At 48.2% G+C, this 133672-nt stretch overlaps 15 protein-coding genes across 22 annotated transcripts; 7 read left to right on the top strand and 8 right to left on the bottom strand.

The window, feature by feature from the left end:
* Window positions 1-2287: 2287 nt before the first annotated feature.
* Window positions 2288-4947, bottom strand: LOC121588425 (tRNA (cytosine(34)-C(5))-methyltransferase). The gene is made up of 5 exons (XM_041906329.1): window positions 4738-4947; window positions 3236-4664; window positions 2822-3166; window positions 2600-2749; window positions 2288-2516 (listed from the first exon to the last, which is right to left on the bottom strand). Exons 1-5 carry the CDS (start codon window positions 4807-4809, stop codon window positions 2389-2391), a joined length of 2124 nt encoding a protein of 707 aa, XP_041762263.1. The 5' UTR covers window positions 4810-4947; the 3' UTR covers window positions 2288-2388.
* A 2349-nt stretch (window positions 4948-7296) lies between these two features.
* LOC121602153 (voltage-dependent T-type calcium channel subunit alpha-1G) lies at window positions 7297-28912 on the bottom strand. The gene is made up of 25 exons (XM_041930913.1): window positions 27314-28912; window positions 26987-27098; window positions 26655-26886; window positions 26333-26510; window positions 25498-25557; window positions 22254-22375; window positions 21998-22152; window positions 21836-21928; window positions 21519-21760; window positions 20749-21145; window positions 20457-20636; window positions 19664-20367; window positions 19352-19555; window positions 14039-14204; window positions 12523-12678; window positions 12257-12439; window positions 12044-12190; window positions 11486-11960; window positions 10837-11410; window positions 10575-10767; window positions 10197-10508; window positions 9882-10100; window positions 9612-9804; window positions 9058-9521; window positions 7297-8957 (listed from the first exon to the last, which is right to left on the bottom strand). The coding sequence occupies exons 1-25, from the start codon at window positions 27727-27729 to the stop codon at window positions 7302-7304; spliced, it is 7833 nt and encodes a 2610-aa protein (XP_041786847.1). The 5' UTR covers window positions 27730-28912; the 3' UTR covers window positions 7297-7301.
* A 1924-nt stretch (window positions 28913-30836) lies between these two features.
* On the top strand, window positions 30837-47337 carry LOC121590374 (protein lozenge-like). Of its 2 annotated transcripts, none has more exons than XM_041909996.1 (6): window positions 30837-31935; window positions 33932-34171; window positions 38439-38552; window positions 42771-43220; window positions 45777-45941; window positions 46022-47337. In XM_041909996.1, exons 1-6 carry the CDS (start codon window positions 31629-31631, stop codon window positions 46858-46860), a joined length of 2115 nt encoding a protein of 704 aa, XP_041765930.1. In that variant the 5' UTR covers window positions 30837-31628; the 3' UTR covers window positions 46861-47337. The 2 variants fall into 2 exon arrangements, with proteins under 2 accessions (XP_041765930.1, XP_041765928.1); XM_041909994.1 differs by having other exon boundaries at window positions 46013-47337.
* A 1598-nt stretch (window positions 47338-48935) lies between these two features.
* On the top strand, window positions 48936-50933 carry LOC121588553 (peroxisomal biogenesis factor 3). The gene is made up of 2 exons (XM_041906625.1): window positions 48936-49125; window positions 49250-50933. Exon 2 carries the CDS (start codon window positions 49258-49260, stop codon window positions 50395-50397), a length of 1140 nt encoding a protein of 379 aa, XP_041762559.1. The 5' UTR covers window positions 48936-49125; window positions 49250-49257; the 3' UTR covers window positions 50398-50933.
* A 1220-nt stretch (window positions 50934-52153) lies between these two features.
* On the bottom strand, window positions 52154-55767 carry LOC121588552 (aminopeptidase N-like). Its single transcript, XM_041906624.1, has 5 exons — window positions 55052-55767; window positions 54698-54992; window positions 54280-54631; window positions 52906-54160; window positions 52154-52841 (listed from the first exon to the last, which is right to left on the bottom strand). The coding sequence occupies exons 1-5, from the start codon at window positions 55726-55728 to the stop codon at window positions 52247-52249; spliced, it is 3174 nt and encodes a 1057-aa protein (XP_041762558.1). The 5' UTR covers window positions 55729-55767; the 3' UTR covers window positions 52154-52246.
* Window positions 55768-57410: 1643 nt separating this feature from the next.
* On the top strand, window positions 57411-61772 carry LOC121603744 (actin-interacting protein 1). Its single transcript, XM_041932942.1, has 5 exons — window positions 57411-57574; window positions 58708-58829; window positions 58920-60329; window positions 60403-60553; window positions 60628-61772. Exons 1-5 carry the CDS (start codon window positions 57559-57561, stop codon window positions 60738-60740), a joined length of 1812 nt encoding a protein of 603 aa, XP_041788876.1. The 5' UTR covers window positions 57411-57558; the 3' UTR covers window positions 60741-61772.
* Window positions 61773-61833: 61 nt separating this feature from the next.
* Window positions 61834-96483, bottom strand: LOC121603742. 5 transcript variants are annotated; one of them, XM_041932937.1, is made up of 9 exons: window positions 96375-96483; window positions 93696-94319; window positions 72289-72839; window positions 70667-71749; window positions 69646-69776; window positions 65157-65655; window positions 64311-65081; window positions 64103-64194; window positions 61834-64027 (listed from the first exon to the last, which is right to left on the bottom strand). In XM_041932937.1, exons 3-9 carry the CDS (start codon window positions 72410-72412, stop codon window positions 63041-63043), a joined length of 3687 nt encoding a protein of 1228 aa, XP_041788871.1. In that variant the 5' UTR covers window positions 72413-72839; window positions 93696-94319; window positions 96375-96483; the 3' UTR covers window positions 61834-63040. The 5 variants fall into 5 exon arrangements, with proteins under 5 accessions (XP_041788871.1, XP_041788875.1, XP_041788874.1 ...); XM_041932941.1 differs by having other exon boundaries at window positions 96411-96452; XM_041932940.1 differs by lacking the exon at window positions 96375-96483 and adding an exon at window positions 94457-94543.
* Window positions 66547-68961, bottom strand: LOC121603746 (cilia- and flagella-associated protein 157). Its single transcript, XM_041932943.1, has one exon. The coding sequence runs from the start codon at window positions 68362-68364 to the stop codon at window positions 66574-66576; it is 1791 nt and encodes a 596-aa protein (XP_041788877.1). The 5' UTR covers window positions 68365-68961; the 3' UTR covers window positions 66547-66573.
* An 8041-nt stretch (window positions 96484-104524) lies between the features above and the next one.
* LOC121590928 (protein FRG1 homolog) lies at window positions 104525-105720 on the top strand. Its single transcript, XM_041911117.1, has 3 exons — window positions 104525-104787; window positions 104857-105438; window positions 105507-105720. The coding sequence occupies exons 1-3, from the start codon at window positions 104729-104731 to the stop codon at window positions 105652-105654; spliced, it is 789 nt and encodes a 262-aa protein (XP_041767051.1). The 5' UTR covers window positions 104525-104728; the 3' UTR covers window positions 105655-105720.
* Window positions 105709-110678, bottom strand: LOC121590930 (DCN1-like protein 4). Of its 2 annotated transcripts, XM_041911119.1 has the most exons (6): window positions 110507-110678; window positions 109650-110074; window positions 108586-108683; window positions 108058-108311; window positions 107757-107964; window positions 105709-107679 (listed from the first exon to the last, which is right to left on the bottom strand). In XM_041911119.1, the coding sequence occupies exons 2-6, from the start codon at window positions 109739-109741 to the stop codon at window positions 107612-107614; spliced, it is 720 nt and encodes a 239-aa protein (XP_041767053.1). In that variant the 5' UTR covers window positions 109742-110074; window positions 110507-110678; the 3' UTR covers window positions 105709-107611. The 2 variants fall into 2 exon arrangements, with proteins under 2 accessions (XP_041767053.1, XP_041767054.1); XM_041911120.1 differs by lacking the exons at window positions 109650-110074; window positions 110507-110678 and adding an exon at window positions 108782-109094.
* Window positions 110679-110794: 116 nt separating this feature from the next.
* On the top strand, window positions 110795-112037 carry LOC121590931. Its single transcript, XM_041911121.1, has one exon. It carries the CDS (start codon window positions 111075-111077, stop codon window positions 111681-111683), a length of 609 nt encoding a protein of 202 aa, XP_041767055.1. The 5' UTR covers window positions 110795-111074; the 3' UTR covers window positions 111684-112037.
* A 14-nt stretch (window positions 112038-112051) lies between these two features.
* LOC121590927 (MAPK/MAK/MRK overlapping kinase-like) lies at window positions 112052-113882 on the top strand. 2 transcript variants are annotated; one of them, XM_041911116.1, is made up of 6 exons: window positions 112052-112204; window positions 112307-112511; window positions 112588-112804; window positions 112882-113336; window positions 113409-113517; window positions 113589-113882. In XM_041911116.1, exons 2-6 carry the CDS (start codon window positions 112426-112428, stop codon window positions 113778-113780), a joined length of 1059 nt encoding a protein of 352 aa, XP_041767050.1. In that variant the 5' UTR covers window positions 112052-112204; window positions 112307-112425; the 3' UTR covers window positions 113781-113882. The 2 variants fall into 2 exon arrangements, with proteins under 2 accessions (XP_041767050.1, XP_041767049.1); XM_041911115.1 differs by having other exon boundaries at window positions 112052-112231.
* A 59-nt stretch (window positions 113883-113941) lies between these two features.
* LOC121590925 lies at window positions 113942-118185 on the bottom strand. Its single transcript, XM_041911113.1, has 3 exons — window positions 117731-118185; window positions 114363-117639; window positions 113942-114285 (listed from the first exon to the last, which is right to left on the bottom strand). Exons 1-3 carry the CDS (start codon window positions 117825-117827, stop codon window positions 114204-114206), a joined length of 3456 nt encoding a protein of 1151 aa, XP_041767047.1. The 5' UTR covers window positions 117828-118185; the 3' UTR covers window positions 113942-114203.
* Window positions 118186-118223: 38 nt separating this feature from the next.
* On the top strand, window positions 118224-119328 carry LOC121590929. Its single transcript, XM_041911118.1, has 2 exons — window positions 118224-118342; window positions 118428-119328. The coding sequence occupies exons 1-2, from the start codon at window positions 118319-118321 to the stop codon at window positions 119151-119153; spliced, it is 750 nt and encodes a 249-aa protein (XP_041767052.1). The 5' UTR covers window positions 118224-118318; the 3' UTR covers window positions 119154-119328.
* A 648-nt stretch (window positions 119329-119976) lies between these two features.
* Window positions 119977-130128, bottom strand: LOC121590926 (delta-1-pyrroline-5-carboxylate synthase). The gene is made up of 6 exons (XM_041911114.1): window positions 129556-130128; window positions 122014-123004; window positions 121691-121932; window positions 121101-121584; window positions 120737-121018; window positions 119977-120655 (listed from the first exon to the last, which is right to left on the bottom strand). Exons 1-6 carry the CDS (start codon window positions 129667-129669, stop codon window positions 120393-120395), a joined length of 2376 nt encoding a protein of 791 aa, XP_041767048.1. The 5' UTR covers window positions 129670-130128; the 3' UTR covers window positions 119977-120392.
* Between the last annotated feature and the right edge of the window lie 3544 nt (window positions 130129-133672).

Raw genomic sequence — 133672 nt, 5'->3', positions numbered from 1 at the left:
TTTTGGTTGTAAAATTCGAGCCGGTAGGACTTTTTATGTGCGTTAATAACCAAATAAAATGGGTTCAAACGGTATAGAATTCGTGATATTGGTAAGTGATTTATCGTGACTGGTGACAGAGCAGCTTGACAGAATTTAGTAAATGTAAAAATAATTTCCTGAATGCGTGAGACTTGCGAAATGCAGTGATGGTGTGTGGAAATGCTCGAGGAAGATTAAGAAGGATAAATACCTGGGGATGGAAACGACGTGATTTTTCGACTTGATTACCATATGCAAAATAGCGTTCAATCCATAGATATGGAAGAAAGGTGGTATCGTCAGGATAGTCTCCTTCTTCTCGACTGCAATTGTATGGGGAAAATAAATCGGAACATGTAAATTTGCCATAGCCGCTTGAAAGCAGCAATCTCAATCCATCGCACAACACTTACGATACTCGGGTTGGTAGTATTTCGATATGGCTGGATGCGAACCCTGCGCTAGGTTGGCCACGAGATTATAGTGGGATAGTTCCACGCCCTTGGGCAATCCTGTAGTGCCGGAGGAATACGGTAGAATGGCCGTTTTGTGGCAATCAATCTCTGGGAGCTCACTGCGATGATTTTCTTTCAAAAATTGCTACACCAAGAACCAGGACCGGTTAGTATCTTCTGATACCGTATCAAAAAAACACCTGAACCCACCTCAAAACCGTAGATATTCTTATCGAGATCGTGCTTTCCTCCGATGCAGATGGTACCCTTGTAGTGTTTCATCTTCGATTTGAACATTTCTGCCACCGGAAGCAGCATCGGTAGGGTGACGATGGCCGTCACGCCGGCATTTTCAAACTGTCGACATACTTCCTCTGTTAACGGATGCAAAATCGAAAAGGGGGACTGAATGCAGTTGGGATACAAGGGATAATAGATCGATCAAGTGGTACATCCAACATACCCGCTGTGTACAAGGGATTGGCAAACGTGACGGTCAATCCCGCCAACAAGCCGCCGTGCAGTGCCGGTACGAATTCGGGTATGTTGGGCAGCAGCAAACCCAAAACATCGTGCTGGCGCATAGCACATCCCTTCTGCGATAGCAAACCACAGGCCATACGCTTGACCATCTCGTAAGTCATACCGTACGTATACGATCGCTTTGAAGCTCCACATGTCTATGGAAAAAAGGGCGAAAAAAGAAAGAACCATATTGTGTTAACCAGTGTAACCAGGCGAGACGTTCGAGAGTGGGAGTTCCGATGCCGGGTGACTCCATATTTTGTAATCAGCTTTTGCGAAACATAATTATAATCAGCTCACATCGAGCGACGATCATGCCCGCAGCCTCCAGCGCCTGTTTTCCTTGATTACGATCTCGGCCAAAGTACAAACCGTCTTTCCACGGCGGCCCAACGCTTGGCTGAGCACGAACCAAAATACGAGCACGCCTTATCACACTACTTATCAAATTCGAAAATGACCTACTAGCGACGTTGTTGGGGGGCCTTTTCGGGGGTTGTTGCCGACAGTTAGATAGATTATTTTTTCACACAATCATCTCTACACGCACGGGCGGATTCGCGGCGCATTACGCGCGATAATTTAGCAACAACGTGCTATCAATCAGAACACAAACGAGAGGGAGAAAACGCATCGAAGTAGAAGGGTTTGCGCGTTTCCGTTTACTTACGATAGCCGGTTTGTCTGCATACTTTTCGTAGCCCTCGAAGATGTACTCGGTAACATTCTTCTCCGGGATGTCTACACTGCCGAATGGCGACTGTACCACGTTCCGTTCGTGGCTCATGAGACGCCGTTGGCTCAGCACTACTGCTGATCCGCAGGCATTGGTTCGGGCCGCTAACTCTACTAACACCGCTCTACTTCCGGCACGCCGGCATGCCGGTACGGTGGATGCAAGAATACGCGAAATCATCGTTAACGGATCGACACTTGCGAATGTTGATACACTCCGGGGATAGGATTTCTAATTTGATCTATTACACCACTGCCTTTCCTGAACTGTAGCGAAGCTTTTCGTCAACTGATCGATTGAGCGTGGAGCGGTCGGAAGCTTCGTTTCGATCCCAGTGGTTTGGACCTTGATTGCCGTGTAAGCGATGCAGTTCCGCGTTATCAATACGCGAGAAGCGTGTTAGCAGTATGTGTTTCTACCGCACTCGGCTCGGGCTAGATTAGAAATCTTAGTTACAGGCAGAAGTTTCGGCCGTGATAATGTGTTGTTGTAGTGTTGGATTTCTTATTTTTCGCCAGGTGCGGCAGCAAACCGACCATCGCGCGCGACGTGTAATAATAAATGTAGAAAGGCGATTTATTATCAACAAGTATATAAATGATTTGAAGGGTAATTTTTTTTTGTACGTCCACTAAAAGTGCTTCTACTCTACTACTCGTTAGATTCCTCCTGCCCGGCTGCTGACTCGGCATCGTCGGCAGCCATGTCGTCGTTCGCTTCCTGTTCATCGTCCTCCTGGGCTTCCACTGCGTCACGTTTGTCTTGGAATTTATTTTTTTCTGTATCAAACAGAAATAGATAGTTTTATGTTACAATAACCCCCCTACACTGCGCGCAAAGTGACTGTGAGCAACGGACTTACCGAATTTCGAAAGATCTCCACCGAGCAGCCGGAGCATGTGCACCGTATCGTACTGATCAACATACGCCCGCAGGCTCATCGCTCCCTTCCATCCGACCGTGGCTAGTTTTACATCCTCTACCATACATTCGAGTACGCAGCTGCCGGACGCTGAAAACAGATCGACACAATCAGACCAGTTAGATCGTGAAAAGCCAACCAGCCAGCATCATTTTTGCTTACCAACACCCTGAAGGTTCTTCTGCGTTTCAGCAGTGAGGGAGGAAATTTCGGGCGGTCTGGTAGGGTCGGTGCATGACAGCAGCGCGATTATATCCTGCTTCTGCACCATCACGCGACGCTGACTGCCGATGTACGCATTTACATTGGCCAGCCCTTCACTGGCGAGCCGAAAGTCGCACTCGATGTTGCGTGTGGCGCAGCGTACGAACGACTTCACGCCGAGATTGATCATCTTTATGCGCTTCTCGTTCAGCTGCACGATATCACGCACAATGCTCGAGCAGAAGTACACATTTTTCTTCTTACCCACCTTGCATCGCGTAAGTAGATTCCGCGGCTCAAAGTCTACGAAGAAACAGAGAAAATGTGATGTGACATAAATGGTCCAAACAAGGGGGCGTTGTGAACTCTTACCTGCACTAAGCTGGAAGAACTTGTTGAGCGAGTCGAATACCTCCTCCTTTTCGTCGAAAAACACGAACGGATCTTCCTTGAACCCACGCATGTACTTCGTTTTCTTCTGCGGCGGTTCCACGATGGCAGTTTCGGACGATTCCTGTCCGTCCGCCCCCACCACCGCCGTGACCGTTTCCCAGGGCAGGGGTTTCTTTTTCTCGAGCAGTGCCACAAAGAAGCCGCCCGTGTTTTGCTGGTGCGGCAAGATGCGCAGGCAGCGATCGAGATGATACCTGTTCACGGCTTCCTCTTTCGGCGGCGGAAACATACCGGGGCGCAGAACGGTTCGCTGCGATTCGGGCACCTCATCGAACGATTTGTAGAACGTTAAATCCTTCGACGCCGGCTCCCAGTAGGTTAGACCGGTGGAATACTTGAGCGTCGGCAGCGCACCGCTGCACTCGACAATCTCCAGCGACTCGTCCGACTCTCTCAGCAGATGGTGCAGGACGGCCTCGTTCTCGATCGGGTTCAGCGAGCAGGTCGAGTAGACGAGCTTGCCGCCGACCTCGAGCAGCTCGGCCCCGCGCTTCAGTATGCGGTACTGCAGCCCGTGCAGGTTGGACGCCTGGGCCAGGTTCCACTTGTTCCAGATGTCGGCGTTTTTCCGCAGCGTTCCATCGCCCGAGCAGGGCACGTCGCAGAGCACCCGATCGAACTTCAGCGGCGACACCGTACCGTCGTCCTTCGTGTACTGCATCGCGGGAAAGGTCGAGCTGTCCCCGTTCGTTACCACAAAGCACGGCGAGTTGAGACGCTTCGCCTGGTGCACCAGCATGTAGCACCGGTTGTTGTCCACATCGTTCGCCATGACGAACCCGGACGGTATGGTGCCACCGTCGCCGGCGTGCAGCGACTCGATCAGCTGTGCCGTCTTCGAACCGGGTGCCGCACACATGTCCAACACCTTGTGGTGCGGCTCCACGCCCAGCACTAGCGGCGGTATCATCGAGACCGCCTCCTGCCGGCTGATGTAGCCCGAGCTCGTTTCCGAGATGAGAAAATTGTGCAACTTGAACAGTGGCTCGGACCGGCGAATGTCTTTGCGCGACAGCTCCAGCTGCCAGGCCATTTCCCGCGGATACCATTCGAGGCAACGGGGCGGCTCAACCAGCGCGTCCGGCTCTTCCTTGCGCAGCTCCTTCACCGCCCGGAAGTACTCTTCGAAGAAGTCTTCCTTGATCAGCTTCAGCAGCAGCTGGGCCTGTGCCTTCGAGCCGGTGATGCGGAACGTTACCGGAAGGTTTCTTCGCATGTGCGCCATAAACTGGTCCCACTCGGCATCGCTGCCGCAGATCTGCTGGTGCTTGTAGTACGCTTCGAACGATTCATTCTCCAGCACGATGCTTTCGTACGGCTTGTCACGACGCACCGGAGCTTCAGCGGCCTGAAAGTTCAGCGATCGAGCATGTTAAATTTGGGCACAAGAGGCTACATTGATCATCGTGCAGATAATTTACCTTTTCCTTGTTGTTGCGTTTCTTCTTCGCAAACGGGTTCTGTTTGTTCGTCATGTGTTTTGGTTTGCCCATTTTTCCCCCGAACCTAGCAGCGACACGTTGTTTTCAAAGGAAGAAATGCCGGTCAGTATTCGACAGCGAGCACGGGAGCACAGTGTGGCCAGATTATTTTGGCGGTTTTCGGTAGGCGCATCAAAATTTTATCGAAATTTTATTTTTTTAATTATTTATTTTATCAGCGGTTACACAAATGAAGAAATGTCGATCTGAAAATTGGAATTCTAAGCCAAAGAAGGACTAAGATGCACATTTTTTTTGTGGTGACAAGTTATTTTTGTCGGGGCTCCACGCGACCGCTTAGGACCGCAGCAGTGCTCCTTGGATACGATTTTATCGTTCGTGCTGTCAATTGATTTTCGCTGGATTATTTAGATTGATTTAATTGTTTGGCTGAGTTTTGTAGTATTAAAAAATTGAGATTTTTTCCTTCAAACCCTAGATATATATATACATCGGTATTTCTGGTCACTTTGCGCACAGGGCAAGGCGAGCTTTTTGGCGGCCACCGTCGCAAAACCGTCGCAAAACGTCAAAACCGACGTCGCCAGCGAGCGAAACTCGCAACGATTTCGAGGCGCTGGCGACGTCGGTTTTGACGTTTTGCGACGGTGGCCGCCAAAAAGCTCGCCTTGACCTGCGGACCAGTGTGGCCAGATTATATTGGCAGATTTCGGCAGGAGCACTGTTGAGAACGCAACCATTTAAATTTAATTGTGTGAAGCTATGAATTGAAATGTGCGTTTAATTTGCAATAAAAGTGATAAAATATTTATAAACCAAGTTTGATGTGTTAAAGTTTTTCTTTTGATTCGGGTGCACCAAGTCCGTGTAAAGGGAAGCGCACAGCGCGCTAAGAAAGAAACGAGCGGGAGGGGGTTTCAGTCCAGCGCAGCGCAACTCGCTGGAATCAAGTGGGGTACCAATTCAGCGCAGCGCATGCCGAAAGAAACGGAAAGCGAGCGAGCGTTCTTTTCAGTAAGAGCGCCTCGTGCATTTTAAAGGCATGCAATAGAGCGCATTCTTTCCGTGGTAGCGCTCCATCCGCCATTTTTAATTTTTAGCCCAAAACAACGGACTTCGGATCCGATCTTGGGCCGGATCCCCACCGTGTGTTTCTACTTACCCATCGCCTGAAAATTTCAATCTCTTTGTCTGTCGGGTAAGCTTTAACCGCCGACAGCGAGATTCAAACTGAAATTTAAATGATTTTCTTTGACGAGCAATTCTCGGAATCCACGCAACTGACATTTTCTACTTATTATGAACATTACATTTTAACGGATAAAAATAAAAAAATGCCAGACAAACAAACGTGCATCAGCGCGATAAGTAACAAATGAGGTTAGCAATCCTTGAAACAGCATCCCAAGCGCCACAGATTAAGCTTAAACGACTGAAAAATCAAATATCTGTGATTTTGCGGTAGGATAAATGGAAAATCGGTAGTTTAGGGCGGTCATCTGTGAATCGGTAGGAATTATAATTGCGCTCTGCCATAAACGGAAAGTGCACAGTTATGGGTTTGAATATTCCGTTAAATCCGTTGCTTGTCGGAATGAGTAAAAGCCGTTACAAGAATTAGCAAAAGAGGTACATACGTTTTGCGAATATCTTTTCAAATTATCTCCACAGGAACGATTGAAACTGTTTCGGATGTTTTTTTTCTTCAGCCGAAGCTCCACCAAAGTGCAAGCGTCGTTACGTATACTATTTCTTTATTACCTGGAACAATAGTAATAGATAAATCGGAGAGTGCTACCTTCCATAATAACGAGAGTACACTTGTTGTTACGCTTGAGGATTTGCTAGTTTTTCCCTCCTTTTTTGTTCTTGCTAGACCTAATACACCATCGATTTCAATATGAATACAAAACTTCATAGTTCTGCGTCGTGCTAAATTCACTTCTATAAAGGCGATACTTCTAAGATTGTCCTTTTTGATCCATGTTTTTCCTTTGTTTCCTTTCCCGCCGCCCGGGCAAACAGCAAGAGAGCCATGAGAGACGGCTTGCGATCCCAGTTAGGCCCTAGCTGTGCCGGCATACTGGGAGCGACTGAATATCCTGAATCTGTTCTGCTAGTCCTGCATGTGTGTAGCATCAAACCTCTCCTACCGAAAGGAAGGATAAAAACCGAGAGAGAGAGAGAGAGGAAGATTCGTTTCGACACGTCGAAACACGGCCCACGTTACCCGGGGCAACCTCATCCGGGGTGAATTGCTTTTACGCTTCCGCCGCCGTACCTTCGCGTACGGCTCCGAAGATGGTTGGAGTTGGCACTGTTTGCATAAAATCACTATCTAAAGACCAGCTAATAATACTTGATGTAATGAACAGTTTGACCGTTATCTTTTTTTAACAAACCTACGAATGTAATCTTAATTGCTTTGGGGTTATGGTTGTGCGCGGGCACAAACAAATGGGTAAACGCACAGCACACCGCCCGCATGGTGCACCTACCATGCCCGTTTCTGCATTGTACTGTTGTTTTTTTTGTTTGAGTTTTTAAATTTTGCGTCGCTCGGAGATGATGCGAATGATTTCGCACGATTCCGAATTCTTGACCGTATCCGCACCGAAACCGCCGCCCTCGCCCGGTATGGCGAGCAGGGTGCCGCCGCCCCCGTGGCAATGGTTGCTGCCGGGGCCGCCACTGTCGGCGACGGTGGCCACCGGAAGCAGCAGGGAGCTCTCGTCGTTCGTCTCCCCGTCCTCGTCCAGGGCGGACTGTTTGAACAGCTGCTTGGTGCTGCCGGATCGGCTTTTGGGCTGCAGCTTCGGAACCGATAGAAACGATTTGTTCGAAACAGTGCTGCCGCTGGTCGTCGTGTTGCTGCTGCCACCGTTCCCGACAGCGGAGGACGCAGGGCCTGGGCCCGCGGGCGCCACCGGCACGCACCCATCGGTAGCGAGCGGCACCCCGTCACCGTCCGGGTTCGGCCGCGGGGTTCTGGCCGGTTCGTAGTCCAAGCTCAATTGACGTGATTCCAGCTTGCTACCGGCTTGATGCCGCGATCTACTAGACGAGGTGATTGTCGAGCACTGTGATTCAACCGGAACGTCGCCCTCCGAACCATCAGCGAGACCGGCCGGTGCCGATGCGCCCCGGTGATGGGGATCGTCCGGCCGGCCGGTCTCGGGTTTGCCGGCGCCACCGATCACCAGCGGTACCGCCGGTATTGAAATGTTTAGGCATTCCTCCTTGAAACCACCCTTGCCCCGCTTACCGTCCCCGCCCGAGGGTCGACCATCGCAAGACTTGCTGAAAAGGTTCGTCTTGTTGATCAGGATCTTCTTGTTAACGTTTTTCGAGTTGACGTTGTACTCCTTGGCCGAGTTGAGACCGTCGGAGGCAACGCCCTTCCCACCGTCGGCTGCCACCAGGCCACCGACCCCCTCGCCAATCTTCTTCATCTTCTTCTCCTCGCACTCGTCCCGGGCGCCCGGGACGCCACCACCCGGGGCTAACTCTTCGCCCTCGGCGTTGATATTGTTCTCCGCCGTTTCGTCATAGGAATTGTTATTGGTGTATGAGTTGAAAACCGAGAGGCCTAGATTCTGGTTGAAATACTGTATGGTCTGACGACGTTGAATATTGCTCTTCTTCTCCAAGATCGGAGTACTGTACGTGAAATTCGAAGGCAAGGAAGAAACTTTGGTTAGTGGGCGTTTTTGAACTTGCTTGTTATCATCGTTCAGCTGCATGCAAAGCGCTTGTTCCTCCTCAAACTCTTGCTCTCTTTCGAATTCGCGTTCCAGCTCCGTTTCAATATCCAATTCATCTTCCATCTGCTTGTGGCTTTCTTCCAGATGCTTCATCAGCACGGCCACAACCACATTCACCAATACGAACTGTGCCATCAGCACGAAGATGACGAAGAAGATCGGCGCTATGATCGTGCTCACGCAGCAATTCTTCACGCAATCGGCCGCGTCGTCGCAGTCGTCCCGCAGCGTGTCCTTCATGATGCCGTTCCAGTTGTCACCGGTGGCCACACGGAACAGCGTCAAGAAGGCCATACCGAAGTTGGCAAAGTGTGCATGCTCTCCCAAACCCTGGCACGGCACCTCGTCGGAGCATTCGAGCCGCCCGAACAGCTCCACACCGAGTGCGGCAAAGATAAAGAATAGTAGGAAAAACAGCAGGCCCAGGTTACCGACCTAACGGTGTTCCGATCGAACGGGGCGGAGAATAGAGAACAAAACAAAAAAGGGAAGTGAGTAACGATGGCAATGGCGCCATACAGTTGATATTGCTTACCTGTGGCAACGCCTGCATTACGGTGTCCAGGAGAGCACGGATACCCTTGGCCATCTTCAGCAGCTTTAGTACGCGGGCGATCCGCAGGACGCGCATTACACGTATGATGGTCGGATTGATCGGTATAATGTTCGTTTCCAGTTCCTCCAGCACAATGCCCACGATCGACAGTATCACGATCGCGACGTCCAGCTGGTTCCAGCGATCTTTCATGTATATCTTCACGCCTAGCGCGAGCAGCTTCATTGCCGCCTCGAGTATAAAGACGGCAGTGAAGAAATAGTTAAAAATCTTCAGCGCATACTCCAATGCCAGCGGCATCATGTAGTACTCCATGGCCATCGTGACCACGTTCAGCCCTATCACGGCGGCAATCGCCAGATCGAAGTACTTCGAGGTGACCACGTTGTGCACAAACAGTCGCATCGGCGAATAGTTGGTATAGTACGGCGGCTCGTGCATTCCTGTAGAGAGCGGAAGAGACATGTGTGTACGGTTTAAATGATGACCAGAACCCTTCCCCACTACACGGGACGCTGCGCAATATGCTATACTTTTTCGCTTTTTCTCCATCTGCAGCGCTCGTTTGGCAGCACGGCGAATTTTTTCCTCCTTTTCCTGCTCCTCCCGGCAGCGGTGGAAGTTCTCGACGACCACTCCAACGAACATGTTCAGCACGAAGAATCCCACGAGCAGTATGAAGGCAATGAAGTACAGCAGGCGCCACTCGTTGTAGTTGACGATTGGCTGCAGTTATTGAGGAATGGATTTGTTAATGGAACTGTTAGATGCTTCAAAACGTCTATGCGCGGTTCGCGACATACCTGTTGATCCACGCCAACGGCATCGAGCCCGGTGTACATGATGTTAACCCAACCGTCGCGTGACGACAGCACGAACAGCGACATGAGCGCTTTGCCGAGATCGTCAAAGTTGTACTTCCGGTTGATCCAAACGTTTCCCTCGATCGCCAGACAGTCCTGCTTGTTTTTGACTCCCTTGATGTTTTCCCCTTCGCAGTAGTAGAAAGTGCCCTTGAATAGCTACGCAGAGAAGAGTTGAGAGGGGCAATGATACAATCATGTTAAGGGAAGATCAGCAACCAGGAAGGAACACCCCATCACCAAGTGGTTACTAACCTGCACACCCAATATGCCAAAGATGATGAAAAAGGTGCAGCAGATCAGTACGATGTTACCGATCGGGCGCAGCGAAGACAGCAGCGTCTGGACAACCAACTTCAGGCCGGGCGCGCGGTTGATCACCCTTAGCGGGCGTAGGGATCGCAGCAGCCTGAAAACTCGCAAGATACCAAAGATCCTGGGGCTCGATTCGCTTATCAGCGACATCAGCAGATCCACAATGGAGATAGTGACCAGCGAACCGTCCATGATGTTCCATCCCGAGGTGAAGTACGCATCCGGTCCATAGAACAATCCAGCCGAAACGACCTGCCAATGGCACAAACAAGCTCGATAACTGCTCGTCGGCTTCCACGTAGCCTACCTCTGACCTACCTTAATAAACATTTCCACCGCAAAAACGCCAGTGAAAACATAGTTGGCAGTGGCGAGAAAGTATCGCTCGGTACAGTTCGGTGGAATGTTGGGCCGTTCCATGGCCAGCGTGATGCAGTTGAGTGCGATAAACAGCAGGATGACGTTATCGAACCATTTCTGGTTGACGAACCAGGAACAAATATGTCGAAATCTGCAAAGCCAATGCAATATATGGTCAGGTAAGTCGGCCAGTTCTTCTGCTCCGGGCGCTCTCCCTTACCGGTTGTGCTCGGGAAACAGGTACAGCGTGTACGTTTCATGATCCTCCACGAAATGGTACGGTGTTACCATGCGGAAAAACTGCTTCAACCGTCCCTTGCCCTTCTTCTTGGGCGTTCCATCGTTGCGCGTTGCCTTGCCGGTTAGATCGGTGCTGTTGCCTGCGATCTTGAACGCGTTCGACGACTTGTCCAGCTTGCTCTTATCCATTTCGTCCTGCAGCTGTTTGATTTCCAAGTTTCGGATGCTGCTCATGGGTGACTGTTTGTGGTACGCCTGCTCGAACGATGACATACGACGCCGGTTGTTCGGTGTCCGAATGTCACACAGTCGCAGCGAGTTTTTGCGATCGAAGTAATACTTGGTGCTGCCGTTGTTGTAGTAACAGCGCGGATGGGACGTTAGGCTGAGATTGCTAGCGATGCTGCTTGCACCACTGTCAACCTTCACCGAGGACGATCGCCGTACCGAGCTGCGCCTGCGATTCGGCGTCCTCGAGCCCTGCGTATCATTCTGAATGCGGTTGCTTTTTTCCAACAGGGGATCAAGCGTACGGCGATCAGTTGCACCGAAACCTTAAATTACAAAAAAAGAATAATTAAACTGTCTATAGTACCGCTCGTTTAGTTGACATCAGCGACCATTCTTACCCTTGGGCTGGGATAAGATCTTCCCATTGTTTAGTACTCCCTCCTCCGTGGACGCTTGCCGATGGAGTCCACCGTTAGCGGTTTCGTCCTTTCCAACGGCTTTCGGTGCGCTCGCCGACTCGGTGAGAGACTTTTCCTGCTGCTTCTTCTGCTGCTTGTCCACCACCGACAGCCGGCTGTCGGACGAGGTGGTGTGATTTTTGTCGTGCTTCTTACGCATTTCGTTCAGCACAGGTGTACCCTCGAAAAACGAACGATCGTCCAGCGTTTTGAGCGAGCCAAGTATGGAGGGTGGCTTCAGCAGGGAAGAATTCTCCCGCTCGTACTTTTCAAAGTCCGCCTGATCCCAGTCCTTGAAGCTCGTGCCCGACTCCATCGTACCGCTTGGCGAATCTTGGGGCGTCGCTGCAGTGGTGGTAATGATCGGCGGATCCTGCACCTGGATGTTGTACAGCTTTAAAGATTCCGCCTTTTTCTGGGTGAGTAACACAAAGAGACATTTCAGTGAGAGGATCGTTGAAATTGGTAATGTCATCTGATCCATTGACTGACACATACCCCTCTAAGTTTTTTGGTCGCAGTCGGTTCCGGCTTGGACACATCCTTTTCCCGCTTGTTCTTCTGGGCCACGTTCTTCGGATCCTCGTAGTTGGGTTGAAGCAGCCGCTGCTTCTGAATGTTGCATTTGATGTCCAAATTCCGCACCTATAACAATGAACCATGGGTGTGTGTGGATCCGCACTCAGAAAACGAGTCGAGTGTTACGCATACCTTGGTTAGTTCTTCCACGCTGTACCACTTGCCACGGGATCCGTTGTAGCTGTCGGTGGTGGATGATTCGGAAAAGCTGCGCTGATCATCGTACACCTCCATGCTCTGCTCCTGGGCCAGGGCTTCCGCATTCAGCTTGGCCTTCACAAGCTCGCGCTGCTCACGCTCCCGTCGCTCGTTACGCTACGGTTGCCCGCAAACAGGGACAGAAATGTCAGAATTGTTCCATTACAAGTCCTAGAATGGAAAGCGCTTATGCTACGTACCTCCGAGCTGAAGCCTTCCACCAGGATGGCGACCAGCAGATTGAACAGCACATAGTTGCCAAACGTCATCAGTGTGACAAAGTACAGTGCAGCCCAGTGGCTAGTCTTTTCCATGCCATTGAACAGCACCACGTTCCAGTCTTCCTGCGTGAGAATCTAGACAGCGCGCGTGGTTTGAGGAGGAGGGGAAGAGCGAGAACACAGAATGACGGTTGCCAATAGGGCCGGTATAAGAGGACAAGTACACGAACTTTGCACATGGTGCAACGCAATACACGACACAACAACAGACAGAGGTTTCGGACAGAGGGATAGATGTTCACAGTAGCGGAAGAGAGTTTACATCGAGATTGTACGAACAACATACACACACACATGGCTACAGAGCATAATCATAAAGAAAAAAGGGAGATAGGCAGGGATAGGTTTGGTACGGAGTAGTATACAATAAACATTCCAAAGAATTTTCACCTACGTCTACGGTTACCAATCAATGTACACTACTGATAAAGATGCGATGAAATTTGCATTCTACACGGAAGGGAAACGAGTACAAGACGAGCATTACAGAGTGGAAGGAAGTAAAACTAAAAAAGAATAAAGACGACATATATTGACAACGAACTATCTACAATTTCATTCGACGAAACAGGACTGTACGTAAACATAGGATAAACGCAGCAGAACACGTTCAAACTACTAGGATAGATGGATTGATCTCGCACAGGAAGTAACGATAATGATACGATCAAAATGATAGCAAATGAGTGAAGGGAAAGGTTCAAAAGCAAGGAATAGGACATGTAGGAAAAGAAAGTGGTGTAGATTCTTGCCAAAAGATCATGCTACTTTCGATCTTCTGCATTGCGGTGAATCAATGAGCATGAGCAATGATCAGATGATCGTTCTAGCAGGAAATAACGGGGAGTTAATGATGCAATATCGTAGTAAAAAATGGGTCCAAGCATTTGTGATCAAATCAAATAATCTTAGGATCATTCACAGACAGAAAGCAGATCAGTGCGATCAGTGTAATGTGAGCATGCAGCGAAGAAAACGTGTAAAAAATACACACACACACATCAAACGGACAGGATCAATTAGTGAGAGTAGATCAGAAGATAAAACCAATACAGCAGGATATACAAACTTGTAGGCTATAAAGGAAGTATAGGGAAAAGATGTTTCGAATGTTTTACGGAACAATCCAATAAGGATGATAAAAAACACACACACACACATCATAAAACATGGGAAGAAAACACGGTAATAGTATATCTTACAAGGGTGTACCTAAAAAAACCCACGCACAAATGAGGCTTGGGTAAATGTCATATAAACAACACACGCGCACACACACACACACACACAAAAACAGAACCCCCACCCACGAAAACACACATACACGCAAACACGCAAAGAGATACAGAGAGAAAGGGGGTGGGGAGGAGGAGCGCGTAGTAAAAGCGCGCAACGGAACACGGAAAACACGTGCGTGGAGCATGGCGGCACTTACTTGAAAGACGGTAACAGTGGCCCAGAGGATATTGTTGAAATGTTTACGGTCGCATTCACATTGCGGATGCTTGGAGACAATTTCTGGACAAGTACATTCCCTTTCTTTCCCGCTTTCTTCGACAAACTTACAGAACTTACCTCCAAAAAGGTACATGCCAAGAATGCTATAAATTGTGGTACATATGTATGTATATATATAAAATTATGCTTTCAAAAACAAAACAAAAAATCGATGCAAAAACCAATATGTATATATATATATAACTAAAGCATTCATATATGTATGTAACGCCGAATAATCTGAGTATTGGTAACGGTTTGCTGTGGCATGACGAGTACTACTAGCGCTGAGATCATCCCGAGTCACTGGCGTCAGTATTGGAGAGTGCCAACTCTTTGGTGAAATGGTTTGATTTGCTGAAGAATGTACAAGCCAATAAGGACAAATGAAAACTTGCGACATTGTGTAATAAACACAAATTTATACTCATTGTTTTATGGCAGTTAGCTACAATACTGACGCGCGAGACGCGGGAGATCTCGTATGTTTGTATTATGTTCTGTTTTCAGTTTAGTTATTTAAGTTGTTGTATCTGTATCTGAGCTGAGAAGTTGGCCGACAGTTTGTGTGTGTGATTGTTTTTGCCGCATACATCCGCCCAGACCCTAATCGTTGGTAGACAATTTGACCGGTAAGACGTGTCTTAGTGTTCTTGACGTTAGTGTCTTAGTGAATCGTTCGAAGCTAACGTTATACTAATCTATTTTAAATAATTAAATGTATACCACCACCAATGTAACAACAAAATTGAATGAATAACATCAGTTTGAGGCTCTGTACTACTAAGACACTAATGCACGTTTCCCAACGTCTACTAAACCGGATGTATGTGGCGTTCCCCATCCGGGCAGACGTTAGAGCAGTACGACTATCTGTGTATGTGTATTCGCGCTGCTTTCACATCTGCGCCGGTTCTGTCAATGTTGTCTGAACTTGTTTGTCGTTTGTTTTTGCCTATTCTGTTTCATGTTTCATGTCTGTAAACAGTGAGATTGATTTGGTGGGTGTTGTTTTGGGGGGGCGGTGGTTGTTTTACTGTTTAGGGTAGTTTAGCACATTTCGTTTTATGCAGAAGTATCAATTATTTGTATCGCTTTTGGTTTTACGGTGTATTAATTGGTGTATTAATTGGAAGGTCAACGTTCAACGGAGATGAATGGTTTATGTTTTGCTTCATCTGACATTTTTTAATGTGATCGTGTACGCAAAAATAGTGTACATTCTGGCTGCTTTTAGCTAAACGCTTCTAAAGCTGAAGTGTTGCATCCTACTCCTGCTGGATGTGCTGAGCTGGTCTAATATAGCTGTATATATATTTCTTACTCCCTCTCACACTGCTGTATATCGATCTTGTCTGTTTGGTGGATCAAAGTTTTACTCCCTGTGTTGTAATTGCTGTGAGCAATTCTGAAGGGTTGCCCCCGTTGGGAAACGGGGAAGATTAGTGTTAGTAGTTGTTTTTCGTTTGTTTGGTTTTTGTTTTTGGTTTAAGCAGTGAACTAATATGATCGCTAACTAACACGAACTAGCTCTGGTTAGGCGTGTGGTGGTTCTCTCGTGTTGTTCTGTCGATCATGGATGATCTTGTAGGACTTGCTTGCTGTACTGTTCTGACGCTGCCTGACGCTGGGTGAATATAGGTGTGCACTATGCTTGTGACCATTGGATCTCGCAATCGGAGAGTCTCTCGAGAGCGGCAGGATCAAAGTATAGAGTATGAAGAAGAATAACAGAGATGGAAAAAAGGCGAATAAGATGTAAGAAGGCAAACACGAGATGCATGCACGAGCGAATAGATGCAGAAGAAACAATCTTTCGTATACACCGAGCAATGAGAGCAACGTGAGCAAACGATTTATCGGTAGTGTGTAGTACACTGTTTGGTGAGGCGTTGTTGTGTTGGAGCAGTTTGTTTTTTGAATGGATATTAGTGACCTCCAACGGGACAAATCCCGCCCTTGTGGCGCTCGTGGCCTGTGTGGTATGGTATGGTTCCCAGGTTTGCCTATTCGTGTAAGTGCCCTATAGTTACACGTTAGTACGCTTAGTAGTTATGATTTAAAGAGCACATATGTATGTACATATTTAGGTGTTACTTTTTATACGAATACAATACAAATAACTCATGCGCGGAAGAAACATAGCGTTCGTGGATGTTTCGCATTTGAAATATACACAGTGTAGTGTGGGTCATATGATACACGATCGGTAAAACGCATGTACACTGAAGAGAATAGTTTACGAGAGGCATATTAGTACAGTGGTATCGATCGTACGATCGACCGATCCTAGACAAAACGGATCTGCAACCAGACATTGGAGCTCAATTAATAGGCAAATGCAAAAGAAAAAACTGATGGAACAATTCGAGCAAAAAAGTATCATTCGTGCTGAATAGTAGTTGCAGTTTGTTGTTATTGTAAGGTTGTTTTTTTTTTTAAACGAAACTTGCAGCTCAAAACGGCTCAAACTTACCTTTGCGAGGGAAGAAGTAACTATTGGGTGCGAGTGGGTTCGTATAAATATATATATACTAAAAATCGTCTGTTATTTTGCGATTGTTTAATTATCTACAGACAGTATATTGAGCTTGTTCGTAATTGATGTGACTGTGTGTGGTTGGTTGGTTCGTTCGTTCGTTTGTTTGTTTGTTTGTTTGTTTGTTTGTTTGTTTGTACATTGAGTGAGTAGTAAATATACAAATTCCACAAAAAAGGAGGAGCAAAAATGCAAAACACTCTGGGCAACAATCCTGCGACACATTAGTAGAATACGATGCAAATACTCAGACGTGTGTGTTCGGTAACATTCGCATCCATAACAAAATTTTGTAATCGATAAGAAGGAACGAGAGGAAATCAGAGGAAAGGATAAGGAACTAAACTAAACTAAACTAAACTAAACTAAACTAAAAGAGAACAAATAACTAAAAAAAGAAAAGGTCAATAACAAACTATCGGCAAACCATTATGATACCAATTGGAACTTAAGGAAGGAGCAAACATTGTATGGGCACTAGCGCACGATTTTCTGTACACTTGGCTGCTGCTAACTGGCAGGGTAATAAGGGAAAGGGGAGCGATAATGAAACTTGTTAGTGAAAGCACAAATCGGGGATCGATACTGAGACGTTGTTTTTTTGTTTTGGTGTGTTTCAAGGATCTACCGTTTTCACTAACACATTAAACGACGGGGAAGGGGAGCCAAACACACACACAGAGACACACGTTCCGGGAGTGATAAAGTGAGGAAAACGAAAAAAAAATCATAATATAACTTGAAACTCGATCGTCAACCGATGATCGTGCGTTAAATGAAACCAGAAACAAAAACAAAACAATGATTTAAAAATAACGAACAGCAGAAACCAACGGCATAAACAGAATGCAGCAACACAATGAAACGCAACAATGGTGCAAGTACAGTAAAAACGGTATAATATACGGTATTGAAATAGTACAGCTATGTTTTGCTTCCTTGGAAAGTAAACAATGCAAAACAACATAACAAGAAAATACAAAATCAAAAACGGACATAAGAAGAGAGAAAAAACAAATCAAAACCAAAAACAATACTCGTTCCCCAAACACAAACACAAGGGTTTTAGCACGGAATGCATGTACAGTCGAAGCGATGGAGATTATTAGCAGAAAAGAAGGCATCATTACGGTGGGTGAGGATCGACGGGGTTTGGGTTACGAGGAAAACGGGGGGAAATACTTTAGGAGGTAAACCAAGGAGTAGAAGTAAGTATAAAGGTATATGGTTGCGTTTAAATACCTGAAACACGGTCACCAGGGCCCACAGAAGGCTGTCAAAATTTTTTCTATCACACTCCACCTCCCCGGCGGTCTCGTTTTTTTCGCAGAACTTGCAGCCAAACAGATTCATTCCAAGTATACTTGGGAAAAGTACAGTGATGATGAGTTGAGTTGATTATTTTTTTGTTGCAAATCAGAGGCAGATGTTTTTTTTTGGTTTTTAGTTGTTGGGAGGGAGAAGAAGCATACGATATGGTTGGATTTTTTTGTTGTATAATGCACTCGTTTGCAGCATGGCGCGGGCATGGGTGATAAATGAGGCAGGAGGAGAATAAGTTTGCAAGAAGAAGATAGGCATGAGAGAGAGAGAAAGAGATGGTGACTGTTGGTGTCAGTGATCGGGCAAACAGGAATGTCATGGCACACTAGTGTTAAAGTTTCCCTTTTGGGTTTTATAGCACCACGCTTTACATACACACACACACACATATCCACGTGTGGTGAGAGAGGGGAAATGGGGATTGTGTTGGAGCTGTGTGGCTAGTGGGGTGAAAGTCAAACGCACTCAACTGGCAGCTGGTTGCTTTGCACTAGGTGTACAGGCAGACCACGCAAAACGCGCAATGTACATATGCAAGGTATAGGCAGCAGGTGCTGTAAATCTTGTGACGGTATTATGCGATACAGTACAGTATATGACAAAGGGGAGGGGAGCGAGGGCTGTGTATGTGTGCTTGCTGATCTACGAACATTTGAATATTGTACAGTGGAGAGAGGAAAGATAGAGATGACATGAAAGAAAATGGGGCGGAGAGGAAGAAATAGGGGCCCTATTTGAACAACCTGCGCGCATGGTTAACCACGGACCTCCGTGCCCAGCAGGGCAAGATAGAGAGTGAAAGAGAGCATAGTTTAGCATAGTTTAGCACGGTTGCGAATTGGACGAGATCAACGGTCGTGGCGCAGCGCAGATCAACTACAAGGAACACCTAGCGCGAACAAAACCACGAGAAGGTGGGTTGGTGGGGATGGGCGTACATTACAGAAGAGCGGGGAAAAGGACAATATTGCTCCTGAATGTTCTACTCCTGTGTCTCGTTTCCTTCCTACGTCATTGCATTGGCTCAGAATAGACACGCTCTCTGCCGTAATCGGCCGCCAAAGTACCGGGGCCGCGTGACGTCGTTTTCACACCCTTCCGTGATTAATAACCAATATAATACAGCTTGAGATTGATTTCTGTTTAGGCCTAGGCGTTTTTGTTTAAATCTTGTTTTGCTTTGCGTTAGCGTTCAATCTTTCGTTTTCTTTTAAAAGTCTCTTTTAGTTGGGTAATTTTTCTCTTCTCTTATTCTTCTTCTTCTTCTTCTTCTGCTTCTTGTTCTGGGTACTAAGATCCCGCTAGCGGGACGGCTGGTCGAGCTACTACTGGTCATGCGAATCGAAAACAATCGGGAACAATAAACGGGGCCGATAAGCGGTCACCTACCTGAATATGAATATGAAGAGTATCAGCAGGCTGAAAAAGATGGCCACGTTGTCCATGGTGCGCAGCATGACAAACAGCTGCCGGCGCAGATTGGGCATGAAGCGCACGAGCTTCAGTATGCGCAGCAGCCGAAATGTGCGCAACACGCTCAGACCCGAGCTGCCCTGGCCCTCGCCCAGATAGGATTGCCCTAGCTCCACCACACTGCAGGGCGAAAAGAACGTACAGAATGCGACATATAATGCTGTACCTAACACTCACTCACGCAGCACGGCAGCAAAATCCGCACACAAAAAAAAAGCAAACAAATACCTCAGTATGACGATCACACCATCGAACACGTTGAACCCGTTCGCCACGTACCGGAACGGGCCCTCGGCAATCACCTTCAGGATCATCTCCACCGCAAAGATGGCCGAGAAGACGATGTTGCTCGTCTCGACGATCGCCGTCAGCTCGGCCGGTTGATCATGGTACTCGATGCCCATCGAGAGCGTGTTGATGAGGATCGCCAGCAGTATGCCCTGCTGGAAGTACTTGTGATCGACCAGCTTCTTCACGAGCACGCGCGTCAGGTGACAGGTGCGGCGGAAGCACCGCCATACCGCGATGAGCGCCCGCGCGCACTTGGAGCGCTGCGGTCGGTTCTCCTCCGCCAGGCCCTGGTTTTGGTAGTACTCGTAGCAGCAAGCAAACTCCTCCATGTTGATGTTGTTGATGCCGGCCGACACTGGGTCGAAGCTGGTGCGCGACGGCTCGTTGCTGGATTTGCTGCTGAGCCGTTCGATTTCCGGCAGGGGCAGTGTGGCGTTCGTTTGCCGTGCCGGTTCGGCACCCTTCGCACGCTTCAGCGAGGTGTAGAACGATTCCAGCGTGGTTTGACCGGTGGGCAGGGCGGCCGAGAAGGCCACCGAGAACGCTAACAGCTCCTGGCAGGTCATCGCGTCCGACAGGCAGAGGTCGGAGTACTCGTTGAACACGGTACTCACCGTCTGCAGCGAGTGCGGCAAGTTGACCTGTGGTGGAGAGGGATGTAAAAATGCGTGTGCAACATAAATCGTTTCCAGCTATCGTTTGCCACTATCCAGTGATGGGTGTACAGTACCTGCCAGATACTACCGTCACCTGCTTGGGTCATTTTCTCCAAACAGTACACATTCTTATCTTGCGGTGGTTCTGTAATGGTTGGAGGCGTATGAAGCACTACATATTCGTTAAACATAACGGACGATCTTCGTCTACCTGCTGACGGCGGACTGAGCAAGCTTGGCATACAGTGGTGATCCTGTGGAAGGGAGCAAGGGACAACGATGATGAACCTTTAAAAGTAGACCTCCCCTTCCAAACCCCCACCCCATTCTTTCCCTCCCACCCGACAGCCAACCCATTCCCCTTACTTGTCCGTTCGATTGATCCTCATTGTTGATCTTCAGCAGTAGCACTTTCTGTCGGTCCTCGTTCAGATACGTGGTAGAGTTGTTCAGTGCATTGTTTTTAATGTTCTCCAGCGAGACAATCTCCGAAACCTCGGGCGATGAAACCTGATTGTCCGCTGGCACGATGGTTCCCGGCTCGGGATGGTTCAGCGTGACACCCGTCCGATTGATCGACAGGCTGGACTGCAGGTCGTGTTTGTTCTTCTGCTGCTGCAGGTTAGTGATCGAGGCGTGCTGCTGTAGCAGCGCACCCATCCGTGGACATTTCGGGTGATGGGCTTTGATTTTGTTGGGCGACAGTGTGATGGTTTCGGGCGTGCACGGTATAAGACCTTCCTTGCGCTTCTGCATGTGGTATCTGCGATGGCCATGAAGATGAATAGAGAAAGAGTATGGGAGAGAGAGAGAGAGAGAGAGAGAGAGAAAGAGAGAGAAAGAGAGAAGAAAAAGAAGATTCGATTGTGCAGTAACGATGGAGACTAAAGGCTGCGTGTGTACGGAGTGAGTCGCGTGCATGGTGCACATGTTGCAAAGAAAACAGTTTGGGATGCCATTAGTCGGCATGCATAGGACGTTTGAGTGGTGTGAGTGGTGGTGTGCCGGGCCAACACTACCTCTTCCCCTACTGGGTTGATGGAAGCCCGTAGGAAAGTGTCCTTCCCCGGGTTCCCCCCCTGGAGGATCTAAACGCTAGGGTGCAAGGAGTTAGTCGAAAAACAGCTCATTCATACTTATACAATCGTAACTTCTTAATGAGGCGGCGCTTGAAACGTCGGTAAAGGTGCCCGATGTACTTGACGATCTCGGCGTAGCAGGTCGTCGGCTCGGAGTTGTTGGTGCTGGAAGCGAGCGTCGATGAGGATGTGAAGCGGGCCCGCTCCTGTCTCATGCGTTCCATCTCGCGCTTCTTCGTCTCGGAGAACTGCGTTGCGATGACGACCAGGCAGAGGTTGATCATGAAGAAGGAACCGATCTGTTGACAGAAGGACAAAGGTGTGTATTATTGCAAAGGTGGATCTCTACAGTGGGAAAGGACAAGACAGCCTACCACTATCAGCAGCACAAAGTAGATCCAATCCCAGAAGCTGTGTGCGTCCTGCACGTAGTACATTATATCCGTCCAACCTTCGAGCGATATGACCTGCAACAAGGGAGATGAGCAGTGTTAATGGTAAGCCTTCTGCTTAGTGCATGGGGTACCATCACTTACAAGAAATATTGCCACCCAGGCTAGCCCTATGTTGTCGAATGATATCGTGCCCTGGAAGGGATTGTTGCCCAGCTGCGTACAGTTCGTGTAGTACTGGTTCCAGTTCACACAGGCCGTAGCCGTTGGTTCATTCTCCGAGTAGGGCAGTGCACTGTCTGTAAATGGGTAGATTATTTAAAAAATAAGCCACTACATTTAGTATCACATGATTTGGAGGTTGATGTAGACACTAAAGCCCAAAATTAAGCTTCCTTACCATTGCACAGGAGCGGTCCTATTCGATACGGGGGCAGATTCTGGCACAGATGCATCCCGGAGTCTTCCGGCTTGGAGCAGATGTAGTCCTGCTCCTTCGAGAACTCGTAGTAAAAGGAGACACTGAAAGGTGGTTGCAGTGTTTATGGCACATCGGTAGCAGCAGTTGTAGCAGCGCGGGTACACACATACGCACACACACGCACACACACACACACACACATACACAGAGAGATACACAGACGCGTGAGAGGGGGGAAAAAAGGGGAAAAAACGTATTAATTGCCAAAGAATTACGATTAATTAAGTAAGATAATGGGTAAACAGAAACTGAAGGGTAAAACAGTTACACTTATGATTAGACGCTATCTAATGGTGGTATCAGACTATATTCTACCCAGAGCAGCCGAGCCCGTCGCTCACAAACATACACACGGACAAAGTAAAAATGAAACGGACACAACGTACAGGCTACTAATACTAAACACGCGTATCGTAGGAACCGTAGGAGCATTAAAGGGGGTTTTAGATGGGATAAAGCCACTACGGGTCGACTACTACTCAGCGGCGGAGATTGAGATTGTACACATCACATCGTTTTCCCCCTGGGGCGGACACTCTATCTCGGAGCAAAACAAAACACAAGGAACTGGTACTGGGGGCACTAATTCTAATCGAAACTACACACCAAAAAGACAGCCGAAAGCACACACAAACACAATCATACGTACACAGAAAAACAAGTATGACAGAGCTCGACTAGACTTTTGGTTTACAGTTTTTAGTGGGAAATTGCACGCTGGAAGCTATTAGTCGCATTGGAATAGCGGGGGTTATACAGACCTACAGGATACGACAGACACGAACACAACATGGAACACACTGGCACATGTACACTACACTACAGCAAGGGACATCGAAACGCAAGAGAACTGAAAGGATTGCGAAGACAGTGGGAAAAGTACGTAGTACGTGTGGTAAAAATGGTCACAGAGAACCGTCAACTTGGGGGGTTCTTTGGTTCGGTTACACTTCTGGGTAAGGCATGTAGCAAGGGTAGATAAGTTGTAGCAAGGGCTGCCTCAGTTTGGTACGCATATGTACTTGATATACAACGACATCACTCTTAGTCGCATGATATGATAGCGCACTCTTCTCGGTGCAACAGATTCTAGAACCGAAAATACCTATTTTTACAAGAAGGGATGCAAAAGCTCATTACTTGATAACAACAATGCGGAAAGGAGTTTTGCTGGAAGTGTATTAATATACATATGAGTACAAACAATATTGCTGTTGTTTAGTGGACATGGTATACAGGTGGATAAGTGTACTTTTTGCTTGAGTGAGATCGTGTGATCTTGAGTATTGAGATTCTTGCTATAATCGCGTTGTAATTACGAGATTACGAACGAAAGAAGCAGAGTGGTGAAGAGTTTGCATTGTAGTATATTTGTTCTGGTGATCATATCATGTATTCTGTTCAGGCACTGTTTTTGGCCAGTGTGAGTGCGCCAGAGTCCAGAGGTTCAGAGCTGCAGGTGCATCGTCAGCAGTGGGATGATCATTCGGAAGGAATCGACCGCGTCGTATGATGAGCAAAATGTAGCACGAAAGCATATTCCTCTGTGACGGTTTTACACACATGGGTCAGAGAGAATGTGAAACGGGGGACGGGTAAGAGGTGATTAACTAGCTAGTACTAGTACCCGGGCTAGTGGGGTGTGGAAAATGCTCTAACGAAGAAGAGAGATAGAAAGGGACAGAGTATGTGTGTGCTATAGTAGGATGCACCGGTTTTTGGAAGTAGAGTATGAAGAAGAGCTTTCCCATTATCGGTTGCTCTCTTAGTAGACACGCAAAAAAGATATTGAAAAAAAAAACCATACAAAACCATACAGAAACAGAGCGATGTGAGATGAGCCACGTACTCGAAATGAAATGTTTGAACTTAAACACAAACACTCACACACACACACACAGAGAAACGAACACACAGCAAAAGTTCTACTATCTAGAACAACCCGCGCCAGCAAGGATCGTTGGCTGGCGTCAGCATTGCACCATGCACCAGCCACGCAACCGGCCCCACGCAACATTCCCACCCTCCAGCCACGTGCGGTGGGTGGAAAGTTGCCAGCGGCGTTTGATGGCGGCGTTGGCAGCTGCTGTAGTGTTCTAGTGTCGTTTTTTTGCGAACCATTGAAAACCAAAAACAAGAAAGAATAATCAACAAAACCAAAGAGAGAGAGAGAGACAAAGAGAGAGAGAGAATGAAAGGGACAGTTAGTGATGTAGTAGCTAAGGGGAGATGGTGGGTTGGGAAGGAAGGAAACTGAATATTTAAAAAATACCAAACCAAAAGAGATGAGAATCACAAATGGTTTATAATTTGAAGAGGCATCAGAATGCAGTAGTCAAAAATGTGGGAATTTCTTACGAATTCAAGCGTACGCGAACTCTGTACTCATCTGGAAGGGGCCTGTAATGAAGTGTGTTAGTTTGGAATACATTACTGAAAGTGGTAGGCAGTTGCGGACGATGTCGATGTGGGTTGGGTGGGTGAATGGTGTGCGTGGTGGTAGTGATAGGGGCGGGTATCATGTTGAGCGTGGACTGATTTGTGGCGTTGGACGTAGTTCTGGGGACTTCTAGTTTTCTGGGTTGTCTTTATATTGGAAACTCAAAATTCGCAAAGAATAGGAACATAAAAATAGGTATTTTCGTATTACCATGGAAACGTAAAAGACAGTCTGAAGGGAGGGGAGGGGGGGGGGCAGGCGTGGAATGTGTGGATGGGTTGCTGGAAAACGAACAAGGTGAACGAGAGCCATGAAGACACACACACACAGCGAGACACAATTGTAAGCCAAGTGAGAAGAGAAGAAGAGCAGCAAGAAAATTATTATACATAATTCAAACATCTGTGTGTGTGGTGTAAGTGAGTTTTTAGTACATGTTTAGTACACAGCGCGTAACGAAGCTGCGCTCGTCCCTTCAGCTTCAGCCTCGCAATATAGGGTTAGGTTAAACCGGTAAAGATTAAACGACTCAATGCGGCACATTGCGCAGATTAGTAGCAAAAGAGAGAGGGTTATTCGCAAATTAGTTAACCCTCACCGATGATGAACACACGCTCATCGGTGGGCGATATGGGCATGGGTAAATGCAAGAAGGGGGAATGCACGTGGCGAGGCGAAAAGAAACACACACACACACTGAGCTGAATAAGAGACGAGAATTACTCTGTTTTGATTTTTTTCTGGTTAACAATACGGTAGTAAATGTTACGCGGGGACGACGTGCTAAAACAGAAAAAGAAAATGTATACAGAAAGAATGTATTTACACGGTGGGGATCACAATGAATCGGGGAGAGGAAGGGCATACTATCTCGCTATTCACTACCTAGTTTACGGGGGGTGGGGTATTTTAGGGATTTAAGTCTAATTATTTATATTCCCGGTTGCTTGGATACACAACAGTGGAGACATCTTCCAACGGAGTAGGCTGTACTAAAAAAATCAACAGTAAGTTGGCGAGAGCACGTGGTTTGATCGCTCCCAGTGGAGGTGATCGCAGCGATCGCATCTCTTCCAGCTCCCCTGGAGGCTTAAGCTTAAGGGGCCGAATAAATAGTATCGAGTGAAGAATATACACTGTACAATCAAAGGGACAGAGAGGAAAAATGGAAATACTGGAGGAAAAAAAACTGTACAACTGGTAAACGCGCTTGGCAAAGATTTGCTTGCTTTCCTCACGGGAAACGGAACAAAGGAAACAACGGGATTGAGGGATCGAGGAAGAACGGTATCACGTTCTCGAAGGAAGATATAAATAACGCTAGGGTGTATTGAGCTTTTCATGTTTTGTTTGTTTGTTTGTTTGTTTGTTTGATAATAAAAGTTCTCTAACTACAAAGTTCACTATCGAAAAGGTAGAAAAAGATGGTAAAAAGAAACGTGTAAATCAAGTCAAACCGAGAACTGTAAACGGAAATACGGAGTAGGGGAAAGAAACACGCGCGCCGTACCCGCATGGCTGTCGTGACTGTGCGCGGACGATCAGATGTGTTACTTACAGGTAGGACGGCGGGGACACGTTGTCCGGTAGCTTGATGACGCACCGCTGGCGCAGGATGCCTTCCCACAGCTGCACCCCGACGATGCCGAAGATGAAGAACACGAAGAAGCACAGCAGCAGCACATTGCCGAGCATGGGCAGCGTGTCCAGCAGCAGCATCACGAGGATTCGCATGCCTGCAGTGAATAAAACAGAGCGACCCCATTGTGGCATAGAAAGCCAAGGAGCAGAAGAGCGAAACACAGGGAGTGAGAGGTATGTTAAACAAAAAAGGTGCGGAACGTTTGCCACCCCTTTGGAGGAGCCACCCCAACACCTACTCGGTATGCGGTTGATGGCACGCAGCGGGCGCAGTACGCGGATCGTCCGGATGGCGGTTAGGTTAAGGTTTTCCACCTGCAGACAGTACTCGAGCGCACCGGCCAGCACGATGAAGAAGTCGAGCCGGTTCCAGGAGTCGGCCAGGTAGGTGCCCTTGCCCCAGGCCCCCATCGCCACGATCTTGATTGTCATCTCGAGCGAGAAGAAGGCAAAGATGATGTCATCAAAGATCTGGAAAAGGGACATAGTGGGACGGGGGGTGTGAGAGATTGCGCCCATAAGGTGAGGGAGGTGAGGGGGAGAGTGATGGGGGGAGAGGGAGACCGCATACCTGCAAAATTTTGCAGCGATTTGTAACGCACGCATCATCCACGCACGGCTGATACATGCCAAGGGTGACGCAGTTCAGCAGAATGACTAACATCGAAATTCGCTCAAACCACGTGCAGAGAGAAAAAAAAGGGACAGAGAGAGAGAGAGAGAGAGAGAAACGCTAAGGAAACACTACTACCAAACCCATGAAGTGGGGCATGTAATATTCAGCATGACACAGAACGATAAAAAGCCCCTTTTAAGAGGGAGCCACCGTTGGAGGGAGGACATTGGAATGGGAGGGGGAGGGGGGATGGGGCTTTTGCTCGCAATTTGAAAAGGATATGGATTAGTGATGAGCTGCAGGCACCAGATGCGCGGCTTCGAGTCCTGTGTGAGGTACTTGAGCGAGTACTCGGTGAAGCCCGGGTAGGGCAGGTTCGGCTCGTCGTAGGACGAGGACGTCGTGTCCCCATCGCTGCAGCTGCTCCCGGACGTGTCGGTGGCCTCGCTGGACGTCGATACGTGGCGCGCCGTTCCTCTGCCTCCGCCTGGGCCACCCTTCACGACCGACGGTCGCTTCTGTAGCTGCTGCTGCTGCTGCTGCTGCTGCAGGCTGTTCCGGTGCTGGTGTGCCGTCGGTGCACCGTTCCGGTCGTTCTTGAGGTTTATCGACTCAATCACGCCGCCACCATAATTGACCTTATCGGTGAACGCGGCGGGCTGCTGCGATGCGACCGTTTCTTTCGCCGCGTTCCTCATGGTAACCCACGCTACGCTCCGTGCATGGGGCTGGGAGAGGACACGGGGGAGCAGGAAAACCGGACGTTACAGACGAGGGCACCACCAATCGAACACACTTCGAACGCGCACACACACACACACACACAAACAGGGGATGATTTATTTTCACCACCAAACGAATCCACCACCACCACGACCACCACTGGCCGCTCTATGGTCACTCAATGCCCACTAGCACACCCACAATTTGCGACGGGCGCCACTACCAACACACGAGAGTGGTTAAATTAAACAACGATCTTTCTTCTTCGTTTTCCTTCCCTTTTGTTTGCTTCTTCTTCGTCTTCTTCTTCTTGCTGCCCCTGTTTGATTGCCGTTCTGGCTATTTCACGGACTCGATATCATCTCAATTACACCACGGCCCAGACAGAGTGGGGAGGGGGGGGGGAGGATGTTTTCCCGTTCTGCTCTTTTTTCTTTGCTTTTTTTTCTTCTTCTTCGCACTACTGCCCTGTGCTCGTCGACCTCGTCCGCTCCAATCAATATCGCGCTGGTGAAAAAACCAACATGGCCTTCTGGTGTGTGCGTGTGTGTGTGTATGGTTGCGGAAAATTCGGACAAACCCCCCTGGCTGTGCGGGGCGTATGTGTCTGCGTGTGTAACTGTGTGTGTGTTGGGTATTATTTTCACCAATTGCTGCCAATTGCAGATCAATTTTCACTGCACCGTAATTAATTCCTCCACGAGCAGCCAACGAGGACGCGCACAACGATATACACACGCGTGGGGGCGCACAATCGCACACATCCGACCGATTGTACCGACCGGGAGCACCCGTTTCGGGGAGCAGCTTTTCACACACGCACGCACGCACGCACACGCGATCACACAGATACACACACTCCCTTTTTCTTCCAGCAGCCAGCAAGCGCGGTGGCAGCGAATTTTCCGTCCGTCCGGTCGTGTCGAGCGCCAAACACACATTGAGAGGTAGCGCCCGAACTCGCTGCTGCTCCGGAATCTGAAAATATATCCGAGAGCTATCGGTCGCGCACGGACATGCGCACTGGTTTTCCCGCACTCGCGGCGCGGAGGGACACTGATGTAAACAAACGAACGGCACTCAGCACGGCGGTGCTGGCAGTGCAGGTGCAACAGATGAAAATGCTCCCGGCCACAGGGTGCCCCATGTGGTTGTGTGCGTGTGTGTGCGTTGTGTGCTTGATGGGGTGGTGGGATAGGTCTGAGAGATGGATGAAGAACGCACGTGGCCTACTCGGATTTGAAGGGTTTGTTATACCTGCCAGCAAGGATCATCCATCCTTACGTTGCGCGTATCTTTTATTATCGCGCAGTTGGGTGAATGTTGTTGGCGATTTCTTTGTAATGGCGTTGGAGGGAAATTATACTTTATATGCAGTATTTTATACGTTGGGCGACCTTCAATTAATAGTATGGTGACGAATAGCAATATGTTTCGATATTTACCTTAGATACATGGGGTCGTGTATGATAACTCGAGACTATCGAGTTGACGAATTCGAAGTCAGGGCTTTTTTAGAATCGTATTCGATAGAAGATTACAGACGGATTTCGATAGCTGAAAGCTTTTTAGTTGTCATACATTTCAATTGAACGCTCAATGGATGGATGACAGTTCAATTAAAATACAACCAACATGGTCTGTTAAGAAAAATTTATCTTTAAAGCTAGTTTTATAACCAAAGTTGATCATAAAAAAACACGTATTCGAAAGGCCATCTGATGGGGTTCGACTGTATTTACTAGATATTTTTTTCTATTTAATAGCTGTAAAGCTTATTTTCAGCTCAAGTTTTTGCTTTACTGCTTTGAACTCTAAAACGTCTTAAATGTTCCAAATAATAATGAACAAAAAATCATTCTGATGTTTGTATCGAGTAATAGAACAATGATTGTGTTTTAAAACTCTTTATAGATTTCAGCACTACAAAATATTTTAAACATTATATTTAATGAAAGTTTTGCTGTATTTAAAAAAAAGGTTCAATTTTAAATATTTTTACATGCGTAGCTCCCGTGGGTTTAATGTCACATGTCCTGTTAAAAAAAATTAAAGCTAAACGTTATATTGTTCCTTATGCATGATGTTAAAAGAAGAAAATGGGCCCTTGTTGAATTTAATAGGAAATTTGTTTTTTGATCATATTGTTTGTGCCTATTGTTTAGCTCATTTAATTGTTCGTTTTGTTCCACTTCTCGGCATAGTGCAGATTGTGTACGGAGCACAAAGTGGGAGGAGCTATGAGACGAATGAGCGAACAGTCTGAAAAGTGACGAAAAGGGGGTGAGCTGCTCACTGCACTATGGTAACACACATCGCACAAAAGCGCCCAAAATGGTTGTCCAATTTAAGGCAGCGGGGCAGCGAGACAGGAATATAAAGAATGGAATCTTCTCTGAACAATTGCGTAAACTGGTGAAAAACAATTATAAAGCAAATATTTACTAGTTGATACATATTGCATGAAGCATCTTGAATATATTGTTTTTGTTTGTGAACGGATAATTCTGCCAAATGTGTAATTAAGCTCAAAACTACACAAAACATGGACCTAATAATTCATATTATTCATGTTATTGAATCATTGAATTTCCTCTATAACCCTTTCTCTTGGCTCCTGAAATTAAAATTTTCTGGAACATCCTTTTAGTAATTATTAAATTATTTAACAAGATCATTGCATCAGTGATTGTATGGTTAAGCTTTTAATGATTTTAACATAAAAAGAAGCTGTAAATGGTAGTGTTAAAAGCACACGAATAAATTTCTCATACAATTAACTTTTAAAAAAACATTATTCCAACACTATTTCAAAGTATAATAACCTCATCGTGTAAAACAAACACATTAATCGTATTATTAGAATTACAAAGTGTGTTCTTTGTGCTATTAAACGTTCCACGATTAGCTCGGTGGTAGTGAAACGACGACCGAGCGTGTAGCTTGAATCACATACCGCCGCATCGGCAACCATCCCGTCCCCGCGGTACCACCCGACCGGTCCTACCGAAATCAGCTGCTTCTCGCGGTTGCGCCAGCGTTGATGCTGCTGCAACAGTTCATTTTCGCGCTGACTCTGCTCCGTGTAGCACGTGTGCGTGTGCGTGGAGAGCAGACACGGTCGCTTGCCGTTTCGCCACCCGGGTTCGCAAACGGATCGTTCCGTGATCGGTCGAGTGCAAAGTGCATACGTTTGGTGGAGTTTGTGTACAAAAAAAAAAAAGAGGTAGAAACAAACCGTATAAATATAAAACTAAACGCACCGAATAATAATACGATTCGTTGTCGGTTGTGTGCGTTGTGCCATTTTTTTGTTGTTGTTGCGCGCGAGTGTACGTTAATCCAGCGCGTTCCCGATTTCACGCTTGATCAAGCGATCAGGGTATTAAGTTCGTCCTCGTCATCGTCATCGTCTTCGAGTGAATGAAGAAATAGGTACACGGTTGGCGGCAGCAGCAGCAGCAGCAACGACAGAAAACGCCAGCGTCTTAGTGACTAGTTCGCACGAGCGGAGTTATTGAATGAAGCGAATAAAATTCCACGCCTGCTCGGATGCTGCTGCCGTGAGAAGCGGTGCTCGATTGGAATGCAGCTGCCCGTTGTGATCTGTGCCGTCAGTGTGCGCCGGTGCTGTGTGTGTGTGTCTATGTGCTTTGACGCCAATAGTGATCTCGACCAACTCCAAGTGTAATTAAATATTTCCATTGATTTTGCGTTTGCTGATTGCGTTGCGAAAAGGAAAAAGGAGTTTGTTTTCTGCCGCCGTTGCTACTTTTTGGTTCAAGTTAGGAAGCGAAAACCCCCCGTTGTTTGCGTGTGCTGTGTGGATGCACCGGTCCGGGTGCATCGATGCAGTGTCGATCGGAACCGCTCGATGAGTTTGGTGACGTGCGGATTGCGATCAGCGAGTCTGCTTCCGGGAACGCCCACCACGGAGCGGCCACGGTGCCGAAGGAAGCAGACCGCCGGCACCGGAATGTTGGAGACGGGCACGGCATCCAGCGGCGGCGACGCAGGGACGCAGCCGGGCGGCAGCTGTCGAAACAGCGGCGGCACGGGCGTGCTGCAACCGTCCCAGAACAACGGTGGCAGCCACGCGGACGATAATGCCATCCCGGCCGATCTGCGCTGGATGGAGCGGATGGTGATGGAGGCCGAACAGCAGTACCCGGGCGAGCTGGGTGAGTAGTCGAGGCGGCAAATCGGCATCCAAGCCAGGGCAGGGCAGGGCACACCGACGGGGCAATTTGATCCAGCGCGCTGGGTTAGATTTTCATACGCGGCTCGAGGCCCGAGCGACGGTGGACAGGCGGGAGGTGTGGTGATCGTGCACTCATGCATAATTTCGAACCAAACGCGGCCCCGCAGTGCATGAGAGAGGGACAACAGGGTCGGGTTGGGTACGGCCTCCGGTACGTTTCATTAGATACCGCAGCATCTCTCCGCGTGTTGCCGTTGCCGATAGAAGCCTTAAATATTGTTCTACGGCGTTCGTTCGATCGGTTCGATCCGGGGCCCCCCGGATAGGATTACACGACTGATGGCGATCGGTTCGTTGAGAGGGGAGTAGAGAGGGGTGGGGGGGGGCTAAGGGGGTGTTGGATTTTTTATTCGATTTCTCAATGGAGCGCCTTTTTCCCCTCAGTCTCTCCAGCGAATGTGCTTTTCGACGTCACCGACACGACTTGGGCCGTTTTTTTTTGGCTTTGCTTGGTCGTGGTGCTGATACGGTTGGAAGCGTTCCAGTGATAGTGAGACACCAAATTGAGGATAGGCATTTTTTTTCGGCAGTAGCTGAGAGACTGCATCGGGCTTTTGGTGCTTGTTTTTTTTCAGAATGAAGGTTGTTTTCCACCGGCCCCGGGACCGGATCATCAGGTGTAATTTATACCTCTTTCGAAGTGGTAAGGAAATGCTACCCATCTCCCCCCCCCATACACACCAGGGTTGTGTGTTTGATGGGAAAGTGTAAGAATTTGTTGGATTTTTTTCTGTTTTTTTTTTTTTTTTTTTTTTTTGGTGACTGGAAACTATTTCTGAATGGACGCAGTTTTTGTGCGTGTGTGATCGGGTGTCGATCACATGCGAGAAAACGATCAACTGTTTAAGTGTGTGTGTGTGTGTGTGTGTGTGTGTGTGTGTGTGTGTGTGTGTGTGTGTGTGTGTTTCGATGTTTTTTTTTCACAAAAGGAAAGGAAATGATAAAAAAAGAAGTGGAAAAATGATATCATCGCTCTTTTATTCTAATAACTATGTTTGTGAGTGAGTATAAAATTAGAATAATAGAAAAAATAATTTTTATTCGCTTGTTGTAACACAAATTAAGGTCCATTTCGTTATCAGATGGAACATTTCACAAACTGATATTTCGTCAAAAAATGACCCAGGTATATATAATTTATCAAAGAATATTCAAATCCTCGACTAATATCCACGTTTTATACAAAAAAAAGTCATAATCAACATACTTTTTCGCTATTTCCCGCAGATGTTCGAATTTCACCCAGAACGCAGCGGGGACCTTTTTTGTGGAACAAATTAAACGTTTATTTTGTAACATACTATTATATGGTATTTTTTTATAGTCCTGTTACAGTCGAGGAAATGAATATTCTTTCTTTTGATGTATACATTAGCCATATTTTGATCTAAAGTGTATGAAATATAACAAAGCGGTAGACATTTCATATTTCCTTTACAATTAAAGTGGTGTTTTATCTTTTTGTAGAGAGATTTCAAATTTCTACTAGGCACAAACCTTTTATTTAGGACCACAAGTGAATTTTGGTACAATAATTTTAATATACAATTCCAGACCATAGAAAAACTGATAAAGGTTAACTGGCTCAAACATAATTTAATATAACATTTAAAACAATATATAACATTAAAGAACTTGGTTGGTAACGTGTAATTAAACATCTCCTATTATCGAATCAATCATTGTCCACCTAGTGCCAAGGGGTGTAAAATGATCATTGAAACCTATGCTTCCAATACAGTTCCAATACGCTGGAAAGCTGTCAGCCACTACTATTAGCCCAACAATTACCTGGTCCGGCCAGTGGCAAGTGGTGTTGCAAGTGTTCCCGTTCCCAAATCGCACCCAATCGGGGTCGGGTCGTGCCCCCATTTGGCTAATAATAATTATTGCTACCTTTCCTTCCCTCGTTGCAGTTCGCACCGACAGCCCGTACTTCCTGTGTTCCGCCCTGCCGAACCACTGGCGCTCGAACAAAACGCTCCCGAGCGCCTTCAAGGTGATCTCGCTCGGGGACGTCAGCGACGGCACGATGGTCACTATCCGGGCCGGCAACGACGAGAACTTCTGTGCCGAGCTGCGCAACTGCACCGCCGTGATGCGCAATCAGGTGGCCAAATTCAACGATCTCCGGTTTGTGGGCCGCAGCGGACGAGGTAAGCCACTTCCGAGTCAATCTCCCTTCCATGGGTCCCTGTTCGTGTGTCTTCCCTTTAGCCGTGCGTGTTTGTGTGTGCGTATCAGGACCATATGGTCTAAGAATTGATAATTATGGCACACCATTCATCGTAAGAATTGCAATTATATTTTATAACGAATTCGGTGCACCTTTTGGCGAAACATGGGTATGCTGCTGCTGCTGCTGCTACTGGCGTGACTGGTGAGGTGCATTTCCAAAGTGTCGATATGACGCATGCATGCATGCATGCATGCGCCGAAGTACATCTGTTATCCTCGCATTTTGTGCTAGTGATGTGTGCCTGGGCAGTCGATTAGAGAACAAGAGAGGCAGGCGTTTGTGTTGTTCTGCAATTGCTTTTTAGAACCTTCCAGCATCGCTCATTGTTCCAATTCTTCTCAAACACATGGCATTGTTATTCGCCATTAATTTAGAGCAAAATGCATTCAAGATGCACGAGCAACACCTTGTTCGGCTGGATGCAACGGTGGTAGAGGAGCATCATTTCTTGTGCTGTTGCTGCTGGTAGCGATACTGTTGTTCGGTGAGGTGTAACCGATAGCAACAAGTTCCTGCTGACGTTTCGGGTACAGGAGGAGTTTGACATTCGCAGACAGATCAGGGCAGGCTTCCTGTTCGGGTTCGTTTCTATGGTTTCTAGGACGCTTCAAGCGATCACATTACCCTCGCTCGATACTTGTTGGAGAGAGTGTGTGTGTGTGTGAGAGAGAGGGAGATAGAGAGTGGCCAAGAGACACCGTTGGAGATACCCTGAACGGTAGAATATGCGTGATAGGGTTTGTCGTGTGATGGGTAACCATAGGACGTGCCCGACGACGTGTGCACGGTACAGGAATGTTCTTGCCTGCTTCAATTTATCAGGCCCCAGATCCAGATCCCGGCACCGGGAGAAACAAACAGATCAGTTCCACGTTTCCAGCGATCCAGCGCGCTCCGGAAAGGGGCACGTACCGGCAAGCACGCGGTGCGGACGGCCTCTCTCTCCTGTACCTTTATTCATCGCGTGATAAATCGCTGCACGCTTCGGGGCCGTAGGTGCCGAACAGTGCCCGGCGGCAGATTTTGGACCGAGCGGGTTTTGATGAATTCCCCCCTCACCCAGGTATCTCGACAAATACTTCCGACACGCGTCATTAATAAAATCGCAGGGTTCGTCTCATTTGTTCTGTTTTTTTGTTGTTGTTTGTCGCTCTCTTTCTCAATCTCAACAAAAGAGGTCACGAGCCGAGGCCGAGATAACTTCATTCTTAGCTCATTATGTCCCGGTTGGTCGTTTGGAAGGGGTGAAGAAGATTCCCGCTTTGATGTTGGATGGCCGAGAGGAAGGGGTTCGTCGTCTTCGCCGTCTCAATTCAAGAAAGACGTCTGTCTGTCTGTGGAAAATAAGGCCCGATACAGAAAGGCAATCGACCCATCGCTCATCCGTTGGCCAGCCTTTATCTGCATAAATCCTCTCCGGCCAGGGGAGGCTTGGGCCCGGCATTGTAAAGGAGGGCGGACGCGCGTTGAGCCACGAGTCCTTGAGCCGATTAGAATCGGGTGTGGCGGCGGCGGCGGCGGCGGCGGTGGTGGCGGCGGCGGTGGCGGCTAATTTTCTACCCCGAACCAGCCCCGAACATCATCCAACAAACAAATAAGGTCCCGCGAACGGTTCATCCAGAGCGGACGAGGATCTTTTCATCGCCCGAGCTAATATTAATGAGGATGTTGGGCACTGTTTTCTTATTTACGATCATCGCATCGATCTATAAAGACCCGTGTGCGCATATGCAGCGTGTTATGATCGTGTTTTTCTGGTGCTTTGTGTTGTCGCCTGCTGCTTTCTGCTGACTATGGTGCTATTTTGTGTGCTGTTCCTCCGGGAAGGTGTTTTTGTGTGTTGTGTGCTGCCCCTTTCCCACACCCTCCACGAGACGTCTTGACGCGCGCGGTGTACCGTGTACCGGTCCGGGTCCTCACGGGGTGATCTCCCCTTTTCTGTCCTGGGATATGGCTATAAACAAGTATATTACACAAAATGTGTCATAAAGCCGTCGGACGATGGATGGGTTCGAACGTGTCGCAGAAGCGGTATCGGTGAAAGCCAACCCCAGCGCGAGGGCGGTTCCAGGGGGCTTTCCAGGGTGTAAGCGAAGGGTAACCACTAAAAGTGCGCCACAAAACATCTCGCCCCACCGGCACCTATCCCAAGCCCTGCTCGAAATCCTACATCACCCGGCGCAAGACATTAAAGGGACACAACATTGTAGCTGTAGACGCTGTGGCCGGACCACACCGTCTCTCACGGGGACTCTTGTTCTCTCTCTCTCTCTGAGGGAAGCCTCAGGTTCACAGCCCGAACCCGGGAGCAAGCCGACTGCAGCCGACGAGCGTACAGTTCATGAGCAGCACCACCTTTTTGCCAGCAGCCACCGGGTGCCGGGTCCTAACTGCAACACACGGCTGAACATAAATTATTGACAGTGTGTGTGTGTGTTTCAAACTGAAAACTCTAAAAAAACCCAAACCCCCCCCCCACCAACCAACCCCTGAAGAGAACACCTTTCGGATAAAGCAACACAAAGGCACTGGTCCGACCGAGCAGAACGATATTTTGCGCAACCGAAATGCGCGCGCGAAAGGTTAAGGCAGAATCGTTAAAACGAAGTGTTAATATGCCTTTAATACATTTAAATTGTCGGTTAAATCATGTTTATGGTGGCGGCGGCGGCATGCATCAGAAAGATGGCAGTGAACCGCCAGTGCTATTGTGTCCAGGCCCCAGCCCAGCCCAGGCACACCGATGAGGGAACGAACGGACGGAAGGCCCCGGAAGGGCAGAGATAGTTTAATGGCCGTGTGGAACAGAAACAAAAAAATGTAGAATGTAAATTAATTGTTGAACTGATTTCGGGTTGAGAGTAACATTTTTGAACGCTTGATCGATGACTTTAAATTATGTCCCTGACGTCACACGGGGACAGGAGGGTGGTTTGCCGAGGGGAGGGGGGACAAACCAAACGCGCATCACAAGCAGCATTGTTTTCGCAGTTTCGCATGTTAAACGGCCACCCAATCACTGGCGCAGCTGGACAAAATTTAATTTTATGCTGCTGCCTCGTCGGATGATGGCTGTTGTTGCTGTTGTTGCTGCTATGCTGCTGCTGCTGCTGCTGCTGCTGCCCTACCGACTGTCCACGGCAGTGCGCGCGTGTGTTCGGGCATCGGGCTCTCGTTTTAATTGTATCGTCAAACCATTAAGGCCACCCACCACGCTTTCGGGTGGGTTGGGTGGGTGGGTTAGTGTTCTTAAAGGACACCATGTCCCCCGGTAGCCAGATCCTATCTGCACGTGACATTTAAAGGGAAGGCTTCTGGGGTAAGGGACTGTTTGACACGGGGAGAGCAGCAGCAGCAGCAGCAGCAGGGAAAATGCGATGATGGTCACCGAAAGAGCATAATAAGTTCATTAACAGCTTCCCTCCATTCCCCCCCCCTCCTCCGAAACGACTGCTTGTCCCCCTGCCCGTCGGCTATGTTTCCCACTGGTTTCGCTTTAACTTTTCCATCATTTTCACCTCCAAACCCCCCGGGAAACACCTTACCCGTTTTCCGAAAAATCTTGCGGCCAGTTTTGTCAACCGGACCGGGCATTTGCGGTGGCACGGTAAACATAAAGCACACACACACACACACACACATATATATAAAGGAGGAAAATGGACAACGCAAAAACAGCATCATAATAATCTTTTACATACTTATCTCTCGTTTTTGATTTTGTTCGCACAAAGCCCCTTGGTGGGTGGGCGCCGGCACACAAGGGGACTGGTTCGTAAAGCGGATTATATTTTTAATATGTTGCGCATTTTAGTGTGTGTGTGTGTGTGTTGCTGTTCTTGTTGCTGCTGTTGGTGGAAGATCGGTGTAATCTTCCGAACCAAAAAAGGTGGCAAAAGTTTGCAAACAAAGAGTCAAAACAGAATGCGAGCTTAGGGAATCGGGCGAAGGGAGCGAGAGTTGGCCAAGCAAATAGGGGCACCCAGCACGGCCATTTGCTTGGGGCTGTGAAGATCGACTCTGTTTGACTTGACGCCGTTTCACTTTGAAGTGTTCTGCGTGCGGAAACGGCAATGGTGGTGCATCATCATCATCATCATCATACAAGAGGACAAGTTTATTTAAATACCAGCATTTTCATTAATGGATGTTTCTTCTTTTTTTTTCTTTCGTTTTCTTTACAGGGAAAAGTTTTACGCTTACTATCACGATCTGTACGACGATGCCACAGGTCACCACGTACTGCAAGGCGATCAAGGTGACGGTGGACGGTCCCCGGGAGCCGCGATCGAAAACGAGTAAGTTGAATGCATTAGCAGCTGGAGCCGGAGGGTATTGTATTTGGTTTGCTGAATGGTGGTACAACCGGTAGTGCAATTGCAAGTCGTGCGCAAAGTGACGACATAGAAAGAGAATGCAGTGTAAAATGTGAAAAAGGAGGTACTTTCATTGTGATTAACGCAAAGATTTTACCGACCACGGACGAGTAGGTGCAACTGAATTGAAAAGTAAAATGGTGTAAAAAGTAACCTTAAACTTTTAACTGACTTTTAAGGAGAACTCATATGCAACAATATACATGGGTAGGGAAGAAGAAGCTGAATATGTCAACGACTGTAGAACTATTGTCGATATTGTGATCGAAATGAACTTTCTTTGCAAAAGTATTGCATTAGAATATACATTTAACGTAAATTTTTTAATTACTCCCAATATTTCTTGTTTTTCGTGTTCTCACAATTTATTGGGCGTTTCCCAGAATTTGTTAGTCCAATTTTAATGATATCTAATCGGACGATACCAATAAAATATGGGACCGCCCCAAAAATCTATCGGATACGATGAATAAATCGTTAGACGAGCCCAATCTATTATGGGAACCGACCAATAAATCGTGAGAAATCCTGTAATTCTACCTGCCGTGTTGCTAAACTGATAACAAATACCTTGAATTAGCCTCGCTTAAGCGTGTTGGAAAATGTACCGATTATTGAACATTGTTGAGCATTACTACCATACACGTAATTATTACCTACCATAACAAATTACCATTACTATTTACAGGGGTTTTTCAGGGGTTCTTATAGTTTTGGGTCAATTTATTGACTCTTTCTTACGGTAAATGATTTTTTAGTGATGGGAATTCGATTCTAAGGTATCCTTTTCGACAAATCCAATTCGAATTTCCAACGGGACTGTCCAAAAAGTCCGTGCCATAGAGCCTGTCGGATGTAAAGTTCACTTCCCCTAAGAAAGAGTCAAGGACAACTATGAGCACCCCTGAAAAATCCTGTATTCCTCTCTCATCTGTGATAATAGAACTAGTGATGGGAAAAATGAAGTTTTTTGTCGGAATCGATTCCGGTTAGCTTCGCAGTTTTCTGGAATCGATTCCGGATAGTAGGTCCGGAATCAGTTTCCGGAATCGATTCGGGAATCGGCAACAGTATCGGAATCAACTCCGGAATTGGTTCCTAAATTAGAATCGGCTTCGAAACGGAGTCAGTTTCGTCATCGCCATAAAAATAGGCGTTTGAGTCCAATCATATTAAGTATTGGTAACCACAAAAAATCAAAATTTACTTGTAAAAGATCCATTCTCATAGAGATTCCCGGACTGATTTCGCGCCGCAGTCAACTCCGGAATCGGCTCCGGAGTCAACTCCGGATTCGACTTCGGAATCGGCTTTGGAATCGGAATCGAGTCGGTCCGATTCCAAGCTCCCACCACTAAATAGAACAGCAAACAATAGGAACGAATATAATGTTTAAATACTATTTTTGCCTTTGAAGTTTGAAGTTTGAAGTCCCGTTTCAGCTGTCCCAACATATCTAAGCCCGATTTACCTGCTGCGATGGTTGAAAATAGTGAATCCAGTGGCATGTAACTATGGCAATCAATTGAATTTTTAAACTCATAAATTCAAATGCAACCCTTCTGGCTGCAAGTTTCTAGATCAACACTCACAAACAATCAACGTTCTAGTCGTTCGAGTTCACGCAGCATTCCGAACCGTGTCCAAACTATCAGCGACAAACATCTTTGTTAAGACGGTACTTTTATCTCAACCCCTTCTAACACCCAAACCGCACAGACTGCGAACGGAACAACCGAGGGGGGGTTATTTGTGTGTGGTTGATGGTGCTGCATGCAGAACTGCTCTGTACGTGCGGGCTTGAGAACTCCGGCGCAAAACAGATATCGGTACGCCCGCTCGGTTTCGCCCGCGCCTTATCGTTGAACGGGGTGGGGTGAACGCGCGTCTCGACATTGGGCCCCGGTTGGGTGTGTTTTGTTTTTCCCTCCTCCTCTCATGCTTATCAGTTAAGCACGGCGGCCGGCGGGATAAGAATAAGTGGCGTCGCGACCCGTCCTCTCCTTCACTTACCCCATACCATACCCCTTCTGCCCCATGCCATTGCCAGTGGCCAGACAAGTTTGTGCCTGCTCAGTATGGTAAGGGTGTAAGAAAAATTCTCACGGTACAACGCATGCCTCATGCCCGTTCCCCGCTGCCCAGATGTGTGTGGTGTTAGCGAGTGACCGTGGATAACGACCACTCTGGAGGCATGTATCGCAGGTTTGGAAGCGATATGGAGGCTGGATAAGCGAAAAGGTTAACCATAGCTGTACATTGCCTAATAACAAAGTCATTGTAAGGCAATCGCTAACTGTTGGGCTAGTGTGTAGAAGTAGCAAAAGGCGCAAGGTGTGATCGGTACGACTCGTTGAGGGGGGGGGGGGGGGAAAGGACTTCAATTATTAACCCACGAAACCCACGCGTACGCAGAGCACAGAAATCAAGCAGGCCTTGCTTTGACAGGCTATGATTAGCTTCGGACGGGCTAATGCCTTTCGCAACACGTGGCCCGATTAACACGTGGAACACGCGGGTAGCTGAAGAGCTGAAGAACGCGTGCGTGTGTGAGCGTGTGTGTATGTGCTTAAGCGAATGCAGCAGTTCAATTAATGGGAATTTTACGATCCTTTTTCCCCCGCCCCGACTGGGCGACTGGGAATTAGTTGTTTGTAAGTGATTTAGAACCCCCGCGTCTGGTCTGGTGTGTCGGGCTGGTGCGTACGTTTGCTCATTGGAACTAGTATTTATGGATGTTTAAGTGACATTCAAGTCCTACTCATATCGTAACAATGTTGGACAATGTTGGGCACAGCAGCTCCATTGACAACTTCCCGTGCGACAGTGCACATGTGGGATCGTTGCTGGAGCCGGCATTTTCTCGGCATTGGTGGTTCCGTTTTCTTCTCGCCTTTCAAACGAAGAAGGCTTTGCCAGTAAAAACACGGCACACGGTGGTAGCGGAAAATCTAACAAACCGACCGAACGGGTATGGATTCGAAACCGATAGTTAGAGCGTGCCATGGGTCGCAAGGCTTCCGTTGTCCGTTGCTGGGGATCGCTTGGGGGGGAGATGGGGGGGGGGGGGGTGACGGGGTCATAAAAATATTTATTAGCCTCGAAGCAAACACAAACGCATCGCACAAAAGTCGATAGCGTCGAACGATGCTGGTGAACAACTGCAATACGATGCTTAAAGACGGGGCTCCATTGTGCCCCCCCCCCAGTGTTGCAAAGCAGCCCAAATGACACCGGGCGGGTGTGGCTGGTGAAAGCCAATTAGAGCACACAATTACATAATGTCGTTCCGTACGGCGTGGCGCTCAAAGGAATGCAGGATTCGTTGTTGCAGGTTGCTGTGAAGTTCTATGATGCTCCACAAAAAACGTTGTCCTGGGACAGTGGACGATTCAGACGCCAGTGGACGATATATAGGAAACGTAAAAATAAATGCGAGTCATTCAATATCATGTCGCATAGCCGTCGCATACGGGTACACACTCGGCTTGTCGGCAAATGGAACCCCAAATCGGGATCGGGCAGCGCCCAAAACTGCATCTCCCATTTTGGGGAATGGGAATGCAGTAGAAGAAAAAAACGCTCCCTTACACACAAAAAGGCACACTAAATGGGAGAAGAAGAGAGAGAGAGAGAGACAGAGAGAGAGAGAGAGAGAGAGAGAGAGTTTCAGCGTCCTCAGCTAATGATCCCTTCACTCAGGGGCTCGGTGTTCGCTTCCCGCAAGCGTAACCGCAACCGAATTCCCTTTTATATTCTCAATTTTGCGTGTGTGCATGTGTCCTCTGGTCCACAGGACGCTGCTGTGTCGCTGCTGTCTTCGGCAGTAGTGGGCGCACGGTAGATGTGACCGTTTGCAAGAAGTCACATCCCCAACGATGGGGCAGTAACATGAGATCTCTTTATTTTGTTGGTGTGCTCCTGTGTACTTCAGGATTCATCGCCGGCCGTTTCCCGAGGGGAGGAGGGGGGGGGGGAGAACCAGTCCAGTGGGAGTCCGGCGGCGCTTTATCTAATCCCCAAACCACACCGCCACGGTCACGGGGTGGGGGGGAGGTTTTGCTGTTTGTCTGTGTCTATGTCTCTTTTTGCTGGGCTTTTGCAACACACTGATTGTGTACTGTGTTTCCAATTCAACAGATATGCCGCAGATGCGTCCACCGCCGCTGCATCGGTTTTTGGAGCAGCCCGCGTTCAACCATCATCACTACCCGGGGCGACCGGGCTCGTTCGGTGGCACTGGCGGGAGCAACACCGGCAGCAACAGCAACAACAACAACAACAACAACAACAACAGCAACAACAACACCGGACTTGGCAGTAACGGTCTCGGCACAGGGTCGACCGGCAGCTTGGGCGGTGGTACCGCTGGCACCGGACACGGGAACGGAAACGGCAAATCCTCGTCTGTCAACTACAGTGCCGTCAGCAGTACCGGTAGCACCACGAATCTTCATACCCATCACCCACATCACCATCATCATCATCATCATGGCAGCGGTGGTGGTGGTGGTGGAGGAGGAGGCAATATGGCCATCAATACCAGTGCCGAATCGAGCAGTGATTACAAACCTAATCTCGCGTTTTCAGGTAACGTGCGTGTTTCTGTGTATGTTCTCATCCGGTTGTTGTTGTTTAGAAGCCGTGCAGGGGTTTTGGGGAAGCGCCTTGGCTGTGAGAGGAGAGTCACTAGCATTGACATTTTGGACGATTTGTTAAAAGTGTTTTTTGAACTTTTGAGGAAAGCAGGACGGCGTTGTCCGCTACGGTTACGACACGCTCTACGGGGAAAAGCGGGCACAAACGTTTTAATTGTGGTGAATTATGGTTATGTAAAACGAGGGCCATCCGCCAAGCACTGAAGGGACAATAAGTGTTACCGAGAGATATCGCTCCATCGATGACGATTCGCACGTTTGTACACTGGAGCGGAATTGCTTCTGTTTCAAGGGACGTGTTCTCGTGCTGCAAAATAACAATTTGCAACGGTTGAGCGAAGTTTGATGCGAAAAGGGCACGCTACGGAATGGGACAGCAAATTAGAAACCAAGCGGCAACAACATCATATGGAGGTAAATTGCTTTTTATCCATTTTTTGCTTTTTTCGCATCGGGCAATTGCAAACTCACCTGCCATTGCCCGTGAATGCGCGTAAGGTGCGCCAACCAAGCAGCACAAAAAATCAATGAGAGCGCATGCAAATAAACGTACGAATTGATCGGACAGCACCGATCGCCGACCGGTGATGATGAGGTGATGAGAGACCTTTCTTCTCGGTCAATTTGGCCCGATTATAGGGATTTCTTTCATTTCCGCCACCGAGCGCATCGCGACGATTCGCGTGGAGCCGTGGGGTAAAATTGGTTGCTTGGAAGGGCAACAACAACTACCCGTGTTTGGCAGTTAATCACGCGCCAGCCAGTCCAGTCAGGCGTATCCAGTGCACCGCGGGGTGGAAGGATGGGTGCAAGGGAGGAAAGAAAATTGATTTCCCTTGTTCCTTTTGCGCACGACGCGTCGACGGCATCGACGGGTATCGACGGCATGGCTGACGAAGATGATCGTAGCGGGCCATGGCTATGATGATTGGATGCAACAACAAAACAAAAAAAAAACGGACCAAATTATTTCCCATCATCTTCCCGGTGCGCTTCTGAGCGAACGGGTTCTTAGTGTGCTTTGGCAAGCGGAAACCAATATGTCACGAGCACGCCACTTGTACGGTTTGGGGGGTGGGGGGGGGGGGGGCAGAACAAAGGAACTCGTTTCATAATTTCCCCAAAAAACGGCACGATAAATCATTCGTGCTGTGTTCGGTGTGGAATAGTTTTACACATGCGAGCAAACCCTTCTCCAACGTACTGCAGAGTACTGCCGGTGCAAAAGAGTAAATTAATCTTCTTAATTAATCAATCCGGCGGAAATCAGACGCGCCCCGCACACCGAAACCGTCAGCGTGGTTCGGTAGCGTACACGCACGTGCACGGCGCAGAAACGTTCCGCCAGCAAACACCCGTGTTGGGTCTCTCTTCTCGACCCGAAGCGCGTAGGATGTGGATGTGGTGCCCTTAGCGTATTACCCTGCCACTGCCAAAACATTGTCAAAACATTGTCAATCAATTTAAGGCAAAATTACTAATTAATTATCCCCAAGCCCGAGCAGCAGTGTGGGTGTGCGTAAAAGTTGCGCGCTGCTGCTGCTGAGCGTCGCATGCTGGAGACAGTTTCCAAACAGTTTGAGGGGGTGGGGAGGAGACAGAGGGAGAGCACATATTTTGTGATTAACTTTTCAATAATCCACCTCATCACGATCCTGGTTGGCCGTGCTCGGTGGGCTTGCTTGCTTGCTTGTACAAGGTAACGAAGCAATTCTTTGCCCAACTCTCACAGTAGTCTGTTGGTTGGCCCCAAACGTTCCCCGGGGCGAATGCAAGGGAGGGGGGTGTGTGGGTGAGGGGGCCAGTTTAGTTGTCTGTTAGTTTTCTAAAAATGATAACCCCTCTCCAAATTGGCCTGCAAAAATGGGGGGGGGGATGCACCGAGGCTTTCGGGCCGATGATGGCATTCGGGATGAATAAGTAAGCCAAAATCGATTAGAAGTGCAATGTGCCCCTCGTACGTCCACACACACACACACACCGGAAGTCCACACATGTCTGCCGGAAGTGCACGACCGGATAATGTGCGAATGAGGTATGCATTCGTTCATCATACCCCGAACCCGGTGATGATGGAAAACGATTAGACGGATATTATCGATTTGGAATGCAATGTCCGTGGAGTTGTCTGGGGTAGCACCGTTGGACCGTTTGCTGATGAAGATGAAGAAGTCCTCCAGCCCATATCTGGATGGGACGGGTTTTTGAATGGATCCTGAAATAGCTTAGCAAAGTGTCAATCGAAAGGCATTCTGGCTCTCAAAGGCTCCAAACGTTCTGCAGGTGCAGAGGTGTCGGTAGAGGTTTGCATACCTTGGAGAGCTTGCTGGAGATGAGGAAATGGGATCGTCTTATGCAGCACGGATGATAGGTTCCCCCCCCCCCCCGTACAGTAATGCACCCAGTGGGGGCCGGTTGATGATAGCTTTCCGTATATCCAATTTCATACATCGATTTCTTCGATTTCGGTTTCCGTGCTATTCCGCAGACTACACCAGCGCCACCGACTGGACGAATGGGCTGGTCGGTGCACCGTCCAGCACGTCCTACATGAACACCTTCTCGCCGCTGCAGGCCAGCCCACCGTCGTACGTGGCGTACGACTCCTGCCCGATGGTCGATCATCCCAATTACAGTCTGACGGCGTCCGGAGGTACTACGACCCCTCTTTACACTTACCACTCCCAAATGGCTTCAACCAGCCCCAAAGCTAACTCTTACCAGTCGTTTTAGATAACCTTCAACCGTACCAAGACTATTACGGACTTTCTGGACCACCACCACCCCCCGCACCGACTGTTGCCGCGGTGGCACCACCAACGGGGACCAGCACGGTGCAAACGGGCCCGCTCGGTGGACAGCTTGCCACCGGTGGCAGCTCGTACGTCTCCAAGACAGGGGAACTGGTGGAAGCGGCCGCCGCCGCCACCACCTACCCGTCCTATCCCCATCACACCCAGTGGACCAACGGGTATCATGGTAGCTATCATCATCATCACCATCATCAGTACAATCACCCGGCTGCCGCTGCGGCCGCTGCCGCCAGTGCTGGCGGGTGTGCCTCATCGCTAGCCGTGGCCGCCCAGTCGCCGGTCAGCTTTCACCCACCGGTGGCTACGGTGGCGGCACCGGCCCCATCGTCTGTCCCTGCGCCACCCCCACCCCCACCGATGGTGCTCTGTCCGCAGATGTTCAGCACCGTCAATCAGAACCAAATCCACGTCCATCTGCACGGTACGGGCAGCGACAAGTTCGAACACTACTTCGGAGCGGCCGACAACGGCTTTACGATTAATTCGTTTCCCGGGCCAAGCATTCGATCAGTGGCGTCCGGCCCGATCGCCTCCACGCTGCACGCGGGCACGGCCGTTGATATCGGCGGCATCGCCGGTGCCCACCACCATCAGGACAGTGGCGGTGGAGCGAATGACACGCTTACAGCGCTACTGTCCGCTCACCATGACGATCCACAGCATTCCGGCGGGTCGGAACAGCAGCAGCAGCAGGAGGATGAAGGGCGGGGCGAAGAATCAGTGGCCGGCGATCCGAGCAGCGTGTGGCGACCGTATTGATCCAGCTGTCGGCGGTGCTTTCCAAGCGGATGGCCATCAGTTTAACGGATCCCTTGTAATGCTTCACTTCAGCGAACGTTTGCATGTCGTTTTGGGAAAGAAATGGGAAGGTTCTGCGTTGTAGGGCGGGGACAGAGTTAGGAAGAAGCGATTGTAATGTGGGGCTGATTCGATTGGAGATTTTTAAAACCTGTGCCTTAAAACATTCTTCATATTTAAGCACTTTCAAGCATCTCACATTAACTGCTTTGTATACAGCTTGTAGTTCCCAATAAGAATTGTAGAGCAAAGCGGGAAAAGTCCACGGAGACGAACGCGTTCGGTTGTACTAATGTTGCCTCTTGAGTGTAGTTAGATCGCGATTGCTGTGTATTTCCAGGCTTATACCTTCGTACGCTCGGTGTATTTATAGTGACACAATTCTGCTGACCCCCCAGCGAGAACTATTTCCATCCCATGGATGCATGGGGTGGCGGGGTTGGTGGGGGGGGGGGGGGGGGCGGGTGCGTGCTGGTTTAATAAAAATTACATTCCCTTCGCGTCTTAAACTGTTAGCAACCAGCTATTATACGCACCGTTTTCAGCGCGTGTGTGTGTCAATGTTCGTATGCAATGCGTAAAACTGTGTCAAGCGAAGTAGAAGGAGTGTATGTATGTTTTAGATTGTGAACGGGCATTTGGGCAGCACACTCTCGTACACGACAATCAGCCGATTCCAAGCCCCGATATCTCCGTTATTGGCTAGTAAACTGTGCTCCCGCATCTGCATCTCTGTGTCGTAGAAGAAGAGCCATTCCAACAACATTGATGAGTGTGTCTATGTGTGTGTGTGTGTGTTTTTTTTGTTGTGTCACAAAGAAAAGCTATTCTAAGGTTTAATGAATTGATGGATTTCTATAATTATACGTTTTCACAACTCCAGTGGATCAATAAGGTTGTACTAAGGTGTAAGAGATAGCAAAAATTACAATAAACTTAGTAAAATAGAAAAAAGTGAAATCTGTTGTGTTTTTTTTCTGTTATAAGTAGATTAAATTTGATCTTTTGTTTCAAATAGTCATATACGTGATATCCTTGTACGTTATGTACACTCAAGCGTATATCACGCTTTGGGAAATCGAAGGAAAATGTGCGGTCAGTACAAGTGTTGACTATATTTTTCCAATTTATAATGTTTTGGGCCGGTCTGGTGGTACAGTCGTCAACTCGAACGACTTAAAAACATGCCCGTCATGGGTTCAAGCCCCGAATAGACCGTGCCCCCATACGTAGGACTGACTATCCTGCTCACTTCACTAGTGGGTACAAAGGCAGGCCTTGACCGACAGCGGTTGTTGTGCCAAAAGAAGAAGAAGAATGTTTATAAACTGTACACATATACACGAAAAAGATACTCTTTCTCTTACTTTAATATTGCCTACAAGAATGTAATTTACTACAAACATTTTTAATTTACACACAAACACAATTTTAATTTACTTCAACTCAATTTTTTTTATGAATTATAATTTTGGACGGATTTTCATTAATCTTACACACGTTAAATAATCTTTCAAAATAAAAATATGAGAAAAAAAAATTTGTGAAATAAATGCATGTTAAATGGTTTTGTCATTTATTTATTTTTTATTTATTCTAATACACATTATTACAGCTTCGGCTGAAAAAAAAACTATATCATCGCTTTAAATATGGCTGTTGATGAGGAGCAGAAACTTTATTGATTCCTTTTTGAACCTTTATTCAGTTAAAAAAAGAAATAATTTAAAAATGTCTCTTTACAACGTAATGCAACGGTCAATATTTAAAAGCTGTGTGGCACAAATGAACCGGTTCAGTTTACGTATTGCGAGAACCGGTTCATTTTGCACGGAGTGGGCAATGTGCAGGGCACCGAACTTGTTTTCCATTTACGTCGCCCAAACTACGGAAAAAATATTTTTTGGTACATCTTTAACGTAACGTATAGCATAAACATGAATTAGTTATGCAGATAAAATTAAAATAAAACCTTCCAAAAGGTACAATTGACTCTACTTTGCAGCGAGTATACGAACCCTACATTTGTCCGTTTGACAGCTATCGATTGCCGTAGAAAAAGAAAACAAACGCACACGAAAAGATTCTCGTGTTTTGAAACAGCCCAGAACGCAGCACCTCTGCAGACGTTCTATGCGAAAAAAGCAACCTTCCGGCTACCCCGGCGATCCCGTTGACCTTTGGGTGGTGAAATCACCCCGAAAGCAGCAGAGCAGCAACATTCGGGTAAGAAACATCTCCCCCTCTGTCACCCCAATTCCTGCATTATCATTCAATTACGTTCTATGTTTACAAGGTGGTTTTATTGTTGTTACTGTTTTTTTATCGCCCTTCTATCCCCCGCTTTCAGACAGCGTAATGTGGTCAAGCATAAAAGATTTCATTTACCGGCATCGGAGAAAATTCATCACCACGGGCGTTGTGATCGGTGGCAGCGTGTTTCTGCTGAAATGGTTACAGTACAAGCTGCGCGAGCTGCAAGAGCGCCAGGCGAAGGAGATTGGCGAAAAGCTGAAGCGCATGCAGCACTACGAGTGTACGGATCGCACCTGCAATCAGACCATTTTGGGCCTGTCGCCAGCCTTGTCCGAGAAAGTGTTTCAAAGCCTCAGCACGGACGACATCCTCGCGAAGCTGCGCACCAACCCGGACAACAAGCTGGAGCTATGGGAAGAGCTGCGCATCGTGGCCTTCACGCGGCTCATCACGCTCGTGTACGGCGCCTCGATGCTGGCCGTTACGCTGCGGGTGCAGATCAACATCCTCGGCGGCTATCTGTACAAGGCGACGGTCGAGGATAGTCAGCAGCAGGCGATATCGCTCGAGGTGCAGACGGCTTATCTATCGCTGATACAGCACTTTATGCGTGACGGTATCGATCGGCTGATCGAAATCGTTCGCAAGAATGTGACCACCGTGATGCAGCGGTACAGCCTGAAGCAGCAGCTTACGCTGGCCGACACCGAAACACTCCTCTGGTCGATCGAGATGGCGCTGAACAATGAGAAGGGCAATCCGATCGACGGTATCGCTACGTACACGCTGCCCAATCCGGGCGCCTCGCTGACCGGTGTCGACGGTGCGTTCAGCACCATGTTCCAGGAAACGCTTGACGTGCTGGAAAGTGTGGAATCGACCGAGGTAAGTCTTGCGAACGTCAGCATCGGGCTGGCCAAAGTGATGGACAAGCTGGCGGACTATTACATGAGCTCGTCGAGTGGGGCGAGCAAACAAAACTCCAAATCGAACCTGAACGTGGAAAGCATCGCCAACATAAACGGAATTACGATTTCGCTTGCAAAGTTGATCCCGATCGTGAACGGACTGGCGAGTAAGGTGGCACCAGTGCCCGCGGGCGCTAACGGTACGGTCAGCAACGGGCTAGTGCCCGCACTGCCCGAGGAGACGGACCTGATGTCGTCGATGATTGTGCATTTCCTACACTCGGAAAAGCTACGGACGCTCGGCGCCAACGTGTACGAAACATTCTGCCACTAGGAGGCGTAGGCGCAGATATAACACATTCTGTATTCGGTTTTAATAGAGTAGCGTAGAGTGCCGTAGCATCGTAGCGCGCAGCAAGACGGGCGAGGCTTACCCGTAACCGGGTTCGTTCAGGTACAATTAGTTATGTGGCAGCCTTCAAGAGTCTACGGGAGGTTGCCTGCAATTGCTGAAACGCGGCCGGTGCACTGTATGACATCTGTCGGAAGCAAGAGAGCAACACATTCGCTAGCATAGGTTTTAACATGGTTACAATGCCAAGAGCTGTGGGAATGGCCGGGCGCGGCTTTGTTTAATTAATGTGATGGATTCGTTTTCTTTTTCTTTTTTTTTAGCTGAAAAGAAACGGTGTAGTTTGAGTCGTGTTTGATTAGGAATTAGCTGATTCGATAACGGGGATTTCTTATCTTGCTATCGACTGTGGCAGCGTTTGTAAAAGCGGGAAGGCTAAGGGATTAATGGGATGGTCGCAAAAATGGTACACTGTCGTGAACATAAAGATAGAACAAAATAAACCTAAAATTATCATACATTAATCATGTTTAATGTTTTGAAAGTAAAATTAAATAATAGTTGAATCACTGCAACCGTTTTAAAAAAATAACCGAACCTTCGATTAGCAATTTTTGCTGTAGTTCTACAGATTTTCCATTAGCATAACGATTCAAAGACGAGCACCACGAATGTACCTGTACTTCAAGTGTTTCCCACATTTTTACTAAGCTTGTATAAAACTTCAATATGTCCCTTATACCTGAAACAAAACGGTGTCTTAACGACGCATGCTTTCAGTTTAAAATGAATCGTAAACGTCTCCGTTTAGCAGACGGTAAATGGCTGGAACATTAACAAAAATAGCAAAAAGCAGGTGGCGCCATCTGTCGATGGTACCCAATCAAGCATGCTTTGCTATAATAGCTCTTTACTGTTGGTTGGTTTTGTATTGATTTTATGCATCGCTAGAACTACCACGACAATGCGATTTTAAAAATATTTAATTTTTCTTTACTATAGCCTCATAGCACAATATTTTCACAGTGATTTTTGTTGGATTTTTAATTTACCAGCCTAGTAAGATTAATCTTTTGTGATTGGGGTAGATACGTTTTTGGAAATCACAAACAACCTTTACACTAAGCAAGATGATGGGAAAGAAAGTTGTGATCGAAAGCTGGAAGTGCTACTTGGAAAGACATCTAAAGGTACGCATTCGAGCTTGGTATGTCATGCAGCAGGCTCCTGCGATAAATGATCAATCGCGAGTTTGCTGAGCTGTATGGATGACGGACTCATACCATGAAGGTGTTTAATAGTAACCCTCAGTTCGGCACGAGGCACAGTGGAGTTGAAGCAAATCTTACCGGAGATGGAGTGACTTCGAGGATGGAAGACTGCATCCAGGTGCCACAAATCCACTAAACGACCCCTAAACGAGTTCTAAACGGCTCAAACTCTCAGCCTAAAAGGAATCTAAAAGCTTTCCTCGCTTTGAGAGCTTTCTCCTCCCTCCGAACTCTGAACAGAACTAGAAAGGCGATACGATTGTTTAAATCTTCAATGCGATTCTATTAGCATAGAAGCGAGTGAGAATTCAAAAAATGGAGTTATAAAGCGCCATCTATTGAACAAACCAGTGAAGCTATGAAGCTATCGTTTCCATTCATATAAGCTTAATCTCTGGCGCTGGGTATTGCTCAGCAGCGCACAAGCAAACATTTAATAAAACAATCGAACATGAGTTTGAATGTTAACTTTTATTTTGATTATGTTTTTTACACAATAAATGTTAACACATGTTAAAAAAAATATTTCTCCTCAATCAAAAGAGCATTCGTTCCAAGCTTTAAAGCACTAAAGTTTCAAAACGATGATACGCTACATAAGCAAACACACCGAACAACATGAAAAAGCAATCGCACATATTTGCTCGTGCAGCATGATTCGAATGCAAATTGTCAGCCTCTGGCATAGAAGTTGTTGTTAAATTAACGAAAACGGTCGATGAGGTAGTCACATTCTCAGACGTACTGAAAGACGTATATACAGCCGTTGTGGTTGGTACAGTTGCATTACTGGAAGCTGAAACGTAACTATAGGTCGTAACGGTGGTCGAACTAGGGCTAGCAACAGTACTGGTAGTGGTTACTGGCGGTGGAGTTTGCGTTGTCACAGTTGTTGAAGATGATGCGTTTGTTGTAGGACGGTATTGCTCATCCAACCAGGCAGTAATTTGTACACTTTTCTCTTCAATCCACTTCATATTTTCGCTCGAGTATTCTAGGGCTTGCAACATATCCGATTCCCTTAAAAATCCCTTCTCATGAAGCTCTGCTGTTAGCGTTTGGAATTGTGTTTGCATAGCTGTGCTGGTAATTTGTTGTGCCATGGTGCGAATGATTGAGTTTATTGCTCGGCCACCAAAGTTGCCCTTGTTGTAGCTGCAAGCAGGAATATTAAAGAAAATGTTAACTTAAATTTGATTTCATTATGTATCATACTTACAGTTCGTTCACCCGATCACTGTTCTCTCGCAGGAAAGTCATCGCCATTTCCAGACCCAAAAGACTGTTCTTGAAGACCGCTATGAAAACTCTCTCTCGTTCTTGGTTAAAATAGGTACTATTATCTGTATCTATTGTGCTTTGCAGGTATTTCGCAATCGATTCCGCGTTCTCCGCACAGCCAAGCGAGCGGATAAGTTCCGACCGATACAATTGATCTTGAGACTGTTGCATTTTGCGCCAAATGGAGTCAAACACAGCGCCTGCGGAATATCGCAATCCATTGCAGTAGATCGCTTCACGCAGGTCAGGTTCAGCGTCTTTCGTTGGGGTTTCCGCTATCTCTGCTACAATTAATCGGGTACTGTTAATGCATGCCTCAGAGCCCACTTTACAAGCCCAACTAATCACTATTTCACGTGTCATGCGTTGTGTTAGTGTGTCTTGCTCGTGTGTGGCCATACCCATCGCAACGTAGCTTGGTTCAATAAACTCTGAGCAGTATTTATGCCAATCGTCGTAGCTATCAGTGCCTCGCATAAGATTATCCAGCACTATGAGATTGCGATCAAGTGCTGCCCAAGGAAGGTAATCGTTTTCCTTGGAAAGATAGCGCAGCAACTGTAAAGGTATCGCATATGCAAGCTTCCCAGAACGTGCAATGTTTAATGCATCGTCTATTAGCTGGGCACGATTCGATTCGTGAATGATGGTGCCGTTTTGTACCAGAGCTTTTATAATTAACTGCCACAGCTGATCGTCATAGTTTACCCTATAATAACCTGTTTGCTGTTTGTTGAAAACGATCCAGCTATCACAAGTCCAGCTGTGATCTTTCGTTGGGTTAACTACATGATATTTATCCACAATCCAACCTGTAACGGTGGTTTCGTCAAAATTGGGCTGAGTTTCCGTTGCGAAATTATATGGTATTATCCATGTTGTAGATGCATTACTAGCATCTGTGCTTTTTAGTAAAAATCTTTCCTGTTCAATTCGTAGCGAGCAGTTGTCATCGGAACGCGAGACGTGTACTATCGGATAGCCAGCCTGTTCTGTCCATGATTTTAAAAGCGACAAAGCATTAAACGGAGGATCCGTGGGCGGGATGGATGAAAACATTGTTTGCTGCATTGATTGTGCAAATTTGTCCGGCGTACCAGCTTGTAGCGCATTTACATGAAGAAAGTTAACCATTGCCTGGCGGAACGGCTCCTTCCCGAATGCGTGATAGAACATGAGCAGGACAGCTCCACCTGAAAAGAAATGCAGTAATTAAAAGTAGAATTAATAAATCGATTGGCCACTTAACCTTATAAATAAGCAAATCAATAAGCAAACGATATTGTTTCGTACAGATTTACTGGAAACTTACCCTTGTCGTATGCAATATCATCGAATATGTTGCTTATTTCAACCTGTGAATTGACATAAAAAGTCATGGGTCTAGTTGAACCGAGTGAATCAAGCTGAAACACATTGTGCGTTTTATCTACGGTGTACATTTTCCCTATCGTTAGCTCAGGGAAAGCTGTTTGTGCTGCTGTATATTCGAAAAATCGAGCAAATCCTTCCTTCATCCATAAATAGCTCCACCATGCCGGCGATACATAGTTGCCAAAGTAATGGTGACCGATTTCATGCCCAACAATGGAAGCTATTTTCTTCTTTTGCTTCATTGGTGAAGTATTTGGATCAAACATAAAGTTTTCCTCTTTGTATGTTATCTGAAAGATAAAGTTTTGTGAGATTTTTTGAAAGGGTCGCTATAAAATTTCTAATGAAATTCATACCAATCCATAGTTTTCCATAGCTCCAGGTGAAAAGTCTGGTATTGCCACATGATAAAGTTTGGGCAGTATATAGGGTGTCTCCAAAAATTCTTCAAGATATTGCAGTATTTTAAAACCAGCTTCTAATATAAAATTAGCCACAGGAGTGCGCAAGGCTGTTGCGCGAATGAAGGCCGATTGTGCGGTAAAATTTGGCAGCGAAACTTCTTTGAAATCACTGACGATGATCCCTAAGAGGTAGGACGGCATTTTTGGGGTGTCGGGAAACGTGGTAATTGACATTCCTGCTAAAATGCTGCAACATTCGTTTACATTAGCCATTGGTGCTCAACCACCATATGTAGCTCTAATTACCTTTCTCGCACATCGATGGGTATAGTGTTGGAAAGGACAGAATAATGTTTACCATGAATGACACGCAGCGCTATTGGTGCTCTAATTCCCGGCTCATCGTAGCAGGGAAACACATGCCTTGCATCCGTAGGCGAGAACTGAGTTGTTGCAAGCCATTGCACATTACCATCGCTGTCGTTGTAGGAAGATCTATAGAACCCTCCATTGTCCTCTCGCAATGTGCCATTGTACCTAATTTCTAAGAAATAGGTGCCATTTAGCGGCTTAGGCGAGTGAACCGTCAGGAACTCGCGGGTGCTATCCAAAGTGAAGCTTGTCGCATCGTCTAACAGTATATTTTCCCAACCATCCTGATCATTGTACCACAGTTTCACTCGCGTAATATTAATCCGACGATAGTTTAGTGTTACATTATCTGTATCCACATCACCGACTGTTTTCAATTGAATTGTCACTTTCCCCTCAAAGCGAAACCGATCGTCACCGATCGTGTTATCGTGGATGCGAGTCGTTAGCTCAATATTATACCGGAGCGGGTATGTGTTGTTTGGTAAGCGATAGTTTAACTGCTCATCCTGTGCAGCATTGTTTGTTAAAACACTTAACAGTAAGAAAAATGGTAATAATAATTGAGCAAATAAGCTTTTAGCACTTTGTCTTTCTTGCGGCCACCCCATCTTCTCTGACGAGTGATTAAATATGTACTGATTTCTCGGACTCAGTCAACGAACGAGTTGTCTGGTAACATCGAGGTTGTTATCATTCTATTAAGTTATCTTTGAGGAAAAAATAGAAACAATCTCTCGCTGCAAGTGGCCGAAGGTAGCCGAAGGTAGCCAGTAAAGAGTAACAATGGAATGTGTACTTTATCAGTGTTCACCATTGTTTGATGATCGGAGATAGTTCAATTACAGAGTAGTAATTGTTGTCAATCATATCGGAAACATTCCATATACAAACATATAAGCAATTAAAATTTGCTAAGTAATTGCTTTGCGATCTACATGAACAGAATCGTAAAGAAAGTGTTACTCATCTTTGCTTTAGTTAAAAACTAGATCGTAATGTTTTTGGTGATTCATTGATAGAAACCAATCAATATGACTGATCTTAAAGATTACAGAAAAATTCACCAATTAAACTAAAACATATAACATAAAAAGAACTATTATAAATACGTTTTATACTGAGAATTAAATGGTGAAACTTCCACGGTGTACTTTATTCAAGCGCTGTTCATACATTTTTTCTCGAGTTTTTGAAGGATCGCTGGATTGCCTTTTATTGCAATTTATTTTGCCTTCCTTCAACCGATCATTACTTTAATAACGTCCTAATATGTCAGGCAAAAAATGGCTAATAATGGTCTAGAGGTCAAATACACGGGCATCAACGCAATCGAATATAATTAAATTCTTGATTGGTTCTGTGGTGGTGTATACACATTGAATTTTAGTATTTAAACAATAGTATCGCCGTTCTAGCGATGAATAATTTTAATGCGAAACCATACAAGAGTACAGAGGGAAGGTGAAAGCTATCAAAGCAAGGTGAGCTCGTTGGCTACCCACCAACAGGTAACGCTGCAAGCATTTTAGCTATTTTTTAAATGTGCCAGCCATTTATCGTCTGCTGAACGGAGTCTTTTAGGACTCATTTTAGTTCGAGAGCTTGAGCTGTTTCGATCCCGTTTAGGAGTCGTTTAGTGTATTTCTGGCGCTAAAGTACTATGTACAATCTTTCCAATAGCACATCTAGTTTATGTAATTCTGAATTTGTCTTATAATTAGCACTCACCGCTCATCCTCGCTTCCATAACTCATCTTTTCAATATACAGTGGAGCGCCGTTTATTCGGGCTCATCGAGACTCGACCTCACCCGGATATGTGAATAACACGGATAATGAAACAAATTATATGTTTAATCCCGAGTTCCTTATTTTTTAAAATTTATATTAAGTTTTGATAAAAATCACACAATATTTATTAACTTCATGTTTTTTCCCAATAAGAATATTTGAAATTTTCCTGAATTATAGTGTGTTTTGTTATGACTATGTGCTCTGTGAACCGTCTTTTTTCTTCAAATATCCTCCTCAGAACGCAATTTCCCCTTTGTATTGATCTGTCATTTCTCAACAGCACGAATAAACGGATTGCCGGATAAAAGGTACCCGGATAAACGGCGCTCCACCGATATTTTTTTCCATATTCGAACCGGTTGTTGGCGAAACAATCTGGCCACTCTGGAACCAACGTTTGCAGAAACTCAAGCGCCATATACTGCTTGCTCGACGCGTGTGTAGACCGCGCTTGTGCTGCTTGACGATTCGCAAACCGAACTTTGACAGTCGGCGCTCTTCTTTTCCTTATTAGTACCTCCCATTGCTTGCCGTGCGGTGTACGTGTGTATGTACTGCTTGTGCCAACAACAACTAATTTCTCCGTGTGCAACAAATTCACGAACTATTTTAGCTGGAATAAATCCGTTTCACTGAACTGCAACCATGGCCTATTCGAATAGTGAGTATTCTTTCTGGAAACGATAAAAAAATCGCGTTTGTGTGCTAGCCCGTCTGTGCCCGTTGTTTTGTGAGTCATCCGGCATCCCGCTCCCGTCTGTGTCCGTTCCATAGGCGGACGAGCGTTTTGGAACGGCCGAACCGAACGGTCGTCCCCGCCGTGTGTGTGCGCGCCGGGAAAAGGTTGTTACCAAATAAGGAAATTATGTTCGTCACCGGGGGCTGTCCGTTGAGGGGAGGGGAGGGAGGGGGGCATGGTGCCGGAAACGGGCGGACGTTGTGTGCCGTATAGCCATTTACGGGACTGACTGTGGCCCGCTATTGCTTTTGAAGGTGATAAAATAGGAAGAAAAAATAAAATTGCAAAATGGCAATTTTCGATCGCCCTTGCCAAACTCTCCCCCCCCCCCCTCGCCTGTTTGTAGCGCGCTTATCGTGAACGGTCGCGGGAAGTGATGAGTAATCAACGGCATTTTAATCTCGTCGCATGAGACGGCAATGAACTCGGCAGTTTTTTTTTCGGTCGGCCTTTTGTTGTGAAGCTCGCTTCGTTGCGTTTAGTTGAGGATATATTTGGGGCGAAGAAGCATTAACTAATGGCACTTTTCCACCGATGGTCTGTTAGCCAGTGAGGGAAAAAAGAAAAAAAGGAAGGAATGGAAAACCGGGCGGTGTTGAAGTTTTATAAATAAAACTCACACTGTCGACTCACACTCGCGCGCCGCCGGTGGTTGTTGCAGCAGCACCGAATGCACCCGCAACGAAATTGGGTGATGCACTCTCCGGTTTGAAAATCGAACGGAAAGAGCGGGATTTAAACGAAAAGTTTACAATGCTGCGTTTCGGTAGAATTTCAAAGGTATGTTTTGGTTTGCACATTCGTACACAATCTGTTTATGGGGCCCCATCTTAACCGAGCCGCTACCTACCCATAAACTGTGGCGGTGTCCATGGAAACGGGAATTTCACGGAGAGTGCCTCGTGTCTGTTGCTCGCAGACATACCACACCCCGCACGACCATTCATAGTGTGCAGCGAAGCATGCAGCGCGAAAGCAATCTTGTCTTACCTTCCGATTAAATGTGCTCTCTATTGGATGTTCCTTCATCTCACCCTGTCCATTTTACGCCACAGAGTTCATTTACGCAACGTTGCCGCGAACACAGCGAGGCCAACCGATCGTGCTGGGCGGTGATCCGAAGGGCAAGAATTTCCTCTACACCAACGGCCATTCGGTGATTATCCGCAACATCGATGTGAGTATTCAAGGCGGCCCTAGCAAACACAGCTGCACATCATTGCAATAACCCAATTTATTTCTCCCCCACCCCCTCTAACACCTGCAGAATCCGGAGATTGCGGACATCTACACGGAACACTCGTGCGCGGTGAACGTGGCCAAGTACTCGCCGAGCGGGTTCTACATCGCGTCCGGCGACGCGTCGGGCAAGATCCGCATCTGGGACACGGTGAACAAGGAGCACATACTGAAGAATGAGTTCCAGCCGATCGGGGGCCCGATCAAGGACATCTCCTGGTCGCCCGACAGCCAGCGGATCGTGATCGTGGGCGAGGGCCGGGAGCGGTTCGGGCACGTGTTCATGGCGGAAACGGGCACCTCGGTGGGCGAGATTTCGGGCCAGTCGAAGCCGATCAATTCGTGCGATTTCCGCCCGGCCCGCCCGTTCCGCATCGTGACCGGCAGCGAGGACAACACGATCGGCGTGTTCGAGGGGCCGCCGTTCAAGTTCAAGATGACCAAGCAGGACCACACCCGGTTCGTGCAGGCGGTGCGCTACTCGCCGAGCGGCCACCTGTTCGCTTCGGCCGGGTTCGATGGCAAGGTGTTCATCTACGACGGTACCACGTCCGAGCTGGTCGGAGAGGTTGGCTCGCCGGCGCACAGTGGCGGTGTGTACGGGGTCGCCTGGAAGCCGGACGGTACGCAGCTGCTGACCTGCTCGGGCGACAAGTCCTGCCGGCTGTGGGACGTGGCGACGCGCACGCTCATCAGCGAGTTCCCGATGGGCAGCACGGTCGACGATCAGCAGGTGTCGTGCCTATGGCAGGGCGACCACATCCTGTCCGTGTCGCTGTCCGGGTTTATCAACTACCTCGATGTGAACAATCCCACCAAACCGCTGCGCATCGTGAAGGGCCACAACAAGCCGATCACGGTGCTGACGCTGAGCGACGATCGCAGCACGATCTACACCGGCAGCCACGATGGGGCGGTGACGAACTGGAACTCGGGCAGCGGTACGAATGATCGGGTGGCGGGCATCGGGCACGGCAATCAGATCAACGATATACGGGCGGCGGGCGATTTCGTGTACACGGCCGGCATCGATGACTCGATCAAGCAGATCAGCGTGGAGGGCAACACGTACACGGGGGTGGAGGCGAAGCTGGCCTGTCAGCCGCGCGGTATGGACATACTGAAGGAGAGCAACACGGTTGTGGTGGGGTGCGTGAAGGACATTACCGTGCTGCAGGACAGCCGGAAGGTGTCGGCGCTGCCGATTAGCTACGAGTCGAGCAGCGTTAGCATCAACCCGGAAACGATGGACGTGGCGGTGGGCGGTGACGATAGCAAGGTGCACATCTACACGCTGAGCGGTGGCCAGCTGACGCACAAGCTCGACCTGGAGCATCTTGGGCCGGTGACGGACGTGCGCTACTCGCCGGACAACAAGCTGCTGGTGGCGTCCGATGCCAACAGGAAGGTGATCCTGTACAGTGTGGCGGATTATAAGGTAGGGAGGCGGTGTGTGTGTGTGTTCGCAACAACTCGATGGGATGCTAATGACTTCCATTTCCCTGTTACAGCCACCGCACAACAAGGAATGGGGCTTCCACAACGCACGGGTGAACTGTGTCGCCTTCTCGCCCAACTCGGAGCTCGTCGCTAGCGGTTCGCTCGATACGACCATCATCATTTGGTTCGTGAACAGTCCCGCCAAGCATACGATCATCAAGAGTACGTATTTCAATCGCTTAGTGATTAAATAAACAATTTGAAAAATTGTTCTAATCCATTTGTCGGCCCTTCAGATGCCCATCCACAGTCGCAAATTACGGGCCTTGTTTGGCTGGACAACGAAACGCTCATCTCGACCGGACAGGACTGCAACACGAAGGTTTGGAACATCGAAAATGTCGCATAAGCCAAAAAGATACCTCTTCCTCCCCTCATCTCCCTATGCTCCCCTACGTGGGGGGCACACACATTTGCACACGCTAAAGAAAGGGAAAAGGATAAACATTGATAAGAATGCTGCGGTGGAAAGTGATGCGAACGTTGTTGCTTGCACCTTCCTGCCCGAGTTGAGTTCTTTCCTCTTCTTCCTTATTTATTTGTGTAGCATTGTTTCCCTCTTGTTACCTTACGATGGGTTCGAAGGAGCGAACAATTCAACCGTTTTTTGGTAAAATGGCTTACAAGCCGACCCTGGAGTGTGTTTGTGTGATTTTAGTATTTGTGTTCCTTTTGCGCATTCTTTTGCTCCCATCCCTTGTTTTGTGTTGTATTAATGCTGAATGTATTAGCCTACCTTTCCTGCCTAGTATTGCCAATGGATTAGCGTGAAGTGAACAAAAATTGGACGCTAAAGCAAGCCTAAGAAGGGAGCCCCTATGAAGACCTATTCTTTTAGTAAGAGTCCCGGAACTCGATCACCTCAAGCAACGCCCATCATCCTTCCTTGTGTGTTAAATTATCTGTTAAATTCTCTGCAGTTTTTTTGTCGTAATTTTGTGCCTTCCTCTCTCCTCTGTCGATAAAGTGTTTCCCTCCCTCTCACGGCTTATTGTGCGAGCGAATCGCGAAACCAATCAAACCAAAACCTTCGGTACATGCAGGGCAGTAGTAGAGTGGCGCATCGCGGCTTGAATAGCGAATGGGGGGAAGAAGCCGCAGAGTGAAGTGACATTGCATTTAATTTATTATCTTCATTTTGTTGTACTAAAAAAGCAAAAGGAAAAAAAAACACACCGAAGAGCTCGCTTCTTTTGCGCAACCATATACCTTCCCTTTACGGTGGCGATAGGACGATACGGCTTTTGATTTAGATGATCCGGTGATTTGCCCCTACCGCAACAGCAACAGCAACAAACAAAAACATGAACCTTGTCTACATATACACGTAATTTTTTATAAGCGAATAAACACGGAGTTTTTTTTTTCAATGTAAATTAAACCCATCGCCTTACTTAAAAAGCAAACCGCTCCGAAAGATGCTGACGAAATGTTTGTTCCAGTTTTGTCTTCTTTATTTCTAATCTTTCAATACAAAATTGCCAAACGAATAGTGTTTTTTTTTGTTCTTCTTCTGCTTCTGCTGCACATTGGATAACGAATAACGCAACGTGGTTTCTTTTTGCTAGGGGATGTGTAATTTCCTGTCCCATATACATATACATTCTATACGCGTGTTACACAGAAGTGTCACAATTTTTGATTGATTCCCAAAGTGTGTTTTGTGTTGATTTTCCATTGTAATTATGAGTTTTTTCCCCCTCATGTTCTTACGCTTACCAAACGAAGTGTTTCTCTAAAACTTAGCCACTAAAATAATGCACTACGTCCAACGAAAAGCAACGGAAAAGAGGCGGCGACGACCCTCCCCACTATACATGGGGAACGTTCATAGCTTAGCGCACACATATGAAAGTGTCTATCTATATTCTAAGAGCGTATATACGTGTCAAATAAGCGCATCGAAAGTAAGCTTTAAGAGATTGCAGAAGGTTCTGACCCTTGTTCTTCTTTTGGGGTTTCCTTAATAATTTCTTTTGATTAAATAAGTTCCTCTGTTATGGTACGCTTCCCTTAAATATGTCCATCGCTAAAAAGTCTAGTTGAAGATGACCTCTTTTTTTACAGTGCGCCATCGCTAGCGCGTAATGCAAACCACCAAACAATCCAAAGATGGCGCTTCAGATTCTCTGGAGCAGACAGATCCGTACGACCGCAGAGGCAGTACTAACTCTACCTATTTACACTTTCATCAGTCTCTCGATACAAACGCACTGTGTTGCTACTACACTACACGCTTACGGGTCCTTCAGAGCGTGTCCACTAACGGAAGGAAAGAGCCGAAGGTTCTTACACCGGGAGAACAGTAACTTGCTATGTTTGTTCGTCTATAAACAAGCTGGGAAATGATAGGCTGTGTGTAAAACCTACCTTACAACTAAAAGGTTCCTTCGGCTGTTGCACTTGTCTGACTAGAATGGGAATACACAACGTGTTTTTTTTTGTTTGAAGCGGGTTGATGGCAATGTCTCACTATAGTTCTGTTGGATATGGGTTCCAGAGATATATCGTAGGTTATTAGTTGTACTTTTGCAATTCCGGCGTGTTCATATGTTTGAAGTTGAAAACGGGGTTTGTTTCACTGCTGTATGGGAGTTGTACAAACGCGAGGAGAGCTTCGCAACCAACGTGTTGGCATCCGACTGTCCATTACTGTACGATCTTTTCACCATCTCCAAGTAAAATAGCTGCCCCTGTGGTGGTTTGATACTTGCCGTTGGTGTTGGCGTCCGTCCCCAACGATGCTTGCTGCTTTGCTGCACTCGCCGACACAAGGATGGTTCCTCCCTTGGGACGATCGACATCGAACCCTCCCGACAGCATTTCGTCTCCATTTTTCTCCTCTTCTTCCTCCTCCTCCTCTTCGTCAGCCTCATCGTCCGCGAAGGCTATGTCGGCCATTTCATAGAAATCGCTAATCTGCTTATTGTCCACCGGCGACTTGGTGAAGGACGTTTCCTTCTCCCGCTCCTCCGTCGACTCGTCCGACGAGCTTTTGCGGACGGACGAGCCCGACCCGTTATCACCGGCGGATCCGCTACCACCACTCCGCCGCACCAGTATCAGCTCGTGCAGCTTTCTGCGCTTTTGCCGTTCCGCCGGTGCCTTCCCATCCGTAGACGCACCACCGTCACTTTCCGAGCAGATGTCGCTTTTGGAGATACTGCTCGAAACGATCACATAGTCGTTACGCTTCTGCGCTGCCAGCTGATGGATGAGTTCCTCGCTTGGTGTCACGCTGTCACTGCGCGACTCGGTGCCACCGAGGCGCTCCTCACGGGCACGGTTGGCGAGCTCCGTCAGCTCGTCATCATCATCATCATCACCGTCGGAGGGTCTGTGGTCCTCATTCTCCGAACCATCGTCAAGCGGCGGTATCCAGACGAGAAAGGCTGGATCCATGCCGAGATAGGAACCGGGAGCGGCACCCGCATTGATCACATTATAGTCGTAGTAATCTAGCTCCATGTCCTGCTCGGACGGTGCACCGAGCGAGTAGTCCGAACCGGCGAGCAACTTCTGGAGGTTGCGCTTTTCCTTGCTTTCCTTTGCGTTGCGCGCCCGCACAGAGGTGCCAGTGTTGCGCCGTGCCAGGGGGCTGCGTATACTCGGGTCAAGCGGAGGAGAGCAACATTCCTGCGAAATGGGATTTCACATGATTACAAGTACAGTGATGTGAAGTGGGACAGCATAAGCAAAGGCAACACTTACTGCATCCGAGGGACTGACGTTGGTCAGTGTGGCCGTACTGGTGCTGGATGTTGCCATCAAGCAGGTAGCACTCTTTACGAGTTGATCTCCAGCTGTAAAGACAAAATCGGAGTTTACAAAACTGTTCAACAAGGCTCATTCTTCCCACTTAACGCAACAAAAGGTGGAAATAATACGTTAACTTCACGTGCATGTCCTGTTCGCTTACTTCTCAGCTTTTCGATGTGCGCTTTGTTGCTCTTTCCACCCACCAGAGGCGTGTTTTCCCTATTCAACGACGAGTAAGCCGAACTGATCGTTGTCGATCGTTCATCGTCCGTGTCTTGCACTTCCTTGTCCGGTGACAGCCGCTCAAGCGATGGAACCGTCTCTTCACCCTTCGGTTTGTTGAGATCGTTTAGACTTTGCAGTGGCGTCTCTTCATCGCCCGCCTCTCCCCGATCGTGTGGCTCACGATCCTCGCCATCCGTCGGTATGCTGCGATCCTGCAGCTCTAGCACGATCTCGGTACTACCGTCCGATCGGACCGTCTCCGACAGACTGTTCGCAGACTCCAGTGCGTACTCCACACTTTCCCGGAAGCGTTCGTGCCGGATGGTGGTCGTCACCCGGGGACGCAACTTCACGTACGATACAATCTCCGAGATCAGTGTGGTCGTCGAGACGGCCCGGGATCGGGGCTGCATTGGACCGCCACCGGACTGATCGACCGATTGGTTCGAGCCGAACAGTGTGTGGGCGGGCGAGTCGGCCGCCTCAATCCGGCTGGTGGCGAGCTCGTACTTCCTATAGCGGAAGATGTACTGCACCACGAGTAGAAAGCTGACGAACACGATGAAGCAGATGAAGGCGATCGCACACACGTGGGCGATCGTGAAGCTGGTGTAGCTTTGCAGGCTGGCCACGATCGGCATGATCACCTTGCTAGCGATCGTCGTACTGTTACCGGTCGGATGAAGTGACACTGCAGGATCTAATTCTGTTTTGGATAGAGCACCAGAATTGACGTAAATCAGATCGTTCTACGCTTCAAATGCTCCCCCATTGTACTTACTGATTTGTTCGGCTTGGCCCAGAAACCCTGCATTGCAGGATTCGTCGTACTGTTCGCTCTTGCGGGAGAAAAACTCCACCAGCAGCATATTTCCCGTCGCTTCCGCGATCGCGCTGGCCGTTTCTGGTGCCGTCCGATCCGCTCCGAACTGCAGCAACAGCTCGTCGGCAACCGAATCCCCGTCGCGTATCTTCAGCCACTGACCGTCACACGGGAACTTCTGGAAATCGATCGACATCCGCACCCGACAACCTTCGTCGCCCTTGATGAGCCAAAGACTCCGGTCGGGACAGCTGTGCGAGGAGGACCCGAGGAGTCGCTTCGGCTTCACCATCCCCAGATGGATGACGCAGCCACATCGGCAGCCGGGCCCAATCTCCGTATTGACGTCTTCGATCTCGAGCGGCAGATTGATGCCACCGATGGCCGGGCTGAACATACACTCCCAGGAATCGCCGGCCGTGTCCAACCCGCAGCGCTCCGTCTGCACCGAAGCACCCTGTGGGAAGACAGCGAGAAAAAGGGTGTATTGATGTGCAACAGGATACAGTAGGCACTGGGGAGTTGCAGCTATACAAATTCTAGAAAGGGATAAGAGGTTATTTACTGGCTACTTGGATGATTTAACCTCATTCATTAGTATGGTGAATATGTCAAACAACTGCATTGATTCCTGGCCCCGGACAGATGCGCGATTATTTCCTTGAACGAGGCAGATCGAGGTACAGTTCTTGAATTGGAGGAAGTATAATATCAGTTGTTAGCCAGATTGTTGTCAGAGTTGAGGTGGGAATCAATTCCAGGATCTGTATGAATTCTGTAAGTACTCTGCGTAAGTTCCAGGACCAGTATAAGCTCAGAATCAGTTCCAGGACTGATTTCGTTCCGGGATCATATCCTGGACCGGCATGGGATCAGGATCATTTCAATGGCCGGTGTGGAGTTCGAGGATTGATATGGGATCTGATATACGTTCCACGACCTGTTCGACATCCGAGCTGGGTTCAGGATCTGCTCCACATTCGATATAGGTTTAAGATCGGTCCCAAGACTGGCACGGGATCATAATCATTTCCAAGACCGTTATGGGGTCTGGATCGTTTAGTTCCAGGACCAATGTAGGTTCAGGACAAATTCTAAGGTCTGTAAGTTCCATGACTCGTAGGGGATCTGTAAAAGTTCCAATATGGAAATGGGTGTGGGATCAATTCAAGGACCGCTAATAGTTCCAAAACCATTTCTCTCGATGAGCTCCCTGGATTTAAGAGGCACCTGCAAATTATCTTCAAACGACCTTTGCACGCATCCTGGGGTTATTACCCATGACATTATAAAGCGTAGCCCCTTGTAAATCAAAACTTTTGGAAAGAAAAACGGGAAACACACAAACTATTGTAAACACAAATGTGCTTTATTCTCAATCCGAATCACTCTTCGATCCAGCAAACTCGATCGTTTCATCCTCGATCGATTCTGGTGCGTCTACGATGATGCCGTCCTTATCGTGCCCCTCCATGCCGGCACCTTCGAGCAGCTGCTGGCTTGCCTCGTCATCTCCAAACTCCCCATCGTCCTCCTCGTCCTCGCGGTCGTCACCGTGCTGATCCTTTCTCTTCCGCTCCCCATCCTCCTCTTCATCCTCGTCTTGTTCCTCTCCGCTTACACCCTCCCCTTCTTCCTCTTCCTGTTCCTCGAGCGATTCGTTCGAGCCCAAAAACACCAGCCTCGAACCACTGACCACATCGATGATCGCTGCCTCATCCTCACCCGACCCGACGAGCGTCGTTTTGCTAGCGCCGTCCATCCGTTCTCCTTCGCCCACCGATGATGCCGTCGTGCTGGAACTGATAATGGCCGATTCGCTTACTTCCTCTCCCCCATCCGCCTGTGTCTTGCGCAGAATGGTGTCCATCGATTCGCGTGGTATAACGCCGAGATCGCCCTGGTCGTACACCTCCGCCAGTGAGGCGACAATCGTTTCGACCGACTGGTCCGCCCGCGACTGCATCTCCAGCTCGTTCAGCGTGCTGAGCAGATCGGCAATCAGCCGCTTGCGCTTGATCTCCTGGTACGGCAGGTCGGAATCGGCATCCTCCTCGCCCTTGAACGCCGACCGTACCGTGTAGCGCACCGTCTTCAGAATGTCCGCGATACGCTCGAACTCCTTCCGGTGGTGATCGGACTCGGTGCGCAGCGCTTGCCGATCGGAGTTGATGTAGTGCACGTACTGCTCCAGCACGCGCACCTTCTGCCGCAACTGGTTGTAGTCCTTCCGGGTGGTGCGGTTCTCATCCTCCAGCTCTTCCGCCCGCAGCCGGAACGCGTTCAGCTCTCCATTCTTGTGCAGCACCGTTTCGAACTGGCCGGTGAGCTGCTTGATCGTTTCCAGCCGCTCCTGGCAGGTCTGCATCAGCCGCTGCTTCTCCACCACATCGATCTCGGCCTGGTTGCGCAGCTCCGTGTTCTGCTTGCGCAACTCCGCAAACTGCTTCTGCATCCGCTCCTGCGTGTAGATCATCCGGTCCATCTCGTTGTTTAGCGCAATGTTTTCCCGCACCAGCCGCTGCGTGTGCGCCGCGACCCGAATCTCCGACGACTTGGTAAACTCGGTCGACAGCTGCAGCAGCTTGTTCTCCACGTCCTTGCGCAGCCGGTCCTTGTCCAGTATGACCTTCCGCTCCATCTCGTACAGCGTCGACTTGTGGCGCTTGTTCTGCTCCTTCAGCTCGCTGTCCTGCGCATCGAACTTGGCCATCAGCTCGTCCCGCTGCTGCCGGAACTCTTCCATCGAGTTCAGCTTGCCCGTCAGCAGCTTAATCTCGGACGTGAGCTGCTCGTGCATCGCCTTGTACTTCCCGTCCAGTGCGTTGATCTGTTTGCGGCACTCCTCATTCTCCTGGTCCCGAACCTTCGACAGCTCGCTCAGCTTGTCCTCCAGCTCCACGATGGTGCCCACCTTTTCCTGCAGCGTCCGGTCGAGGTAGGCCGTGACGTCCGCCCGGTCCTCCTCGATCTGTTTGAGTCGGCTTTCCAGGTCCTCGTTGCGCTCCTCAATCTTGACATTGTGCGTCCGGAGGCGGGCCAACTTTTGGTTCAGATCGTTGATGGTAATTTCGTAAAACTGCCGATCGACCGCACTCAGCCCATCGACGGGCTGTATCTCCGGGACCGCCTTTTTAGGCTTTTTCGGCTTCTTTTCCTTCGGCATTCTAGCGGCAAGCCCGGAACTAGGAATTTAAACAAAACACTCGACGCGCGAAAACGTTCTAAACTGAAGTGAGGGCACCGCGTTCGGTAAGGCTGTTTTGCACCTTCTCTACTGGTACGGTTACCCCTGGCAACGAGTGTCGCTGCCGTATCGATTAAACTGCACCGGTATCTAAGCTGGAGGATAGCAGGCCATTCCCATCGGCACGCGAACGGGCAGGCAAAGAACCGCGTCCAGGGCATTACCGTTTTAATCGAGGAAAACGGGAACGTTTCGAAAGGTTGTGCGAAAAGAGGCGCTGAAGCGGTGGAAATTGATTGCCGACACATACGAGTAGGTACAAGGTGTAAGGGTCCCAGACAGCTGAAGTTTATGTGCATATCTACACGAAAAACCCATGCAGTCTGGATCCGTTTCCTTCGCAACGGCTTCATGGAAGCATACACACACGCAAGGCTTCGTCGGTTCGTGGCCCAGTGTGTACCACCAACGGCGGCAGACATTCCGACAAAACATTGATGTACTGCTCGATGGTAGTACGGAAGCAGGTGTGAAGGTATGTATGGAGGTGTGTACGTTGGCGTTTTGAAAGCTTCACGCGGGACTTTAAGCCATGTTTATATTCCTTTCCAGTAAAAAGTTCGAGCTCTCTAGTTATGGCCTCGTGCAATGGTGGCCCCTTCTGTTCCTGTCGAAGGTACTGCAAAGGACGGCATGCAAGCAGGCAGCTTGCTTAAGTAATTCCAACTTCTACTGGAATCCATTTTATGACCACTCCCCGTTTCGTGATAGGGGAGAAGGAGTATCCATTAGGGGGCCACAGTACGCTTTAGCGGGGCGAGAGTACACTTCGCCAGAGCTCAGAACCTGAGGGGAGCAAATTAAATGGCCGTGGTGCAGTGTTGCGGGAGGTTCCACCGTACCCTGAATTACCGTTACACGTGTTGCAGTCGATTCGAAAAGAAGGTGTATTAGTGTATGTGTGTTGGTGGGTGGGTTGGCTTGGGTGCAAATTATAATGCCGCTCCCTTTCTTTCCCTTCCACCATCCTAAAACATGTTGCATGTTGTTCGGGCACTGGCGGTGAGCCAAAGAACACATTGGGACATTCATCGTCTCTTCCACCAGGAAAAAAATCAATACCTGCAGCTGTGGCAGAAAGAGTGGTGGATAAAGTTTTCAAACCCGTGGAAAACAAACCAACCACCGTTTGGGCTGCCGGACATGACCCACGGACCCAGCGGTGGGCCCCATGTTGGGTAATTTAAGGGGTGTACTTACCTCGCAAAACTTTGCACCGTACCGGGGTGGCGGCGAGTCACAAAATCGATAGCGATTTCTAATGCCACCCCGGCAGGTCGTCGAACAGTGCGTCCAGTTGCTCCACGGGCCCCAACCGCCGGAATCGGATGCTATTAAATCGCCAGAAAACGAAGAGGAAATAAAAACATGGAAAAAGAGATGTTAATTAGTGTTGGGTAAAGTAGCACAATTAAGTGTGCTGTGCGCACACGCACATTGCCTTTAGTGTGCTGTGCGCACTGTGCGCACAGTGCGCACTTGGAACCAGTGCGGAAGTGCTAGCACAGTGCTAGCACTTTCGCACAGTGCTAGCACAGTGCTAGCACTTTCGCACAGTGCGCTCTCTGAGCACAGTGCGGAAGTGCTAGCACAGTGCTAGCACTTTCGCACAGTGCGCTCTCTGAGCACAGTGCGGAAGTGGTAGCACAGTGTTAGCACTTTCGCACAGTGCGCTCTCTGAGCACTGTGCGAAAGTGCTAGCACTGTGCGGAAGTGCTAGCACTGTGCTAGCACTGTGCGAAAGTGCTAGCACTGTGGTAGCACTTAAGGCACTGTGCTGTGCTGTGCGCACAGTATGGTGTGCTGTGCGCACAGTGCGCACAGCAGCACTTTACCCAACACTAATGTTAATACCCAAAAGTACACCAAAAAAAAAAGGAAGAGGATTGGAGCAAGGTACAAGTACGAGCCCGGACCTGGAAACGATTCAATCAAAATTAGATTAATTCATCCGTCACTCATTTTCGACAGGATCGACCTCGGCCCGCGCTCGGTGGACACTTTGGGCGGTCGATTAAAATTTAATTTCGGAAAAAACGTGGCAAGAAACAAAACAAAAAAAGGCGAACGGATGAAGGAACCATAATCCACCGGCGTCATAATGATCAACCAAACTCGGTAATCGTTTGCCTTTTGGCTGGTACAGTAAATGGTGTTGGTGGGAGAGTTAGTCACTTAATCCCTGGAGCTTTGTCGCCTTCCCTCTGTCCCGCACACTCACCTGAGACCGGTAGCGTCGGTACGCAGTCCATCCGGATGTCGGCGACCGCGCCCGATATCGCCTGACTGACGTACACGAAGCAGTACTCGACGAACTTCTCGTAGAACAGGTCGCACTCGAAGTACAGCGAGTGCTGGCCCTTGCTAACCCGCTGCTCGGCAATGTAGTGCAGCGAGGTCGGTGGCGCCAGCGACAGTACGTCGGCCCGCAGCTTCGCGTACACCCGGACCCGGTCGGCCTGGTTCAGGATGCAGGCCGGATACTGGAACAGCACCCGTATGCCGGGCCCGTGCGGATCGCACGGGAAGATGCTGCGCGTGTGCACGGTAAAGACGTACTGCTTGCTCCAGTCCGTTTGCAGTAGGGCGCGGGCCTGCAGCAGTGACGCCATCGTTGGATCGACCGGCTCACCGGGCCGTGGTTTCAGATGCAGCGCGTAGAATCCGGCCAGCCCGAACAGATCGCACCGAAAGTTGAGCGTGCGGGAGCGCGGCAGCCCACGCACCTGCTCGGTGTAGAGGACCTGCGCCCGGGAGAAGGGTTGCGAGCCGTTGCCGTGCACCGTGCAGGACTCGACCGATTTGCCACAGTAGAACAGCTCCAGCCAAAGCTCGGGCAGATCGAGCGTGTCCGCGCCGTGCGCTGGGAGTTGACAGTGCGCACCGGGGAACTCGAGCAGTCCTTGGATCTGCTGCTCGGGGTAGGTTTCGGTACGGTTCGGCACGATCGCTAGCCGGACCGGGGGCCAGCTAACGTTCAGCGGCTGCCGCAACCGTTCGTCCATCTGGTGGCTGGCGTTTTCCTCGAGCACGGCCAGCTCGTAGTGGCCGCCGTGCAGGAAGTGGTAGCACGGTACCTTGATCTGCGTCACGTTGTGGTTCGCGTCGACCCGGAGATCGAGCGTGGTGGCCACGGTTCCGGTTCCACTGCCCGGCAGGTGGCGCGATATTTCCAGCCGCAACCGTTCGACCGTGGCCAGCTCGAGCGGATCGGCATGCAGCTGCACGTCCAGGTCGTCTCCGAGGGCGGTGTACGCGGCCGGCAGCACCAGTCTGCCTTTGCGCAGTCCACCAACGAACAGGGCTGTACGGAGGAAAGGAAAAAAGGAGGTCAACAGCGAGAAAAAAAAACCTTGATATTTGTTAAACCGCATGCACACATGCAAAAAACGCCCCCTTTTTGGACAACGATACACAAAGGGAATGTTTAAATAGGGACAAGGCTCTGCCATGTGTGTGTGTGTGTGTGTGTGTGTTTGGTACTGTTTTTGCCAGTACTCTTGAGGGACAGCAACACATTTCCACATCTGACACCAACCGTCCATGGACATGCCTGGGGCGTTGGTGGTTGGGAGCGCGTGTGATAAATCAAAACTATATGGCTCGCCTACGATGGAACAGAACTGGGTTGTGCTGGCGTGTCTTTTTTCCCCACTGTCCGTGTGTCCATCCACGTGGAACCGTCCATCACGGCTCCCTCCTGTCCTTCCTCCCCACCCCCACTGTGGCAAAGTTTTAAATTACGAGTAGAACAATGGCGTAAAAAGGGGTTATCTCTCGACCGTTTCATGCCATTCCCGTCCCGGTTCCATAAATCCAACCGTCCCCCACCCTTCTACTTACCATTGTGCAGCAAAACGAGCAGAATATTTATGTAGAGGAATGTTCCGGATGCAGTAGGGCCGGGCGTCCGGCGTCTACCGGGCCACCAACCGGCAACCGGTTGGCCCAGAACTGTACGCTGCATACTGGCTGCCAGGCGGCCAGGCTCCACCACTGCTACAACTACTACTGCTTCTACTGCCACTACTTCCCTCGTCCACTGGGTGGTATGGCCAGCACATGGGGCCTGCCGCTCGGCACAGGAAGGAAGGTGCCCGGAATGTTCATCCTACATTCTCGTTCGCTTTGCCCGGGTCTCGTCCGCTTTTGGTGCTGCGGGGAGCCTTGCTCCCGGGGGAGAGCCCGACCGGCTGTTTCGTTTCCTGAATGGCAGCCAGCTACTTCCTGCAATAGCGGCCGCGCGTGTGTGTGTGTGAGTGTGTCTCTGTCCCCCGGCGAGGGAATTCTTTCCCGATGGAAACAAAGGCAGCGTGTGGGTAGACGACGCACGATGAGACCTCCTGATAAGGCACAGATTTCGACGACAAATCCTCGACAAAACGATGCTGATGCTGGATAAAAGAGGTGCAAAGAGAGGAAGAGAAAGAGAGAAAAAAGCTTCAGTTAAATTGAAATCCAAGTGTGATGTGGGAATGTGATTGTGGAATTAGCAATAACCCTTAAATGGGTGAGAAGGCGAAACATAATTGCTCTTGGGAGGGATTTTGTTGTTGTTTTTATTCATTTTTTTTGCATTTTTAGGTAGAATGATTTTTGAATGATTGATAAGAATGGTAAATAATTCCAAAACAAAGGCTGTTTTCTTTTGTTGTTGTTGTGTATAGGCAAAGACGCTTCCCTTCAACAAATATCCTTTAGTGGGCGGCAGAAGCTGTTCTAAATTGCTATTAAAATAATAAATGTAATTTAAGTGTAAATATTGAGGAATGCAGTATGCTCTCTTTTTGATGTACAGAACACTACAGTTTGAATGTAATGAATGTGATGTAAATTATAATAAGCAAACTAAATATTTCACGTGCTCTTTCACTCGATCACTAAATGGACCTTAGCTTAGCATTCAGAGACGCGGCTTTTCTAATTAGATCGTTATTGGAGCAAATTATACCGATGTTCCGAGCAGGAATTGTCAAGAATGCAGTGGAAACTCGATATTTCACAACCATTTTATAATCTTTAAACAGTACAAACATGGCTAGACGAATAGTAAATCTGTCTCGTTGGATGTGCATTAATCGCACGTAGCACGAAAGGAAATTAATTCTGCCACAATAAGTCATATTTAATACATATTTTTTATAAAAAACAAAACATCTTAATTCTCATATTATATTGATATTGTACAAACATATTTAGTGGACCTTGAAAGACGTCATACACTTAATATAATTCAAACTGGAGCGGCTGTAAAACACTTCCATAAAAATGCTGCATATCTTATCAGATTTAATTAGAGCTTTACATACAAATTCTAATTAGTCAGCTTCATTACATGTCCAATAAACAAAGCTCTTTCTATGACAAAATAATTTACATTCCACTTTTCCATGTTTTTCCTGAGAGCATACCTGAGGCAATGGGAAATATGAAGCCATCATCTCGAGGGTTAGATTAACTTACGTGTCGTCTTCGCAAAGCGAAAGCCCTCACCATCCCCTCACGAAGAGTACGAGGAAATTAAGTGAAAATTAATTTAGAACCAAAGAGACGCAATCGACATTCGACAGCAACCTCTAGCAGCAGCAGCAGCAGCAGCAGCAACCTGTCCCGACAAAAGGCACACCGATCGTAACGATAGTGTTCCAAGGAAATGGTGCTCCCTTCGCGTCCCGGGACGATTTCCGCATGGACGATTGGGCCAAGCAAGCCAAGTAGTCAAGAAGGAGCAATTGGAGAAAACCAGGGGGGAATCCTTATCGAGCAAGATTGTGTAATACTATCCGGCATTAGGTGCACACAGCAGAACACGATGGCCGGTTTGTGGAAACAGGTGGAACAGCAGGGAAGAATTTGTGTAACGAGAATTGATACTTTTCATTTACCATCGTGCTGCAAAACGGAATGCGCAAACCCTACAGCTCAGCTTGGCCTTTTGCCACCTTTTACCTCCCCCTGCCCAAACGACAAGACAAAGAGCGACGGGTTTTGCGACATCCGATCGGTGTGTGAATCGGACCGGCGTGGCGGCGCGCGCCGGGAGAAACGTTTGCAGGAGAGGTCAAAGTGTAAAATTAATTAATCATAGGTTTCAGTTTTGCCCAGCTGGTACGATAAACGTGACCGGCTGCTTCACCGTTGGAAATTATGATGATGATGAGACGCGGGCCAGGGGAGAAGGCAAGGTAGAAGCAAGCCATCCGGGGTCCTCCCCCTCGAAGGAGAGACAACTTTGTTAGTTGCTTTGTTTTGGTCGTATTGGAAACTTCATCCAATCCCCATGTCTCCGTGCTCCTTTGTGTCGTTTGTGGAGGGGCATCGAATCGAACACGGTACTGGCGGCATCGTCCATCTATCTGTCATCGAGATATTTACAGCATATCTACTGAAGCACACGAGGTACGAGGTTTTGTTTTGTTGTCTCAATGTTTGTTGCCTCCTCCATCGAGACTTACGGAGGAGGGGCGGACTCTGTAAGCACGCAAATGATTTATGTGTTTAATTTAATCTCATCCAATTACGCGCGCACCGAACGTGTGTCTTCGATTTAGTGTGTGTGATCGTACGGAAATACTGCTTCGTTAGTACATCGATTCATTTAAATGAGTGTAACTCTTCATTGTAATGGCTTCCCAAAGCCACGCGCGGAAAGGCAAATTGTGCTTGCAAACGCGCATCCCCGTGCCTCCAAAACACAACAACGCGGGTGAACGTGAATTTAATCAACCTTCTTGAAGCACGTCGCCGCCGTGCCGAAATGGCAGTGCATAAAAATCAAAGGCACACAAAATACACTTGTGATGGCAGCGATGGCGCGAAATGGCCGTTCGAAATACGATTAAGCTGGGGTATGGTTCGCAGAAGCAAAAAAAAAAAAAAAAAACAGCGGGGACCCTTGGCGCCCACAAGGTAAAGGATTCCAGCGAATGGACCCGGGGTGTTGGCGGCCGGGAGTGGTACAAGTTGTACAACAGATATCGATTTCATATTTCAAAAGATGTTATCTTAGTCGAGCGGTGTGGTGTTGTCGGCGAAATTAGATTCTTGGAAGTTTTCAGCCGGCGATGCAAGATTGATAAGATTAGGAATGTAGCGGAATGTCTATCTAGCAGGTTCTGTCAGATGGTGAACGTTGCGTTGGAATTGGAATTTTGAAGCGATTTCGATCCGTGTCTTCAATCTTTCGCGGTAATGCATTTTACAGGCAGATAATGGATTTGGGAAGCATGATTTTTGAGTGATGCGGGGTTGTTGGAAGAAAAACGAAAAGATCTGGATATTTGGAGAGCCATCAGACAAAATACAAACATGCAGAATGTAAATCCTTGACATAGGATCGTATAATTTCGGTACAAAATTCAAACAATGAAAGGCAACAGTACGTTTCTGACAGTTTTGACCTACACAATTTTGAATGCTCACAATGAAATTCTTAGGTACAAACTAGACCAGAATTTGCCTTGCTCTGTGGGAAATTAACAGTTGCGTGCACGAGAAATGAATGTCGCACTTCCCGAGAATCCTTGCGACTCTAAAGCAAGCCCTCCTGCAGATATCCAGGCACTTCTGGCAGCAGACCCGCCATCAGGGGAGGTGCGTGTCATTTGACGTTGATGTTGTCAAAATGAATACAAAGTGACACAAAGTTCCGAGGAATTTCTGCATATTAAAGGCATCAACAAAGGCATACAAGGCTGCTTTGTAAGGGTAAGAGTCCGTTTCTAGTACCGTCACGATGAAGTTCAGCAAAGTCTGCTGGGTTTTACCCGTAGAAACAAGGGTAGTAAGAAATATAGTGTGTATAATGACTCATTTTCAAAATGAAACATAAGTTGGGAGAATGGTCTAATAAGTGAACGTAAAACAGTTCTTATTTCTAACAAAGAAGTATGCATTAACATGAGTTGCTTCCTAGACTAAGAGAGATAAGGTCGTAAACTTTGACTTTAGAAGACTCAAAACCCCTTTCCGAAAAGTCTTACAAATACGAACAAATCTAGTGTTACAAAACCGGCAAATAGACGATGGGGGGCTCGCGCGCTCCGCTTAAGAATTGATTCCCTCCGGCCGTGTAACAGTCAACGCCTCTATCCAACTGACCACTCGACCGCCTCTCGGACAGCCGTGCTTATTTGTAATATAAATAAATCACAAGCTAACCAACCATAAAATTGATAATCCATGATTTGTGTATTGAGTTTTATTCCATTTCTATTGACAACACCAGAAAAAGCCTATTTTCACAATTCACCCACACACACTTAATCTTATTCTATCTCGAACGATATAACAAATACCCAATCACAATGGCTCACGCAAGCAGAGATGTTGGGCTGATTAGACGATTATAATTGAACAACTAGAGAGAAAAAGAAAAGAGAGAGAGAGAGAGAGAGAGAGAGTTTTTGGGGGAGAAAAACCATCACCAGTCAGCACATTTTAATCTGACAGCATAATAATTTCTCAACTTTCCCCGTGCCACGCTAAAACCAGTGCAGCATTTATCACAATCATTGGCATCTTGGTTTTGAAAACTTAAGTCGCATACATCATAAAAATAAACATTTTTCTGTTGTTGTTACGCAAAACGAGAGCAAAAACGAAGTTGGGGAGTTTTTTTTTTCAATTAAGTTTCGGTTGAACGGGGGAAGAAACCCATGCAGAAATGGATAGAGAGACAAGGAAAGAAGGAGTGACATAAAGATATAGCAGACACGTGTGCGGTGGATCAAAACTTCTTAGACGACAGTGCGCTATCACACTGTCTAACACAGACACATACACACACGCATACGCATATCGGATGGAAGCAAAGCGGGCAAAAAAGAAAAGTGTCACCCAAACGAAAACAAAGCCATTTTCTAAAGTTTCCCGTCAATTCGGGCAAAAGAAAGCAATGGATAAGAAGAAGAAGAAAAAAACAAACGACCCCGGGATTCAATTATTTCATGTCAACACACTCTAGCTCGAGTGACAATGGAGAGTGGGAGAGAGGAACTTTTTTTGCAGCACAAACGGAAACGTAATTCGTTTACAATCGAAAGGCCCCCGGGTGGGGAAGGGTAAATATAAAACGGCTTCCACCACCCACCCTGAGACCGTAGTTGGAGATGCTCAAGAAAGGAAGCAAAAAAAAAAAAAAGAAAAGAAGGACACACCAAAATGACCGTGCAATTGGTTCCAGCAGCAATTTGTTTGCTGAAGCACTATAACTATCCCTTGTGCAGGAGAAAGGTACACCACCGTTCCTGGGTTACGGTTCCGGACACCCGGGCTACACTTTTTCGCTCCCTCAGTTGCATTAATCACTGCGTGCAGTGAAGTCTACACAGCGAACCGTCGAAAGGAATGGCAAAGAAGAAAAAAACACACAGCAATCTCACTTTATCACCTCCGAAGAAGAAGAAGAATGCAGCAAAAGTAATTCGTTTTATATTATCTCTCCGATACACATAAGCAACGGGGAGGGTTGGAAGGGGCAGTGGATACCAAAGGATGTCTCCATTGTGCAAGAAACTAACCAACCAACGGCCTCTTTTTCGCCAACACCAAACGAGGACGAGGCCGCGTGCTAAGTGAGTGCAATCATTTGGCGGGAAAAGTTTGTTCTGAAAGGGCGGGGGAAAGGCTATAAATTTCATGCAAACATTCCACTCCCCTTCTATACTATTACCCCCCCCCCTACCCAACCCACCTTCCCCCCCCAATGGGTGGGGTTTTCCGGGTAGTTTGGAGTTTCCCTCTCCAAACGGAACAGGCCTTCGCGGTAGAAGATCTGTTTGCGAAAGAAACACACGCGCACAAACCTTTATAGAAACAGTAACCAAAAGTGGAACGTGTTGGTGGTGTGAAAACATGCCGACAAACTTACCAAAACGGATAATGGTGCATACACACACATACACACACCAACACACACGTACAATCCATTTTGTCCTTTTCCAGGTTTTCCACCGGCGGGCGCAAAAAAGTTCGTAAATTCTATCCACTCCATCAATTGGTGGAAAAAGACGCCGGGTTTTCTACGGCCGAGCGACCAACAGCCAGCACAGGTCCGGACCGTCTTCTTGCACGGGCCGCCGCCGTTCCGGGCGCAATAAATTATTAATTTGGGACCAAAATTAACACAAATATTGCGTTACAATTTGCGCTACCACGCAACCAGAGTGACAGGCGGAAGCAGCAGCAGCAGCAGCATTTGGGGTTCGTTTCCTTCTCCCGTCAGCTTCAGAGTCCTTTTTGGTGTGACGACGTGGAAAACAACAAGACAAAAAAAGTGAGCAAGGAAGCAGGAAACAAGTCACCTAAACCGTGACGAAAGGTATCGTCGGCGTTGGAAAGGGATGCTGCTGCTTGCTGCTGGGGCGTCAATGAAGGATTCGCTTGCCTTCGTCTTTGCGTCGTCTCCGGCACCATTATCCACTTGACTGTCGCTGTCGTTTGTAGTACGGTGCCTGCTTGTATGTTGTGCTGCTCGCCAGGATTGGGAAGCCGGTGGGCTACACCATTGGACAATAAACGCGTATGTACGTCCCCCGTCCGTGTTTCGTGATGTTTTTGGGTGGCGTCAGAAGGTCGTCAGACTAAACCTTGTTTGCGGCAAGGGGGGCGAGGGCGAGGGCGAGCATGATTTCAATAACATGAAATAACCCCCATCGAAGGAAGTTGTTTGCGGGGAGAGGACGACCAAGAAGGCGGAAAGCATGAAGCATGAATCAACAATAGCTGCAATTGGGGAGGAAGAGCGAGCGATATAAGAGCCACAATCTAGCATGGGGTCGTTTCCTGGAATACCTTCGCCCGGGTGGTCGCGAAGATGCAAGATTTTCCCCACTACAAGCGAAGTGGCTGTACCGTAGTGTCTTCTATCAGCCGACCCCTTTCGTTTGCAACGCCACATAAAGACACAAAGGGATGCAAATTAAATGAAATGGCCACCCAGTGTTTTGACTGGATAGATCGGGCCCGGGAAGCATCTTGCCGGCTGCGCGAGACTCTTGCCAGCGGATCAGCGTACCAGACAAAAAGGGGTTTTTGCATGAGGACTACCCCCACTGTTCCCTTGCACGTTGAAGAGCGCTCGCAGCGGGTTGCCAATAACTCTCGAGCCGAAGCCTGCGCCAGCCGAGGGAAGGTAAATCCGCCTACAGACCAGCCGCCGGATGCACGAACTCTCCCCTTCCCCCTGGATTTGTCTCGTTGGGTGTGTGTGTGTGTGTGTGTGTGCCACGACCTGGCATCGGAACCGAACGGTCCGGAACCCAGTGTGCCAGCTACCAGCGAAGGGAAAACCAGGGAATGGAATTATAAATCCTGCCGCCACACAAACACACACACACACACGCGCAGGGACGACTGCCATTAAATCTGCAACTGCGCGTGCAGTTCGAAACAGCAACGAATCGATCGGTGGTGGTGGTGATGGTGGCGGTGGTGAAGGACTCCGTTTTTCCCTCCCGTGTTCACCCCCACGCAGCGGAAAGCGGAAGCACCAAGACTAGCGGGAAAATAATGGCCGGTGGCGACGGCAGCGCTGTGGTGTGTGTGCGTTGCGCACCATAAAGTGTTTCCGTAAAGTAGGGAGAAGAGAAAGATTACTGCCATTCCCGGACCGTGGACGAGGGTAAGTTTGCATTTTAGGCTGACTGACTGTGTGTGTGTGTGTGTGTGTGTGTGTGTGTCTCTGTGTGCGTGAATTTCCTCCTGGCAAGGGGAATCATTTCCATTGGGTTCGTCGCTTGTGTTTTTTTTTTGTTCTCTCTTCTCTCGCCGTGCTCGCTGTGTGCTGTAAGGATTGATTGCACATTGGGTTGCATGCTGAGTCCGTGAGTCGGACTGCATCACCGTCCACTGCTGGGCGCAACTGCAACGGGTAGCAGTAGGCTTTGCGCTGGTACACAGGGGATGGGATCGTGCCATCGCCTGCTGCGCGCGTGTTCAATTCATTCGCCAAACACGCACACAGACGGAAGCAACCCCTCGAAATCCAGGGGCCGGGAGAATGCGCTTCGTTGCGCGGCACTTGGTTGGTGGTGTAGTGGTGTAATAAATATTACATTTTTTTATATCATTCTTTTACTCTGTGTGTGTGTGTGTGTGTGTGTGTGTGTGTGTGTATGGCCACACTCTGCGCTACAACTACAAGTGGGTCCGCTAATGGTAATGAAGCTATCATTAACTAGAAAATTACTGCAATCAATAAGAAAACAATTTTCCCGCTGCCCAGCAGGCAGTTTGAGTGGAAGAGAGAGAGAGAGAGAGCGAAAGAAAGGGAGGGAGCGAGCCAGAAAAATAGTGTCCCGTCTGGCGCCTAAAGTTAGGCTAACGGTAATGGATCATCGCACGATTGCAGGTGTGCTGCAGGAGAGTGTCGGAAACGTAATGCGCTGCGGAAACAAACAAAAGCTTTTTAGCGCTAGTTTTCTTGAGCGAGGAAAAGTTTTCCAAAACACACACACACACACACACACACACACACACACACACACACACACACACACACACACACACACACACACACACACACACACACACACACATAAACGCACGTGTAAAAGTAACGAACAAGTGCCATAAAAAATCCGACAGCAAAAGATTGAACGTATCAGCCCGGTGGTAGGGGTAGGGAGGGAAGCAAATTAGCTCCTCCAACCTAGATAAGATCCCGCAGGAAGCATTTTCCCCGTTGGCATCTACTTTTTTTTTGTGTGTATCAGTGTATCTTTTGCACCTTTTTACAGCACCGTTGAACCGGTGAGCCGAAATTGAATATTTGTGTTCCGTTTAAAAGCGTTGAATGGGGAAAGAGAGAGAGAGAGAGAGAGAGAGAGAGAGACAAGGCAAAAAGGCGCACCTCCCTTCCGAATGTCAGATTTCACACTCCAAAACGCGCCACTAATCGGCACGCGGGACAGGAAGTAAGTAAGGAAGTGAAATCAAATCCGGATCGTTGTGTGTGTGTGTGTGGGTTTTATCTCCCATCCCTTCCACCATCTATCTGCTTTTTGCCACAGCTTTGCCACTACGATATTGTGGATTTTCATCCGATTCTTACCTCCGTTATGCGTGGAAAAAGCATCGCCCACGTCCTCCGAGAGGACGATTGTTATCTTCAACACACACACACACACACAGGGAATGGGGTTGAAAAAATGAAAACAAATCACAACCAGCGAGGGAACAACCGAGAAACCTGCGGTAATGGGAAAGAATGACAGCATCAGCGGCTCACCTTCAAGCTTCAGCGCGATTCTTGGTTCGATGGTTTTGTCCCACACATTTTCTCGATTTTCACACACAGTCGTCGATTTCCTTATCTTTTCCTACACGTGACACGTGAAGTCGTCCTCGTCACCGAGAAGAAGCTGCTTGGCCGCTTCCCTCCCTTTCTCCCGTTTCACCGCAATTTCGGGTGTGGGGTTTGCTGTACCAATTCCCTCACTGCCCGTAACGCGCCGTCAGAAGTCATCGAACTCTTCCGCCGGTACTGGCCGCCGGACTGGCAAACCCTCCGTTATTCCATGCCCGTGTGTTTGTGTGTGTTTTTGTGTGCCGTTTTTTTTTTTCATTCACCCCTCTACACTCCTCTTCGCAGCGGCAAGCCCAGCCAGCCCTTCATCCGAACAGGGGCAATTTCATCCCTGTCAGTTTTGTGCCGCACACAAGGCGCTCCCCGTTTGGTTCGGTTTTTCGGGGCTTCCCTGACACGGGAGTGATATATTTTTAATGGGTAAAACAACACCCGGAGAACGGGGATGACTCATATGTGTGTGTGTGTGTGTGGTGGCGGTTCTGCACGATAAACAACCCTCAAGTTGCCGTGTCCGGGAGGGTGGGTGCGAGTCCAGGGGAATGTAGATGCCGTCGGGAACTGAAGAACTCAATATATATGTATCCTTCGCCCGTTCGTTAAGAAGGATGGATTGAAAACTACCCTCACACACACACACACACACACACACACACACACACACACACACACACACACACTTTGGCAGGTCCCCGTAACGATGATGATGATGATGATGAGGATGAGGCTTTCCGTATCGATACATTCCGGTCGGAGTGCGGGCGAGTTTGCACCAACCCTCTACACTCGAATCCGGGTTTGGGCGGGAAGTAGGCGCCAGCCAGCTCAAACACAACAAACAGCAGCCCTTTCCATTTTCTCCCGTGCCGCCTTCTGGGTTGCTGTGCTTTGCGGATACGGATTGGGGCAGCTTTCATGCCGTTCAATCGACCGTACCCGGGAAACGTTTTGATTTTGTGTTATTACTATTTTTCCAAACTACTTTCCCGCTCTCCCGAACGTGTGGCTTTTCCTTTCCGCTTTGCGGGCGGTACGGTACGGCCAGTGAGGGGTGAGTCCCTGTTTTTTTTTTCATTCCCTCCAACCTTTTCCACCTATCCAGCTCCTAACCCACACCGTCGTTCCCCAGTTTGGTGGCGTCGAAAGGAACGAAAACGCTCTATGTCCGGCTTTTGGATCGTATAGCCCTACACCTTTATGGTCCCTCTTGGGAAACTACCTTTTTTCCCCGAACAAAAAAACAAGTTGTTATTCACCGGTTTTTTGGTCGACGTTGTTGTTCAAAAGAAGGGCGCGGGGAGTGTGTTGTAACTTTACAAAGGTATCGCTGGGTAGGCTGTTTGTTTTTTTAGTGGATGGGAGGGTTTTTATTCAACCCCGGATCGCTCTATCCCCTCGAGGATGGTGTGTGAGGTGTTGTGTAGCGGGTAGAAGAAGATCCCCACAACACGGACCTTTTGTTGAGCCGTGCTTCAATTATGTGACCATAAATAGGTAATCAGCAACCGTGGTACTGGCACGGTTGGAAATAATTAAAGCACACTGATCGACACACACGCGCTCTTTGTGTTGTGGTGTGATGGAACATTAAAGTTGAATCGGTTTGAAGCGAAGATAAAGTGGGCCGATTTTGCGTGATACAGGGGCAGTTGAATCGGATCGTCATTGTTAGGTGTTATGGGCTCGTTGAAGGGCACACGTCTTCCTCGCGAGTCATAACATCGAATTATCGAACCATAGGTAAAAGCACCTAACAGGCAGAGGGGTTGCCTGACATGAGAAACACTGCTAAACTGGGGTCTTAGTGTTAGTCATATTAACAACCCATTCAATAATTCAATGATCCTATGAACAACCCTTTCAATGATCTTTTCAAAAGGTGAAGATCAACAGATGGTGAAAAAATGGCCAAATTTTATACAAACATTATGCAAAAATTCCAGAGCTCAACATTGGTATGAGTTGTGTTATTAGATAACTTCTAGCATTCCTAATGCTTCGTTTATTCTAACAGTTTTGTACTTTTTTGTGTTAGTTTTACTCACAACAGATTTTATGGTTGATTTTAAGATAAACTCAATCAAGGGACTTAACATAAAGATAAATCAAGATAAACTCAAGAGGCTAATTAAATGTACATTTGAATGAATGCTTAAAATGTTTGATTAGAATATGATTATCAAAGACTTCTTCTTTTTCTTCTTCTTTTTTTGGCACAACAACTGCTGTCGGTCAAGGCCTGCCAGTATCCGCTAGTGAAGTGAGCTTGGCTTTCAGTGACTTATTGTTACCATATATAGCAGGATCGTCAAGGCCTACGTATGGGGGCACGGTCTATTCGGGACTTGAACCCATGACGGGCATGTTGTTACGTCGTACGAGTTGACGACTGTATCACCAGATCGGCCAAGACTATATTTCTTATATATTTATGTTTATAATGTTTGCTTTGCGCATTTTGCTATTATTTCCTTTAGACTCTTATTCTTCTGGAGCTCTAATATAAGCAACTTTTGATATTCTATAATATATTCTTCTTCTATTTGGCTTAACGTCCTACGCGGACATGCGCCGGCCTATACAGGCTTTCGAGACTTAATTCATTACCACGTAGCCGAATAGTCAATCCTTGCTACCTACGGGGGGACGGTCCATTCTGGGCTTGAACCCATGACGGGTATGTTATTAAGTCGTTCGAGTTCGACGACTTTACCACGTGACCGCACCCCCGATAATATATTTGATTCACTAGTTTTGTTATGTAGCCTGAGATGGCCGAAAAACACGAAACCCAAATTAAGATCTCAAGTGAGGTACATTCAGCTCCTTCAATCGAAGCGGTAGGATCAATCGAGTACGGCAGTGTTTGAGGAAATAGGTTAAACTTCCAAGCTTGATACGCTTTTACTACGCTAGAGCAAAAGAAAGTTTAGAATGAATTTACCATGCCATCAAACAACTTACAAAGAAACACACAGGGCTCTTACATGCGCTGAAAGCTTCAAACGTCGAGCAATGCTGCCACAATAGTTCCACTGTGATAAATGATGCTTTCCAACGCCGCACTCGATCAAGTTCAAATGTAACGAACGCCATTTGCAAACTAAAAACTCCTGCTTCTGGTTCTGCAGTCTTTGGTGTATAATGTATTTAAGTCTTCAGCAGTATTAGCCAACCTCCGAGACTGTATCCATCCGAGCACCAGAACAGCACCATCTATTTGTTGATCCGTCAACAACTCAGCGGGTGTCTGCCATTCTGAAGGGCGAACCCGGGGAATCACAATCACCACACCATAACAGCCAAGCATTCTAGAGCATTTTGCAAGATTCACCAGCGTCCAATGATTCACTGCCATCGAACGACGGTCTTTCTTCGCTTCATCTAGAACCGTTTTGCCGTTCTGCTCGGTTTTGCAATCCGTGTCCGTTGCAATTCGTGCCCTTTCTCCACATACCAGCACAACCAAACGCACCAAACGAGTAGGGGAGGGGGGGTATTGTCCGTTCGAATATTGCGGGTGCAGTTGGACGGTGTTGTTGTTGTTGTTGCTGTTGTTGACTGCAACACTAGCTATGGTCCCTGTTCGACGACCGGTTCCTGTACAAATAGGGTGTATAATAGGGCGCCCTTTGCCGTGCGTTTGATCATTTGTTACACCAATTCAATACGTGGTGAGACGGAAAGCAGAGAGTGAGAGAGAGAGAGAGTGAGAGAGAGAGAAAGTGAGAAAAAAGATAAAACATATTGCTTTCCTTCCAACATATTCCTCCCGCCCGAATCATATCCGTAGGAATGTCCCGCTGGTTCCGGTAGAACATGGCTTTCCCGGGCACGGTTGCCTTCCGTCTAACGCATTGGTAAAGCATTACGGTAAAGGTACTGGGGGAGAACGGAAAGCCGGCCACGAATGCTGTGGAGTTGTGCAAAATTATACTGACCCAAAATCGGCACCCAGGGAACACTAATCCTCCAGCACCAGCACCAGCGTCGTCGCATCTGCTCCTGGCATTCCTTTCATTTCTGTGGATTATCGGAACCCGCTGTACCAGTTTGGCACGGAGCTTGGTCCCTGGTGCGTGCCTGTGGTATGTCATTTATTCTTTATCACAGACACACATACACACACACACACATTGACACACGAACATACCCCATGTGAAGGCTCTTGGAGTTGACGGGGAACATAACAAGCCTTTGCTGTACGGAAGTAATTTTGTCCTCCAAGCGGATGTACGGCGGACCGACGGAGGGGGGAGCGCAAAACGATGGGTCATTTCATTGAGGCTCGTCACAATGGATGGTCTCTCGTCTCCAGCAGCCGACGGAGGAGAGTCTCCTGCAGCCGTCTGTTTCAACAAATTACGACCATCGGCCTACGCAGCAGCCCGTTTACGTTGGTTTGCAATTTCCAGCCAAGAAGGAAAACGATCATCATCATCATCATCATCGCTCGGGCCTTTCGCTTTCAACACATAAAAAACACACCACCCCATTTCAACCTCTCGGACAGGGGGCTGAGAGCGGACCCATAAAGTTGGTCTCCCCTTTTTTATCGTCTCCCCAGTCCCAGGCTCATCCCTCCTCCATTGCAATCTGGGGGGGAGGGTAAGTTTCTTCATTTCATCTTTATGTGTTATTTTGCACCGTGGCGTAACAAATGGTTGAATGGGTGGTCGCCTCCTGCTCATTTGCATGCATCGTTTGACGTGCTTGTTGGGCGTTGGGAGGAGGAGCAGCAGTTTTTGTGTGAGTTTGCCAGTGTCGTGAAGCCTTCGCACATGTGTCGAGGAAATGGCAAAGCAATGATGGGGTTTCCTGTATGTGTGTTTGTGTATGCGAAATGGACATTTGAGGTCGCTTTTCTAGCTGTGCGCCATCTTTCACCCTCACAGGAGCGGCGGATGGGCTTAAATAGGCCAACCTTTCCCTATTATTCGAGATGCCCCGGGTGATGCCTTTGATGCCGCCGTCCCCCTGACAGTTGCAGAAGTCTATATTCACATGACCCATCAGTCCTAACCCAAAGAAAAAAAAGGGACACAAATCCAAACAACCAGTCGTGACAAATCCGCTGCTGTTGCTCCAATCAATTGACATTCAATACCTCCGAGCCGAACCCGCGCTTTGGGGTTAACCTTTTTGGGTCACTTTGAAATCTACCACCAACCAACAAAAAAGGGAGCTTTAGATGGGGTAGGAGCTGAAAATAAAACACACACACACACACACACACACACACACACACACCAACACACACACCACACACACACACACACACACACACACACACACACACAAAACGGTGATCTTTTCGGGGCGCTCTATCATGTTTCCATTAAACACCGGTGCAGGATTGCGGAAGGATCGATTACCCTACGAGCCCTCGATGCTCGAGTGAAGGTGTTAAATTGCACCAGCTCCATCGATTCTCGTGAATTTTTGGGGGAGAGAGGGGGAGATGGGGGAAGCTTTTGGGCGTCGTTGTTGTTTTGGGGATGGGGGGATGGGGGAGGGGGGAGAACAGCCTCGTTTACGGCGAACGAAACCTAACCTGTGTGCCGTATCTCTATTTCATCGATGATAAAGTGTATCAATTTATCTTGAACAACAAACAATGAAGGTGGCGCGCGCATGTGTGTGTGTGTTTGTGTGTGTGTGTATGGGGTGGAGAGGATACAAGATGATAAGGTGAAAACATGCATGTGTGCTCACACGGAAAATCGCGCACTGTTGCTGCACGTGGGGAAGGCAAAAGTTAATCACACGTTAGTCACGTCCTGATACAACCGGAGGCTGGGCTGTGCTGGCACACACCGAGGAGGACGTAATTTCAGCTTTAACGAGTAGTGATGGGCAAATGTTGGCAAAAATGCGGAGTTGAACTACGAACCGACTCTGGAAGGTAGGTACTATCAGCATCATATGGAGTAGTGATGAGGTAATACAATTTTGTTCGTCCGAAGTCTCGTAGTCGGACTCGGAGTTGCTCCGGACTGTTTAGCTGGGAGTTTAGAGAGAGAGAGAGGGGGGGGGGGTGTGCGCACGGGAGAATCTTCGGACTCATTGACTCCGAGTACGGATCAGTCCGGATCAGCCCGGATAAGTCCGGATCAATTCGTTTAAATTGTTAAACCTTTTCGTACATATTCGATGCCTTACTTTAAAGTCAATGAACTTATCAAGAATTGTCTAAACGATAATGGACAGCCATTTTGGGAATTAGCAATTGCAACGTCAACCTAAACTACTCGCCCGGACTCTACCGGACTCGTTCCGACTCAGCCGAACTCACCCGGACTGATCCGGACTCATCCGGACTCCTCCAGACTCATGTAGATTGATCCGAACGGATCCGGACTGATGCGGACTGATCCGGAGTTTGAGTCATATTTTGCGCACCGGAGTCGGAGTTGATCCATGACTCCGCTCCGGATTACCCATCACTAATATGGAGCCGTCCGGGGTTGTCCTGAGTTGTCGTCTGGAATCGTCTGGAGTCGGAGTTAGAGTGATCTGAAGTTGTCGGTAGTCGGAGACGGCCGGAATTGGAGTTGATTTCAACTTGGGACGACATTGACTCAAACTTCCAGATAACCCCAAAATGCTCCAGATGACTCCAACACCGGACTGTATTATTAGTTCCGATTTTGCCAGAGTCGAACTCGGACTACCAATAACTGGAGTCGGATCGGAGCTCCAGAGCGCACATCACTAGTAACGAGGCTTTACTTTTGTAGTTTATCTTTCGCTCTCTCTTCTCTTTCTCTCTTTATCTTCCTTGTAACAGTTTCAGCAGTTTAATCCACTCAACAACCAAGATCAAACAACAGAGCGAAACCCACTGCCCTTTGTACGGTCGTACGGCCGTGAATCAACCCAATTTAGAAAAGAGAGAATCATTCCCTCAGATGACAGGGAAAGGAACAAAAAAACTAGCAAAACAGCACACCAACAGAAGGGTAAACGAAGGGATAAGAATGGCAGGACCGGCATCTGACCACAACACAGTAAATGTGATTTTCTCAGTCTCTCATTCGCGCTCCCTCTCTTTTTTTCTCTCTCTCTCTCTCTCTCTCTCTTTGTGTTCCAGCAGTTTGCATTTTAATATCAAATCAGGCAAAAGGTAAACCGGGCTTTGAATAGTTGACGGGACAGGCCCCAGGAACGGGCCCCGAAGAGCATCCCTTTTCACTGGTACTTCCGGGAAAACGAGATTACTTCACAGACAAACAAAAAAGTGTATCCCATCTACGTGAAGAAAATAATGGTGTAATCTAGGTGGAAAGTGTGTCCCTTTTGTTTTAGTAGTTACACCACAAAATGCATTCCAGAGAGGGAGGTGGAAGATAAGGAGATAACTTTTTTGTTGACGTTGATGTCTTTTTTGCCTGTTCGAGAGTGGTAAAGGTAAATTAAGCGCCGCTCATATAAGATAAATCTTGATCAAGCGCTGGCCGTGGCGTTATCATCGTTATGATCTTTTTTTTCTTAGCTGATGTGAAAATGAACTTTTCACTTTTCACCCCCCCCTGACTGCCACTCTGGGGACCTCACCCCCTACGCCCTCCCACCCCCTGGGGATGTTGAGAAGCAGGGCGACAATTCTCTACAGTAAAATGCATCACGCTAACGCGCCGTTGTCATCGTCGTTTTCCCCGAAGGATGTAATTTTTGCGCAATTTTTCCAACCGATTTCAGCCGGAAAAAGATTTCCACCTGCTCTGAACTGAGGTGTAGGGGTGGGGGGGGGGGGGGAGGGGGTGAATTGGGATTTTGTGTCATTATCATGCCGTGCCTTGGCGGCGGATCATTTGCGTTGTCGTGTGAAGAGCGACCACTTTCCGCAACGAGACGCTCTCAAGTGGAAAACTGAGAGAAAGTGGCGCTTTAGCCCGCCCGCTCGAAAGCTCCAATTACCCGCGATGCCACTTATTTCAATCAACACTTGAACACTTAAGTTGGAAGTTGGCGAGTGCGCTTCAATCCGCATAAAAAAGGACGCTCATAAGAGTGGAGAATGCCTTTTTTGTGGAGATTTTAACAACTAGACACACACTTTTTTGTAGATTAATGCAATAGGTATTGCTTGCTATCTCTTTTCTTCCCTCTTGTTTTTCTCTCTTCAATTTCGAACACTTGAATCCTTCAGCTATTAATTCCCGCACCCATTAGACGAAACTGTGCCTCCGTCCAGCACCACCCCAGCGGGGCCTTGAAAGCCTAACCCCTTGCTCAGGTTTATCCAAACTCAGGGCTTGTTGGCTGTTGGAATTAACCAAGGGTCAGGGGTCAAAGCCCAACCTTAGCCCACGCCTCTCTCGCCCATCAGCTGCAGCTCAGAATGTTTTGTAAACACATCATCACACACCCACACACGCTTAGCCCAGACCGGGTTTTCGGTAGGGAACAGCGAACCCAAGGAAAGCTAATTGTGCTACGGCACACTGCACCGGGATACCCGGGGCCCGTTTTTCGGTTTCCGATGACCATTAGCAGGAATTAATGGGCATCCAAGGCATCCAACGCTGGTGGTGGTTGTGCTATGGCCCCCTTTTTGCGCTGCTAGTCCACTGCTGGTGCGCTGCTGGTTTCCATCCGCCATGGCCGTGGTTCGAGGAAAACGCGTGACAGTTAGTGAGCTTCTAACAACATAAGCGGCTTTATTGGCTTTACGCTTGTGGTGGAAATTGCAGGAGGGGTGTAATTTGTGTGTATGTATGAGTGGGTGTGGTTGTGTGTGTGTGTGTGTGTGTGTGTGTACAGGTTCAATAGTTCAGTTCGCTTAATTATCGTAACGCACTGCACGGCACAACATTCGGCAATAAGGCCGGCAACGGCACATTGTAGTGGAAGTGGACGCGTTGAGGGACGCGAAGGGATAAAGGGACAGTCGGGATAATAGCAATGGTTGGTTCCCTTTTTTGAGCATCGCCCTCTGTTTTTGATCTATTCGTTTCGTTTGCTGTCGTTGTGTTGTGTTTCTTTAGTGCCCTGTCGTTAGGCTTCGATCATTTATTTATGCACAAGCGGAAAACGGCACCCAGTTGTTGCTCTGGCCGACCGGCACCTATTCCAGCATGGAATCTTAAGTAATTGGATGGGTTTTTTTTCGGGGTTTCGTTTGCAGCTGTATGGGAAGGGAGTACGTGGAATGTGTTTCGTTGGGAGTATTGGAAGGAGTTTTATGTTGTTAGCAGTACACAAGAACATCTGAAAAAAAGAACGATATTCTATCTTCATGATTTGACCGACAATGCCGAACAGTTCAAACATTATACGTGTTATTTCCTGATTCGGCACATGAATTCGAGTAGCCTTTATTAAAATATCAACCAAACTGATATGACTTGTTAGAATATCTTTGATACAGGGTTTCCCACGATTTATTGGTCGGTTCCTATAATTATTTGAGCTCGTCTCACGATGTATTCATCGTATAACATAGATTTTTGGTTCGTTCCCAAAATTTATTGATATCGTCTGATTGGATATCAATACAATTGAACCCAAACGTTCTGGGAACCAACCAATAAATCGTGGGAACCCTTTAAACGGTGGAAACCCTCAGGAAACCCTCAGGTGGAGATTTCGGGAGCCATCTTCTACAAGTCAATCCATATCTCAGGCATACGCTCTTCCACTGGTCTGCGGCTCTCCTATGTAGCAGAAGCCTTCCAAGGGATCAAGCAGATAACAGAGTACCTCAGGCTGCAGATAAACGACGCAAACACCAAATTGACGATACCTCTATTAAACATAGAACTAGGATAGGTGAATGATCTTTTCAAAGACGTCCGGCATAATGCAGGGTCAAAGTTCAGCATCGAAAACGGCATGGAAGAAGTGATACGCGCAAGGATTCTCGCTGCCAATTAGACTATCTATAGTTTAAGGAAGCAGCTTCGTGGTACAGTCGTCAACCCGTACGACCTAATAATATGTCTGTCATGCGTTCAAGCCCCTGAATGGACCGTGCCGCCATACGTGTAGGACCCACTATCCTGCTATGGGTGGAAATCAATAAGTCACTGAAAGCCAAGTCCGCAAGTGGCCGACAGTGGTTGTTGAACCAAATAATAATAAGAAGAAGAAGGAAGCAGTTTATCTTAAGTAGAACATATTGCGATGTTTGAAGCTCTGACTATATTGCACCTTTATAGTCCCAGTACTCCATATACGCTTCTGCAACATGAACACTGCTCCTAACTGATGAAACCTCCTTAGTCGTGATCGAGGGAAAGATGCTCAGAAATATTACTGTCCCTGTATGTGTGTAAGGATAATGGAGGAGGAGTCGGTACAAGACGAACTGTATGAACTGTACGACGATGGCCCTGTCAAGGCAGCGTATGCAAAGCTCTTCCGGCTTTGCAGTTGACTGGCCATGTTTTGCGCATAGCAATCCCTTCCCAATGACGTCATTAAAGACCACTCACAACGACAACATGCGCAAGACCGCGAGCGGATTCAAAAACTCATGCAGCAAGCCAAGGCCACGAAGCTGTCGTAACGTTTACGGTAAGAGTATTGCGCCTAAGTTTATGCAATTGCACGCAAAATAGGCTTAAAGCAGGTAAATGGGTACACTTTTTTGACATTTTCCCTTTCTGCGTTTCCATAGTAGGCTGATTGTAGATTGTAAAATGATTAGCTCATTAATGATTTACTCATTAGTGAATGAGTAAAATTATGAAATATGTTTTTTTCTTCTAGTGAAACGTCGCATTGCATACGATCAGGAGCTCTGCACTACCAAGCAATTCAACGATTTGACTGTTTATCCACCCTACATATCATTAACCCTACAAATCAAAGTAAAACCAAAAGTGCACCACACTCTAGTACACATTTCGTTCCAGTGAAAACCTCACTTTTCGATTAAAAAATCCATCCGTCCGCCCATCGAATAAAACCACATTATGTTTACCATAACAGAAGACTTAACCACGGCTCATGTTAAAAATTACATTTTGCAAAGTGCTAATTTTAATTTCATCCTCCGTATAATTGAGAGCCCAATCGCAACAGTGTCAACAAAAAAGAAAGAAAAAACACACACACACAACCCTTTCCTCAGAAATATGCGTGTATTTGTGCATTATGCTCCATGTAAGTGAAGCGCCTACATAATTGATGATCTCGGTGGTAGGCCGCTGCTGCTGCGGCGGGAATTGTAAACCCTGTCGCTACGTAGCCGTCCTACGGCACGTACGCGATTGGAAAGGAAAGGTAGAGAGAGAAAGGTGGGAGATTATGGGGGATGAAAACCCCGAGCCACATACAGTGGGCACCCGCCAACAGCAAGAAGGAAAAGCTCGAAACTTTACTACCTTCCTGATCTTCGGAAGTGAGATAAACCGCCTTCCTTTCCCTTTCCTTTCCTTTCCCTTTCCTTTCCTTTTTACCCCCTGTCCTCAGTTTTGCGTTCGGTGTTGCGATGAATCACGCAATGGACAAATAAAATGAAAAAAAGAAGAAAAATGAAGAAAAAATGCTTCCAATTTGGTACCGAGCCGGGCAGGAAGCTCTGTAAACGTAGTTACGTTTTTATGATTTAATCCTTGCGTGGTCCCTTTTTCGTACCGTGTACCGTAGGAAAAAAGGAAGCAAAATACATGACACGCGTGAGTGTCGAGTAATTTCGTACAATTTTCACGCATATGCTTCGGCCCACCTTTCTTCCTCCTGCTTAGTTCCGTTCGCTCATCCTTGCGTGTGTTGATTTGTTGAAGGTCGGTCGGTCTCGGTTCAACCGAGCGACTCAGTCGCGAGTTTTTCCCGGTAAAAGCGAATGACTACACTACGTCGCACCCAGTCACGGTGGATGGCGGGGGGTGGTACAAAATTCAAACAAAGAGCCGTAAAAGTAGCGCTGATGAAAAGCACGCGCTGTTCGCGGATGGGGGATGATTTTCCATGGAAAAGCACGTTTATTTACCTTTAACTTGCCCCGGCTCCAAGTCGTCGTGCGGAAAGCGGGAGGGGCGGATGATGACGCCGACACCCGGCAGAAGGTGCTTCACTCTGCGTGTTTACGAGCGCTGGACGGTTGTTGCAGGTTTTCAATTTTCCACCAAGGCCAGCCAACCGTCCGGTGTTCGCTACCCAAAAATGGTGGCTGTCGCCGCCTCCTAAGGTTTGACTATCACACACACACACACACTAACACACACACAAACACACTTCGACACACTTGAACAAGTAGACAGAGCAGGCAATGGCGGGAAAGCACGTTCAGCTAATCCTTCCTTTCCAACAGGAAACAAACCCCCAAAAAAATGGGAAGCGTTAGGCGCACGGTGATCGTCCCTTTTCCCTGGACTCGTTGCCAGTTTATCTGCTACTCGGAACTGCAAACACACACACACACACATACACACACGGAGCACTCTCGGTTGATAATGAGATTTGCTGGGGAGATCCTCTTCGTTTGTTGCCAGGTATGCTATTTTGCCACTTTTCTCAAGGATATTCGATTATACGATTAAATCTGCACTCTCAACATCAAAACACTCATGCATACGCATGCACTTTTTGAACTGCACTGCAATATTTTCGGTTTCTTTTTTTGGGGGGAAAGAAAATAAAGGGGGGAAACATTAAAAGCTGGCACACACACACTGCACAGCGGTCTCGATCACAATCACACGCTCTGCTCTCACCGAGCACTGCTAGATGCTTTTCATCCTAGCAACCGACCGGTTGGGCTGGCCATCGTCGAATAAAAGAACACCCCGACACTAAACACAATGCACATCAAAGCAGCCTCCGGAGAAAACGCGCAAACCACACGCTCACAGACTGTTGCGGAGATGAATGTGTTTTTTTGAATGGCGCGCACGTGGTGCGAGAGGCGCAGCATGTCGAGCCATGCGGAAAGGGGCAGAATTCCATTGCGTGGAAATCACCGCACAACCACGTCTGTCACAGATGTCACAGCGGTGGGGGGGGGGGGAAGGTGAAGGGTTTTGGAAGTTGGATTCGGCTGGCGGTTGTGATTCGATTGCGTTACGCAGCTTAGGCGTACGATCGGGCACTGCGGTGCGTGAAGGCGCATTGTGTGCGACGTGGCGAGTGTCAAATTTCCAATTGTTTAAACGAGCTCACAGTTACGGTGGTGACGCTCTCGATTACGGGACATACCCCTCCTCTCGGTGAGAGACATTAAGGGAAACAAAAGCAGAGCAAACCCTCAGGGCAGAGAGGGTTTGTGTTTCCCCTTTTGTCTTTTTTTTTTTGGTGCACAACGTTATTTGTGCATGTTTAAACAAGCCCTTTTGCAAATGAGTCTCGCTGCCGTACGGTCTTTCATTTACACCAGGAACCTTGCTCATGTGTTAGCAAAGTACAGGACGGGGTGGGATTTTTTGCGCTTTGCGCTCTATAAACGGGTATAAAAGCTTCAAAGCGGTTGGGCGTAATAGCACACACAAAAAGAAAACACGATCCCAAAATTCCCTAACCACAATCAGTATGCATAGTATGGAGAGAGAAAAAAAAAAAAAAGACTGGATTTAAAACACAACACTGGTGGACACATGCACTAAATACACAGCTTTTAGTGTATGTTTTAGCGATTTTCGTCCCATTTTAATTAACATCAAACGGGATTTGTCTATCAAAAAGCTAGTACAGATACAACGAAAAAAAGTAGAAAGCAAGGGTTAACATTGATCTCATTTAGCGTCCGAAGTTTAATAATTTCAACAAAAAAAAGTACAGACTTTCCCCAGGATAATCGAATAATGCACACCGCATCGAGACCGCATATTTCGAACATCAAACGCAAATGTAATTCAAATTTCACGATTTTCCACCAAAATATACTTCATATGTGGGTAGTTTGAATTGAATCTGGTTGGTTTCTGAATAATAGCAACTGAATTAGTTTTTTTTTTTTTTGCTATTCTAACTTTTATTGAATTTTCATAAAATATTTATTATTTATTAAATTGGTCATTTTTTCTAATCTTCAGAAAAGTATTTTATTTTGCATTTCACAACTGATCTGAGCAAAGCAGTGAAGTTTGCTCCATGTTTTTGGTCCAATTTGGCTGATATTAAATAGATGAAGCGTGAATGGTAACCTCTTGAATGTTACAGATTATTTTAGATAAAATTGGAACAAAATCTATTTTTTTTATCTCAATATTTCCTTTTTACAATCTTGCACAGGTAATCATTGCATCTTTTTCGGAAAACTCCGAAATTGAAACCTTACCCGAACCTTTCATTGAAGCTAATTTTGTTTCATTCCAACCTCACCCCACAACAATACCGGGACGCCGGCGATGATTTCCCCTTCAAATTTCTCCCCCTGCCCCCCCTGCATACGAGAAAACCTTTGTGTGGTTTTTCCGCTTACGATTTTCCACCCGCCGCCGTCTACCGTTCTGGCGCACTGTGTTTCCTCTGTCTAGCGTTTCCACACTCGCCCCCCCCCCGCTCACATCAGTTGTGGGACGGTTGAAGCGGTCGCTAAGCAACTACCACACGAAAAGGCGTAAATCACTGCGAGTGTACTGCGACCGTCGCACACAGTCGTCAAAGTACACCTTGCGAAAGCAAAGCGTCTTCCACTGCTCCGAACAGTTCGACGCGCACAGTAGAAACTCACCACAACGCACAAACCACACAGTGGAAAGCACCTCACCAACTAACACCCGGTTCGAGCGCGCACAAACGAATCCTACGCACGCCAAGCGTAGACTGGCAACTTTGTTAGTGTAGCGTCCTTTTTTGGCCCGGTCGCGCTGAACGCCGGCTAGGGCGAAGGATCGTCGTGCTCGTCGTGTCCTGGTGTGTCTCCGTGCGTGTCTGTATGTGCGCCGCCTGTCTCGGATGGGTTTCGTGCCCTCGTCCTCGGATGTTTTTATGAATGAGGGGGAAAAATGCACAAACCCCCTCGCATGCACCACCACGCACCCGCGGCGAGTTCGTCGAGCAGCCCGACACGAGGGAACAAGCTGTGTGCTCGCGTGCGCGTGGGTTCCACGTGCGCATGTGCCCGAAATTAACATCCTCCCCTCCCCTCCTTGCTACTGCTGCTTGCTGCGTGAGTGCGGGCCGGAAAGCGGGGGTGTTTTTTAATGTTTTTGTTGTTGGTCGTAGGTTCTTTATGGCAGGGGGCCGCCGCTCGGAGCACGGCATTCATCGCCAGACCATTTCGCCCCGTGCACGACGCCGCAGCAGCAGTAGGCTTTGCTAGTGAAGCGCGTGGTCGTGAGGCGCGTTTGGCGCTTCACCGGATTGCATTGAAAACATCACAGGGAAAGCGTGTGGAACAAAAGCACGCGCCATTCGTTTCGGGCAAGCGTGACCAACGTGTACGATGAGGGTTCGCTGGGCGCATCACATCCTGTTGGATGTCCTTGCCGGCAGTAGACGGATGCAGCAGGACGAACATTCCAGCGCTGCGGTTCAAATTAATGCTGGTTCGAAAGAACGCAAAGAAGCGATCAGCGTTTATGGCAAAATAACGTTTTGTGTAGAAAGCTATAAACTATGATTTCCAATTACAAAATATGGATGCATGCGCTTTTATATAGGTATGCGTTGCCGTTCTATTTAAAGCGATATTTTTATGAAGTTATTCTCGTTTCCTGGCTTTGTCTTCACCCTTTTTAGTGTCTGTTTGTAATGGGTTTTCATAAATCTTGTCAATCCCGGCGGATATCCGATTTATCGACATCCATCGTCATCGGATGATCGCCCTCGCCTTGGTATGTTTCAATCCGTTGAAAGCTCCAGTGCTTCGGGATTATTGGCAATGTTTTATCCCTCTCTCTCTCTCTCACTCTCTCGCTCTTTCTCTTCTAAAAAAAAGGTTTCCTCCAACAGCAAGGCAACAAGTTGTGTCTTAACCAGGACATAGAGCACTTGTCCGGACACTCGGTGTGAACACGCGAGACGCTTCCACAATTGAGCAGTCGTAAAATCCGTCCCTTGCCGCTGCAGTACATTACCCAGCGTGGGTCGAAGGATTGAGTGGAGAGCGCTTTCTTATCTTCGCGGGCACTTGACAAGAGTAGTGTGCTCGTTCAACGGCACCCCCTTTGATGGTGTATCGTGTCCTCCATGGTTACTACGAGCAACGTACGTTCGATCCGCTGGTGGCGCTGGCGAGCGAAACTTCGAAGATCTAACGTCACCCGTGGCCAGAAACAATAGCGAGAACATAATGCTTTTGTCCGGGTGTGGCCAGGATTTGGGTGTGAGTGTCGAAAAGCCTGAAGTCAAAGTGTCCGACCCCCCCCCCCCCCCCCCCCCCTGTCAACCTTCTCCCTCTTCATTGGCAGTGTTTTAGCGCGCGCGTAAAGGCGCACCAGCTGTACACGGTGGTTGGAGCTCAAAAACAGGCGCACACTTCAAACTGTGCGACCAACTGGATAAAATTAATGGAAGGCGAGGGTTTCTTTTTTGTGGCGTTGCTCTCTGTTCAACACAGCATCTCACCCCTGCACACCATCCCCCACCCAGAGCTTCCTCCTTAATGGGACGAACTGTGCGTTATGGATGTTTTGTTTTTGCTGCTTTGGCGAGCCTTAAAAACGGTCTTCAGTAGGCTTTGAATGCGACTGGTGGAGATTTTGAGCGGTGGTAAGATGGGAGGGGGGGGGGGGAGAGGGGGGGCTTATAACTCTGACCGAGATCCATGCTTTTTTGCTGTTGTTATTGTTGTTGATATTGTTGATGCTTTCTTGCCCGTTGGGTTTCTGCTTTGTGCCGTGGCTTGTGGCTCGGTACAAGAGGAAGTTCATTGTGCGTTATTAGCGTACTGGCGTGAGTTTTTTGTTTTGTTTTTTTTTTTTTAGTTGTCGCTTGTTCGCTACTTCATCTACCGTCACTGCACCAGTTCCGGCAAGGTTAGGTAGCATCAGATAGCGTAACATCATCCGGTGCGGGTGGGCTTGGTACTAGTGAATGGACAGTACACAAAAAACAGCGATGGGACTTCATAAAACGTTGGAAGCATGCCTTAAGGTTTTTGGACTAGACAGGCGGCAATGTTAAAGAATAAGCAAAGAGCGCGGATCCATCCCCCCCCCCCCCCTGGCGATGAGCGGAACTTGTTAGCGTGGCACTGACTCGTACTGTATGGATTACAGGAGCTTAAATGGAGATTAGATTTAAAAAACTGATCTTGAGTAGGTGATGATGGGAGGCTTTTGTTTTGGGTACTGGTTTAAAAATGCTAGCTCTTTAATGAAATGAGTGTTGACGAGTGAGGAATTTACACGTGGACCTCTGTAAGTGCTCTAAAATATTAAGCAAAACAGTATTCTTTTTATTTCCTCTTTTATAAGAGATGTTTGTTGTTTAAACAGAATATAAATATATTTTTTTGTTTAAACAATCCCAACGGTGTTTCAACGGATTGTTGAAACTTTTCAACAACAACAAAAATTTCACTACGAAACGAGCACTGTAGGCGAGTAAAGAAAGGGTAGAGTAAATGAGCGAGAAGTAGCGATATTCGAACGTCAAAAACCCTCGCCATGTTGTATGGGCGTTGTAAACAAAGCCCGCTGTCAAACAGCCTATTTCTCGATTGTTTACATCGATTTCAGCAAATTTTGGCCATTCGACAGTGTGACACTGAAGAGTAAAGACGGTTTTTTTCGAAGCAGCGGTTGACCAACAACAAGCATAGCGAGAAGAGAGTGAAGAAGGAAAATCGATTATAAAGTTTCTTACCAAGACAAGGGTATTTAAAAAAAAAAAAGGATAAGAAAGGAGGATTGGAAGTAGAGTGCGTAAGTGACTAGTGGAAAATGGGGGTCCAGGACCCAGGGGGGGGCATTCCCCTCGGGAACTACTACGACATTTTAGAGTTCCAAAGTGAACCTAAAAGGAAAATGGGGAAAAAGAATAAAATCCTAGGATTTGAGAAAGAAATCATGGAGGATGAGGTATTCATGGTGATGGAATCCACAACCCGAGATAGAGATCTAAGCCGAGTTAGCCCGTTTTTGATCTCAAAGGTAATTGAAAATGCGATCTCCGGAAAGCCAATGCTAGTCAGTCGCTTGAAAGACGGGAAGCTGCTGATCAAGGTGGCCAACCAGAAACAAGCAGAAAAGATTAAAAAAATAAAATCGATCCCTGACCACAGAGGAGAGATCCAGGTTCAAACGCTAGAACACCCCACCTTAAACTGTAGCAAAGGAGTGATTCGATGCCCCGATATCGAATTCCTTACGGAAGGGGAAATATTGGACGGACTTCAAACACAGAAGGCAACAGAGGTGATTATCTTAAAAAGGAAGATAAATAATGTGTTAACCAATACTCGCACAGCAATCGTCACCTTCAGAACAGGAAGAATCCCACGTACAGTCGATTTCGGACTGTATCCACTGAAAGTGGAACTCTACATTCCGAGACCCATGCGGTGCACCACCTGCATGAGACTCGGCCACACAAAAAAATCTTGCCAGCGCGATAAAATATGTGCAAACTGCAGTGAACTGGAGCACAAAGAGTCATGCGTAAGAACAAAATGCGTGTCATGTGGAGATGCCCACAATACGCTAGACAGGAACTGCCCTGTTTTTTGTGACGAAATGGAGATCAGTAAAATACGCACAGTGAACAAGATAACATACGGAGAAGCAAAACGTATACGTAGACGACAGTGTCCCGAAATCCCTAAAATCTACACATCAGACATATCCTATGCACAAAGAACAAAATCATCAACAAAAAGCGTAAGTACAAACTCGACAGAAGAAACAAATTCACGAAATACCACCAATGATATATACAACACAAATACCACAGAAAATAACAAAACACACACAGCCGAACCCACCACTCCAAAAGAAACACATAAACAGACAACCGTAATCGATCAACCGATTACACCCAACGAACAAACAAACACACCCACAAGAAGCGACACACTAACGATCAGTTCACCTGAATCACCAGATTCTATATACATAGAAGTTACTAATGAAACACCTAAAACCCCCACTATGATGGTGGAGGAATACATAATTACTAACACACAAGAAGATAACACATCAGAATACGATAAATTCAAAATTCTATACTAAATACCACTCACAAGGCATCCACATCCACACTTAAACATTTGGTCTCATGTTCTCGTTATTACAAGCTAACATACAGGGACTAAGAGCCAATAAAGAAGAAATTAGAGAATTGCTAATAAAAAGGAAGATCGATGTAGCCTGCCTGCAGGAGACATGGTTGGATGATAAAGCCATAGGGAAAATAAACATCCCACACTATGAACTAATATCGGACAATAGAGAAGATGGTTACGGAGGAGCGGCAATAATAATACGAACAGAGCTAAACACAGAAAAAATCAAAGTGATTCCTCCTAACCCATACATACAGATAGTAGCCGCTCGTATAAAGCAAGCAGGCTTAGTAATCGCTTCGGTGTACGTTAAACCCAACACACCAATCGCAACATTCCGCAGCCTACTAACCCTTAGCATCACAAGCTTGGCGAAATATAACAAATTAATAATTATGGGTGATTTTAACTCTCATCACTCTGAATGGGGAAATCAGACGTGTGACGGAAAAGGAAACATCCTTTTACATGAGATTAATGAAAACAATCTAACTGTGATAAATAACTATGAACAGACTTTCATTAACCCAGACCCAAACAAAAGTAACTCAGCAATAGATTTGACAATCACCTCTCTAGCTATAACCCCACATATTCAAAGGAACGTTTCAGACATACACATCGGCAATAGTGGACATCGGGTTATATTCACCAATTTTAACCTATTCAAACCTCCCCCACAAAAAATCACAGTTTATAATAAGAAAAAAATAGACGAAGAAATATCCAGCCTACCATACAATAACAATTCTGACATCAACTCAATTACCAAAGATATCAATAAAATTATTTTAAGAAACAAAATCAAGACCCCGTTCACCCCAAAATCATGGTGGAATGATATCGTTCAAAAAGCATGGGAAGAGAAATGCAGAGCTAGAACAGACTATAACCAAAATCGGACGATCGAAAACCAAATCAAGTACAAGAAAGAATCAGCCAAATTTCGATTCGCAAAACAAAAATCAAAAACCAAACGAATCGAGGAAAAACTTGACTTGATCGATTCTCAATCCTCTATGGATGACCTTTGGACACTCATGGGAATGTTCAAAGATAAACCTGCCAGAACAAACAAGATTGCCACAGATGAATCCCTAGCAAAAGAGTTCTTAAAAATTCATTTCGGTTCATCATACCAAAAAAAAAATGAAACAAGACCCCGATTCATAAGCGATAAAAATCTAATTGACCACAACAGATGGCACAATATACTAAACTCAAAAAAGAATTCTGCTCCTGGTATTGACAAAATATCGTACAAAACATTGAAACTACTAAGCAGCGAAAACACCAAAGCCATAATCGGAAACATCAATGACATGTACAAAAGAGGAGTCGTGGAAAAAAAGCTTAGAAGAATAAAAATTGTAGCAATTGGAAAACCCGGCAAGGACCTCAGTCTAGCAGCAAATCACAGACCCATAGCTTTGCTTCCTACTATAACGAAAGTGGCAAACACTGCCATCTTACACAACATTAACCACATCGTAGACAAGTTTGACATCCTCCCCAGCACATCCTTCGGATTTAGGAAAAACCGTCCCACAACCTCCGCAGTTGATTCACTCTCCAACATTTTAAAAAATAACATAAGAAAAAACAAACACACTACAGTAGTTTTTATTGACATTAAAAACGCGTACAATAGCGTGAATGTTGGCCTTTTAACAAAAATCCTCTCCGGAAAAATGATACCACACGAAGATATCAGATGGATAGAAGGATTCCTCTCAAACCGACTGGTAGAGATCGCTGCTGAAGGTAAATCGATTAAGAGAAGGATAACTAACGGGTTGCCCCAAGGGGACGTCCTTTCACCACTGCTTTTCAACCTGTATACAAGTGGATGTCACGAACTAAACCGGGACAATGTAAAAATAATCCAATATGCAGACGATTTCGCATTAATTGGAAGTGCAATCACCTCTCCAGCAGCTCAAACAAAAACACAACGGGCCCTGAACCATTTGGCAAACACACTATCTTCCCTTCAACTTGAAATAAACGTAGCAAAGACAAAACTCATGACATTTTCCAAAAACTACACTCGCACAACAATAGCACTAAACGGAACTCCCCTTGAACAAGTCAACTCCCACCACTTTCTAGGCATAGAAATTGACAACAGATTAAAATTCCACTCCCATATCAACAACCAAATCATCAAAGCCCAGAAAAAAATGAATTTCATTAAAGCCGTATGCAACAAATCCAACCACATAAATCCAGAAAAAGCTAAACAACTTCACCAAGCTCTTGTGAGGGGTACCCTGGAATACGGGATAACTCTAAGTAGCAACGCCAACAAGAACAAACTCAACAACATGAGCACAATAATTAACCAGTCACTCAGGAAAATTACAGGCTGCACAAAAACTACTCCGATCAACACACTCCACGCCATAGCAGCAGAAATGCCCTTCCACATACGATCTAAACTTCTTATGCAAAAACAACTATGCAAAGCAATAGCACATTCCTTTTTCACCACAACATCTCAGCCATTCCCAATCACATTCAGAAATCTAACCGCTCAAGAAAAAACATACATAACTGACAAACTCATCTTCAACAACATAACTAAGTATGATTTCAACCACTCAAAATCCACTTCCGAAAACATCAATATTAACACGATCATCCCAGGCATTGACACCAACAAACAAAATTTAAACACAACAGTCCTTTACCAAACAAGCATGCAAATCATCAACTCACATCAGGGCATAAAAATATATACAGACGGCAGCAAAAAAGATGAAAATTGTGGCATAGGAATTTATGTAAAAACTCCGATGGAAGAACTCAAAATATCAAAGAAACTCCAGCACCCAACATCCATAAGCACTACAGAACTCTACGCAATAGACCTGGCACTCGAGATGTCGACAAAAAAACGCTGGAATAATATTGCCATTTACACAGACAGTCTATCAGCATGCCAAACACTAAATACAGCCAAAGAAGAAAACCGAATAGACGAACTCCTCGGGAGAATACTACATAACTGTGAAGTCACTCGAGCATTAATCCAATGGATCCCAAGCCATGTCGGAATAGCTGGAAATGAAATTGCCGACCAATTAGCCAAAGATAGTCTTAGTAAACAAACTGTGATAAATAACAAAATAAGATTAAAAGATGCTATTAATTTATTCCAACAGAGAGCTAACCACGAGACTAATACATGGTACACCGAACTATGCCGAAGCAAAGGGAAAAAATTTGCCAGATACCAAAGCTCAATAGAAAACAAAATGTGGCACCATAAACTAAAAATCCCAGCAAAGGACATCAAAACACTTAATAGATTAATAGTGGGCCATGATTATGGTAATTTCTGGCTACACAAAATGAAGCTCATAGACAGAGGAACATGTGCAATTTGTAACGTGGAGGACACAGCGAGTCACAGAGTCTTCTATTGCCACAAATTCGACATGGAACGAAAAGACCAGCTAAAAATAAATGAACAAAACTTCATCAAGGCCTGGAAGACGAAAGATAAAAAGAAAATGAAAATGGTCATAAAATTTATAAAAACTAACCGAATATCCTTCTGAAACGTCTCGCTTAAACTACATGACATAAATAAACCGACGAAGTACTTAACCTAACAACATAAACTGACAACACAAACAAAACTTCAGAAAACAAATCTCATATAGAAAGAGGACATATGGCCTTTGATGCCGTCCAAAAACAACAGAGGTTGTGTTTAACACAATAGCGGACTAGTACTGAAGGGCCCAGGAAGCTGGACTTCAGTTCCGAACCGTCAAACGACCTCGATAAACTGAAGAAGAAGAAGAAGAAGCAAATTTTGGCGAGAAATCCCTGCGAAAGCATCGAAAATGTCCGAATACAACAAAGCTAAAATCAGTAAACTCGTCCTGAAGGGTGAACGTTCTAAGTAAGTATAGAAAGGGGGGAAAAATCGTATACAATACTATAAAAACCTGTCCCTTTTCCTGCTTTCCAGGGGTACCAAACGAAAGCACAAAAAGGACAAGAAGGATAAGGACGCTAAGCGAGCGCTCGTGGTCGATACGGACGCGGTGAAGCATGGCGGTTGGTGGCAGGTCGCGAAAACTAGCGACATTACCGGCTCGATCGCACTCCAGTTCGATAAGCAGGCGTACGTGAAAGCGCTGGACAATGGACTGTTTACCCTGGGCGCACCGCACAACGAGGGTGATCCGCCGGATCCGGAAGAAATCTTCAGCGCCGTACTGATCAACGAGCAGAAGGTGGCCTTCAAGTCCGGCTACGGCAAATATCTGAAGGTGGAGAAGGACGGCATGATAACGGGGCGGTCGGATGCGGTGTCGGCGCTGGAGCAGTTCGAGCCAGTGTTTGAGCAGGGCAAAACGGCACTGCTGGCGGCGAACGGGTGCTTCGTGTCGGTCGATCCGGAGGATGATGCGCTGGTGGCTATCAAGAAGAAGGTGGGCAGCGATGAGGTGTGCACGATACGGAGCTGCGCCGGAAGGGAGGACATTTCCAGCAAGGAGCTGCCGGTGGAGGAATCGGGCGATCTGGATCAAGTGGAACTAAACTATGTGTAAGTATGATATGGCTGCCGCAAGTGCACCAGCAGTGAATATGTAATTCATGTTCTATCAATTGCAGGAAAAAGTTTCAAAAGTTCCAGGACAAGAAGATACGCGTAAGCAAGGAGGACAAACTGACTCTGAAAAAGGCAAAAGAGGACGGCGCCCTGCATGAAGCATTGCTGGATCGGAGAAGCAAGATGAAAGCGGATCGATACTGCAAATAAGAATAGATAGATCGTAGAAAGTCGCCCCAATAAAGAACGCTTAAAGACACAAGGTTAAGATAAAGTATGTTTGGACTTTTATTACGCATATTATGACCGTTGCTGCCCTTTGCACCGGTACACCATCCTTCTCGGTACAAGTTGTCGTGCGCCCGCCTGCTGCTAATGTGTTACGTTGTCATACGATTAGTTTGATTTTGGTGAGAGTATAGTGGCGGCCGTAGTTTTATGTTGTTTTCTTTTTTTTTTTTTTTTATCGTAATGATAGTAATGAATTTTGCCATAAGTTTTATCATCTCTGCATCTTTGTGACTTTACTGTGTAGCGCCTTGCCAAAAACCACGTTACAAGCTAAACCGAATTTTGACGATCGACTATTTTATTTGCTGTAAGTGAACTCTTGTTTTTTTTTTTGTTTTGCGGTAATTTGTAGGTCTGCCATTCGTTAATTACTTGCTGTTTTTTTTTCTTTCTTACGGAAGGGGTTCGAAGTTTGCTGCCATGAGTAGGATGGATGCGGCTCACTAACTCTGCCCACTACTGCACACATCGCCACATCGATTTCAATCACCCAAAATTGTTTGCCCCCTCCACTTTATCGTTATCAGAATATCAGTTCGTTAGGGCCCTAGTCGCTGTATGTGTGTGTGTGTGTGTGCCTTTTCCCGGTGACCCATCGTCCCGTCGTCCTGTCGTATGAAGCTAATTGTTATAAATATAAACTAGCGCGAACGGTCAACTCGTTCGTTTTGTTTTTTTTTTGCATGCATCCTGTGCATTACGGAGTTTGTCTAAAAAAACAAACAAACAGATTCCGCCTACGATTGCGGACAAAATTAGAAGAAGTTCTAAGTGTGTGTGTTGTGTGTGTGTGTGTCTGTGTGTACTGTGTTTCGTTTGGATTGGAACTGCCAGCCTCCCCCACTGGAGGGGTAAGGACCCCTAATCTATCATTAGCAATTTCATTTATTGTTTTTTTTTTCCTAACACTCACTCACTCACACACTCACACAATTCATTTCAGTTCTTTGCTTTCGTTTCCTCCTTTTGCCGTTTCGCGCTCGTGTATATATGTGGTTTGCATAGATCCTAATTTCATTGTATTGCAATGTTGTGAAAAGAACATTGAATTCACGCGGTTCTGTTCGACCAGGCAAGCAAAATCAATTTGCACAAAACAAAACAAAACAAAAAAGCATTGCTCCCGCACTTTCGTTTTTGGTTTCGGTTTTGAGGCTAATGCTGCTCTGAGGTGGGCGATATACTTGAGGAGGGCGAGAGGGAAAGTAAGAGAGATAGAGAACGAGAGAGAGAAAACAAAATGTATGTACGCTAATCTGCTAATCGATTGCTGCAGATTACGGTTAAAAAGGTCCCTTAAACAAAGGTAAACAAAAAGGATAAGTTACCTACGAAACTTATGTCGCATTAGTGGTGTATGTTACAGCAAAGCGCATTCATATATGTATCGTAGTAGAATGTCCTGACATGAACACAATCCACTCAATATCTACATTACAAAAAGGGTAATAGGTAAGCAGAAAATGATCCTTTCAAAAATATACATCACTCTCTAACCCATATCATCGTTTCGCCCTAGACGCGGGAAGAATTTACGATTACTGCTGCTGTATATCCCCCCCCCCCCTTGCTTCGCTATCGCCCTGGCACCGTACTGTGTCGTGTTGGGTGTGTGTATGTGTGTACTGTCTCCCATGGAATTGCTAGACCATTTTTGGGTGGGAGATTCTACTGCTTGGGTTGTGTTGGTGTGAAATTGAAGGGGAAAAAACAGGCGCCTACTAGGATGGATTAAAAGGATCGTCGCTTAGTTGGTGCAGGATGAACCTTCTCGATGTTGTTTTTGCTTTTGTTGTGGATTTTGTCTTCGAATTCTTACTGCAATCATGCAAACTGGGTGCGGGACTCCTCACGGCTACTAACGCTGCAGTAATCCTCAGCTAATCGTTGACTGTGCTCTCAATTGTCTTAACCATTCCACAAACTCGTCCAGCATGACGGGCCCTGCAAAAAAAAGGCATACAGATCATTAGTATTAGTAATGATATACGGGACCCCCCCATATGTGGGGCGATACTCACAAGCTCCATCGACATCGTAGTTTGTTAGATCGTTGGAGATGGTGCGGGAAAACTCTAGAATATTACACCACTGATCCTTGTTGATCACTTTGTACTTGGACTGCTCTAGGAATTGGGCAAATTGTGCATACAGTGGCCAGTGCTTGCCGAGTAGCAGCTGAAGCATTGCTTTCGCCGTCTCGATGTCCATGCTGCGCTGGTCTTTATCCTGTGGAAGCGAAACGGACAGAATGGGGAGGTGTGATGATTAGACACGCATTAGCCTCTCGTGGTGTATGGGGAACGGGGGACCCACACTTACCCTTGCAAAATCGTACGCATATCTGTAGATGATTTTGAACGAGTTTGGGTCGTTGAGCATGCTTCGGAGATACTCCAGCTTGCACTGCACTTTGGAGGCCGTGTCGCACTGCAGATCCGTTAGCCCTTTGAGCCATTCGCTCTGCGTGAAGAAGCCCATCTGTTTGGCACCCATCTTGTAGGCCAGCACAAGCATCGCCACATTCTCCGGCTCGACGCCAATGTCCTCGCAGAACTTTTCCATCCCTTCGGGGCCTAAAAACACGGGAACAGTTGATTAGAAAAAAAAGCCCCTTTTCACTACATGTTTCCCTTCAAAAGGCAAACAAAGCCAGTAAGTGCCAATGGTCCTTCCGTTAGGTGGTCTAAAATTAGACCCATTGTTTACCGGCCACCGGAGGTGGACTTGGTCCTTAGCGAAGCGACTCAGCGGGCTCTTTTTTGCCGATTACTTAACACATTTGCACACACACGCAAAAACACGCACATAATACACGTACGGTGGTTGAGCTGTGTTTCACCATCTTACCTAAAGTGTCCGGATCGTCCGGTGTGGTGTACTCCCGGAACCAGGTGAGGCATCGTTTCTGATTGAAGGCGTCCTCCGATTTGCTGTAGCGCCTTGAGCTGCAAGCGAAAGGCAAAACAAACGATGTCAGTGTAGCAATGGCAACGGTGAAATAGACCCATCCCAAGTAGGCGCCGCATATCCGCAAGATCCGTACATTCCGTCACCCATCTCGTATATATCTCGCCTCCGCTCCGTTGACAGATCAGTCGAGAAACGCGCTAAACATTCGCCACTTCAGACGTCCGGCTACTAGCGAACATCGAAGAAAACCCGTCCCTTTCGCCCTGCCAGCCGGAAAAATGAGGCCGAATGGACCGAAAGAATGATAATGTCGAGCCGCACCACACAGACACTTGTATCACTGTTATCGTGTTCTTCACTCGCTGTTCTACACACGCTCGGGGCGCAAGAAAAACCCACACCACACTATGGTTGGTGCTGGTGCTTGTTTCGGGGACGGTGTTTCGCTGACAAATGGAAAGTGAAAATTAGGAAGGAAAGCAACTCTCATTCGCTTACTGCGGACCTCCCCGTGTGTGTGTGTGTGTGTGTGTGTGTGTGTGTGTGTGTGTGTGTGTGTGTGTGTGTGTGTGTGTGTGTGTGTGTGTGTGTGTGTGTGTGTGTGTGTGTGCATGCCCCTGTGTGCTAAAAATATCGTGTTGATCTTTTTTTAAAAAAGACGCGCCACGCTGCACATACTGCCATTGCTACTACGTGGGCATACGATAGAAGGTAGCGCTAATTTAGCTCCACCGACCAGGTCGGTCATTTTGAGGGGGAAGAAAGAAGGTTGGCAGGAGACGAGGTGAGACGGGAAACCAAGCAACCTATCGTTCGAGCAAAGATCGGGAAACAAACGTACAAATCAAATGCACGCCTGGACACAGCACACGACGTGCCCCAAACATCCTGTACGGGTCAGGCTCACTGTCGGGGCTCTTACCAAACACGCACCAACCGTAGACAACAAATGACGTCGAAATCGGGAAGGTGCTTCCGCTCCCTTTGCTGCTGCGACTTACCTTTGATAACTATTTCGCTGTCGCTTGGTCGACTGCTGGTCTTCTTCGCTGGGCCGCATGTCTATGGCGTGACGACGTTTACCTCTGGGCATTTGTAATCTGTCAATTGTGGAGCGTTTGCTTCCTGCAGGTCCAAGCGGGCACTGACGGCGGAATCTCCTGGGCTGTCCTGCTAGCGTTGGCTTCTTCTCGGAATCGAGCGGCCAGCTATTTCCACATCAGTTTGTTCACGAGCACACAGGAGTCAATCGTCGTTTGTTTTGCGAAATCACAACCACCAGCAAACGCAGCAGCCTTACTGAGCGATCAGTCTTATGATGATCCAGGCAGTACCGTCCCGTCGTTGTTGTGTCTCGAGCAAGGGGACGGAAGTTTCCCGGATAGGTTGATGAGGGTTTAAGGCGAATGGATCCCAGCAATCCAAGCTGTTCACGCACGACATGGAAAGAGAGAGAGAGAGAGATAAAAACGGATTGGGGGAAATATTATCAGTGTGTGTAAACTTTGCCCTTAAATCAATACGGTGGCAAAAATCAATACTGAATATCTTAACATGTGCTGCTTAGGCTGCTTGGGGCACCCGTTTCCGGATGTGCACAGCGATACCCGGATGAGTATCGGTTCTTCAGCGGGCAGATAGTTTACTGTGGTGCGTCGCACTACCCAGCTGCAAGCGTTTCACCCGGAAAAGTAGACACAGCTTTCCGACTGTGTCGCGGTCGGGTATCGCGTGTCCGCTGTGGCTGCTGCGCTCTGAGCTGTGTCTGAGGGAACGATTTGCCCCGGAACGCAGCAACACTGGGCGTGCTGGGAGGTAGAACACCGAAGGCAGCAGCAGCAGGATGAGTGATACTTACCTTTCCAGAACGTTTGGCCCCAAAGGCTATCGCGCAGTGCACGGGGTGGAAAATGTAGTCAGCAGGTACGGGTAGAAAAAAGTATACACTTGGTGTCGCTTTCGTGTGGCGATGCTGCTACTGCTGCTGCTGATGATGATGATGGTTATGCTTTCATGTTTTCAACAACGCAACGGGAAGGGAAACGACGAAGCTCGACGAACGACGGTAATCACATAGTCGAACCCACTGCTACGATGCGATGATGGGGTTCGACCATGCAACGAGCTGTCAAACCGCAATCAGGCAACGGGAGCGAAAGAGACATCAAGCGAACGAAGCGAGACGGAGCGCACGTGCTGTCAAAACGTCAAAACGGCGATTCAAAGTGTTGTCGAAAATGTGAACCGCTTTCGCGTCCTTGCATTCGTTTACCTGGAAATTCTGGTGTACCTGTTTGTTGTGTTTGCCTTTCGACTGTTTGAGCTTGGCAGAGAGCTACCCCTTGTGCGAAGTGCGTCTCGCGAGGAAACGATCGAACGAATAGTTTTACCCACGCCACGACGATCGCCTAGCCCCCATAATTACGATGCACAAAGTCACAACGGCACCAAAGACCGTTAGTAGCAGCAGCAGCAGCAGCATCAGCAGTAGGCTGTCGACGGCTGGACCACCGGTACGGAAGGAGTGCGAATCGAGCTCGTCCGATGAGGACGGGTACCTGTCGCCGTTCAACGGATCGGACGACGGAAGTGGAGTGGCGGAGGGTAGCCTGCTCGACGAAATGCCACCATTCTCTGCCTGCTCGATGTCGCCCTCGGCCCGATCACTGTCACCGATCGAGCTGGAACCGTTTGAATCGCCCACCTCGACACCGAAGTCCGGTCGCAGCTGCTACTCGGGCTGCAGCACGCCGCTGTACGGGATGACGCCACCACCACCAGCACCAGCCGCCAGCACCACCGGCAACGGTCAGCAGCCGGCCGAAGGGTATGTAACGCTGGACGAAATACATGCCCGCATCGGACTGACCCCGCCGGATGGGAACGTTAGCCGGAGTCGGCTGAATTTGGAAACCATCTTCGAGGGCGTGTTCCTGGAAACACCACCAAAGAAAGAGTTCCAGTCGAAGGGGAATCTGTTCCGCCGGTCCATACGGAACCGGGCGCTGCTGTTCGAGAAGGTGGAGCAGCAGTGAAAAGCATGCATGGCCCTAGGAATAGGATAAGCGCAGATGTGTTATGCATTTTAGATAGTGGAATACTGTTTTACGATTTGAAATTTCGCCAACGTTTGCAATAGAAAAGCTGTTGCAGAGAGGGAACAGGTTGTTGTTATTTCGTAGGAACCACTGCAGAAGCGAGTAGGGAGGGTAACGGAGAAGATACCACCATGTGGGTCAGGTTTATTCCAATCGTAGGAAAAATACTTTATAAGCAACCACAGGGGAACGTCGTGCCTTTTTCGTGCGACTTTGCTCACGAAATGTATGATAGGGACTGTAGCAACCGATCAAGGAGCGCAGGAATTCAATAAATTTTAAATCCAAGTACACATGTGCAAAGGAGTCGTTGAGTTTTCATCGGTTCGGCTAGAATTTGCTCGGTTTGGTGTGTGTGTGTGTGAATCTCGATTGTCCGCGTGGTTGGTTTATTTGATTATTGTTATTTTTTTCGAATGCAAACGGTCGTTCACTGGTAAAAAAAAACGGGAAGACAGGTAAAATGAGTGCCTTTAAAATAACAGGTAAGTAACAGTTTGTAACGCATTCATTATTAATTCATATATTTATCTTCTGCTCTTTCTCACTCCTGCCAACAGGATACGACATCATTCACCAAATCGGAAGCGGAGCTTATTCGGAAGTGTTTCTCGTGCGCTGTCGGAAGTCGGGCAAATCCTATGCCGCCAAACATCTGATCGATAGTTGCAGTGATTTGATGTGCGATGTAGCGTACGCTGAGATACAGCTCATGAAGTCGGTGCCGAGCCATCCGAACGTTATGCAGCTATGTGACCACGTGTTGTAAGTTTAAAACTGAGGACGGTTGTATCGTGAAATGATGGACCAACTCTGATCTGTAATATTTATATATTTTTAGTGAAAACAAAAGCCTAACTTTAATCATGCACCTGATGGACATCAACCTGTACGAGTACATGCAGAAACGGGTGCGACCGTTTTCGGAAAACCGCGTCCGAAAAATGCTGTACCAGATCGTGCTGGGTCTGGAGCATCTGCACCAAAACGGCATATTCCATCGGGACGTCAAGCCGGAAAATATTTTGGTTAAATTTTCCTCCGGAATCATTGGCAAGGTGGGGTGTGGACCTGGATCTCAAGTGCTAATGGAAACTCATTTATTTTAGATGTTCGCTTTTTTGTTTGTTTTTAGAGAGAAACCCTCCAGCTGGCAGACTTTGGAACGGCGGCCACCATCGCCCAACGTCCGCCGTACGCCGTCTACATCGCTACCCGGTGGTATCGGGCCCCGGAATGTATGCTCTCCATGGGTTACTACGGTCCCAAGATGGACGTTTGGGCGGTCGGGTGCTGTTTCTATGAAATGCTGACGCTGAAGCCACTGTTTCAGGGCGAAAACGAGATCGAAATGCTGGACTGCATACACGAGCTGCTCGGTTCCCCGTCGCCCACTGTGCTGGAGCGGTTCCGGCCGTGGAATGTAAAGAACTTAAAGTTTGCCAAGCGTCAGGCCACCGAACTGCGGTGGCATCTGCCGCTCATGAACGTGTTCGGGATGGATTTGATGAAGAAGATGCTCGCGTACTGTCCCGATCAGCGGTTATCTTCGAAAAATGTCGCAACACATACCTATTTTGAGGAGCTTATGTATGGTTCAGAGGGGAGGGCGGTGACATAGCTTTCCCAGTGGTTTATACCTTTTTCTCTTCTCATTTTCAGAAGGCACAAAAAGCTGTCCAAATTCTCTCTAAGTCACCAAAGCCTGTACAACGAAGTGAACGAACATGAGATGAAATCGTGCGCGGGGCAGCTCAGGAACAATACCAAGGTAAGGCAATGCAACACCCCGGTACGACAACGACGGGGACAGCACATACATCAATCGTTTCCTGTTTGCAGCATCAGCATCTAATGCCGGATTCGTCGGTCGCGAGTGTGCAAAGCTTCAAAACGAATAACACGTTCCACTTTCTTTCGCCGGAGGAGCAGACGAAAATTAACAAGCAACGCGAACGCTTCTGGAATATGAATCCGAAAAGCATAGAGCATAAATTATGGTGCAATGATCCGCTGTACCGCCGGGAAAAGTAAGCTCTCCTGCGCGACGATACGGATTTACCACTAGGAAAGTGAGGTAGTTTTTTTTTTAATTTTATGTATTTTTTGATACATTTGCTTTGATTCATGCACCAGGAGAAGTGTTTTCTATCTAATGTTTTCTTCTAAAAAAGAATCCATTTACATCCGTGGTGTAAATCCGTCTCATTGTGCAAGAGCGCACTCCCTTTATTCGCTAAATGACTCTCGGATGACTCGTGACTGCAAATCAGGTACATTCGGGTTGCAACGTGATTATCATTTCCCGTCCATCCTTCTACACGCGCGATTGAGCGTGTAGCTTGAAACAGCGTGATTTCCGACGACTTTACTCCCTATTGCGGTGGCTTGAGACGCTTGTGTGCTTAAGTACACTTTCTCGTACGTGACACTCCCTTCCCCCCATTCTGCCTCCTTTTAGGCCGTCATCATAAGCTGTTCCAGGTCGTCACGATTGAAGAGTTTAATCTTGAGGAAACCCGGGTTCAGTTCGGTGTATCTGTAATGGAGTGGAGTATAAAGAAAAAAAAAATGAGTCTCCACACCAACCCCAAATCACACTGCTGCGGCACCTACCTTATGTTCTTAACTCTCAGCATTGCTTTAACACGCTGCTTGATGATCGGTTTGCCGTCGGCGGAATGCAATCCGCGCCCCGTAATGATGTACAGGGTCTTGAAGCGTTGCTGCGAGTTGAGCAGATTCGAGGCATGCTCGGCAAGGAACAGCTCCAAGCAGCGCAGCGCCTCCTGCGAGTGCAGATAGTGCAGATCGAGCACCTCGTCGTTGTTCAGCTTCAGCTTGTGCACCTCCATGATGCAGTTGGACGCCCGGCTGTTGTACATGTCGATCTTGGTGCGGTGCAGGCGCGCAATCTGCGAGTAGTAGTCGGCCAAACCCGGCACATTGCGCTGAATCGCCTGCCGGGCCTTTGCGTGGCATTCGTTCTTCAGGTCGAGATGATGCTGGGCCAGATTGCGACACTCTTCCGCCTTGATGAGGTGGAAATTGATCGCCTCCTCGCCGGACAGGCTCGACCCGGTCGGGGACGGGGTGGCGAAGGTGGGCGAGCTGAACAGATCGAGCAGCTTTTGCTTCTCGTGCTCGGCCCGCTTCTTCAGCAGCTCCTCCTTCTCCAGCATCTGCTGGCGCACGGTGTCCGGGATGGAGGCGTTCAGCACCTGCACCGTCTCGTCGAAGCGATTGTTGTGCGCAGCGAGAATCTCCACCAGATCGTCACCGTTCACGTGCGGGAACATTTCCTTCAGCTTCTGCTGCGACATCTGCTGGGCCAGGTCGGGCGGTCCGTCCGCCTTCTGCCAGGTGGCGTTCGTTTCCTTCTGGTAGGCGGCCAGCGCTTCCTCCATCTCGATGATGTCCTTCATGTTCGGCTCGCCGGACGGGTCGGGCGGTTTGAACAGAGCGGGATACTTTTCCTCCGTCTGCATCAGCTGCGCCATGCGGGCGTCTTCCCGCAGGCTGCGCTGCCGCTCCTCCTCGGTGTAGCTGTAGACCGAATCGAGGAACAGCAGGTACAGCTGCTCCGCCGTCTCGGTTGCCATGAATACGCGCGTCCGGTCGGACTGCAGGTCGTCCAGCTCGAGCGACTTGGGACAGTGCTTGTCCCGGAAGATGGCGTGCAGCTGCTGCACCAGCTCGACGCCGAGCCGCAGCTCGACCACCTCACTGTCCGTCGCCTTGTCGGCCGTCTCTAGATCGAGCAGCTCCTCGGGCGGCGACTCGTCGGCGGCGGGGACGATGCGTCTGGCCAGGCGCAGCTTCTGAATCGGTTCCGAGAAGTGTTCGTTGCCGAGTATGAACCGTGCCTCGATTTCCTTCTTGAGTGCTTGGGCGTTTTCCTTGCTGTTGTGCTGGTGGCCTCCCTGCCCCGTCCGCCGGACCGCTTCGCGCGGTGACTGATGTCCCGAGGAGCCGCCGGCGGGTGTGTAGCTTGCGGCGGCTAGCAGTTGGTCCGCTTCCAAGGTGTCCACCTCGAGCAGCGACGGTGCGACCGGTACCACCGGGACAGCTTTCGGCATCGGTTCGTTGCAGCTGCATTCCAGCAAGTTCCACTTGACCGCCGTCTCCGTGAGGGCATCTACCAGCTCACCACCTTCCTCTCGCCGCCGTTGGCCAGCTGAAGAGCCAGCATCGCCGAACGGGTTTTCAAAGTTTTCCAACTTTTGCTCCTCGAGCAGCAGGTTCGCCACCCAGTCACCATCGCCGCTGCACTTCTCGAACAGATCCCACAGGTAGGACTCCGGTACCTTTGGGTAGAGGTTGCAAATCTCCGAAAAGCTCGCGTTCTCATTCGGACAGCCGCGCTTGTGCTTGGTCAAAGCGATTCGCTTTTTGTCCGTCTTTTTCGACGCCTTTTCCTTGCCTGGCGTTTGGAGCGCGGTGGACGGAGGCAGGGTTTTCTGTGCCGGATCGGTAAACTTTGCCGGCAGTTTGGTTGGTTCCTTCACGCTGGAAAGGAGATACTCCGCAATCGGTTCGTGGAGCGGATTGGACGTTCGCTGGGGTTGCGCTTCTAGCTCTAGCACGTTCACCGGTGGGAGAGGTTTCGTCGAAGAGGATGCCGACGACGACGTTTGGCCCCAGAACTGGTTGCTTTCCGTGTCGTACGGCTTCCAGTTGGTGGCCGTCTTGCGCCAGTCGTCCGTAAAATCCCAGACAAAATCGTCCTCGTCAAGTCGGGTGGTTGCACCACCCATTGCACCGGCCGGTTCGCCGACGCTATCCACCTCCATCGCGCCCTGGTGCCCGGTGGAGTCGGGCACTTTAATGGGCGTGCCTATCTTTTGCGGATCGCGAGGCGGCTTCGGCGGCGGTATGGCGGAAAGGTTAGGCTTCTGTCCGCCGTTGTCTTTTGTCGCTTTCGTCATCCCACCCTCCCATGCGTCATTCCACAGCGCGGTCGCCGCGTGCGACGGTTGGTCCACCGGAGCCCGTTGCTCGTCGCCAGTAATGAGCAAGTCGCTCGGCAGGATCGGATAGTGGCGCATCTTGACTGGAATGTACAGCGCGTGCTCGAGCTTACACATCCGGTACAGGTCCTGCACGCTCGCAAGCTTCTCGTAGTTCTGCAGCATCCGCTTGATCTTCGGCTCCGGCACGCCGTGCGTGTTGCGTATCGCCAGGCTGCGGCTGTTGTTCCGCCAGTGCGTTTGCGGCTCGAGCACCTCGAGAAAGTACCCGTGGTCGGCCGCCATCTGCACGTACGGATACATCTCCCACAGGCAGATGTTCGTGTTGTCCACCACGATCGGGCTCCAGCCGTCACGTGCCTTCGCTAGCACGTTTTGCTGATTAAAGCGATGCGCCGCGTCGATCGCATCGGGCTGGAATTTGTACACACCGTTCACCATGAAGTAGTCGTCGGCGCTGAATATGTGATTACGATAATCGCCCCCCGAAGTGTGGTCGATAAGCGCCCGCGATAGGTGCGATTTGCCACTGCCCGGCGCTCCACGCATCAGCACCATGACGCGATAACCTTGGCCCACCATGTCGAGGATGTTTTGATAGTTCGCCGGCTGGTCCGGCGTTGGCTTGTGCTTGCCGGGGCCCCGGGGCCGCTGGCTGGCGCTGTTGCCGGGCTGCTGAAATTGCACCGGCAAGCTGCCCTTCTGCAGCAGGCTGGCGAAGCTGGTGGCCATCTCCGGCTGGAGGTTGCCTTTCGCCACGTTCACCTGCTTGCGGGTAGCGCCGGTCGAGGAGTCGGGCCCATCGGTGGGCGATGGTGGTGGTGGCGGTAATGCTATCGGCAGTGCTTCGTCCGGTTTCGGCCGGTCCGGGGATGAAACGATCTGTTCCTCGTCCTTCAGCAGCGCTTCGACACACGCGTTCACTACACCGCAGTCGAAGGGAAAGCAAACGGTTCGGTCAGTTTGGAAAGGAAAGGAGGCGCAAACCTTGAAAACGCAATGACGCATACTCACAGTCGTCATACTGCTCGATCGTGGCAATGATTCGCTCCTGCTCAATATGATCACCGAACATTTCCGTCAGGTGCGCTAAAATTTCGTCCCTACACATTGTGGTGCGGCGGTTTCTTTCCTTCTTTCTATGGTGGCAGTAGGATGGCTTCACGATAGTGCTCGTGGGGATTTTGTTTATCAGCTTGGGCGTCCCGTCGAATGGCTGGCGTGGTGTATGGCAAACCGATAACACTTCATACTAATGAGCGGAGAAAAAAACACGAAACAGTACACCCTTTGCAGCGAACGCGACACGACACACTGATCACTTTCACACGGTAAAAACACTCAGAAAAAGGGAAAGATACGAATTAACGCGCGTATTTCGCGGTAGTTGGGGTGGTAAAAACGTCGTAAAAACAAACACGTAAATAGAACAATGTGGCGAAATATGAAAGTGACAGCTGGCGGGAGCGCTCGCGTCGAAGCTGGCAACACTGCCGCGCCTGTGGCAGGCAACAGATCAGCTGTTTCGCGTTCGGGTTTCGACAACAAAGCAAGTGGTGGCGTGAAAGTTTGTTTACGTTTCGCTTGTGCTACACGCTTTCGATGGAAAATTCGCATCTAAATAGGGTAAAAATTACTTTCCACTGTACTGGTGGTACAGATTTGTGATGTATTGGAACGATTAAACGCGTGTCACTCTTTTCCCTTGCAGGCTCACATGTACGGCAGAAGGGCGGAAAACTTTGCAAAAAATCGACGCTTTGACGAAGCCATCGAGTGCCACCGGAAGGCCGTGTCGCACTTCAACGAGGCGCTCAAGCTGCAGACGAATACCGTCGTGCAGGAGTCGCTGCAGCTGCAGCGAAAGTACCACCTCAAGCAGGTCGACTGGATGCTGGTGCGGAAGCAGCAGTACGAGCGGTACCTCCGGGCGCTCGACTACCAGCGCCGCAAGAATCCCGATTTTCTGGCCCAGCAGATTGAAAAGATGGACAAATACAACGACCTGCAGGTGGCGATCTATCACAACCTGGACGATACGGACGGTTTGCTCGAATCGCTCAACACAACGCTGACCGCGGCCCAACCGGCGGTGAATGGTGGTCCCAAAACGGTGAACGAGCTTATCGCTCTGAACCACTCGCTGCACATACTGATCCAGCGCATGGCCCAGAATGTGGACGAGTACGCGACGGAAAACGAGGAGCTGCGGGAGAAGCTGCGCTACTACGAGAAGGAACGGGAAGCTCCGGCGGGCGGCTCGGAAGCTGGGAAAGGGTTAGTGGACACGGAATCGTTGGCCAGCGCGAGCAAAGGAGGTGGTGGAGGCCCCGGCACGCACAAGCATACGCACGGATTAATGCACGACAATCTGTCCACCGCTCTAGCACCGCTCGAAATGCCCGTGTTTGATTTGTCCGATTTCGATAATCACTGAAACGCGGAGGCCCATGCGAGACGAACGCGCGCGTGTTGGTGGTGGTGATGATGATGGCACCTTTGTACCTGTGTCCTGGGGTGCGCCTGGGAACTGGTGGCGGCAGCTGCAATGCAGCGTGTAACAGTGTTGCAGGATGTGATAACACTACACTTATGTATTTACATTAAATTTAACAACACACACACAGACACATACAGACACTGTACTGTAGACCCGCGAACCATTTCGAAGCGGAATCATGCGCGTGGCAGGAGTAGGGAGTGGGTAGGTTAGTAGAGAGTTGTAAATATTGTGTAGCCCGGCCGAAGCCGGAAAGCCTTCGCTCTATCTCTGTGCTGGCGTGTTACTGACAAGGTCGATGTATAACTATCGCAAATAAAGATTAATTACTGCAACAGGAACGCATTGTCAATCAAGAGTTGTTAAGGGAGAGCGAATGCATTTGCAGTTGCAGTGCGATAACATTTGATGCTCCAATGCTGCTACAAGCGTTACCAGAATTTTGTCCGGCTTGCGCTGAATTTTGTGCCACTCTCTGCAATTTATAATGAGGGATTAAATGACCTCCCCTCCCCTTCCTTCCTCTTACCAAGATCATTTCTTTCGGCATTCCGACTTTTAGCGCGTGCATCATTCTGGCGAATTTTCGGTCGTGCATAATTTATTGTACGCTCATTAGGTACGAATGAAATTAAATTAATTTTTATACACACACACACACACACACACACACACACACACACACACACATACAACCCCCCCCCCCCCCCCCCCCCCGAGAACGTGAACACAAGGAAAGTAATGAACGGCGCAGCAGGAATTAAACTATCGTTATTTACAGACGGCTTTTATTTCATTTGCAACCCAAACATACACACTCACACACATACACACACACACATACACGCCCGTTGCTCATACCCCAGTACAGGTGACCTCATGCCGGCGGTCACAAAGTGATTATGCTCCCGATCCGTCACGCTAATTTGATACGGTAAGGATAATTAATTGAGTTTTATTCGATTGTGTTGCGCATTCCCGCTTTGTGTACGCAATTCGTGGCGCGCGCGCGCTTGCATTGCACCTTTGGGGCTGGGATCATCTGGCTGGGTGATCCACTCCACAACGGCCCTTCCGAGGCAGCAATCAATCGTCCATAAGACAAAGCTGCGTAAACGGAAGCACGCTGGCAAGCGATTGTAGGCAAGAGCAATTTAACGGAAGGACGACCACCTGCTACTGGTCGGTCGGTAGCGACTGATGGAGCCAGGCACGCGATCCGTCGGTAAACTCCGACGCCGTATGGTCAACACCGCTCAGGATCCACTTCGTCGTGAGCAGACCCTCGACACCGACCGGGCCGCGGGCGTGTATTCTCGCGGTGGAAATGCCCACCTCCGCGCCGAGCCCGAACCGGAAGCCGTCCGCGAACCGGCTGCTAGCGTTGTGGAACACGCACGCACTGTCCACATTGCTCTGGAAGTAGGTGGCCGACGTGGCTGCAACGGGAAGGATAAAGAGAAGTTGTTTGAAATGTTTTTTTTTTGTATTTTTTTCCGACTCGATCCTTTGATACGTACGATTTTCCGTAACGATCACATCGGTGTGGCCGCTGCCGTACGTGTGCACGTGGTCGATTGCTTCTTCGAGATTTTTCACCACCTCGATGCTGCACTCCAGCGCACCGTACTCGAACTTGAGCGACTTGGCCTGGGGCGGGCCGAAGGTCAGCATCTGGTTCAGCTTCGGGCCGGAGTTGATCTTGACGCCCTCGCGCTTTAGCATGTTGCACACGTCGGTGAAGAAGGAACTGTTCTGCAGGAGGTCCTCGTGAATGAGCAGCGTCTCCATGGCGTTACAAGCTGGAAAAGATACAAGCCACAAAAGAAAGAATATAAACGTGCGCAACCATTATCACTACCACGTGGCGTGGCGATCACTTACCGGCCGGATAGTCGCACTTGGAGTCGCGAATGATTTTCAGCGCCTTGTCGAGATCCGCCTCCCGATCGACGTACACGTGGCAGATGCCTTCCGCGTGCCCCATCACCGGGATGTGCTGGGCCTTCTCCTGGATGCTGCGCACCAGCTCGCTCGAACCGCGCGGTATGATCAGATCGATATGCTCATCCATCGACAGCAGATCGCTAATCTCTTCGCGCGTCGACACCAACGAGATCGCGTTCGAGGCGCCCGTCGCGGCAAGCGATTCCTTCACCAGCTCCATCAGGGCCCGGTTGCTGTGGGCCGCCTCCTTGCCGCCCTTGAGCAGCAGCCCATTGCCGGACGCCATCGCGAGGGCGGCCACCTGGGGCAGCGAGTCCGGCCGGGACTCGAATATGACCAGCAGCACCCCGATCGGCACGGTGACCTGCTTCAGTTCCAGCCCGTCGGCCAGCTTGGTGCGCTTCACTACACGACCGACGTTCTGCCGATTGAAAAAAATGTATTGGAAAAGTGTAAACAATATTGCACGGTCTCTCAACAAAGCAACCATTGCACCGCCAACTGTCAACTGCAGTGTTCTCCCCTACCCGGTGGCTATCGTCCGCAATCTGCTTCAGTCCTTTGGCCAAGCTTTCCAGCTTGGAGGGCGTCAGGGACAGTCGGGAAAGCAGCGGTTTGGCCAACCCCGACTTCTTCGCCTCGTCCAGATCTTTCGCGTTCGCTTCGAGAATTTGCGACTGTCGCGAGATGAGCAGATCGGCCAGTGTGTTGACTGCCTGTGCCCGCTCGGCGGCGGTAAGATTCTGCAGCACTCGGCTGCCATTGCGTGCTGTGAGAGAGAGAGAGAGAAACGAGTGAGAAATAGTGAGATTAACTGCCCCCATTTCCTTCCAGGACGGCTGTGGCTTACCATTTTCCGCAATCTGCTCGACAGGGGTCGCCTTCTCGGCGGTGGACTCGGTAAAGAACGTTCCCACCTTGCGCCCGGTAAGTATGCTCTTGATCGCCTTGTCCTGCATGCCGTTACAAATGACCACGCTGACCCCGCGGTCCAGGGCCCAGGTCGCCGCCATCACCTTCGAGTTCATGCCGCCCGTACCGACCTTGGACTTTTCGCCGAACTTGATCAGATTCTTGTCGCCGGCCGTGTAGGTGTGCATGAGCCGCGCGCCATCCTCCCACGGCGGCTTGTTGTAGATGCCGTCCACGTCCGACATCAGTATCAGCAGGTCGGCATGAATCTCGGCCGCGAGCAGTGCCGCCAGGCTGTCGTTGTCCTTGATCCGGATGCCCCGCTTCTTGCCGGTGGCCGACACCTCCTGGTCGACGATGAACATCGGCGGCACCACCGCATCGTTCGTGTTGATGATCGGCACTATGTTCAGGTGGATCAGCTCGGACAGCGTGCTGAACAGGTTTTTGCGCGTTTCCTCGTTGTAAAAGTCCGGCTCGGTCACGAGCACCTGCGCGATCTTGATGCCGTACTGGGCGAACATCGCATCGTACAGCGACATCAGGCCGGACTGGCCGACGGCGGCGGCCGCCCTCGGTTCCACCAGCGTGCCCGCGTCCTGGCGCGTGTGGTCCGTCGGCGAAAGGGTTTCGCGCATCGACAGCGACATGATCAGCTCCTGCGTCAGGCGCTGCTTGCCGAACGCGACCGCACCGCTCGTGACCATGATGCACTCCCGGCCCTCCACGTGGTATTCGGCCACCTGCTCGACGATCGAGGCCAGCCGGCCCAGCGCAAGACCGTGCTCGTCCTCGCGCGTAATGACCGCGCTGCCCAGCTTCACGACCAGCCGCCGGGCGTACTTTAGCTGGTTGCGCTCGCTGAATGTCGCCTGCTTGCGCTCGTGCAGACCGTGCAGGGTGCGGTTAACGTTTTTCGCCTTTCTTGCCTAGTGGGTGGGGAGGAGAAAAACAAAACCAAACGACGGGTTTGAAGTTAATGCGGTTTACTTTGCATTCCGGTGGTGGTCGGACATAATCTAACCGGCATTATGGTTTTGGAGTTCTTGTGCTGCAGTGGGCAAAGCGGCACCAAGCATGAAAACAAACCACCCCCGCCGGTGGCTACTTATTTTGCCCTTTATCGTTGGCTTACCTCAAGACAGGGTTGGGGCCGCGTGCCCTTCATCCCACAGATACCTGTGGGCGCCCATGCCACTGGCACAGGATGAGACAAACGATTTGAAATTTTAAACAGGTCGCCACGACAACGACGACGGCACAACCATTGCAAAACAAAATACAAACACGTTCGAAGTAGGCGTTCGACATGTTTTTGATTGCCATTACATGAATATCGCATCATGTCATCGCGCACGGTCGGCCGGTCGGCGGTATCCTTTCGCGTGAAGGAAGGCCTACTACGGCCGAAAAAGTTGCCTCTGTGCGTTTCAGTATTCCGGGTACATGCTACAAACAACGCACCAACAAAAAAAAGGGGTCCAAAACCGCCTCATCCACTGGAAAATGTAACCGGCACCCAATATCATATCGGAAAACAATCGAAACTTTTTTCATCAACCTTTTGCACGCGCGATGAAGATGCACAGATTTTCCCGGGGGAAAGCAGTTTGAATGTCGCAACGTTTGTGTGTGTGTGTGTTTTTCTCCCCATAGCCGTTCTTCTTCACACAAAAATTGGAAGGGAAAGAATGGGTTTTTGCGAGGGGAAAAAAATGGGCCGAAAACTTTTCCCATCGCGGGCCGCAGCAGCTTTGCATGAACGCCACGCACTCTTCCGCGCAAAATTCGTGCGCCGCGCTACACGTTTTACATTTTCGGGTATTTTATTTCTTGCTGCGGGCGCTATTAGCATCCATTTCTGTGCGATTTGTGTGTGTGTGTGCGCGCGCTAGATCGCTTCTTAGATTGTTAGCAGCACCCGCGTTGCCCGCGAAGGTCCGGCAAAAGGGGGAGTGCGCAAACCCGTTGCTGGTGGGTGCAAGCATTTTTGCATCATTATTTGCCACCATCGCCCGTAACCCTGCAATCTTGCCCGAGATCCTTTTTCGCTCATTATTATGCTGTGAAGTTGCTCGGTACAATCGGCTCGCCCAGGGATGTATTGGTATGTGAGAGTGGAGCAATTTTTTGCTGTTGTGTTGCTGGCGCGTCCCGTCCTGGGCTATAGTTTCAAATGCGCTCCAGTTAGGGAGCCAGGCGGACTGGTTGGGACCAGCTTGGGGCTCGAAATTCATTCCATGCGTCAAAAAGATGGACCAGCGAAGAATAGCTAAGAATAGCCAAGATTTGTGGTTATCCTTTTTTAAGTAAAAAAAGGGGAGTTGGGACGAATTTATTTAGCTTCATTAGCAATCGCGAAATACATTAATCCATTTCTTTAGAACATATTCTGCTAGCCCTTTTTTAATTTCGTCTGCTAGTGGCGCACACAAAGACACACTGAAAACGACTGAAGCTTAATGCACGAATGCGGCTCCAAGCCCGCCCACCAGCTGAGCTCTCGGCTGGCGGGTAAAGTGATTATTTTTGGCTAGCATAATGACTTTCCTTCCATCTTTTTTTTTTTTGCCCTGCAAGTTGTCACTACAAAGATACCAAACAGTCCAGCCAGGACATAGTCGGGCTTAAAGTTAATTAAGATCGCACGACCAACCTGCTTCACACTTCACCCCGTCCCACGGGACTCATTCTCGAAGGTTTTGTGATTACTTTTTTTTTGTATGTACTCAGCTCACAAGACACAACAAAACAGCTCCATTCCGTTCTTTCTCGCTGTAGCTGTGTGTTCAGCAAAAAAAAAACAAGAATCTCAGCACTCTGCAAAAGCTCAGCATAATCCGGCACAGTGCAGTCGGGTGCAGCAATTACGGTGCAACAATCGAGGCAGGAAATTATTTTTCATTATGATTGCATTTGCCGCTCAGGCGTGCAAATGCGTTATTTGGTCTCTTCCCTTTCTTCCTTAGCCTTCCATTTGTGCGGGAACTCAAACCCCGAGCGAAGGTTTGATGAATTATAATTACTTTGATTCGGCTTCACGCATTGTCACGCCCGCGGTGCAGTGCGTTCGCTGTCGGTACTTGCGCATCAGTCGGGTTCGAAGGCTGCGACGAACGAATGCCACTCCGACGAAAGTATGATACTGACCTCACCCCCCCCCCCCCACCCACTGTGCTGGGCACGATTGTGCAGGAGTAATTGAAATTTTATTTGATTTCCACCCGAGATTCTATCGACGTCAGGCGGGAGTTGGTCGAACGGCCGACCCCCGGGGTGGCCAGATGCTTGCTAGCAAGAAAAAAAAAAACAAGGAGGACAAGGAAAAACTGCTCACCCAACTAGTGATGTGAAAAAAATAGTTTTCGTTGGAATCGATTCCAGCAAGGTCCGGAATCGATTCCGGAATCGCCTCCAGAACCAGCTCCGAAATCGAAAGCGACTTCGGAATTGGTCTCGGAATCGTCTCCGGAATCAGAATCGGTTTTGGATAGACGCAAAGAATCTGCATTTACTTATAAACGATCAATTCTCTCTGAGACTCCCAGATTGATTTCGCTTCTGAAACTTATTATTTCAATTAATGAACTGATTCTCATTTCGCAGCTAATTCTGGAGCTAATTCTGATTCCGTTTCCGCCGCAAATTGGGATTCTCAGGTCGATACCGACTCCGGAACCGTTTCGGATTCCGGAGCCGATTCTGATTCCGTGAGCCGATTTCGATTCCGGAATCGATTCCAGCGTCGAAATCGGCTCCGGAGTTGATTCCGAACATGGAAATGGAATCGGGTAGGTCTGATTCCGAGCACCCACCACTACACCCAACAGCTCCGCAATCAATGGCAATGGCGCTCAATTGTGTTTGTGTTTTGGGAGGCGTTCGAAGTTATTAAAATTTTACGATTGTTTTAAACGCACTGCTTGGCTGCTTGGCGGGACAATCACGGTTCGGTACTTAATGTGTGCGAAAAGGCCCACACGTCGAACTCGGTTAGCGCAACATTACACAATTGGAATGGCAGCATACACACACTGCCAGAGTAATGGGAAATTATTGATAAGGAAAGCGAAAAACCTGTCTAGCAACGCATTTATCATTATTAACCGTCCAAAAATGGCAGGAGTGTGGGTACATTTTAAAACAAACATGTTGCACAACTTTCGCTAAATGAAGGACACCGAAATTATTAAAAAAAAAACTCAAAACCAACGCAATCCGAAAGCACCGCAGGCTTTTTGATGTCTAAAATATGTTTGAGATGCAGCGAACGGCAGCTATTATAGGAAGAAGAGCTTTTCCCGGAAGCTGCAATTATCTTAAGCTTGCCTACCAAGTGGTCTGCCTCTTTCCAAGAAAATCTCTGCCGAAGCTGTCCACCTTTCAAATCCTCCCTCCCCTCCCCTCTGAGTGTCGAGTTGAATCGCAATTACGCTTTGCCGTCCCCATTGGAACGGCATGGAAAGGTGTAAGGTGTACAGTAGTGTAATATCATCCCTGGCCCTGCGTGCTGCGACAAACAAATGTCCCTTGCTTTCATCTAATCTATGTTTCCGCGCCTTCAGTATCGTGGATGGAAGGGGATGGACATCAACAAATGCTGCCATGCTATTGTTATACGGGCCACCACCCGGGGGGCAGCAGATGCGGCAGGAAGCGAATCCTTTCAAGTGGTACAGTAGTGGGCACATCAAAAGAGAAAAGCTTCTGCTTCAGCCACGGTCCGATATCACGATTAGAAAGTTACGAAATTAGATTGTCCCGGTCGTGATCGCTGGGAATGGCAATATGGGGATCAGCAATCGCTTGGCTGAGCCGATGTCCGGGGGAAGCAAATCAAAGCACGGGAAACTACGGGCAGGTTGGCGGGAAAGTGACGGGAAAGCGTGTGCCCCTACTACCCTTACTGCTACCATCGTGAGCCGTTCCAACCTGTGCCCCGTTCTGTCGCGATACATCTCCGATCGGTTCGCCGGTTCGCTTCGATTCGAGATTGTTTTTACTTTGCGGCGTCCCAACCACCGCCATCAGCTTCTCCGATGATAGTGGGGTTGTTTTGCAGTCTGCTTTTCAAAACAAATGGGCTTCGAGCCCCCGCCAGTGCCGCTAGAGCCGCACGTGCACTGTCCACAAGTCCACAAATCATGCGGGCGGATCGAACCCCTAAGCATCTTCGAACCGTTCGCTTTCTAATCCTGCTGCTTCTTCGATTTGAACGATAAGATCAATCAACCAGTTGTGGTGGTTGTTGTTGTTATTGTTGTTGTTCGAATATAATATTTCAAATCAAATAATTTTCCCACAAACACACACACACACCCGCCAAAAGAGGGGTCAGGTCCGATGGGCAGTTGCAATCAAGCAAACAGCTGCCGTGTTGCCCATTAGATCCTTCGGTCGGATTACGGTTGTTCCGGGTTGCCAGGGTTGGGAAGACTTGAACCGTTTGCTGTTTGGACTCTGTTCCGCTGTTTGGTGTGTGGGTGTGTGTGTGTGCCGCCACGGGCAAAGGTCGCCTGGTGCGCTGGTAGGCACTGGTAATTACATTTCGCAGGCAATAATAGCGCCGCGACACCCAACGAAGCCAAACATCCAACGGAGTTTAGGATGGTAAATCCCACACACACACACACCGATGGAGTCGTCCGAAGCTGACTCGATAATCCGGTAACCTAGCCACGGTATCACGGTTTTAATACTGATTTGGGCGTTTATAGGGTGATGCAAAATCAATCAAAACACGATGGCGCACACACATCGTGCGAGTTATTTTCGTTATTTGTTAGTACGAGATTGAGCTTTTAGCTTTTGGGCGAGAATGTTGGTGATGTAACATACTGAGTTGGGGTGAGTAGTGGGTTACACTCTTTATGAGTGAATTGAAAACATCACGACGATTATGTTGAACTCATTTGTGAACGAACTCGATCATGCAGACTAGCAACCATAGAGTTTTGATTCGTTCGTGAGTTGAATAACTCATTCGAGGGTTAAATAACGATGAGCAATTTTACTCTTCGCGTCGACTAGACCAGGGATCTCCAAACTTTTCACTGCGCGGGCCGTATTGCTTCACAAATATCGTTGCTGAGGGTCATTTTGACGTTACCTTTAGCTAATCGATGAACCTTTAAATCTTTTTTTGATGAGAAAATGTCAACTGAATGTATCAAAGTACAACTTTATATTATTGAAGCTCTATTTTAAACTTAATTACATAAGCATTGAAATTTTGATAAAAATAATCAGAATAATAAACTTTTTTATTTCAGTCTTTACAAAGTCATCGCGAGCCGCATTAAAGACTCTCGCGGGCCTTAGTTTGGAGACCGCTGGAATAGATACTCACTCGTAGCAATTTTTCATTACAGTCTTTTCCCGAGATACGCGAATTTTTAGTGTTGACCCTTCATACGTCAAATTGGTACAATTTCCTTCCAACAATTGCCAAATTGAAAATCAATTGCGGTTTTGCTGAGAGTTTGAAATCGTAAAATACACAGAGTTAATCGAATTTTCTGCAGGAATCGTGTTAAATAAGTAATAATGCACATACAATTATTAAAATTAATCTTAAATTTTTGGTTCAAAAACGTGATGTTCGACTTACGCGAAAATCCGAGTGACGCGAATGTCCCTGGAACGCATTATTCGCGTAACTCAGGGAAAGACTGTACTCATGAGTGAGTCAAAGGCTTTCGACGTTAGTAACTCGCCATACTAACTTATATTCTAACTCATACTTATAAGGCATTGGCCAGCAACAACAATCTAATACATTTGTCAACACGCAAGTTTTGATCATTGTTATGAGCAACGACGAAAACAGAATTGACAAATCCTGGATCCAAATTTCCCAAAACGGCAAGTAAACAGCATGAATGATATTGTTTTTCTGTTTTTTCGATCGATTGTTTTTCTGATGGTGTTCTTAACGAAAATATTATCTTTAATGCATCATAGGTTCCCAATCAATAGAAAATGTACTTCAGCATCAATTAATCGATATGTTTTGTAATGCCAGTTTGGTGTGTAGATTTTCGCTTCTCTACCGTTGCGGGCATGCAATGCTTTGCGTCAAACGGCCGCGCTCGATCTTGATTGAATATTCAGGGCAATCCCGAAGCCCAAACATTGTGTCTGTGTTGCAATGGTGCCGCTTCCGCGTGCCGCCTGGGTTATCGCGCTCACTTGCCGCGGCCACTGTAAGGGTTATGCCGGAGCCGTTGCGAGGAAATGTACGGTACGGTGCTTATGCCCTTGTGTTGTGATTTTGAGCAAGTATAAAAAAGTGTGGTAGACGCACACCAATTGTTGTTTTTTGCTCCCTTTTCCCCTTGAACGTCTGGACGCGGTGCCTGCGTCATGAGCGAATCGTTGGACTTGGATCAGAGTCCGAGGTTTTCTGGGTGGTGTGCGTTCACCCGCGAATGCTTTGCCAGTTTGCCCCGGCAGCAATCCCAAACACCGCGGCACTTACCTGCTGCATAAGGTACGCGCTGACGCTCGGGCTGCCCACGATGGAAAAGTGACGCTGCTGGCCGGCGCGCAACACCTTTCCGGTGCGGTCAAACATCCTTAGGAAGCTCATCATTCTGCACGACTCCGGGACGGACGTTCGGTACGATTTGTAAATAAGGAACACAGTAGTAACGGAGGACGGTGACAGTGAAACTTTTGGCAGTCTCTGTGTCTATACGAAACGATCGTCAGACTTTGCAGATGGTGACTTTGCAAAGGGTGGCGGAAGACGAACTTCCGGGAATTACTTCTAGGAGCACGAGCAGGGACACTGAGCGAACACTGGGCCCTTGCAATTTCACTGCATTTTCACGAGCAACTCGAACGCTTGGAAAAAAAGGGAAGTTCACCTCGAATAGATCGAGCGGGGCACGGATTGGTGAACTTCGCTGGACGGAAAAGGCGTCGAAGGTACACTCGCTCTCGGGCCGGACGGTGCGAGCGAAAAGGGCGGGAACTACGGCTGATGATGATGTGTGTGGTGCTGTTCCGGACTGTCCGGCTCAACTGATCGCTGCCCGGGTCGAGTGCTGATGAGGAAAGTTTTGTTACGTTCTCTACTCCCCTCTACTGCTCTCCTCTGGTTGACCCTTCCGCTCGGAGGTTTGTGATAAGAGATCTCTCCCTGCCCTTACCCTGTCTATCCCTATCTCTCTGTACCTCGTGCGGGCTGTTGCAGCGGGACCTTTAGTGGGGCATCAGTATAGAGCATCCTTATCGGACGACACGGCTGGTTTTTGCCTGTTCGGCTGATATTTGTAGTCTTCACTTACGCTTACGCCTTCCGCTGCTCGCGTTCGCCGCTTGGCTTCTGTCCTCTCGTCGAAACGTACAGTCCACACAATATAGGAGCGCGCGCGCGCGTGTGTGCAACATGATGGAGTGGGTGAAGCTGACCAGTTGCCACAGGTTGCTTCAGGCTCTGGGTGCAATTGAGCGGGACTTTGTACCCTTACGCGAACGAACGGAACGGAACCACGCAGGTACGGATGGTACGCACGCTCAAAATGCAATCCCAGGTACACGGCCAGAGCCACAAGGTTCTGTGAATTCCTCCACTCGTCGTGTCCGTCGGTTTTGGATGACGCACGCCTGCACGCAGTGACGCATTCTGTTGTGCGTCGATTATCAGCACCAGGCCACGCTCTGCGCCGTGGACCCGAGGTGCCGAGGATGCATCATAGAATTCGCACCGAACATCATCGCAACTGAACATGTTTCCTGGGCTACCGGCCGGAAGGCTATAATAAAGACCGGCCTATCATCAGTGCCTGCGTGCGGAGGGTGGGTGAGTAGTCTGTTTTCGGGGGTCGCGCTCTTACACACGCTCATCAATCGTGGCACCAGCATTGCCTTCCTCAACAATAGACTCCAATCGGGTGGTAATATTGTTCACGTTTGTGTGCGTATGTCTCTCTGGGCATCGTGTCAATATGCAAACTCCCCCGAGGCGCTCCGTCACGTGATGTGGTAATGATTGTGCCGCGCATTATAATCTTTCCCAAGGGGGTAGCGTGGTTGGAGGAAGCCGAAGTGGGAACCGTTTGATAAGGCAACTCGTTGTTGGTTGATGTGCTGCTTTCACCACCGGTCTCGCTATCGCGTGCCAAGTTGATTGAAACATAATTTCATGCACGCTGGCGCGCTAGTGGGCTACTGTCAAAACCAAAAAAAAAGAGGAAAGTAAAGATGGTCCAAAAAAGATGGCCAAAGAAAGGGATAGTGTTCCTTTCCCCGACCGGAGGCTTTGCGGTGGACGCATAATTAATTGCAGGGATGATACTGCCTCGGTTCCTTTAAGGGTGAGTTCCTTCCAGCGTAAAAGTTCGTTGCTCCACAAAGCTGCCGTTGTTTGTCCCATTCCTACTGTTGGTACGTTCGTTGGAAACTTTCCTGCTAAACGACCTAAGCCCTAGGGTTTCGCATACTCGTGAAACATGATACACCGCTTGGTTGGTGGTGGTGGTGGTGGTGGTGTGTGTTTGATTTCTGCGCCTATTTTGGTTCGGTGTTGAAAAACAATGCTCCGAAAGCTCAACCCCCGGGGGCTCCAACAGTGGAAGGACTCGGGAGAAGAAACGGATTAGGTTACTGGTGAGAATGAGTGCGCCGGGTGCCATCCGAAATCGAGCTGTCGGATGGTGGCCGGTGTTTTGCGATGATAAACAAACCGCAACTTACCCGCGTGAATGGAGGGGCCGGGAGGAGAGCTTATTCGTGGCGCAATGCCTTCCAATCCGTCGTTCATCCTTGCCGGTACCGGTAATGAATGTGTGTTAAAAGGAGACGGGAAGCTCTCTCTCTCTCTCTCTCTCTCTCTCTCTCTCTCTCTCTCTAAATGATAGTCGCGAGGAAGTCGTCGTTACGACCGTTCGGTGCCACGCGATGCTGCTGGTATTGAATTGTTGTTTTTTTTTCCAATCCGCGCTCCATTTTGTCCGCGTCTCCCGTCGCTTGGCTCTTCTTATTACCGCCCCTGCGCCGTGTTTCTGGCTGTGACTTTTGACAGATGTGTAGCCAAACCTTTGAAAAGGACCTTTGACCTTCGGACCTGTGACGAAAATGTTGTGTGTGGTTTTTGAGGTTGTAGAAACAGCACGATGGCGCAAAGCTGTTTGCTCCCCCGTGGTCGGATTAAAAGTTGGCCATCGCAAGCCAGTGGACCCCGTTGCAAACCGAAAGACACTGTGGCTCTGTGGTAGGCCTTTGAACTCTTGTTCACGTTTCCATTCGCTCCATCGCGTTTCCGATCGATGGAAGGAGTCGATCTTTGCTTTCTCGGCGCGCGGGGCGCTCGATTCACTGAAGACGACCTCTGGTCGGCGGGGGGAATCCCTTTCTACGTTTGGCCAACCCGGCAGTGGTAAGGATAGTAATCAAATCAATCGCTTCAGAAAAGTTTATCATCGGACGTATCGGGCAAAAGCTCGCTGCATACCCGGGCTGCAAAGCCGGGTGAAAGAACTTTTGCAGAAGTTCATTTTTCCGGACATGAACTGGTTGCCCGGCTCGGATAACGACGCGCTTCAAAGCCATCGGAGATGGGTCGCGACGCCCCGTGGGAGTGGACTGCGGTAGTGCAAGGGAAAGGCAGAGAGTGTGGCCACGCGTTTTTCCGATTTGAAAGGAAGCGCGTCGTCCGAATGACTTTGAAAGGCTTCGGAAAGGGGTTTTTTTGCCTCAGTTCAGTTTGCTAATAAAAGTGACTTTTCCATTTCGTTTGTTTGATGGTTTGACTTGATCGAAGAAATGGTTTGGATGGAACTCTTTCGTTCTCTTACTCTCTCTCGCTCTCTCTCTCTCTCTCTCGTTCTCTCTCTTTTTCTCTTAGGCATTTTCTTCCGGGAGTAGTGTATGCATTACCTTGGTTCAACAGTTTTCTTCATTGAGGGTGCCGGAGACAAACCGGTGGAAGCGTATAGAAAGTGGATAAATCGTTCACTTTGCCAAGCACTTTTCTTGATTTTTCTGCGTTCGGTATTTTCTTTCCTCTCTATCTCTCTTTCCCTTTCTTGCTCTTGGGTGAGCTGTTTTCACTGCTCACTTTCCGCGCGTCCATGTCCAGCTATCGGCCGGAGCGCGCTCGTAAGGGTGTGGGGTAGATAAAAGGGTCACTCCTGTGCGGGCACGGCGCCGGAAAGAGAGGGTCGGAGGCCAGAAATGGGGCCTGCGAATCTAATTAATTTTTAATTTTCCTTTCTAATTAAATGGTAATTAAATCAGAAACGAGCAAACGTTTCTATACAGCCCCGTTCGGCTGTTTGAGTGGGAATGTCCGTTGGGGTTTATTTATGGATGGAGGTGGAGACAAAAAGTGGGGGAATGCCTGTTGGAAATTAAGACGGCAAGGAAGTGTGTCATACTACTGGTGGAGCACGCTCATACTCTCTCCTCTCTCTCTCTCTCTCTCTCTCTCTCTCTCTCTCTCTCACACTTTGTCCGGCTGATTGACGAGGAAACGTTGAGCGGTTTGTTCAATGGCAGCGGGCGCTACAGCCGAATCGGAAGAAAACGGAAACGAAACGCAGCATGAGGACGGATTTAGATGACATTTTATAATATCCGCACGATTTGCA

The sequence above is a fragment of the Anopheles merus genome, chromosome 2R, assembly GCF_017562075.2.
Source record: "Anopheles merus strain MAF chromosome 2R, AmerM5.1, whole genome shotgun sequence".
NCBI lineage: Eukaryota > Metazoa > Arthropoda > Insecta > Diptera > Culicidae > Anopheles > Anopheles merus.
The sequence above is the reverse complement of the archived record's forward strand: the minus strand, read 5'-3'. Positions and strand labels throughout refer to the sequence as shown.

Coding starts and splice junctions, on each gene's coding strand:
- LOC121588425 (XM_041906329.1), bottom strand. CDS start 4,809: ATGGGCAAACCAAAACACATGACGAACAAACAGAACCCGTTTGCGAAG. Junction 4,665..4,737: donor AACGCAACAACAAGGAAAAG/GTAAATTATCTG, acceptor CTGAACTTTCAG/GCCGCTGAAGCTCCGGTGCG. Junction 3,167..3,235: donor GTTCTTCCAGCTTAGTGCAG/GTAAGAGTTCAC, acceptor GTTTCTTCGTAG/ACTTTGAGCCGCGGAATCTA.
- LOC121602153 (XM_041930913.1), bottom strand. CDS start 27,729: ATGAGGAACGCGGCGAAAGAAACGGTCGCATCGCAGCAGCCCGCCGCG. Junction 20,368..20,456: donor GTGACGGTAGTATCTGGCAG/GTACTGTACACC, acceptor TCTCCACCACAG/GTCAACTTGCCGCACTCGCT. Junction 12,679..14,038: donor CCACTGTTACCGTCTTTCAA/GTAAGTGCCGCC, acceptor CGCGCTGTCTAG/ATTCTCACGCAGGAAGACTG.
- LOC121590374 (XM_041909994.1), top strand. CDS start 31,629: ATGAGTTTGGTGACGTGCGGATTGCGATCAGCGAGTCTGCTTCCGGGA. Junction 34,172..38,438: donor TGTGGGCCGCAGCGGACGAG/GTAAGCCACTTC, acceptor TTTTCTTTACAG/GGAAAAGTTTTACGCTTACT. Junction 38,553..42,770: donor GGAGCCGCGATCGAAAACGA/GTAAGTTGAATG, acceptor CCAATTCAACAG/ATATGCCGCAGATGCGTCCA.
- LOC121588553 (XM_041906625.1), top strand. CDS start 49,258: ATGTGGTCAAGCATAAAAGATTTCATTTACCGGCATCGGAGAAAATTC.
- LOC121588552 (XM_041906624.1), bottom strand. CDS start 55,728: ATGGGGTGGCCGCAAGAAAGACAAAGTGCTAAAAGCTTATTTGCTCAA. Junction 54,632..54,697: donor CTATGGAAAACTATGGATTG/GTATGAATTTCA, acceptor TTTATCTTTCAG/ATAACATACAAAGAGGAAAA. Junction 54,161..54,279: donor TGATATTGCATACGACAAGG/GTAAGTTTCCAG, acceptor ATTTCTTTTCAG/GTGGAGCTGTCCTGCTCATG.
- LOC121603744 (XM_041932942.1), top strand. Junction 60,330..60,402: donor ACAGTGTGGCGGATTATAAG/GTAGGGAGGCGG, acceptor TCCCTGTTACAG/CCACCGCACAACAAGGAATG. Junction 60,554..60,627: donor CAAGCATACGATCATCAAGA/GTACGTATTTCA, acceptor TCGGCCCTTCAG/ATGCCCATCCACAGTCGCAA.
- LOC121603746 (XM_041932943.1), bottom strand. CDS start 68,364: ATGCCGAAGGAAAAGAAGCCGAAAAAGCCTAAAAAGGCGGTCCCGGAG.
- LOC121603742 (XM_041932937.1), bottom strand. CDS start 72,412: ATGCAGCGTACAGTTCTGGGCCAACCGGTTGCCGGTTGGTGGCCCGGT. Junction 69,777..70,666: donor ACCGACGCTACCGGTCTCAG/GTGAGTGTGCGG, acceptor GCGATTTAATAG/CATCCGATTCCGGCGGTTGG. Junction 65,656..69,645: donor ACGGTGCAAAGTTTTGCGAG/GTAAGTACACCC, acceptor GTCTTCCCACAG/GGTGCTTCGGTGCAGACGGA.
- LOC121590928 (XM_041911117.1), top strand. CDS start 104,729: ATGTCCGAATACAACAAAGCTAAAATCAGTAAACTCGTCCTGAAGGGT. Junction 104,788..104,856: donor CTGAAGGGTGAACGTTCTAA/GTAAGTATAGAA, acceptor CCTGCTTTCCAG/GGGTACCAAACGAAAGCACA. Junction 105,439..105,506: donor CAAGTGGAACTAAACTATGT/GTAAGTATGATA, acceptor TATCAATTGCAG/GAAAAAGTTTCAAAAGTTCC.
- LOC121590930 (XM_041911119.1), bottom strand. CDS start 109,741: ATGCCCAGAGGTAAACGTCGTCACGCCATAGACATGCGGCCCAGCGAA. Junction 108,312..108,585: donor GGACGATCCGGACACTTTAG/GTAAGATGGTGA, acceptor CCGTGTTTTTAG/GCCCCGAAGGGATGGAAAAG. Junction 107,680..107,756: donor CTACGATGTCGATGGAGCTT/GTGAGTATCGCC, acceptor TTTTTTTTGCAG/GGCCCGTCATGCTGGACGAG.
- LOC121590931 (XM_041911121.1), top strand. CDS start 111,075: ATGCACAAAGTCACAACGGCACCAAAGACCGTTAGTAGCAGCAGCAGC.
- LOC121590927 (XM_041911115.1), top strand. CDS start 112,210: ATGAGTGCCTTTAAAATAACAG. Junction 112,512..112,587: donor CAGCTATGTGACCACGTGTT/GTAAGTTTAAAA, acceptor ATATATTTTTAG/TGAAAACAAAAGCCTAACTT. Junction 113,337..113,408: donor ACCTATTTTGAGGAGCTTAT/GTATGGTTCAGA, acceptor TCTCATTTTCAG/AAGGCACAAAAAGCTGTCCA.
- LOC121590925 (XM_041911113.1), bottom strand. CDS start 117,827: ATGTGTAGGGACGAAATTTTAGCGCACCTGACGGAAATGTTCGGTGAT. Junction 117,640..117,730: donor GATCGAGCAGTATGACGACT/GTGAGTATGCGT, acceptor ACTGCGGTGTAG/TGAACGCGTGTGTCGAAGCG. Junction 114,286..114,362: donor CTGAGAGTTAAGAACATAAG/GTAGGTGCCGCA, acceptor ACTCCATTACAG/ATACACCGAACTGAACCCGG.
- LOC121590929 (XM_041911118.1), top strand. CDS start 118,319: ATGGAAAATTCGCATCTAAATAGG. Junction 118,343..118,427: donor AAAATTCGCATCTAAATAGG/GTAAAAATTACT, acceptor TTTCCCTTGCAG/GCTCACATGTACGGCAGAAG.
- LOC121590926 (XM_041911114.1), bottom strand. CDS start 129,669: ATGATGAGCTTCCTAAGGATGTTTGACCGCACCGGAAAGGTGTTGCGC. Junction 123,005..129,555: donor GCGCGTACCTTATGCAGCAG/GTAAGTGCCGCG, acceptor CCCACCCACTAG/GCAAGAAAGGCGAAAAACGT. Junction 121,585..121,690: donor TTGCGGACGATAGCCACCGG/GTAGGGGAGAAC, acceptor TTCAATCGGCAG/AACGTCGGTCGTGTAGTGAA.